The sequence below is a fragment of the Oncorhynchus mykiss genome, chromosome 2 (assembly GCF_057628025.1).
Source record: "Oncorhynchus mykiss isolate SJ-2025 chromosome 2, ASM5762802v1, whole genome shotgun sequence".
NCBI classification, from domain to species: domain Eukaryota; kingdom Metazoa; phylum Chordata; class Actinopteri; order Salmoniformes; family Salmonidae; genus Oncorhynchus; species Oncorhynchus mykiss.
The window spans coordinates 18,055,001-18,192,500 of record NC_143023.1 but is presented as its reverse complement, the minus strand read 5'-3'; the positions used below and the strand labels follow the sequence as shown (position 1 = coordinate 18,192,500).

The 137,500-nt window shown below is 44.9% G+C and overlaps 7 protein-coding genes across 10 annotated transcripts in view; all 7 read right to left on the bottom strand.

Annotated features, from left to right (window-relative positions):
- Window positions 1-29,879: 29,879 nt before the first annotated feature.
- On the bottom strand, window positions 29,880-34,162 carry LOC110520830 (L-rhamnose-binding lectin CSL2). Its single transcript, XM_036940811.2, has 9 exons — window positions 34,061-34,162; window positions 33,700-33,735; window positions 33,193-33,246; window positions 32,974-33,109; window positions 32,650-32,759; window positions 32,469-32,513; window positions 30,582-30,720; window positions 30,353-30,460; window positions 29,880-30,279 (listed from the first exon to the last, which is right to left on the bottom strand). The coding sequence occupies exons 1-8, from the start codon at window positions 34,089-34,091 to the stop codon at window positions 30,355-30,357; spliced, it is 657 nt and encodes a 218-aa protein (XP_036796706.1). The 5' UTR covers window positions 34,092-34,162; the 3' UTR covers window positions 29,880-30,279; window positions 30,353-30,354.
- A 4,552-nt stretch (window positions 34,163-38,714) lies between these two features.
- Window positions 38,715-45,276, bottom strand: LOC118938275 (L-rhamnose-binding lectin CSL2-like). 2 transcript variants are annotated; one of them, XM_036940795.2, is made up of 10 exons: window positions 45,136-45,276; window positions 43,020-43,122; window positions 42,657-42,692; window positions 42,443-42,496; window positions 42,224-42,359; window positions 41,893-42,002; window positions 41,712-41,756; window positions 39,429-39,567; window positions 39,071-39,198; window positions 38,715-39,005 (listed from the first exon to the last, which is right to left on the bottom strand). In XM_036940795.2, the coding sequence occupies exons 2-9, from the start codon at window positions 43,048-43,050 to the stop codon at window positions 39,093-39,095; spliced, it is 657 nt and encodes a 218-aa protein (XP_036796690.1). In that variant the 5' UTR covers window positions 43,051-43,122; window positions 45,136-45,276; the 3' UTR covers window positions 38,715-39,005; window positions 39,071-39,092. The 2 variants fall into 2 exon arrangements, with proteins under 2 accessions (XP_036796690.1, XP_036796699.1); XM_036940804.2 differs by lacking the exon at window positions 42,657-42,692.
- Window positions 45,277-52,705: 7,429 nt separating this feature from the next.
- stl2 (rhamnose binding lectin STL2) lies at window positions 52,706-58,830 on the bottom strand. Of its 3 annotated transcripts, XM_036990228.2 has the most exons (10): window positions 58,727-58,830; window positions 56,798-56,900; window positions 56,435-56,470; window positions 56,221-56,274; window positions 56,002-56,137; window positions 55,671-55,780; window positions 55,490-55,534; window positions 53,321-53,459; window positions 53,057-53,184; window positions 52,706-52,987 (listed from the first exon to the last, which is right to left on the bottom strand). In XM_036990228.2, the coding sequence occupies exons 2-9, from the start codon at window positions 56,826-56,828 to the stop codon at window positions 53,079-53,081; spliced, it is 657 nt and encodes a 218-aa protein (XP_036846123.1). In that variant the 5' UTR covers window positions 56,829-56,900; window positions 58,727-58,830; the 3' UTR covers window positions 52,706-52,987; window positions 53,057-53,078.
- Window positions 58,831-68,824: 9,994 nt separating this feature from the next.
- On the bottom strand, window positions 68,825-73,972 carry LOC110517769 (L-rhamnose-binding lectin CSL2). The gene is made up of 10 exons (XM_036940762.2): window positions 73,894-73,972; window positions 72,834-72,936; window positions 72,471-72,506; window positions 72,238-72,291; window positions 72,019-72,154; window positions 71,688-71,797; window positions 71,507-71,551; window positions 69,431-69,569; window positions 69,167-69,294; window positions 68,825-69,103 (listed from the first exon to the last, which is right to left on the bottom strand). The coding sequence occupies exons 2-9, from the start codon at window positions 72,862-72,864 to the stop codon at window positions 69,189-69,191; spliced, it is 657 nt and encodes a 218-aa protein (XP_036796657.1). The 5' UTR covers window positions 72,865-72,936; window positions 73,894-73,972; the 3' UTR covers window positions 68,825-69,103; window positions 69,167-69,188.
- A 3,969-nt stretch (window positions 73,973-77,941) lies between these two features.
- LOC110508936 (L-rhamnose-binding lectin CSL2) lies at window positions 77,942-83,499 on the bottom strand. The gene is made up of 10 exons (XM_036940769.2): window positions 83,410-83,499; window positions 81,916-82,018; window positions 81,553-81,588; window positions 81,320-81,373; window positions 81,101-81,236; window positions 80,770-80,879; window positions 80,589-80,633; window positions 78,516-78,654; window positions 78,284-78,411; window positions 77,942-78,216 (listed from the first exon to the last, which is right to left on the bottom strand). The coding sequence occupies exons 2-9, from the start codon at window positions 81,944-81,946 to the stop codon at window positions 78,306-78,308; spliced, it is 657 nt and encodes a 218-aa protein (XP_036796664.1). The 5' UTR covers window positions 81,947-82,018; window positions 83,410-83,499; the 3' UTR covers window positions 77,942-78,216; window positions 78,284-78,305.
- A 7,314-nt stretch (window positions 83,500-90,813) lies between these two features.
- LOC110514612 (L-rhamnose-binding lectin CSL2) lies at window positions 90,814-95,896 on the bottom strand. The gene is made up of 9 exons (XM_036940783.2): window positions 95,695-95,896; window positions 95,002-95,037; window positions 94,551-94,604; window positions 94,332-94,467; window positions 93,944-94,053; window positions 93,763-93,807; window positions 91,514-91,652; window positions 91,190-91,317; window positions 90,814-91,103 (listed from the first exon to the last, which is right to left on the bottom strand). Exons 1-8 carry the CDS (start codon window positions 95,723-95,725, stop codon window positions 91,212-91,214), a joined length of 657 nt encoding a protein of 218 aa, XP_036796678.1. The 5' UTR covers window positions 95,726-95,896; the 3' UTR covers window positions 90,814-91,103; window positions 91,190-91,211.
- Window positions 95,897-96,091: 195 nt separating this feature from the next.
- The window catches only part of LOC110508898 (uncharacterized), a 58,798-nt gene continuing 17,389 nt past the window's right edge, over window positions 96,092-137,500 (bottom strand). The window contains exons 6-15 of the mRNA XM_036940757.2: window positions 108,664-108,789; window positions 108,359-108,546; window positions 107,602-107,742; window positions 103,959-104,127; window positions 103,631-103,802; window positions 103,328-103,472; window positions 102,490-103,134; window positions 100,651-100,788; window positions 100,467-100,521; window positions 96,092-100,349 (exon numbers count right to left, since the gene is read on the bottom strand). Of these exons, the coding sequence (XP_036796652.1) occupies window positions 99,922-100,349; window positions 100,467-100,521; window positions 100,651-100,788; window positions 102,490-103,134; window positions 103,328-103,472; window positions 103,631-103,802; window positions 103,959-104,127; window positions 107,602-107,742; window positions 108,359-108,546; window positions 108,664-108,789 (2,207 nt within the window). The 3' untranslated portion in view covers window positions 96,092-99,921. The remainder of the gene's footprint in view (window positions 100,350-100,466; window positions 100,522-100,650; window positions 100,789-102,489; window positions 103,135-103,327; window positions 103,473-103,630; window positions 103,803-103,958; window positions 104,128-107,601; window positions 107,743-108,358; window positions 108,547-108,663; window positions 108,790-137,500) is intronic.

Below are 137,500 nucleotides of genomic sequence, written 5' to 3'. Positions count from 1 at the left end.
TGGAACATAGAGTGGAGCTGAGGAACATGGTGATGGAACAGAGAGTGGAGCTGAGGAACATGGTGGTGGAACAGAGTGGAGCTGAGGAACATGGTGGTGGACCAGGGAGTGGAGCTGAGGAACATGGTGGTGGAATAGAGAGTGGAGCTGAGGAACATGGTGGTGGAACAGAGAGTGGAGCTGAGGAACATGGTGGTGGAATAGAGAGTGGAGCTGAGGAACATGGTGGTGGAACAGAGAGAGGAGCTGAGGAACATGGTGGTGGAATAGAGAGTGGAGCTGAGAAACATGGTGGTGGAACAGAGAGAGGAGCTGAGGAACATGGGAGCCAGAGTGACAGCCAGGTGGACAAATTGAAAGGAGAGGAGGAGGGGTTGAAGAGAGAGTATGCAGGTGAAGTTGCTGTACTAAATGACTGCGTAAAGGTATTTTATTTTTACAACATGGTCCATATAAGTGTTGACATCTGAACATGAAAGAGCATTTCCTGTAATTCCAGTCCACGCAGCTGAACTGTCAGCCATGGGGGCTAGACTGAGCGCCAGTGAGAGCCAGGTGAAGGAGCTGAAAGGAGAGGTGGAGGAGCTGAAAGGAGAGGTGGAGGAGCTGAAAGGAGAGGTGGAGGAGCTGAAAGGAGAGGTGGAGGAGCTGAAAGGAGAGGTGGAGGAGCTGCAGAAAGGTGGTGAACCAGAGAGTGGAGATGAGTCACTAAGACTGAACTGCACTTCCACACACCCAGAAGTTACCTCTAGCCTTATTACTTTGATGTAGAAAGAAGCTGTTTGTTTAAATTCATCAACACTTAATTTGCATTTTCTTTACATGACATTTTAGCACTAGATGGCAGATGGACAGCCAGTGAGAGCCAGGTGGAGGAGCTGAAAGGAGAGGTGGAGGAGCTGAAAGGAGAGGTGGAGGAGCTGAAAGGAGAGGTGGAGGAGCTGAAGACAGAGAACAGAGTGAAAGTAAGACGGGGTCATTTGATTACTTTCATCAACAAAGACATGGTTTGTTGAAGTCATCAACAGTGTATTTGTATTGTTACATGATATCCTAGGACTTGGGACCAGAGTGACAGTCAGTGGAGGAGCTGAAGACAGAGAATGCATGTAAGACATGGATATTCATATACTTATAAAGGGATTTGAAGGCTGTTTATGTGAACTATTTACAACAAGTTTTTGTGTTTTATTCAATATCGGTCAGAAAGTCTATTTTTTGACATTGTTGCAGTTTTGGGGGGTAGAGTGACAGCCACAGAGAGAGGTGGAGGAACTGAAAACAGTAAATTCAGGTAAGACGAACGCAGTCTTGCAGAACAAGACGTGTTACTATTTTCTCTTATTTTCTTCATCATTTTATTAACGATGTTGTCATTGTTTATGTAATACATATTTTGTGTATGATGGTGAAAATCATTAACACTTTCCTGTGTTCACAGAGACACCAAAGGTGGCATTCTCTGCTGCTTTAGGTAGTACAGTGGGACCCTTCAATTCTGAAACCACTCTGATCTCAACCAATGTCATCACTAACATCAGCCAGGCCTACTGACATCACCCTGATCTCAACCAATGTCATCACTAACATCAGCCAGGCCTACTGACATCACCCTGATCTCAACCAATGTCATCACTAACATCAGCCAGGCCTACTGACATCACCCTGATCTCAACCAATGGCATCACTAACATCAGCCAGGCCTACTGACATCACCCTGATCTCAACCAATGTCATCACTAACATCAGCCAGGCCTACTGACATCACCCTGATCTCAACCAATGTCATCACTAACATCAGCCAGGCCTACTGACATCACCCTCATCTCAACCAATGTCATCACTAACATCAGCCAGGCCTACTGACATCACCCTGATCTCAACCAATATCATCACTAACATCAGCCAGGCCTACTGACATCACCCTGATCTCAACCAATGTCCTCACTAACATCAGCCAGGCCTACTGACATCACCCTGATCTCAACCAATGTCATCACTAACATCAGCCAGGTCTACTGACATCACCCTGATCTCAACCAATGTCATCACTAACATCAGCCAGGCCTACATTCCAGTTACAGGTAGTGCACACACATCAATCTACATGTATGAACACATGTCCATAGGGACCAGATACAGACACTGAGTCCAACATCACTAGCAGGCTGCTCCAGTGTCTATGAAAGACTGAGTGTTGATCTCGCTCTGTTTCCTCTGATGCAGGTTTCTTCACAGCACCAGTGAGAGGACTCTACTTCTTCAGATTCCCAAGCCATGGTGACAGCTCATCATCTTACGTGGGTGCAGCCTTGTACAAGAATGACCAGATAATAATGTAGGTGCAACATTATAACTATGGATGAGATCAGGATGTATCCAGTGCTGTAACTCTAGAGCTGGAGGAGGTGGATTTGGTCTACCGCGCCTTTACTCTACTTACAGATTACATGATGACTCAAAAAAACACAACATCTTCAGTGGTCTTCCCTATGTAATGATGCAAAATGATGCCTGGACATGGGGTACTCTGAGCTCCAATTGTTTCTGTATACAAAAAAATTAAGTATTTTTGTCATTTACTGTCAGTGTTGAATTTCGTTTAGGAAAAGATCTGCTCATTTTTTAAATTCTACACATCTGATGAATGGTGTTGAGTAAGTGAGGGAAGAGGATTTTGAGTTTGCACTTTTGAAGAAAGAGAGAGAAAGACATTTTTTAAATGAAGGAAAGAGAGAGAGAGAGAGTCGGGTGAGAGGGGGGATGAGAGAGAGGAAGGAGGTAGATTTGTAAGAGCTCAGCTGTGTCCTTCAGATGTAGCTCTGTCCCTCTGTGGGGAGCAGCTGCACCATGGCACACACACAGGCCTGGGCTAGATTCAAGATTACAACGCTCTGCAATGTTTCTATTTTCTGTTTACCATAATACAGAGGAGGCTGCTGGGAGCAGCTAGAGGAGGACGGGTGCGCTGGAATGGAATGAATGGAACAAAGTCGTGTTATTTCCATATGTGTGACGTGTTTGCTACCGTTCCATTAATACTGTACCATTTCAGCCATTACAAGGAGCCCTTCTTCCTATAGCTCCCCCCCACCAGCCTCCTCTGCCGTAAAGCTTAGTAACATTTCACTCTGTAGCACTATGGTTTAACTTAGACAACCTTATGAAAACCACCACTGACATGCTCATTCAGTAATAGCATACAGTAGGCCTATATTCAACACAAGCACCATTATACACAGTTATGTTGTGACTTTTGGCTAATTAATATTCAAGATAATGTATTGATTAATTACTGGAATAATTAAATTAGCTGATTTATTTGGTTAATTTGGTTATCCTATCCAAATTATTATTAGAGGGGCACCATTAAGGGTTGGATGTAGAGAAACCCCTTAATTAACTCTATCAGTAGTAGTTGTTAAACGTTATACCATTAATTGCTATATCAACAATATAATCCAATCAATCAATCCAGTCAATTTGACTATATTCTTATTCTGAATAGCCGATACCTGGAAGACTTGCTGATAATCCCCCATGAGTCAGAAATGATTGTCGGCTGATTGGCTGAGAGTGTCAGTCTTTTGACACTCAGTGGTAAAACGGGAAGGGAGATGAGTTTCGTTTTTACCTTGTGATAGGGCGTAAACTACTCCGTGAAAGGAAGGTCTGACCCCCCTTTCACCCCATTTAATGCAGGCACAAGGAATATCTGTTCTCTAACACCTACCACTGAAGGGCCTTTGCCAATAAAAACCTGTAAATGTTGGTCTGTGGGTGTATGATTTCACTCGTGGGCTCTTGTTACACCAGTGACTAAAAGTGAGTTAAATATGAATGTAAGTGTGAGTGGAGCTGCCAAGACTGTAACCACCTGTTGTGAGCTAACAGAGAGGTAGACAGATGGAGTGAACGGAGGGGAATAGAATCACCTGTAGCTAGCTGCATTGAAGCATTCAGACAATCCGAAGGCATGCGCTCACCGTACAGCTGTCCCTGGCCAAGTTTGCCTTCGGGGGAAATGAATGTCTCACCCTTCCTCCTTGTTTATTCTGGCTGTTAAATGGATAGTAAGCAGCCTATGGGTTATAGCACAGACAGTGGTATGGGGAGTTCTGGCACTGACAATCGTCTTGTTTTTGTGATTGGCTAGCTGTCTGAACTGCGGAAAGCTGAAACTACATTTTCCACAACGTCTATATCCAAGTTGCCAAACGTTTGTTATGGCATACTTTAAAATGGTACGTTATGACACCTTTTTTTTGAGTAGGCCTAACTTGTGTTTTATAACCATTTTTCAAATAATGATTTCCTGTTAAACTAGTCCACTGGGATGAACATAATCTAAGAGCTTTTCATTAGAAGTAAATGTATACAACCTAGGTTGAACTGGGATGCAGGTTGTTGAAGCGGCCTTCGAATACGCTTGAGATTCTAATGCCAATTTAAGTTGGCAGTTTTATCATATTCAATTGCTTGAAGATCCATCTTTCCCCTAATGCGATTCTGATCAATTTAACCCCTTACTGTCCCCTTACTATAGGTACCAACTTCAGCTGATTGAGATTCATAGCACACACTCTATACTAGAGTGGCTGCATTGTCCTACCCTGGCCTGGGTGGATTTTGTGTGTGTGTGTGTGTGTGTGTGTGTGTGTGTGTGTGTGTGTGTGTGTGTGTGTGTGTGTGTGTGTGTGTGTGTGTGTGTGTGTGTGTGTGTGTGTGTGTGTGTGTGTGTGTGTGTGTGTGTGTGTGTGTGTGTGTGTGTGTGTGTGTGTGTGTGGTTTATACAGGCATAGATATCCTTTTCACTTAGCCTGCTGATTGTGTGTGAACAAACCCAATGGAAGGTCTTCAGAGAAACAGTCTTCCCTCTGACGGGAATCACACAACAGAACAGTTTATTTATTCAGTGTTCATGGGACTGCATTCAATAAAGATTGAATGACAGTGTCATGTTGTCTTGTCTCTGTCCTTTCCCTTCACCCTGTCTCCCTCTGCTGGTCGTGTCAGGTTACCTTTTCTCCCCCGCTTTCCCCCAGCTGTCCCTTGTCTCCTCTAACTACCCATTCACCCCGTTCCCCACCTGTTCCCTTTTTCCCTCTGATTAGGTCCCTATATCTCTCTCTGTTTCTGCTCCTGTCCTTGTCGGATTCTTGTTTGTTTGTTTGTGTCATTCATGCCTGAACCAGACCATCGTCGTGTTCCTGTAACCTTGTCCTGTCCTGTCGGAATCTGCCTGTCCGTCTGAGCCTACGTTTTGTTTTGTAATTAAAGATACTCTGTTTTGTTAATTCGCTTTTGGGTCCTCATTCACGCACCGTAACAGAAGAATCCGACCAAGAATGGACCCAGCGACTTCGGATCCTCTCCACTCAGCCGTCGAGATCCAGGGAGCGATGCTAGGCAGACACGAGCAGGAATTGTCTGCTGCTCGACATGCCGTTGAGACCCTGGCCACCCAAGTCTCCAACCTCACAGAACAGGTTCACCATCTCCGCCTCGATCCACCGGCCACTTCCAGGGCTTTCGAATCTCCGGAGCCCAGAATCAATAACCCGCCGTGTTACTCTGGGGAGCCCACTGAATGCCGCTCGTTCCTCACCCAGTGTGATATTGTGTTTTCTCTCCAGCCCAACACTTACGCCAGGAGCACTGCTCGTGTCGCCTACGTCATATCTCTCCTTACTGGACGGGCTCGTGAGTGGGGCACGGCAATCTGGGAGGCAAGGGCTGAGTGTACTAACCAGTATCAGGACTTTAAGGAGAAGATGATACGGGTTTTTGATCGATCTGTTTTTGGGGAGGAGGCTTCCAGGGCCCTGTCTTCCCTATGTCAAGGCAATCGATCCATAACAGACTACTCTATTGAGTTTCGCACTCTTGCTGCCTCCAGTGGCTGGAACGAGCCGGCTTTGCTCGCTCGTCTTCTGGAGGGTCTCCGCGCAGAGGTAAAGGATGAGATTCTCTCCCGGGAGGTTCCTTCCAGCGTGGATTCCTTGATTGAACTCGCTATTCGCATTGAGCGACGGGTTGATCTTCGTCACCGAGCTCGTGGAAAGGAGCTCGCGTTCTCCGTTGCCCCCCTCTCCGCATCACTACCATCTTCCTCTGCCGGCTCGGGAGCTGAGCCTATGCAGCTGGGAGGTATCCGCATCTCGACTAAGGAGAGGGAACGGAGAATCACCAACCGCCTCTGTCTCTATTGCGGTTCTGCTGGTCATTTTGTCACTTCATGTCCAGTAAAAGCCAGAGCTCATCAGTAAGCGGAGGGCTACTGGTGAGCGCTACTACTCCTGTCTCTCCTTCAAGATCCTGCACTACCTTGTCGGTCCATCTACGCTGGACCGGTTCGTCAGCTTCCTGCAGTGCCTTAATAGACTCTGGGGCGGAGGGCTGTTTTATGGACGAGACCTGGGCTCGGGAACATGACATTCCTCTCAGACAGTTAAGGGAGTCCACTGCCTTGTTCGCCCTGGATGGTAGTCCTCTCCCCAGGATTCAGCGTGAGACGCTACCTTTAACCCTCACTGTTTCTGGTAATCATAGCGAAACCATTTCTTTTTTGATTTTTCGTTCACCTTTTACACCTGTTGTTTTGGGCCATCCCTGGCTAGTTTGTCATAATCCTTCCATTAATTGGTCTAGTAATTCTATCCTCTCCTGGAACGTCTCTTGTCATGTGAAATGTTTAATGTCTGCTATCCCTCCTGTTTCCTCTGTCTCTTCTTCACAGGAGGAGCCTGGTGATTTGACAGGGGTGCCGGAGGAATATCACGATCTGCGCACGGTGTTCAGTCGGTCCAGGGCCACCTCTCTTCCTCCACACCGGTCGTATGATTGTAGTATTGATCTCCTTCCGGGAACCACTCCCCCCCGGGGTAGACTATACTCTCTGTCGGCCCCCGAACGTAAGGCTCTCGAGGATTATTTGTCTGTAGCTCTTGACTCCGGTACCATAGTCCCCTCCTCCTCTCCCGCCGGAGCGGGGGTTTTTTTTGTCAAGAAGAAGGACGGGTCTCTGCGCCCCTGCATAGATTATCGAGGGCTGAATGACATAACAGTTAAGAATCGTTATCCGCTTCCTCTTATGTCTTCAGCCTTCGAGATCCTGCAGGGAGCCAGGTTTTTCACTAAGTTGGACCTTCGTAACGCTTACCATCTCGTGCGCATCAGGGAGGGGGACGAGTGGAAGACGGCGTTTAACACTCCGTTAGGGCACTTTGAATACCGGGTTCTTCCTTTCGGCCTCGCTAACGCTCCAGCTGTCTTTCAGGCATTAGTCAATGATGTCCTGAGAGACATGCTGAACATCTTTGTTTTCGTTTACCTTGACGATATCCTGATTTTTTCACCGTCACTCCAGATTCATCTTCAGCACGTTCGACGTGTCCTCCAGCGCCTTTTAGAGAATTGTCTTTTTGTGAAGGCTGAGAAGTGCACTTTTCATGCCTCCTCCGTCACATTTCTCGGTTCTGTTATTTCCGCTGAAGGCATTAAGATGGATCCCGCTAAGGTCCAAGCTGTCATTGATTGGCCCGCTCCTAAGTCACGCGTCGAGCTGCAGCGCTTTCTCGGCTTCGCGAACTTCTATCGTCGTTTCATCCGTAATTTCGGTCAGGTGGCAGCTCCTCTCACAGCCCTTACTTCTGTCAAGACGTGCTTTAAGTGGTCCGTTTCCGCCCAGGGAGCTTTTGATCTCCTCAAGAATCGTTTTACATCCGCTCCTATCCTTGTTACACCTGACGTCTCTAGACAGTTCGTTGTCGAGGTTGACGCGTCAGAGGTGGGCGTGGGAGCCATTCTTTCTCAGCGCTCCCTCTCTGACGACAAGGTCCACCCATGCGCGTATTTTTCTCATCGCCTGTCCCCGTCGGAACGTAACTATGATGTGGGAAACCGCGAACTGCTCGCCATCCGGTTAGCCCTAGGCGAATGGCGACAGTGGTTGGAGGGGGCGACCGTTCCTTTTGTCGTTTGGACTGACCATAGGAACCTTGAGTACATCCGTTCTGCCAAACGTCTTAATGCGCGTCAGGCGCGTTGGGCGCTGTTTTTCGCTCGTTTCGAGTTCGTGATTTCTTATCGTCCGGGCTCTAAGAACACCAAGCCTGATGCTTTATCTCGTCTCTTCAGTTCTTCAGTAGCCTCCACTGACCCCGAGGGGATTCTCCCTGAGGGGCGTGTTGTCGGGTTGACTGTCTGGGGAATTGAGAGGCAGGTAAAGCAAGCGCTCACTCACACTCCGTCGCCGCGCGCTTGTCCTAGGAACCTTCTTTTCGTTCCCGTTCCTACTCGTCTGGCCGTTCTTCAGTGGGCTCACTCTGCCAAGTTAGCCGGCCACCCTGGCGTTCGGGGTACGCTTGCTTCCATTCGCCAGCGTTTTTGGTGGCCCACCCGGGAGCATGACACGCGTCGTTTCGTGGCTGCTTGTTCGGTCTGCGCGCAGACTAAGTCCGGTAACTCCCCTCCTGCCGGCCGTCTCAGGCCGCTTCCCATTCCCTCTCGACCGTGGTCTCACATCGCCTTAGATTTTGTCACCGGACTGCCTTCGTCAGCGGGGAAGACTGTTATTCTTACGGTTGTCGATAGGTTCTCTAAGGCGGCTCATTTCATTCCCCTTGCTAAGCTTCCTTCTGCTAAAGAGACGGCACAAATCATCATCGAGAATGTTTTCAGAATTCATGGCCTTCCGTCAGACGTCGTTTCGGACAGAGGTCCGCAATTCACGTCTCAATTTTGGAGGGAGTTTTGTCGTTTGATTGGGGCTTCCGTCAGTCTCTCTTCCGGCTTTCACCCCCAGTCTAACGGTCAAGCAGAACGGGCCAATCAGACTATTGGTCGCATCTTACGCAGTCTTTCTTTTCGCAACCCTGCGTCTTGGTCAGAACAGCTCCCCTGGGCAGAATACGCCCACAACTCGCTTCCTTCGTCTGCAACCGGGCTATCTCCTTTTCAGAGTAGCCTCGGGTACCAGCCTCCGCTGTTCTCATCTCAGTTCGCCGAGTCCAGCGTCCCCTCCGCTCAGGCTTTTGTCCAACGTTGCGAGCGCACCTGGAAGAGGGTCAGGTCTGCACTTTGCCGTTATAGGACGCAGACTGTGAGGGCTGCTAATAAGCGTAGAACTAAGAGTCCTAGATATTGTCGCGGTCAGAGAGTTTGGCTCTCCACTCAGAACCTTCCCCTTAAGACGGCGTCTCGCAAGTTGACCCCGCGGTTCATTGGTCCGTTCCGTATTTCTCGGGTCATTAATCCTGTCGCAGTGCGACTTCTTCTTCCGCGATACCTTCGTCGCGTCCACCCGGTCTTCCATGTCTCTTGTGTTAAGCCCGTTCTTCGCGCCCCCGCTCGTCTTCCCCCCCCCCCCCCCATCCTTGTCGAGGGCGCACCCATCTACAGGGTCCGCAGGATTTTGGACATGCGTCCTCGGGGCCGTGGTCACCAGTACCTTGTTGATTGGGAGGGGTACGGTCCGGAGGAGAGGAGTTGGGTTCCCTCTCGGGACGTGCTGGACCGTGCGCTGATCGAGGATTTCCTCCGTTGCCGCCAGGTTTCCTCCTCGAGTGCGCCAGGAGGCGCTCGGTGAGTGGGGGGGTACTGTCATGTTGTCTTGTCTCTGTCCTTTCCCTTCACCCTGTCTCCCTCTGCTGGTCGTGTCAGGTTACCTTTTCTCCCCCGCTTTCCCCCAGCTGTCCCTTGTCTCCTCTAACTACCCATTCACCCCGTTCCCCACCTGTTCCCTTTTTCCCTCTGATTAGGTCCCTATATCTCTCTCTGTTTCTGCTCCTGTCCTTGTCGGATTCTTGTTTGTTTGTTTGTGTCATTCATGCCTGAACCAGACCATCGTCGTGTTCCTGTAACCTTGTCCTGTCCTGTCGGAATCTGCCTGTCCGTCTGAGCCTACGTTTTGTTTTGTAATTAAAGATACTCTGTTTTGTTAATTCGCTTTTGGGTCCTCATTCACGCACCGTAACAGACAGAGCAGAAAATACCCTAATATACTGCAATAAGGACACACGTTGGTTTATAATAACAAAGAGGCATTTTCTATGTAACCTCCATTGTCCTCCAAGAGTGGCTGAAAACACAGTATCTCACACACAATATCATGGCTCAATAAGTCATTGTCACATCCTGACCTTAGTTATCTTTGTTTTCTTTATTATTTTGGTTAGGTCAGGGTGTTGATAATGTTATGGCATTTGCTCCATCAAAAACATCTTGAAATGTAGTCTACACGTTTTGTGCTCTTGCAAGAAGTAGTAACTCCCCATTTTATTTATTTTACCAGCCAAGACAGTTAAGAACAAATTCTTATTTTCAATGACGGCCTAGGAACATTTCTATTTCAGCTTGGGGGTTTGAACTTGCAACCTTCCGGTTACTAGTCCAATGCTCTAACCACTAGGCTACACTGCCACCCCCCAAAAAATACACCCAACTATAACTGGGTTAATAACTCGCTAACTAACCAAGAATATCAACAAATGTGCAGACGCACGGATCTGAAAAGTGCATTCACTTATTGAAACTCAGGTAGTGATGGGCATTCCGGCTCTTTGCAGTGAGCCGGCTCTTTTGGCTCCCAAACGGCTCTTTAAAAATAAATGTTTTGTATTTTTTCAAGTCAAACAGTTTGCGATAGTTTGACTATAATTGGTGTTAAAAACAACTCTAATTAAATTATTAAATGAAGTCATACTCTACCTTGACCACAATGTATATAAAAATGCATTGGTTTGTTATGAAAAAGAAAGCTATTAAACATTTGCATTTAAAGTATAACTATTTAATATATATAAACAAAGTGCATATTCATCTAACCATTCAAAACGAATACAATCTGAACAGCATAATATAATATTTAACCATATCAAATCAAAATAAATAACAATTTGCAAAACTGCAGCATCCCACAAATTGAAATAAATGTAAAAAAGAAGGATGCTATTACACATGTGCATTTAAAGTATAACTATTGTAATGTAAATAAACAAAGTGCATATAAATGTAACAATTCAAAACGAATACAACATCATAATAGAACATTGCACCATATCAAATAAAAATAAATAACTGTGCAAAACTGCAGCATCCCAGTTAAAACATTAAACTGGTCCCTCTTTTCTCCCGCTTCTTTACTGCCATGTTATAACCAGCAGCACACAGCAATGCTGACCATATTTTGCTTTTATGAGAGATTTGCTTTCAGAAATCCAAGCTGCCTCACTTTCGGGGGGCTGATGCGGTTTCTTCTCTCAGTAATTATTTGTACCGTTTTCGAGAAGACCCTCTCAGAGGGAACGGATGTGGCCACTATGCAGAGTCTCCCTGTCATGACTTTAGTAAGCCGTGGGTAGACAGAGGCCTTGTTCTTCCACCAGCTCAGACAACACAGTCTCACAATCAATTCGGGCTGCAACAGGATCTGCAGATCTTTCAGAAAGCGTGTGTGCGCTTGAGCATTTAGGCCTATATTATTTTATTTATTTTTTCGTTCTTTGAAATATTTAATTATATTCATTTAAATATTTTGTTTATTCATATCTTTATTTTTTTATAAATAGACTCAGCTCTTCTGATATGCGAGCTGGCTCCCAACGTTCACCTACAAGAGCCTGCTCTTAGAGCCGACTCGTTCGCGAACGACCCATCACTAATTGAAAGACTGCTGGTGGGCTACCCCCACCAATATAATTATACTCCGTTGCGCTCTGGTTCTGCTTACAACAAAATCCCAGACTCAATCTTAAAAAGTCAGATTCGTTTTACTTTGTTGCGTTGAAAAGGGCCTGATGTAATGTTGATTCGATCACAGAAAAAAACGTTGATCTATAGTGCAAACTAATGGGGCGAACTCAGTGAAGTTCAATGTCTTGCATCTCTGCGCAGCATGGCATTTCTTCTGTGCTGCAGTCCTGGAGGAAGAGCGCGGCCGCAAACACACGCAGCTTAGAGGGAACATCGGTAATTAGCCTAATTAGCCTTTGGATCTTTGCCACATTTACACAAAGAGCATCCCACAGAGTACCCTACCTGTATCTCACACATAACTAGTGTTTAAGTAGAGATAACCTGAGGCTAGTTAGATACTCAAGGGCAGAGCTGGAGACCTGGAGCCCTCTGGTCACAGGCAGGCTAGAACCTTCTTTTTACATTGGCCTATCTACAGTATGTTAAATTGGTACACTGGATCGTTTTTTAGAATGTTTAAAGGTATTTCCTCCCTAAGATCAGAACAGAAAAAAAGTTTAAAGCTGTGGTCTTTCCTCCCCAAGACCAGAACAGAAGAAAGTTTAAAGCTGTGGTCTTTCCTCCCCAAGACCAGAACAGAAGAAAGTTTAAAGGTTCTTTCCTCCCCAAGACCAGAACAGAAGAAAGTTTAAAAGTATTTTCTCCTCAATATCAGAATAGAAGAATGTTTAAAGCTGTGGTCTTTCCTCCCCAAGACCAGAACCGAAGAATGTTTAAAGCTGTGGTCTTTCCTCCCCAAGACCAGAACAGAAGAATGTTTAAAGCAGTGGTCTTTCCTCCCCAAGACCAGAACAGAAGAATGTTTAAAGCAGTGGTCTTTCCTCCCCAAGACCAGAACAGAAGAATGTTTAAAGCTGTGGTCTTTCCTCCCCAAGACCAGAACAGAAGAATGTTTAAAGCAGTGGTCTTTCCTCCCCAAGACCAGAACAGAAGAATGTTTAAAGCTGTGGTCTTTCCTCCCCAAGACCAGAACAGAAGAATGTTTAAAGCTGTGGTCTTTCCTCCCCAAGACCAGAACAGAAGAACGTTTAAAGCTGTGGTCTTTCCTCCCCAAGACCAGAACAGAAGAATGTTTAAAGGTCCTTTCCTCCCCAAGACCAGAACAGAATAATGTTTAAAGCTGTGGTCTTTCCTCCCCAAGGTCAGGAGAAAAACTCTCCAGGATCCAACATGTGGAAGAGGCCTTCAGGATATTCTTTATATATGCAGTGCTAAAAGACATGTAGTCTGGTTAGTGCGGACAGCACTGCAGTGTGATATCCCAGGACAGTGTGATATCCCAGTACAGTGTGATATCCCAGGACAGTGTGATATCCCAGTACAGCACTGCAGTGTGATATCCCAGGACAGTGTGATATCCCAGGACAGTGTGATATCCCAGGACAGTGTGATATCCCAGTACAGCACTGCAGTGTGATATCCCAGGACAGTGTGATATCCCAGTACAGCGCTGCAGTGTGATATCCCAGGACAGTGTGATATCCCAGGACAGTGTGATATCCCAGGACAGCACTGCAGTGTGATATACCAGGACAGTGTGATATCCCAGGACAGTGTGATATCCCAGGACAGTGTGATATCCCAGTACAGCGCTGCAGTGTGATATCCCAGGACAGTGTGATATCCCAGGACAGCGCTGCAGTGTGATATCGCAGGACAGTGTGATATGCCAGGACAGTGTGATATCCCAGGACAGTGTGATATCCCAGGACAGAGCTACAGTGTGATATCCCAGGACAGTGTGATATCCCAGGACAGTGTGATATCCCAGGACAGTGTGATATCCCAGGACAGCGCTGCAGAGTGATATCCCAGGACAGTGTGATATCCCAGTCCAGTGTGATATCCCAGGACAGTGTCATATCCCAGGACAGCGCTGCAGTGTGATATCCCAGGACAGTGTGATATCCCAGGACAGCGCTGCAGTGTGATATCCCAGGGCAGTGTGATATCCCAGGACAGTGTGATATCCCAGGACAGCGCTGCAGTGTGATATCCCAGGACAGTGTGATATCCCAGCACAGTGTGATATCCCAGGACAGCGCTGCAGTGTGATATCCCAGGACAGTGTGATATCCCAGGACAGCGCTGCCGTGTGATATCCCAGTCCAGTGTGATATCCCAGTCCAGTGTGATATCCCAGTCCAGTGTGATATCCCAGGACAGTGCTGCAGTGTGATATCCCAGGACAGTGTGATATCCCAGGACAGCGCTGCAGTGTGATATCCCAGGGCAGTGTGATATCCCAGGACAGTGTGATATCCCAGGACAGCGCTGCAGTGTGATATCCCAGGACAGTGTGATATCCCAGCACAGTGTGATATCCCAGGACAGCGCTGCAGTGAGATATCCCAGGACAGTGTGATATCCCAGGACAGCGCTGCAGTGTGATATCCCAGTCCAGTGTGATATCCCAGTCCAGTGTGATATCCCAGGACAGTGTGATATCCCAGGACAGTGTGATATCCCAGGACAGCGCTGCAGTGTGATATCCCAGGACAGTGTGATATCCCAGGACAGTGTGATATCCCAGGACAGTGTGATATCCCAGGACAGCGCTGCAGTGTGATATCCCAGGACAGTGTGATATCTCAGGACAGTGTGATATCCCAGGACAGCGCTGCAGTGTGATATGCCAGTCCAGTGTGATATCCCAGTCCAGTGTGATATCCCAGTCCAGTGTGATATCCCAGAACAGTGTGATATCCCAGGACAGCGCTGCAGTGTGATATCCATCTCTGTCAGAATATGCTTTTCGCGACGCGGATCCTGTGCTCTGCCTTATAAACAGGACAACGGAGTGGATCCCATGCAGCGACCCAAAAAAACGACTCCGAAAAAGAGGGAAACGAGGCGGTCTTCTGGTCAGACTCCGGAGATGGGCACACCGTGCACCATTCCCTAGCATTCTTCTTGCCAATGTCCAGTCTCTTGACAACAAGGTTGATGAAATCCGAGCAAGGGTAGCATTCCAGAGGGACATCAGAGACTGTAACGTTCTTTGCTTCACGGAAACGTGGCTTACTGGAGAGACGCTATCCGAAGCGGTGCAGCCAACAGGTTTCTCCACGCATCGCGCAGACAGAAAAAAACATATTTCTGGTAAAAAGAGGGGCGGGGGCGTATGCCTTATGACTAACGTGACATGGTGTGATGAAAGAAACATACAGGAACTCAAATCCTTCTGTTCACCTGATTTAGAATTCCTCACAATCAAATGTAGACCGCATTATCTACCAAGAGAATTCTCTTCGATTATAATCACAGCCGTATATATCCCCCCCCAAGCAGACACATCGTTGGCTCTGAATGAACTTTATTTGACTCTTTGCAAACTGGAAACCATTTATCCGGAGGCTGCATTCATTGTAGCTGGGGATTTTAACAAGGCTAATCTGAAAACAAGACTCCCCAAATTTTATCAGCATATCGATTGCGCAACCAGGGGTGGAAAGACCTTGGATCATTGTTACTCCCGCGACGCATATAAGGCCCTGCCCCGCCCCCCTTTCGGAAAAGCTGACCACGACTCCATTTTGTTGATCCCTGCCTACAGACAGAAACTAAAACAAGAGGCTCCCACGCTGAGGTCTGTCCAACGCTGGTCCGACCAAGCTGACTCCACACTCCAAGAATGCTTCCATCACGTGGACTGGGACATGTTTAGTATTGCGTCAGACAACAACATTGACGAATACGCTGATTCGGTGTGCGAGTTCATTAGAACGTGCGTTGAAGATGTCGTTCCCATAGCAACGATTAAAACATTCCCTAACCAGAAACCGTGGATTGATGGCAGCATTCGCGTGAAACTGAGGGCGCGAACCACTGCTTTTAATTAGGGCAAGGTGTCTGGTAACATGACCGAATACAAACAGTGCAGCTATTCCCTCCGCAAGGCTATCAAACAAGCGAAGCGTCAGTACAGAGACAAAGTAGAATCTCAATTCAACGACTCAGACACAAGAGGCATGTGGCAGGGTCTACAGTCAATCACGGACTACAGGAAGAAATCCAGCCCAGTCACGGACCAGGATGTCCTGCTCCCAGGCAGACTAAATAACTTTTTTGCCCGCTTTGAGGACAATACAGTGCCACTGACACGGCCTGCAACGAAAACTTGCGGTCTCTCCTTCACTGCAGCCGAGGTGAGTAAGACATTTAAACGTGTTAACCCTCGCAAGGCTGCAGGCCCAGACGGCATCCCCAGCCGCGCCCTCAGAGCATGCACAGACGAGCTGGCCGGTGTGTTTACGGACATATTCAATCAATCCCTATACCAGTCTGCTGTTCCCACATGCTTCAAGAGGGCCACCATTGTTCCTGTTCCCAAGAAAGCTAAGGTAACTGAGCTAAACGACTACCGCCCCGTAGCACTCACTTCCGTCATCATGAAGTGCTTTGAGAGACTAGTCAAGGACCATATCACCTCCACCCTACCTGACACCCTAGACCCACTCCAATTTGCTTACCGCCCAAATAGGTCCACAGACGATGCAATCTCAACCACACTGCACACTGCCCTAACCCATCTGGACAAGAGGAATACCTATGTGAGAATGCTGTTCATTGACTACAGCTCGGCATTCAACACCATAGTACCCTCCAAGCTCGTCATCAAGCTCGAGACCCTGGGTCTCGACCCCGCCCTGTGCAACTGGGTACTGGACTTCCTGACGGGCCGCCCCCAGGTGGTGAGGGTAGGCAACAACATCTCCTCCCCGCTGATCCTCAACACTGGGGCCCCACAAGGGTGCGTTCTGAGCCCTCTCCTGTACTCCCTGTTCACCCACGACTGCGTGGCCACGCACGCCTCCAACTCAATCATCAAGTTTGCGGACGACACAACAGTGGTAGGCTTGATTACCAACAACGACGAGACGGCCTACAGGGAGGAGGTGAGGGCCCTCGGAGTGTGGTGTCAGGAAAATAACCTCACACTCAACGTCAACAAAACTAAGGAGATGATTGTGGACTTCAGGAAACAGCAGAGGGAACACCCCCCTATCCACATCGATGGAACAGTAGTGGAGAGGGTAGCAAGTTTTAAGTTCCTCGGCATACACATCACAGACAAACTGAATTGGTCCACTCACACAGACAGCATTGTGAAGAAGGCGCAGCAGCGCCTCTTCAACCTCAGGAGGCTGAAGAAATTTGGCTTGTCACCAAAAGCACTCACAAACTTCTACAGATGCACAATCGAGAGCATCCTGGCGGGCTGTATCACCGCCTGGTACGGCAACTGCTCTGCCCTCAACCGTAAGGCTCTCCAGAGGGTAGTGAGGTCTGCACAACGCATCACCGGGGGCAAACTACCTGCCCTCCAGGACACATACACCACCCGATGTCACAGGAAGGCCATAAAGATCATCAAGGACATCAACCACCCGAGCCACTGCCTGTTCACCCCGCTATCATCCAGAAGGCGAGGTCAGTACAGGTGCATCAAAGCTGGGACCGAGAGACTGAAAAACAGCTTCTATCTCAAGGCTATCAGACTGTTAAACAGCCACCACTAACATTGAGTGGCTGCTGCCAACACACTGACACTGACTCAACTCCAGCCACTTTAATAATGGGAATTGATGGGAAATGATGTAAATATATCACTAGCCACTTTAAACAATGCTACCTTATATAATGTTACTTACCCTACATTATTCATCTCATATGCATACGTATATACTGTACTCTATATCATCGACTGTATCCTTATGTAATACATGTATCACTAGCCACTTTAACTATGCCACTTTGTTTACATACTCATCTCATATGTATATACTGTACTCGATACCATCTACTGTATCTGCCTATGCTGCTCTGTACCATCACTCATTCATATATCCTTATGTACATATTATTTATCCCCTCACACTGTGTACAAGACAGTAGTTTTGGAATTGTTAGTTAGATTACTTGTTGGTTATTACTGCATTGTCGGAACTAGAAGCACAAGCATTTCGCTACACTCGCATTAACATCTGCTAACCATGTGTATGTGACAAATAAAATTTGATTTGATTTGATATCCCAGGACAGTGTGATATCCCAGGACAGCGCTGCAGTGTGATATCCCAGTCCAGTGTGATATCCCAGGAGAGTGTGATATCAAAGGACAGCGCTGCAGTGTGATATCCCAGTCCAGTGTGATATCCCAGTCCAGTGTGATATCCCAGGACAGTGTGTTATCCCAGGACAGTGTGATATCCCAGGACAGCGCTGCAGTGTGATATCCCAGGACAGTGTGATATCCCAGGACAGCGCTGCAGTGTGATATCCCAGGACAGTGTGATATCTCAGGACAGTGTGATATCCCAGGACAGCGCTGCAGTGTGATATGCCAGTCCAGTGTGATATCCCAGGACAGTGTGATATCCCAGGACAGCGCTGCAGTATGATATCCCAGGACAGTGTGATATCCCAGGACAGCGCTGCAGTGTGATATCCCAGGAGAGTGTGATATCAAAGGACTGCGCTGCAGTGTGATATCCCAGTCCAGTGTGATATCCCAGTCCAGTGTGATATCCCAGGACAGTGTGATATCCCAGGACAGTGTGATATCCCAGGACAGCGCTGCAGTGTGATATCCCAGGACAGTGTGATATCCCAGGACAGCGCTGCAGTGTGATATCCCAGGACAGTGTGATATCCCAGGACAGCGCTGCAGTGTGATATCCCAGGTCAGTGTGATATCCCAGGACAGTGTGATATCCCAGGACAGCGCTGCAGTGTGATATCCCAGGACAGTGTGATATCCCAGCACAGTGTGATATCCCAGGACAGCGCTGCAGTGTGATATCCCAGGACAGTGTGATATCCCAGGACAGCGCTGCAGTGTGATATCCCAGTCCAGTGTGATATCCCAGTCCAGTGTGATATCCCAGGACAGTGTGATATCCCAGGACAGTGTGATATCCCAGGACAGCGCTGCAGTGTGATATCCCAGGACAGCGCTGCAGTGTGATATCCCAGGACAGTGTGATATCCCAGGACAGCGCTGCAGTGTGATATCCCAGGACAGTGTGATATCCCAGGACAGCGCTGCAGTGTGATATCCCAGGACAGTGTGATATCTCAGGACTGTGTGATATCCCAGGACAGCGCTGCAGTGTGATATGCCAGTCCAGTGTGATATCCCAGTCCAGTGTGATATCCCAGGACAGTGTGATATCCCAGGACAGCGCTGCAGTGTGATATCCCAGGACAGTTGAATATCCCAGGACAGCGCTGCAGTGTGATATCCCAGTCCAGTGTGATATCCCAGTCTAGTGTGATATCCCAGGACAGCGCTGCAGTGTGATATCCCAGTCCAGTGTGATATCCCAGGAGAGTGTGATATCAAAGGACAGCACTGCAGTGTGATATCCCAGTCCAGTGTGATATCCCAGTCTAGTGTGATATCCCAGGACAGCGCTGCAGTGTGATATTCCAGTCCAGTGTGATATCCCAGGACAGTGTGATATACCAGGACAGTGTTATATCCCAGTCCGAGCTGCAGCCAGGGCAGGATGAGCTACCGCTGTCTCTGTTCTTTCAGTCAGCTCAGCATTTTCCTCCTCTGCCACAGCTGGTCAGGCCAAGCAGAAGGTCAGGGGTCAGACAGACGGACATTCCAAAGGCAACTCTCCCCTCAGAACAGCTGTGTTTTGCCCCCCGGACAATGATGCAGTATGTGTTTTCAATATGGCTAAGGCGGAACCATGTACCATCTAGGGGTCAGGAATGTCATTCGGAGCCCTGAAGAGTAATCAATATTACTCTTGAATGGTTCCATATGGACTAGAAGCCATAGTATAGCAACAAGAGAGGATCTGGTCCATTAGATCATAAGACACATGCTACTGTAGTAGTGAACCACCATTCTGTGAGTTAAAGAGTATTGATGTGGACTGTTTCTATTCCATAAGGCCATATGATACAGGCTACTCAGCTACTGATCTGCCATTCTCTACCCTATAGAGTAAAGAGTATTAATGTTGGCTGGCTGTAAGATACAGACTAGTACAACTGTGGCTTTGAGCAATTAGCCATCCTCTTGCTTCTCCTTCCAGGGGTTATAACTGCACAGCAAACCTCTCGCTGGAGCGCCACAGAAATCGAACCGCAGCGGCCTTCCGCCAATGATCAAAGCCTGAGCCCACATCTTACCAGTCCCCGATGAGAAGGCAAGAGATAACGAAGAGAAGAGAAGAGAAGACAGAAACAGAAAGGGAGGGAATCCACGCAGTTCATCTCCCATCTCGACAGCACTGGCTGATTTACATATGAAGCACCTTTCTCTTTTTAATTCCCATGACAGGAAACGGTTATCGCAGGATGCCCAGAGGGAGAGCAAAGACGAGAGAGGCCATAATCAAGATCCTTCAATATCCATCATTACACCCTGGTCACGGCTTTGGTCTTACCCATGTGAATACACACACTCTCTCACACGCTTGCACATGCACGTATACACACACACACACACACACACACACACACACACTTCTACCCCTGAATGGATTAGATGTCTAATTTCATTTCTTTTTCGATGGGTCTTCTTTCTAGATGCTTCTAGAGTTCACTTTCATACCAGCCAAGTTGTTTTCCTTCTCGCGTCTATGCACTCTCCTCCTCTCACCTTATCCCTCCGCTTGTGGACTTCAATTCACAACACATCAGCTGTATGTAACTAGGCAAAAAACCTTTCCAAGCCAAAACATATCATAACCGCTGCACACAGCCTACATCGTTGTCACCATATTAGGCAAAGTAATGTCATCGTCAACATAGCTAATATAACTAATGCGTTAGTAAACCCACTTCAGTCATGCAGTAACGTTACAGTGTATAGTCAGTAAGGAGTGGGTGGCACCGGTGGCAATACATTTGTAAAACCAAAAGCTTACCTTGACTTGGAAGATTTCTAGTGTTGGGTTGGATAGTCATAGCCAGCTAGCTAACATAGCATCTCTCTGTTTGAGCAGGGTGTTTCAGTAGGCTAAACTAGCTAGCTGCATTTTCTAGTTAAGTAAGTGAAACTGAAAGTGATTTTTAAAAATAAAATCTCTCCATCTCTCTCTTGCTTCTCCTTTGTTTTGGAAGAAATACATTTGTTCAAAACTGTTCAACTATTGTCTTTCTCTCTCTTTGAGTCAACTACTCAACTAGCTAGCTGTAGCTTGTGCTTTCAATATTAGATTAATACTCTGATCCTTTGATTTGGTGGACAACATGTTTCGGTTTTCATTTACTTCTCTTGTTCTTTTGTATTCTGTGTTGGGTTATATTTCATTAAAATATGGACACTTAACATGCACACGCACGGACACTTAACACATTGGTCCGATCTTTCCTCCTCCTCCACAGAAGAGGAGGAAAACCGTTACAGAACTACCCACCAAAAAAGGACCAAGCAGCATGGTAACCTGGAGCAGAGGGTTCTGGACTCCTGGACTTGGGGGTGAGATACCCGTCCTAGCTCGATCATTAATATCGAAATTGCAGATTGCCTCTTATCCGCTTGTTTATCTTATCCATAGTTTGTACATCTCAAATGTCAGCAGAAACCACATTTGTTTAACCATATCAGCTATGTATTTTTAAAAGGTTGAATAAGCACCAATACTCTTTACCTAAATGAGGCTGAATGAACTGTTTTGCTGCCAGACAAGGCTCTCCGCTGATAGCCAGTGGTAAGATGTTGGGAATGCTGTTGGAACAGCTTTATGTAGACCCTAACAGTTTGTGGCCACCGTTTGTCACAGTTATAGTGCAATTCATGTATTGTTTAGTGTTGTCTTGTGTAGTGGCTTTGCTGGCATGCATCCCACTTTCTTTCTTTTTTTGCTCCACCAAGATTTACATACTAAAATCAGCCCTGCTGAGGGAGTTCTGTTAACCTGAGCTGCGGTGCACCAGTCTATGGTCAGTGAGAAGGGAGGAACGCCATTCTCAAATAGAACAGTAATCTGCACCACTTGGTCATGTTGTCAACAAGGCGACATGGCGCATCATTCAGAAAAATATATTTCCATAAAATATATGTTTGCATTGTCAAACTATTTTTCATTGGGAAGGCAGATCACTTTTGCATGTGATAACACAACCCTACCCATTACTTAATTTAGGCTACATCACTTTTGTTTTGAGCTAACTTCGCTCTAGGCTTTGACATGGCACTTGGCAAACAGTGGAAACTCCTCTCACCAGGGTAAACCATGCCAGATAATCGAATCCCCTCAGAAGTTGGATCCAAACAAAAATCACATTGGTTGAGTAAGTTTCTGTTTTCACATGCAAAAGTGATTGCTTTTGATTAAAACACTTGGTATGCCTTCCCAAAGAAAACTAGTTAGAAAATGCAAACATATTTTATGATGAGATGTATGTTTCTGAAACGATGCACCATGCTGCCTTGTTGAGAACATGACCGAGCTGCGCAGATTAGGCTACTGTTCAGTTTTTGCCCGTTCACGTCATGGGCCATAGACCTGTGCACCGCGACTCAGGTTAATAGAACTCCCTCCTTGAGCGGATGTTCGTGGGGCGGGAACACAGTTATAATTAGTACACTGCGAATTGACCACAAGAATCCAAAACAGATATAGTACTTGACAAAAACAGAATAATTTCAAACCTAGATTACATTGGGATATTGTGAAGGCCCTGAATTTGTCTGAGCCGTCTCAGTCCTTCTCCTTCCAATAGGCTTCCCCTTTAATTTCCAATTAATTAGCCAGCATCAGCTGCGCATAAGTGGGGTTGTGATGGAGACGCGAATGAAGATGTGTTCAAACCTCAATTCCGAAGCGTCTCTATTCCGTTTGTTTTTGTAGTATCTGGGATCTACATCTGTTTATATTAGTTACTGTGCTGTTACTAAACAGTAATGAATTACGGCAGTGTTACGTTACTACACATAATAGGAAATGCACAATGCGCACTGGGGTACCGGGAACTGTAGAGCACGAGGGGTTTTGACCAAACGGAAACTAACTGTACTCCCGTCTCCTGCCGGGTCATTTCTCCACAACACAAATATCACAGTGGCGACGAGGTGATTAAACTACATAAACGGACATTGCTTGAAGGGAAGAATGTTGCGTGAGTAATGAAACTCAAAATAATTATGTAATTCGTCAGTTATTTTTTATTTTCTTTCGCCAGTAGAGAAGGCTAAGCACTGCTAGTACAGTATTCAGGAGCTGCCAAGTAGCAAGACTATTGGAGTCCAGAATAGCGACACTGCCCTCTGGTGGTAAAAAAAAAAAAACGGTCATTGAACCCATTGAAATTAGGCGATCTCAGTGGAGAAATATTGTCAAGAAAAAAAAGGAAGAAGGAACGTACATTATTACAAATGAGTGCAGTGAAATGAAGTAATTGCAGAAACTTCTGAAGTGAAGAATTAGATGAAAATTAAGGAATACAAGGAATAAGGAAACTGAACAATTAACTGTGAAAATGGCAATCATTGGTGGAGTACCAGAGTTTGAGGCTACAAAAGAGGATTTTGATTCCTATTTGGAACGTTTTGAGCGTTGGCTGGCTGCAAATTAAATCAAAGATGAAAAGAAAGCAGACGTATTTCTCAGTGTTTTGGGTCCAACTGAGTATGGATTGCTGAAAGGTCTCATTGAACCAATAAAAGCAGTGGAGTTGAACTATGCAGAACTGACTGAAACTCTTTCAAGGTATTTCAAGACTAAGCCAATTCTCATTGCAGAACGTTTCAGATATTACCAACTTCACCAGGTTCAAGGGGAAACCGTGGCTGACTACATCCTTGCTTTAAAAAGGCTGGCAAGTACATGTGAGTTTGCATGATTTCTTGATGATGCTCTCCGAGACAAGTTTATATGTGGTCTCAAAGGTGAAGCATATCACAGAAGGCTCCTGTCAGAGAAGGACCTGACGTTTAAGAAAGCCTGTGACATAGCACTTGGACTCGAGCTTGCCCACGGGGATACTATTGAGCTATCGGGACATGCAGGACGTCAGAAAGGTGTTCACAAGGTCAGTGATGCACGTGGTGAAAAAAGCTCACAAAAGTCACACTTTTTTCAGTCCTGTCCTCAAGGTTACACAAGAACAAAGCAGCCCACATCTCAAAGGTCTAAGCCAAGTTGCTACAGATGTGGGGGAGATAATCATCAGCACAGTGAATGTCGATTCCATGATGAAAAGTGCCACAATTGTGGAAAGGTTGGACATTTACAGAGTGTGTGTAAGGCCTCGAAATGCACAGCAAGAGCACACAAAGTGTCAGACGCAGCACAAGAAGAGGAAGGTACAACTGAAACAGTAGTGGAACTGTTCACAGTGTACACAGCTCAACAACAAAAATATTAAATCTATCTCAACATGGAGTTAGCGGGAAAACCAGTAAAAATGCAGCTGGACACTGGAGCGTCTGTATCTCTGGTTCCAGGGAGACTCTACAAAGAAAAACGGAAAGACTGCCCTCTTCAGCCCGCATCCATCCGCCTTTCTTCATACACTGGTGACACTATTCCTGTGTTATGGCAGATCCAGGTACCAGTCCGGTATGAGGGGAAGGAGTGGACGCTTCCCCGCTGTATGAGGGGAAGGAGTGTCATTGTTAAAGGAGAAAAATCAGCCTTGCTAGGCAGAAACTGGCTACAAAAGATGAAGTTGAACTGGGGAGAAATCTTCAGTCTGAGAAATGACAAACCAGTGAGTCAGGCTACACTCACTAACATGCTGGAGACGCACAAATAACTTTTCAAAGATGGCTACGGTGAAATACAAGACTTCACAGCAAAAGTCAGAGTGCAAGAAGGAACCAAGCTTATCTTTCACAAGCCACGTCCGGTTCCCTATGCTCTTAAGGAAGCAGTAGAGAAGGAACTGGACCGCCTACAGAAGAATAACATAATCACGAAAGTAGCGAGGAGCGACTGGGCCGCTACGATTGTTGTAGTTCCAAAGAAAGACAAGACCGTCAGAATGTGCGGTGACTACAAGGTCACAGTAAATCGCTGCATACTACCAGAGGAATATCCACTACCAAACGCTGAAGATCTGTTTGCCACTCTAGCTGGTGGGAAGGTTTTCAGTAAGCTGGACCTGGCATTCGCTTATCAGCAACTGAAGCTGGATCCGGAGTCAGAACAGTATCTGACCATCAATACACACAAGGGGCTATTCAGATTCAATCGCTTGGCCTATGGAATCTCGACAGCTCCAGCGATATTCCAACACACAATGGATCAGATCTTGGACGGTATAGACCATGTTGTGTGCTTCATGGACGACATCCTCATGTCAGCACCAACCATTGGAGAGCACCTTGTAGTGCTGGACAAAGTGATGTCAAGACTGGAGAAATATGGAGTGAGAATGAAACGCAGCAAGTGTGAGTTCCTCCAGGACTCAGTGGAGTATCTCGGATACAAGATTGATGCACAAGGCCTGCACCCAACCAACAGCAAGGTGGAAGCAATCGTAAACGCACCAGCACCCACAAATATCTCAGAGCTGAGGTCATTTTTGGGGCTCCTGAACTATTATGGAAAGTTTGTGGCAAACTTGTCCACATTGTTGCATCCGCTTCACCAACTGCTGCAGGCCGATACAAAGTGGAATTGGTCCCCACAATGCGAAGAAGCATTCAAGACTTGCAAACAGCGTCTGCTAAAGAGCAAGTGGCTTGCCCACTACAACACAGAGATGAAGTTGAGACTTGCGTGTGATTCATCTCTATATGGAGTAGGAGCCGTCATCTCACATGTTCTACCGTCAGGTGAAGAACACCCTATTGCATTTGCATCACAGACTCTGTCACCAAGTGAGAAAAATTATGCTCAAATTGAGAAGGAAGCCCTGAGCATAATATTCGGAGTGAAGAAGTTTCACAAATACCTCTACTGGAAGGAAGCTCCAACTGCTGACAGATCACAAGCCTCTGTTGGCCATCCTTGGACCAAAATCAGCTATACAAACCCTTGCTGCACTTCGAATGCAACGTTGGGCTAAGATATTGTTAGCCTACGACTACGAGATTGAGTACAGACGATCCAGTGATCACGCAAATGCCGATGCACTATTGAGACTATCGTGCAATAGTGACTCCGACAGTGAAGATGATAGAGCAGTCTTCCAGATCTCTCTCATTGATGAACTGCCCATATCTGCTTCTGACATAGCAAAGGAAACAAGGAAAGACCCAGTGCTTTCCAAAGTCTTGGACTTAACATTAGGCGGTTGGCCAACCTTCGTAAATGACGATAACCTTCGTCCATTCATCGACAGGAAAGACCAGTTGTCCACTGATCAAGGGTGTGTTCTGTGGGGATCAAGGGTGGTGGTACCTCACAAATTCCAGAGGAGACTGCTATCTGACCTGCAGTGTTCTGCATCCAGGGATCACTCGACTGAAAGCACTCGCTCGCAGTTATCTGTGGTGGCCTGGACTGGATCAGGACATTCAACAGCATGTAGGCCACTGCTCACCTTGTGAAGCTGTTCGCAACAAGCCTGCTGCTGCACCTCTTCATCCATGGTCCTGGGCTGCTACACCTTGGGAACCATCCATGTGGATTACGCCGAAATTGACAAGCAACATTTCCTTGTTGTCGTTGATGTCCATTCCAAGTGGATGGAAGTGTTCCCTACTCAACTGACCACAGCTGGGAAGACCATCAATCTTTTCAGACACCTGTTTGCATCCTTTGGACTAGTCAAGGAGCTCGTATCGGACAATGGCCCTCCGTTCACGTCAAACGATTTTGAAATGTTTCTCAAGAACAACGGAGTAAGGCACATCCTGTCACCACCTTACCATCCGGCATCAAACGGAGCAGCGGAGAGAGCCGTGCAAACCTTTAAGAAGGCCTGGACTAGACTCGAGGTTCAGTCTGTGCCCACCCACCAAAGGCTTCCCCGGTTCCTGTTTACTTACTGTAACACACCACACACAGTAACGGAATGTACACCAGCTGAACTTTTCCCGAAACGCCAACCACCTTCCCCGCCTGACATTGTTGAAAACAGACTTGTCAAGCACTGTGGCAAAGCACCAGCTACAGCAGAAGAAAGCTCATGACAGACACTCAAAGACTGTCAGAGAATTCAAAGAGGAAGAGAGAGTGATGGTACGTGATTTCAGACACCCCAAGCGCATGTGGAACTCAGGTGTGATCTTGCAGCGCAGAGGACCTTTGACTTACCAAGTCCAAATTGGTCATCGCCAGGTCAACGTTCATGTGGATCATCTGCTACGGTCCAACGCCCCAGCAGAGACATGCCGAGAGAACAAGAACAATAACGACCCCCAGGACTATTCTCCTGACTGTGGACGTACGGGAGAGACAGAGCCTGACCTTCCACCCGAACCTGGCCCACCACAGGAAGCCCAGGAGGAGCGGAGATATCCTATTCGACAGCGAAGGGCACCTCAAAAGCTTGACCTGTGAGTTGAGCTGGTTAAGGAGGTAACAGACAGTAAAACAAACACTTTAATATGTCCTTGATAAAAGGAAAGGAAAGGGACATTACCTGGGTTAGTTATTAGGACACAAACTCCATCTTCGGGGCAGAATAATCCCCTGGATTTGTGCTGGGCTCTGAAAAGTCTGTTTCAACCCAATAGTTGAAATTTTTTAAAGAATGCATTGTTCAGATATTGCATTAGTAGTTACCTAACATATTTACCTTGTTCTCTGGGAGTTAAACACTATGGGGGAGGAGTGTAGTACCTGGGATCTACATCTGTTTATATTAGTTACTGTGCTGTTACTAAGCAGTAATGCATTACGGCAGTGTTACGTTACTACACCTAATAGGAAATGCTACCCAAAACATATCCCAGTCTGCTTGATCATAGCAATCTTGAAGTGTGGATTCCGATTGGTCAGACCAGCGATGAATAGTCCCTAGCATGTGTACTTCCTGTTTGAGTTTCTGCCTATAGGAAGGGAGGAGCAAAATGGAGTCGTGATCAGATTTCCCAAAGGGAGGGCGGGGGAGGGTCGTGTTGGCATCCCGGAAGTTGGAGTAGAAGTGAAAGTGTTTTAGCAGCATGAGTACTGCAGTCAATATGTTGATGGAACTTCAGTAGCATTTTCCTCATTTGCTTTGTTAACATCCCCAGTTTCAATAAATGTGGTCTCAGGATATGTGGTTTCCAGTTTGCATAAAGTCCAGTGAAGTTCTTTGAGGGCCGTCATGGTATCGGCTTGAGGGGGAATATACACTGCTGTGACTACAACCAAAGAGAATTCTCTTGGGAGATAATACGGTTGGCACTTGATTGAGAGTTATTCTTGGTCGGGTAAACAAAAGGACTTGAGTTCACAATCACACCATGAGTAGTTAATTATGAAACATACACCCCCGCCCTTCTTCCCAGAGCGATATTTATTCCTGTCTGCGAGATGAACTGAGAACCCGACTGACTGTACGGACTCAGACAGTATATCCCGAGAGAGCCATGTTTCCGTGAAACAGAGTATGTTACAATCCCTGATATCTCTCTGGAAGGAAATCCTCACCCAGAGCTCATCAAATTTATTATCCAGAAACTGAACATTAGCGAGTAATATACTCGGAAGCAGTGAGTCGTGTGCTTGCCTCCTGAGTCAGACTAGACGTCCACTCCGAGTACCTCTCCTCCGCCGGCGGTGTTTTGAGTCAGCCTCTGGAATCACTTCAAATGCCCTGGGAGGTACAAACAAAGGATCCGATTCGGGAAAGTCATATTCCTGGTCGTAATGCTGGTGAGTTACCATTGCACTGATATCCAAAAGTTCTTCCCACCTGTATATAACACACATTTTCTGGGCTAATAATGTAAGAAATACTGCAAAGTTTCCTAAGAGCTAGAAGCACGGCAGCAGCATTTTATCAGTGCATCTAATGTTCTTGGTATTTCCTTTTGTGAGTTGGGGATGCATGAAGTGATGTTTGCCTTTTTACATTGAATAATTTACCGTCCAACATCCCTGTGTTCTGGCTTTGTAAGTATAGCCCAGGTTTGTGGAGGGAACCCTTTCTATTCAAGCAGACTCGTCTGTCTCATGAAGAGCTGTGAATAGAAGTGACTGTTTGCGCTATCCTCCTAGTTATGTGGGAGTCAATTTGAACATTTTATTTTGGCCTGATTTTGACTACATTCTGATCTAAAGTGTGATGTTTTGTCTACTGTAAATATGAGCAGCCCACTGATTTTGCAACTGTACCTTTGCCCTTGAAGTCCTGCGTTCACGTGTATGTGTAGACTACCATCTTCTTTGGACGCCAGGTCCCGGTAAATTCTTAATGGACAACTGGAAAGAGAATGTGGTAAGTTGAAGTTGAACATTTTCTTCCTCTTCTGTTCATGCTGGTTTGAACAGTGACTACAATAACTCAGGTCTGTGTACAGTTCCTTCAGAGAGCATTCATGCATTCATACACCTTGATTTATTCCACACTGTTACAACCTGAATTACAATCTTACCCATCTATATTTTCAATAATTGTATTGAAAATGAACAGAAATTTACATAAGTATTCACTGCCAACGGTGATTCTAAGAGCTTTGCCAACCTGGACCGTACAATATCTGCACACTTAAATTCTTCAAGCTCTAAGTTGATCATAGCTAGACAGCCATTTAAGTCAACTTGGACACTTGAACATTCAACGTTGTCTTGTAAGCAACTCATGTATATTTGGCCTCATTTAGGTTATTGTGCTGCTGGAAGTTGAGTCTTCCAGTGTCTGTTGGAAAGCAGACAACCAGGTTTTCCTCTAGGATTGTGCTTCACACTATGCCTTTTATTTTCTCTTCAAAAACTCTAGTCCTTGCCGATGACAAGCAAACACACATGCTTCAGCCACCACCAAGCTTGATAATATGAAGACTGGTACGCAGTCATTTTGTCTTTGCCTCAAACAAAACACTTTGTGTTCAGGATATTAAGTGAACTTCTTTGCTGCTTGTTATGTGGTATTGCTGATATGGGCAGCGTAGCTGTACGCGGAAGACTGCTTTTTATAGCCTTAATGGCCCATGTATCCAAGACCTTCAAGTTCTTCTTGGTGTGATGTAATTTGTGGATTAAAATAAAGACTAAATTATGTGAGTGGACATGTTTCATAATATTGAACAAAGGACACCAAGTCTGGTCTATGCTGCTTAGTTTAATTCAGATCAAACAGCACAGTTTAGAAGATCAACATTGTTTTGAAGAAATACTTTAGTACACAAAGTGCACTAAGTATTATGGTAACAATGTTATTTGAAATAAAGTTCATTTTTTGGGGTTAATGTTTTATTTCTCCATTCATCCTCTTGACCATGCCTTGCTGCAGCACCAGGGATAAGGATCCAGAGGGGCCTCATTTCAAAACATGTTACCACACACAAATTATGCCTATGACCAAATACACAATTAATGTGATTTACATTGATTTTACACTCAATTGAGATTTCAGAAGGAGGCGAGAGGACCGGAAAGAAAGACATCCACCCAATGAAGAGGAAGATATCCAAGTAGTCTCTCTGGTCTTTGTTCCTCAGAAGATTGCCTGCAAAACAAAAATGGTCAACCCCAGCATTCTACTCCCCAGTTGTGTGAGTGCATTAGTGTGTGTGCCTCACGTTTAGCCACAGGTGTACGCCACATCCAGGTACTTGTAGGTTCCTACACAGGGATCTCCATACAGAGAGTTGGACACCGGGACGTCACACTGGCTCTTCCCATTACACCTGTGTCAACGACAGGAACAGGTTAACACTACAGTCATGTTTCTACAGTCCAAGTTAACACTACAGTCATGCATTTCTACAGGTAGAAGTTAACACTACAGTACACTGCAGGTTTCAGTACCTCTTTGCCACCTTACTGGCAGTGGTGGATTGGCTGAGGCAGTTGGTGTTGGCTAGTTGGTTAGCGGGCCGATTAAAGGAACACACTAGCTGGTCACGGCGGCCATAGTTGGCACTGTGGATCTGGATCGTACCTTCATCTGAGGGAAAGGAGGAAGGAGAAAGGGGGATGAGGTAAGGCTCGATGTCTTTGGTGTACAAGTGATGGTAATAAACAGTGTATAATACTGCTCTACAATATCATCATATGAGATGTGACTACACTGTACAGCAGTGTTGACCAGCTTACAACATTCTAATAGAGCAGCATACTACCCTGCATCCCACTGCTGGCTTGCTTCTGAAACTAAGCAGGGTTGGTCCTGTTGAGTCCCTGGATGTGTGACCAGATGCTGCTGGAGGTGGTGTTGAAGTGCCGGTAGGAGGCACCCTTTGCTCTGGTCTAAAAAAAGATCCCATAGCCCTGTGTAGGGTGCAGTCTTTCTGATGGGACGTTAAACGGGTGTCCTGACTCTGGACACTAAAGAACCCATGGCACATATCGTAAGAGTAGGGGTGTTAACCCCGGTGTCCTGGCTAAATTCCCAAATCTGGCTCTCATACCATCATGGTCACCTAATCATCCACAGCTTACAATTGGCTCATTCATCCTCCTCTCCCTGTAACTATTCCCCAGGTCATTGCTGTAATTGAGAATGTATTCAGTCAACTTACTTGGTAAAATAATGTCTAAAAATAAAAAAATAGAGCCCCACATTCTCGTAGGGCATCGGAGCCTCGCCCCACATTCTCGTAGGGCATCGGAGCCTCGCCCCACATTCTCGTAGGGCATCGGAGCCTCGCCCCACATTCTCGTAGGGCATCGGAGCCTCGCCCCACATTCTCGTAGGGCATCGGAGCCTCGCCCCACATTCTCGTAGGGCATCGGAGCCTCGCCCCACATTCTCGGAGGGCATCGGAGCCTCGCCCCACATTCTCGGAGGGCATCGGAGCCTCGCCCCACATTCTCGGAGGGCATCGGAGCCTCGCCCCACATTCTCGGAGGGCATCGGAGCCTCGCCCCACATTCTCGGAGGGCATCGGAGCCTCGCCCCACATTCTCGGAGGGCATCGGAGCCTCGCCCCACATTCTCGGAGGGCATCGGAGCCTCGCCCCACATTCTCGGAGGGCATCGGAGCCTCGCCCCACATTCTCGGAGGGCATCGGAGCCTCGCCCCACATTCTCGGAGGGCATCGGAGCCTCGCCCCACATTCTAGGAGGGCATCGGAGCCTCACCACATTCTAGGAGGGCATCGGAGCCTCACCACATTCTAGGAGGGCATCGGAGCCTCGCCCCACATTCTAGGAGGGCATCGGAGCCTCACCACATTCTAGGAGGGCATCGGAGCCTCACCACATTCTAGGAGGGCATCGGAGCCTCACCACATTCTAGGAGGGCATCAGAGCCTCACCACATTCTAGGAGGGCATCAGAGCCTCACCACATTCTAGGAGGGCATCAGAGCCTCACCACATTCTAGGAGGGCATCAGAGCCTCACCACATTCTAGGAGGGCATCAGAGCCTCACCACATTCTAGGAGGGCATCAGAGCCTCACCACATTCTAGGAGGGCATCAGAGCCTCACCACATTCTAGGAGGGCATCAGAGCCTCACCACATTCTAGGAGGGCATCGGAGCCTCACCACATTCTAGGAGGGCATCGGAGCCTCACCACATTCTAGGAGGGCATCAGAGCCTCACCACATTCTAGGAGGGCATCAGAGCCTCACCACATTCTAGGAGGGCACCAGAGCCTCACCACATTCTAGTTGAACATCAGAGCCTTACCACATTCTAGTTGAACATCAGAGCCTTACCACATTCTAGTTGAACATCAGAGCCTTACCACATTCTAGTTGAGCATCAGAGCCTTCACACGTGATGCTGCGTGCTGCCAAGACAAACAAACAGGAATTACACACCACACTGCCCACTGCTGGGCAGACATAAATAAAATACATACATTTTCATAGCAGACATTAGCCTGGTGTAGTATTTTGTATTAATATACATAGAAACAGACTGACTTGCTGGGCTGCAGGTGTAGGTGGTATCCAGGTATTTGTAGATTCCAACACAGGGGTCAGAAGTACGGAAGACTTCAGTGTTCACTTCACACACCTGTTTCCCATTGCACCTGGGGGATATCAGGAGGTAAGATGAGTTATGGCTGGGATTTAATCAAACGCGGTGTCAACAAGCATGCAGCGCTTGACATTTAAAGCACACATTTGCAGTGTTTACTGTGAACATCAGGAAAATTGGCTTTAAAAAGGCACATTGATACTGCAATGTGCTTTTCAACAACGTGCCTCTGAATCCCAGCCGGTCTTTAAACACTGACTGAGTACCTCTGTGAGAGGACCTCCAGGGTGCCCGTCTGTGAACACTGTGTGTTGGTCAGCTGGTTGGCAGGTCGTCCTTCTCTGCAGGTGGTTCCGTCAGTCCTTCCATACAGAGCTCTCTCAATGAAGATCACTCCAGAATCTAGCAGGGCAAGAAAACTCAACATGTAAAGAAACAGACAGCACTATGGAGAGACCATCAGGATAGAATGTGTGTGTTCTTACCACAGATCAGGAACTGGACGTTTTCTCCATTGTCACAAGTGACCAATCTCGTCGCTGAGTGAGAAACATAATTACCATAACGTTATAGATGTGGATGTGCGCACACACACAACCACCCACACACACAACCAAACATACACAACCACCCACACACACAAACATAGACAACCACCCACACACACACACAACCACCCAACCACCCACACACACCCACCCACCCACACAACCAAACATAGACAACCACCCCACACACACATAGACAACCACCCACACACACATAGACAACCACCCACACACACACATAGACAACCACCCACACACACATAGACAACCACCCACACACACATAGACAACCACCCACACAGACAACCACCCACACAGACAACCACCCACACACACAGACAACCACCCACACACACAGACAACCACCCACACACACAACCACCCACACACACAACCACCCACACACACAAACTGGTCGGTCGGGTTTAACTAAGAACTGTGTACCTGCAGCTGGTAGTGTACAGCAAACTGCAGCCAGCACTGAAACACATCACAGCTAGTTCAGCTTTTCTAACCTTGGTCAGTCTCATCGCAATTCTTTACAGAAGAGTAGTGTACAGCATATACAGTAAGTATATAAATAATGTACAGTATATAGTATGGTACTGCGTATAGACAGACATGGGAAATCACCTAGTCCTCAGATAATACAGGATGCTGTATATTAGACCTGGGTCATACTGTTGATATTGGACTTCAAATACTTTCAATACAAACTGATATAGAAACATCTGGAAAATACTGGAATGTATATTTTAAACGCCCTCAAATACATATTTTGTTACAAGTCAGTCAGTATACTCACAGGTGAACGCAGTCAGTCTGACAAGGAGCATGATGCTGGGTACAGGTGTGGTAGTAGCTGGTTCAGTTGTAGTAGTAACACGTAAGATGTTACAGATGGTCACCTGGACAAATACACCTAACATTTATTGATACTTGCCAAGAACAGATCCTTGTTTGCAAAGCATCAACCAGGAACACAAAGCACAGCAGATTAGCAGTCAACTCGGCAACACAGAACTAAAATCTCACGCCAGCTCAAACCACATGTACTGTGTGATGGTGCCGTCCTTCCGTTACGCAATCACCACAGCATGAAGCCCATTTTAGTTATCGTTGGGTTTTATTTTCTCTGGGTGTCAATCTACCTGTGAACATGTCACGTAATACAGTTTCAGTAAACAGTTTGGTTAATTCTCCACGGGAGACAATCTAATTAACCAGTGCTTAATTTTAGCCGGCTGGCACCTTCCTGTTTTAGACTATCGTTGGGAACCTTTTTAGCCAGATTCAGTACCTCTCCCAGAATTTCATTTTTTACAATGTAAAATGTAAAAACGAGAGATATGGTCTTTTGGCAGGAACATGTCAGACATCTCCAGTGAGAGTACTACTCATCATTGGGTGAGTCAGTGATACTGGTAACTATTTTCAGTGTCACTGACTTGCCGAATGATGCTACGTATAGTCTGAGACCAGGCTGCAATGCGATGATATGCATACAATGATTTATTACAAAAGTGATATTCCTTCATGCGTTCCGGTACCTCAGAATTCCCCAGGTCACCCCCTTCTCGCGCTCACTTTTTGTTCCGGCACCTACCAATTTACCAATTAAGCACTGAATTTAACAAAGTTTTCATGCGCAGGTCTTCCCATATTCACATAGATGACTACACCATATGTGATTGAATCGCAAGACAGCGTTATATTGGTTTTTCATTTCAATAGTACAATCGCCAGTTACCATAGATTAACATAATTTACGCCATTTGCTAAGTCCTTTGTTGTTTCTTTATTGGACCAATTACACGTGTACACTTTGATTGTTTCAAGTTGTTTGTATTGTTTGCTTATCTCACCCTGAGCTGGCCTGTTTCTCCTGCGTCTCTGAAAGAAGCTTGTTCAGGTATTAATGATTATATATCCTATGGCAGACGTCCCCAATTACATTCAGCCGTGGGACGATTTTGCTTTACGGGAATTCTATTAATGCCCCTGGCCTGCGCCCCGGGTGAACCCGGTAAGCGTTGATTGACTCCGTTTTGAACTAGGCCGCCTCCCGGCATTGAGCTGGGTGCCCCAAATTTGGTCGGATGGAGAATTTTACACACCATGCTTACATCACTGGGTCCGTAATCAACCAATCAAACTTTATTGGTATGGTAATATTTACCTAATTTGTCAAATCCAAAAAGAGGGTTAGCAAGTTTAAGTTACATGAATCAATCAATGATTCAAATGGAAAACAGATTGTATTTTTGCCTTTGGGTTGTCCCCAAACTTTCTGGTTACACAGCTAGAATGAGATTAAGAAGGATTAGACAGTGAAGTCATCAAATTGAAGATTATCCAGGAAGTATATCGGCATTGGAAGCCAAATTGAACTCCCAATGAATGGAGCTGACCGAAACAATGGAAACAGTTGGCTCCGATACTTACGGGTCTCGTTCATGACATCTCCGTCTAATCCCTCTCTCTCATTTTTTATTTTTGAACCTTTATTTAACTAGTCAAGTCAGTTAAGTTAATATTCTCCTCACATAAATCAAGTGATATCAGAAGAGATTTAGGGGAAGAGCTTTCACTGATTCAGATGAACACCCACTTTCACAGTAATTGTCCTCTGTTACAAAATGTTGATTTATCACCATCTCTAATGTTCTTGGTATACCGTTTCCTTTTGTGAGTTGAAGGAGATGCATGAAATGTTTGCCTGTTTACATTGAATAATAATTTACCCTCCAATATCCCTGTGTTTTGGCTTTGTTGGTATACCCCAGGTTTTGTGGAGGGAAGACTGTTGGAAAAGCATTCCAGATGAAGCCGGTTGAGAGAATCCCAAGTGTGCAACCCTGTCAAGGCAAAGGAAGGCTACTTTTGAAGAATCTAAAATATATTTAATGTAAAACTTTTTTGGTTACATGATTCCATGTGTGTTATTTCATAGTTTTGATATCTTCACTATTATTCTACAATGTTGAAAATAGTACAAATAAATACCCTTGAATAGATGTCCATCCTTTTGAATGGTACTGTAGATTTGAGCAATAAGGCCTGAGGTGTAGTATATGGCCAATATACCACGGCTAAGGGCTGTTCTTATGTGCGACAGTGCCTGAACACAGCCCTTAGCCGTGGTATATTGGCCATATATCACAAACTCCCGAGGTGCCTTACTGCTATTATAAACTAATTACCAACATAGTTATAGCAGTAAAAATAAATGTTGTCATACGGTCTGATATGCCATGGCTGTCAGCCAATCAGCTTTCAGGGCTTGAACCACCCAGTTTATCATTGATTTTTGACTACTGTAAATATGAGCACCCCACTGCTTTTTTTGTATGTGTAGACTAGCATCTTCTTTGGACGCCAGGTCCTGGTAAATTCTTAATGGACAACTGGAAAGAGTTGAACATTTTCTTTCTCTTCTGTTCATGCTGCTGGGTTGGACAGTGAGGTAGTGTCAGATACTACAATAACTCAGGTCTGTGTGTAAAGTGCCTTCAGAAAGCATTCATACACCTCGACTTACTCCACTTTGTGTTACAGCCTGAATTCAAAATGGATGACGAAATAATTCTCACCCATCTACACATTTAATACATTTTTTGCAAATGTATTGAAAATGCAATATAGAAATCTCATTTAGATAAGTATTCAAACCCCCGAGTCACATGTTAGAATCACCTTTGTCAGTGATTACAGCTGTGAACCTTTCTGGGTCTAACAGCACACCTGGACTGTACAAAACTTGCACATTAAATTCTTCAAGCTCTGTCAAGTTGCTTGTTGACCATAACTAGACAACAATTGAAGTCTAGCCTTACTTATGAGTTGATTTAAGCCAAAACTAAGTAACTGCAGTGTATTGCGTTTTAGGTTATTAAAATATGAAGACTGGTACTCGTGTTGTTTGCCCCAAACAAACCATGTATCCAAGACCTTCAAATGTTTTAATCCTTCTTGGTGTAATATCATTTGTGGATTCAAATAAAGTATTTAGTGTGTAAGGACATGTTTCATAATATTGAACAAAAGACCAAGTCTTGTCTTTATGCTGCTTAGTTTAATTCAGACCAACCACCACAGTTCTTAGTGAAAATCAGACCAACCACCTCAGTTATATCTACCTATATCTATCCTACCATGCCTTTCTAAGGTCTTCGAAAGCCAAGTCAACAAACAGATTACCGACCATTTCGAATCTCACCATACCTTCTCTGCTATGCAATCTGGTTTCAGAGCTGGTCATGGGTGCACCTCAGCCACGCTCAAGGTCCTAAATGATATCTTAACCGCCATCGATAAGAAACATTACTGTGCAGCCGTATTCATTGTTCTGGCCAAGGCTTTCGACTCTGTCAATCACCACATCCTCATCGGCAGACTCAACAGCCTTGGTTTCTCAAATGATTGCCTCGCCTGGTGCACCAACTACTTCTCTGATAGAGTTCAGTGTGTCAAATCGGAGGGTCTGTTGTCCGGACCTCTGGCAGTCTCTATGGGGGTGCCACAGGGTTCAATTCTTGGACCGACTCTCTTCTCTGTATACATCAATGAGGTCGCTCTTGCTGCTGGTGAGTCTCTGATCCACCTCTACGCAGACGACACCATTCTGTATACTTCCGGCCCTTCTTTGGACACTGTGTTAACAACCCTCCAGGCAAGCTTCAATGCCATACAACTCTCCTTCCGTGGCCTCCAATTGCTCTTAAATACAAGTAAAACTAGATGCATGCTCTTCAACCGATCGCTACCTGCACCTACCCGCCTGTCCAACATCACTACTCTGGACGGCTCTGACTTAGAATACGTGGACAACTACTTAGGTGTCTGGTTAGACTGTAAACTCTCCTTCCAGACCCATATCAAACAGCTCCAATCCAAAGTTAAATCTAGAATTGGCTTCCTATTTCGCAACAAAGCATCCTTCACTCATGCTGCCAAACATACCCTTGTAAAACTGACCATCCTACCAATCCGACTTTGGCGATGTCATTTACAAAATAGCCTCCAATACCCTACTCAACAAATTGGATGCAGTCTATCACAGTGCAATCCGTTTTGTCACCAAAGCCCCATATACTACCCACCATTGCGACCTGTACGCTCTTGTTGGCTGGCCCTCGCTTCATACTCGTCGCCAAACCCACTGGCTCCATGTCATCTACAAGACCCTGCTAGGTAAAGTCCCCCCTTATCTCAGCTCGCTGGTCACCATAGCATCTCCCACCTGTAGCACACGCACACATTTACTCCATGTAACTCTGTGTCGTTGTATCTGTCGAACTGCTTTGCTTTATCTTGGCCAGGTCGCAATTGTAAATGAGAACTTGTTCTTGTTTAACCTGGTTAAATAAAGGTAAAATATATATATATTTTTTTTAAAGTTCAGAAAATCAACATTGTTTTGATGAAATACTTTAGTACACAAAATGCAAAGTATTATGTCAGTGTTATTTGAAGAATAGTTTATTTTTGGGGTTAATGTTTAATTTCTCCATGCTTCCTCCTGACCGTGCATTGCTGGAGCACAAGAGGGGCCTCATTATGATTTTATTACACAAGTTATGCCTCATGAAATACACAATCAATGGGATTTACACATTTTGAATTTACATAGATTTTACACTCAATTGAGACTTCAGAGGAGAGAAGACGGGAAAGAAATACAAATCCACCCAATGAAGAGGAAGATATCCAAGTAGTCTCTCTGGTCTTTGTTCCTCAGAGAAGATCTCCTGCAAGACAAAAACGGTCAGCCCCAGTGTTCTACTTCCCAGTCGTGTGTGTGTGTGTGTATTACCGTATGCATGCGTCCCTAACATTTAGCCACAGGTGTACGCCACTTCTAGGTACTTGTAGGTTCCAACACATGGATCTCCATACAGAGAGTTGGACGCCGGAACGTCACACTTGATCTTACCATTACACCTGTGTCAACGACAGGAACAGGTTAACACTACAGTCATGTTTCTACAGTCCAGGTTAACACTACAGTCATGTTTCTACAGTACAGGTTAACACTACAGTCATGTTTCTACAGTCCAGGTTAACACTACAGTCATGTTTCTACAGTACAGGTTAACACTAGTCGTGTTTCTACAGTACAGGTTAACACTACAGTCATGCATTTGTAATAGTACATACTGCAGGTACAATACCTCTCTGCCACCTTACTGGTGGTTATGGATTGGCTGAGGCAGTTGGTGTTGGCTAGTTGGTTAGCGGGCCGTTTAAAGGAACACACTAGCTGGTCACGGCGGCCATAGTTGGCACTGTAGATCTGGATCGTTCCTTCATCTGAGGGAGATGAGGAGGAGAGGTAAGACTGGATGTCTTTGGTGTGTTCTAGTGATGATAATATAAACTATATATAATACTGCTCTACTATGCTATTATATAATATACACTGCTCAAAAAAATAAAGGGAACACTAAAATAACACATCCTAGATCTGAATGAATGAAATATTCTTATTAAATACCTTTTTCTTTACATAGTTGAATGTGCTAACAACAAAATCACAAATCATGAATGGAAATCACATTTATCAACCCATGGAGGTCTGGATTTGGAATCACACTCAAAAGTGGAAAACCACACTACAGGCTGATCCAACTTTGATGTAATGTCCTTAAAACAAGTCAAAATGGAGGCTCAGTAGTGTGTGTGGCCTCCACGTGCCTGTTTGACCTCCCTACAACACCTGGGCATGCTCCTGATGAGGTGGCGGATGGTCTCCTGAGGGATCTCCTCCCAGACCTGGACTAATGCATCCGCCAACTCCTGGACAGTCTGTGGTGCAACGTGGCGTTTGTGGATGGAGCGAGACATGATGTCCCAGATGTGCTCAATTGGATTCAGGTCTGGGGAACGGGCGGGCCAGTCCATAGCATCAATGCCTTCCTCTTGCAGGCACTGCTGACACATCCCAGCCACATGAGGTCTAGCATTGCCTTGCATTAGGAGGAACCCAGGGCCAACCACACCAGCATATGGTCTCACAAGGGGTCTGAGGATCTCATCTCGGTACCTAATGGCAGTCAGGCTACCTCTGGCAAGCACATGGAGGGCTGTGCAGCCCCCCAAAGAAATGCCACCCCACACCATGACTGACCCACCGCCAAACCGGTCATGCTGGAGGATGTTGCAGGCAGCAGAACGTTCTCCACGGCGTCTCCAGATTCTGTCACGTGCTCAGTGTGAACCTGCTGTCATCTGTGAAGAGCACAGGGCGCCAGTGGCGAATTTGCCAATCTTGGTGTTCTCTGGCAAATGCCAAAACGTCCTGCACGGTGTTGGGCTGTAAGCACAGACCCCACCTGTGGACGTCGGGCCCTCATACCACCCTCATGGAGTCTGTTTCTGACCATTTGAGCAGACACATGCACATTTGTGGCCTGATGGAGGTCATTTTGCAGGGCTCTGGCAGTGCTTCTCCTGCTCCTCCTTGCACAAAGGCGGAGGTAGCGGTCCTGCTGCTGGGTTGTTGCCCTCCTACGGCCTCCTCCATGTCTCTTGATGTACTGGCCTGTCTCCTGGTAGCGCCTCCATTCTCTGGACACTACGCTGACAGACACAGCAAACCTTGCCACAGCTCGCATTGATGTGCCATCCTGGATGAGCTGCACTACCTGGGCCACTTGTGTGGGTTGTAGACTCAGTCTCATGCTACCACTAGAGTGAAAGCACCACCAGCATTCAAGTGATCAAAACATCAGCCAGGAAGCATAGGAACTGAGAAGTGGTCTGGTCACCACCTGCAGAACCACTCCTTTATTGGGGGTGTCTTGCTAATTGGCAATAATTTCCACCTGTTGTCTATTCCAACAGCATGTGACATTTGTCAATCAGTGTTGCTTCCTAAGTGGACAGTTTGATTTCACAGAAGTGTGATTGACTTGGAGTTACATTGTGATGTTTAAGTGATCCCTTTATTTTTTTGAGCAAAGTATATATAATCATCATATGAGAGGAGAATATATTGTATAGGAGAGTGTTGACACGCTTACCACATTCTAGAACATTAGAGCCTTACCACGTTCTAGTAGAGCATCAGAGCCTTACCACATTCTAGTTGAACATCAGAGCCTTACCACATTCTAATAGAGCATCAGAGCCTTACCACATTCTAGTTGAACATCAGAGCCTTACCACATTCTAGTTGAACATCAGAGCCTTACCACATTCTAGTTGAACATCAGAGCCTTACCACATTCTAGTTGAACATCAGAGCCTTACCACATTCTAGTTGAACATCAGAGCCTTACCACATTCTAGTTGAACATCAGAGCCTTACCACATTCTAGTTGAACATCAGAGCCTTACCACATTCTAGTTGAACATCAGAGCCTTACCACATTCTAGTTGAGCATCAGAGCCTTACCACATTCTAGTTGAACATCAGAGCCTTACCACATTCTAGTTGAACATCAGAGCCTTACCACATTCTAGTTGAGCATCAGAGCCTTCACACGTGATGCTGCGTGCTGCCAAGACAAACAAACAGGAATTACACACCACACTGGCCACTGCTGGGCAGACATAAATAAAATACATACATTTTCATAGCAGACATTAGCCTGGTGTAGTATTTTGTATTAATATACATAGAAACAGACTGACTTGCTGGGCTGCAGGTGTAGGTGGTATCCAGGTATTTGTAGATTCCAACACAGGGGTCAGAAGTACGGAAGACTTCAGTGTTCACTTCACACACCTGTTTCCCATTGCACCTGGGGGATATCAGGAGGTAAGATGAGTTATGGCTGGGATTTAATCAAACGCGGTGTCAACAAGCATGCAGCGCTTGACATTTAAAGCACACATTTGCAGTGTTTACTGTGAACATCAGGAAAATTGGCTTTAAAAAGGCACATTGATACTGCAATGTGCTTTTCAACAACGTGCCTCTGAATCCCAGCCTGTCTTTATCAAATAAACACTGACTGAGTACCTCTGTGAGAGGACCTCCAGGGTGCCCGTCTGTGAACACTGTGTGTTGGTCAGCTGGTTGGCAGGTCGTCCTTCTCTGCAGGTGGTTCCGTCAGTCCTTCCATACAGAGCTCTCTCAATGAAGATCACTCCAGAATCTAGCAGTGCAAGAAAACTCAACATGTAAAGAAACAGACAGCACTATGGAGAGACCATCAGGATAGAATGTGTGTGTTCTTACCACAGATCAGGAACTGGACGTTTTCTCCATTGTCACAGGTGACCACTCTCGTCGCTGAGTGAGAAACATAATTACGATAACGTTATAGATGTAGATGCGCGCACACACACAACCACCCAGACACACAACCACCCACACACACAAACAGACAACCACCCACACACACACAACCACCCACACACAAACTGCTCGGGTTTAACTAAGAACTGTGTACCTGCAGCTGGTAGTGTACAGCAAACTGCAGCCAGCACTGAAACACATCACACAGCTAGTTCAGCTTTTCTAACCTTGGTCAGTCTCATCGCAATTCTTTACAGAAGAGTAGTGTACAGCATATACAGTAAGTATATAAATAATGTACAGTATATAGTATGGTACTGCGTATAGACAGACATGGGACATCACCTAGTCCTCAGATAATACAGGATGCTGTATATTAGACCTGGGTCATACTGTTGATATTGGACTTCAATTACTTTCAATACAAACTGATATAGAAACATCTGGAAAATACTGGAATGTATATTTTAAACGCCCTCAAATACATATTTTGTTACAAGTCAGTCAGTATACTCACAGGTGAACGCAGTCAGTCTGACAAGGAGCATGATGCTGGGTACAGGTGTGGTAGTAGCTGGTTCAGTTGTAGTAGTAACACGTAAGATGTTACAGATGGTCACCTGGACAAATACACCTAACATTTATTGATACTTGCCAAGAACAGATCCTTGTTTGCAACGCATCAACCAGGAACACAAAGCACAGCAGATTAGCAGTCAACTCGGCAACACAGAACTAAAATCTCACGCCAGCTCAAACCACATGTACTGTGTGATGGTGCCGTCCTTCCGTTACGCAATCACCACAGCATGAAGCCCATTTTAGTTATCGTTGGGTTTTATTTTCTCTGGGTGTCAATCTACCTGTGAACATGTCACGTAATACAGTTTCAGTAAACAGTTTGGTTAATTCTCCACGGGAGACAATCTAATTAACCAGTGCTTAATTTTAGCCGGCTGGCACCTTCCTGTTTTAGACTATCGTTGGGAACCTTTTTAGCCAGATTCAGTACCTCTCCCAGAATTTCATTTTTTATCTTCACTTTTCCCAATGTGAATATTATAATAAAAATATATCAAAGTTAATTTGAGTTGCCTCATTGGCAATTATTCCATACAGGCCATTCCCAATATTTCAAATACAATCACAGGAAAAGACAGGTTGGCTACCAAAATAGACTTGATCAGCTTTCAAATATTGTTGTACAATGTAAAAACGAGAGAGATGGTCTTTTGGCAGGAACATGTCGGACATCTCCGGTGAGAGTACTGCTCATCATTGGGTGAGTCAGTGATACTGGTAACTATTTTCAGTGTCACTGACTTGCCGAATGATGCGCAGTACTCTCGCCGGGGATGTCCGACATGTTGTGCCAAAACACCATCTCTAGACTAACTTCGTCCTCATATTGTAGCCTACAATATATATATATATATATATATATATATATATATGTGTGTCTCCACACACCTAGGCCAAGGCTATTGATGAATTCAAGACAAGGTGTTTTTTATTGAGCTCAGTCAGTTTGTCAGTATCAAAGTAGCCTGTCATTGTGATCATTTGTGCACTATTAAAGATTCTGCCAAAGTCAGTCATGTAAAATTATGCAGAATTGCATTCAATGTATTTATATAAAAGGCCACATTTTTCCCAGACCCTAGGCTACAAAAGAAGTTTCCCCGTGTGTGTAGTTCTACTCTATGCCACTATAAACACACAATCTGTTCTCAGAACATTTTGTATTATTATATAATTAAATCCATAACACTCCATTTAGTATGATAAGTCACATTTCATACGGTATGTATTAATTTGAGAACATCCATCACCCATTTTGTATGAAACATTAACAATTCAAATTCATATTATGTTACAAATTTGCAAAAGTAATCAAATGTTACAATTCTAGATAGGGGGTAGGCAGCTAACGTCATATAGCTTGATAACGTTTGCTAGCCTAGGGGTTACGTTTAGGAGCTAAGGGGTTAAGGTTAGCTAAAAGGGTTAAGGGATGTGTTAGCTAACATGCTAAGTAGTTGCAAAGTAGCTAAAAAGTAGCCAGTAGTTGAAAAATTGTTATTAGCTAAAGTGTCAATGTTGTTTCAAACTCGTCACCTTTGGGTTGCTAGAAATTTGCCTTATACACCCACCCTGACCTACCACCATGATTACGTTTTTGTCTTAAGTAACCATACTGAATCATGCTAAACTGAGTGTTCCGGATGTACTTTTACTAGGTATAGTCTGAGACCAGGCTGCAATGCGATGATTTGCATACAATGATTTATTACAAAAGTGATATTCCTTCATGCGTTCCGGTACCTCAGAATTCCCCAGGTCGCCCCCTTCTCGCGCTCACTTTTTGTTCCGGCACCTACCAATTTACCAATTAAGCACTGAATTTAACAAAGTTTTCATGCGCAGGTCTTCCCATATTCACATAGATGACTACACCATATGTGATTGAATCGCAAGATAGCATTATATTGGTTTTCATTTCAATAGTACAATCGCCAGTAGATTAACATAATTTACGCCATTTACTATGTCCTTTGTTGTTTCTTTATTGGACCAATTACACGTGTACACTTTGATTGTTGCAAGTTGTTTGTAAAGTTTGCTTATCTCACCCTGAGCTGGCTTGTTTCTCCTGCGTCTCTGAAAGGAGCGTGCACAGGTATTAATGATTATATATCCTATGGCAGACGTCCCCAATTACATTCAGCCGTGGGACGATTTTGCTTTACGGGAATTCTATTAATGCCCCTGGCCTGCGCCCCGGGTGAACCGTAAGCGTTGATTGCCTCCGTTTTGAACCAGGCCGCATCCCGGCATTGAGCTGGGTGCCCCAAATTTGGTCGGATGGAGAATTGTACACACCACGCTTACATCACTGGGCCCGTAATCAACCAATCAAACTTTATTGGTATGGTAATATTTACCTAATTTGTCAAATCCAAAAAGAGGGTTAGCAACCTTTTGTTGTTCAATGAAATGGGAGAATTACTGTCAGAAGATGGAGGAAACTGGGGTTTTGTTTGACACTACTAGTGAGTTGAGTGAAGCTAATAGTACAGAAAGTGAGAGTGAGTGGGTTACAGTGGCGAAGAAAAAGGTAAACAAGAAAAGTAAAGCTATGTTGGAAAATAGGGAACCAATAGACTCGTTTTTGGTCCTAGTCAGGGTTTTGGATGAATGCTACTTGGGAAATCCGTTCAATGTCTCCAGGAAAATCTGGAATGTGTTGGAAGAAAGTGTGGAGTCGGTGAGAGTCACAAGAAGTGGTCTTCTTTTTGTTTATGTCTGCGGAGCAGAAGAAGTGTGTGTTAAGCAGTGGCGACCCGTCATTCAGGGCAGGTGGGGCTCTGAGACCAACATTTTTAGCAACAAATGTATAAATATTTTTTGGGGGGGGCTTGCCTGTTTTGCATGTTATTTTGGCATTAATACGTGTCACATGTCAGTTTGAAACAATGTAAAAATATATATATTGAGTTAATAAAGCTGCATACAAACATGGGCTGTGGTTCAAACTCAAAGTAGACAGCCCCGGCTCTTGGGGGAATCCCCGCTGCTTTGTTTGTCTTTGGTCCAAATGATTAGCCAAGCAAGGGAAGTTTGCTACGCTAGCCCCTCAGCCCTCGTTTTTTAATGGAGTTTGCAACGCTAGCCCCTCAGCCCTCGTTTTTTAATGGAGTTTGCAACGCTAGCCCCTCAGCCCTCGTTTTTTAATGGAGTTTGCAACGCTAGCCCCTCAGCCCTCGTTTTTTAATGGAGTTTGCAACGCTAGCCCCTCAGCCCTCGTTTTTTAATGGAGTTTGCAACGCTAGCCCCTCAGCCCTCGTTTTTTAATGGAGTTTGCAACGCTAGCCCCTCAGCCCTCGTTTTTTAATGGAGTTTGTAAGTGTACAATTATGTTCACTTCGGAGCCTGAAATGCCCCATAATTCAATTTGTAAACTTAACCTAAACTTAAGCCTGAACTTAACCTCAACGTCAATATGGAGTCAACATACAAGTGTAAGTAAAAACTAATGTAATTAAGTTAGAAATTGTGCTACTAATGCACAAACACAAGTTTTTGTTTGGTTAGCTTTTGGAAATTGTAGAAATAAAACATTTTCCTCCTTCAGAAGTAGCTAAGCAGGCTAATGTTAGTTAGCAAATTAATTTGCAAGCTATCATACAGTAGGTGTATATTAATAATTATGTAGTTAATATAAGTAGACATGCAATCATATAAAGCACCCACAAGCTACCGGTGGCTGAAAACACAATCATTGCGGGATGAACAGCTGAAGAATTTCCGGGCAGAGGCGGTCCATTTAAAAATCATTCCTTCCTCCCTCGCCCTTTGCCCTGCAAGTGTATACTCGTCAGACGTCATGATACCTCATCAGAACTGCCCACGTAATTTGAGGGCTGGGGGATAGGGTATGTCTTTTAAGTGTTTGGAATGCAGCCATGGTCTCGTTTTTTTGAGTAAGGCAACTCCAAAATGCAGGTGTTTCAGCCTAGCTAAGTGCTTTCTGTGGTGGTGGGGCTAGACAGCAGAAAATAGGAGCATTAATGCCGTGATTGACTCAGTGTTCTGTCACTCATGGGGTCCCTACACAATAGCCAAGCTTAAGTCCTTAGAAAGGGTAGACATCCAACATTTCAGCCAATGGTTAGTCGGTACAGTATCTTTGATTGGACTGATCATGTCAACATCTTACTTTCACAATCTTAATTGTGAAATAATGAAGAGAAATATAGATACAACATATCGGTGCTCATTGGACATAAACATTACACAACAATTTGGAGATAGCAAATTCAACAATGAGTGGTTTGTAAGGAATTGGTGACAGTGCCTAACTGCAAGCATTGCAGCTGGGAAGTCGGGAATAAACAGCTCAAACTGGGAAAATATATTTTGAACGGTCATTCAACTCAGAATTGTAAATCTGTCATCTTTCTCTTTGATGACAAAATTTGTCCACAAGGACTGCCGCGCCACTTTCCTGTTCAAGCATATCACAACAAGTGAGTCCAAAAATGTCTTATGCTGCTTCATAAATTATGTACTGTAGGATGCCAGAGAGATATCTATCTTGTAGCTAAGAAAGTAATACTAAGTGTATGTTGTGTAGTAAGCTGTTAGTAGCCCATGTGCCTCACCCTAATAATTTGGTCTATTTTCACCAACGTGGTATTGTAAACACATTGTTCCTGGCCGGTGTGTGCTTCTTTACTAAATTGTTTTGAACAGCTCTGACAGTGCTACTGATAGTAGTGATGGCGCTTGTTTTTTTTAAAGGCACTAAATTAGGCTGAATTAACTGTTTCACTGCCCTACAAGGCTCTGCTGAAAGCCAGGTGTAACAGTGGTAAGGTGTTGGGACTGCTGTTGGGACAGCTTTATGTAGGCTCTAACAGTTTGTGGGCACCGTTTGTCACCGTTATAGGGCAGTTCATGTATTGTTTAGTGTTGTTGTGTAGTTGCTTTACTGGAATGCACCCACTTTAAGAAATAATCATTTTTGCTTCACTAAGATTTACATGCTAAAATCTCCACTGGTGTTAAGACTCAAAAAGATATAATCGGAATGTTTCCTGCATGGATTTTCGTAGCAGGGAGCCTATCAAGGGGGTTATTTATTGGGTGGAGCAAGAAATAAAGGCAGAAGATATAACGGAAGACATCAATGGAGTTGTTGGTGCACGCCGATTGACCTCTATGGTGGACGGAGAAAAGAAGTTAACTTCATCCCTGCTACTGTTCTTTGAAGAAGAGTCTCTCCCTTCTCATATAAAGTTAGGATTCATGAGATACCCTGTAAGAGCTTTTGTGCACAAGCCTCTTCAGTGTCATGAATGTAAAAGATCTGTCAAGTGTGTGCAGAAGGGAAGAATATCGTATACTAGATGAAGGGAAAGGCTGCAAATGTGGAGGGGAACATGTGCCTGAATTCTTGGAGAATGAGGTGGCAAGGGTAAGGGGTGTCCAGTCTCCTATCTGGAGGTGTTGAGAAAATTGGAAGGAACGAGTGGCGGGGAATAAGCAATGGTAGTAGAGCCACCAAGACCAGTGAAGGCTTCTCATCAACCAAGGGATAGTAAAATGCTACATGTTAAAAAGGTGAACTTAGTATTATTTATTGCAATGATCATAAACTGTACAGCACAAGCGAAGAAGAAGTCTAACAAAATTGGAGTCATTGGAGTCAGGGTGGTGAGGTCTGCCCAACGCATCACCGGGGTCAAACTACCTGCCCTCCAGGCCACCTACAGCACCCGATGTCACAGGAAGACCAAAACAATCATCAAGGACAACAACCACCCGTCTCAAGGCCATCAGACTGTTAAATAGCCATCACTAGCACATTAGAGGCTGCTGCCCTATATACATATACTTGAAATCACTGGCCACTTTAATAATTGGAATATTAGCCACTTTAATATTGTTTGACGTTTTGCATTACTCATCTTGTGTGTGTGCGTGTATACTGTATTCTATCCTATTCTACTGTATCTTAGTCTATGCCGCTCTGACATTGCTCGTCCAAATATTTCTATATTCTTAATTCCATTCCTTCCATTCCATTCCTTACTTTAGATTGTGGGTATTGTTAGATATTACTTGTTAGATTTGACTGCACTGTTGGAGCTAGAAACACAAGCATTTCGCTACATCTGCAATAACATCTGCTAAATGTGTATGTGACAAATTTAATTTGACCTATTTGATTTCGAGGTAATTTTACGAGTCAACTAGTGTTATAACTGGAAGTCTACAGGAACAATTAGCATGCTAGCTGTTCCTGTTCATCCAACTCTGGGGAAGTAAATAAATAGCCTCATTGCCAAAATCTCAAACTATCCTTTTAGTTTGGAAGAAATTTGTCATTGGGGCTAATTACAAGGGGAGCCTTTTTTTGTTGTTGTGGTTATTCTGTCAAATTCGTAGTTGGGACATTTTTAAATGGTCATTTTCCGGATGGAAAAACAGTTTGTCAACTTAAACGACCAAAACCAGATAGAAATAATTCAGAAACAATATTGAACTTAATATATTTTGAATAATACCATCTTTGAGAAGGAACAATCCAATGAAAGCTCCACGGTCAGGGCGAATCAGAAATACAAAAAACAGGCATTCAGGGCACATGCTTCTTGATTGTGTTATGCTTGAGCAGAGGAACACAGCATTAGCCATGGCAGAATGCATAGAATTGCAGGATATTATCTTTAAAACTGCAACATTTTCTCTGCTCAATGAGAAAATGTGTAGAATTGCAGAAAATGTGCTTCACAAAAGCAACATTTTCTACTTTACCCTTCTAGCTATATGGCTGTTCAAGTGTATACTTCCTGTTCCAATGAACTGTGGGGAGGTCAAAATATACAGTATGATGGGGATCCCTGGGTTGCCGGTTTGCCTGAGTGGGGGTCCTTGGGCACAAAGTTTGAAAACCCCTGTATAAAATGGTATAGGCTACTTTCAGTCATTCATTTCTTAGTCTCTCTTTCACTCCTCTCTCAAGAGGACCTGAGCCCTAGAAGCATGCCTCAGGACTACCTGGCCTGATGACTCCTGGCTGTCCACCTGGTCGTGCTGCTGCTCCAGTTTCAACTGTTCTGCTTGTGGCATAGCACTTTGTGACATCAGCTGACGTAAAAAGTGCTTTAGAAATATATTTTATTGATAAATGTTTCAGCGTTATCAATATCAATGAATATTTGATTAACATATTACTGTAAATAGTTTTGGATGCGATATTGAATTTGGGTTCAGATTTTGTGACTTAGTAAGTATTCTTACTCTTGAACTCCCCAAAATAAATCCTCTGGCATCAACCTCATGATCAACTCTAAACTTAGATGATATACTTACCTGGGTGAGTTTTAGTTGGAGTAATGTATGTGTGTGTGGAAGCTACATTGAAATGTTATTAACTTTTTGTATTACCAGTCACATTGCGACTAATGGAGAATGAGCAAATGATTACGTTAATATTCTCTTCTCCTGAGCAATGTAGCTTTCATCGGTTGCAATTTATGATCCCCTTTTCCTTATCAATGATTTCAATTTGCTGTCAAAATCACCTCCATTAAGGACATTTACTGGAAGACCCTGATCAGACACAAGACAATGACACAGTGGATGGGAAATCTATTAAGACTTAATTTCTTAATGTTTTTTTACAATACAATTTGAACATGGATCAGTCACATTTTGCCTGATTTAAGTTACATAAATCCATCAATGATTCAAATGGAAAACAGATTGTATTTTTGCCTTTGGGTTGTCCCCAAACTTTCTGGTTACACAGCTAGAATGAGATTAAGAAGGATTAGACAGTGAAGTCATCAAATTGAAGATTATCCAGGAAGTATATCGGCATTGGAAGCCAAATTGAACTCCCAATGAATGGAGCTGACCGAAACAATGGAAACAGTTGGCTCCGATACTTACGGGGCTCGTTCATTACATCTCCGTCTAATCCCTCTCTCTCATTTTTTATTTTTGAACCTTTATTTAACTAGTCAAGTTAGTTAAGTTAATATTCTCCTCACATAAATCAAGTGATATCAGAAGAGATTTAGGGGAAGAGCTTTCACTGATTCAGATGAACACCCACTTTCACAGTAATTGTCCTCTGTTACAAAATGTTGATTTATCACCATCTCTAATGTTCTTGGTATACCGTTTCCTTTTGTGAGTTGAAGGAGATGCATGAAATGTTTGCCTGTTTACAATGAATAATAATTTACCCTCCAATATCCCTGTGTTTTGGCTTTGTTGGTATACCCCAGGTTTTGTGGAGGGAAGACTGTTGGAAAAGCATTCCAGATGAAGCCGGTTGAGAGAATCCCAAGTGTGCAAACCTGTCAAGGCAAAGGAAGGCTACTTTTGAAGAATCTAAAATATATTTAATGTAAAACTTTTTTGGTTACATGATTCAATGTGTGTTATTTCATAGTTTTGATATCTTCACTGTTATTCTACAATGTTGAAAAATAGTACAAATAAATACCCTTGAGTCCAACCTTTTGAATGGTACTGTAGATTTGAGTAATAAGGCCTGAGGTGTAGTATATGGCCAATATACCACGGCTAAGGGCTGTTCTTATGTGCGACAGTGCCTGAACACAGCCCTTAGCCGTGGTATATTGGCCATAAATCACAAACTCCCGAGGTGCCTTACTGCTATTATAAACTAATTACCAACATAGTTATAGCAGTAAAAATAAATGTTGTCATACGGTCTGATATACCATGGCTGTCAGCCAATCAGCTTTCAGGGCTCGAACCACCCAGTTTAGCATTGATTTTTGACTACTGTAAATATGAGCACCCCACTGCTTTTTTTGTATGTGTAGACTAGCATCTTCTTTGGACGCCAGGTCCTGGTAAATTCTTAATGGACAACTGGAAAGAGTTGAACATTTTCTTTCTCTTCTGTTCATGCTGCTGGGTTGGACAGTGAGGTAGTGTCAGATACTACAATAACTCAGGTCTGTGTGTAGAGTGCCTTCAGAAAGCATTCATACACCTCGACTTACTCCACTTTGTGTTACAGCCTGAATTCAAAATGGATGACGAAATAATTCTCACCCAGCTACACATTTAATAATTTTTTTGCCAATGTATTGAAAATGCAATATAGAAATCTCATTTAGATAAGTATTCAAACCCCCGAGTCACATGTTAGAATCACCTTTGTCAGTGATTACAGCTATGAACCTTTCTGGGTCTAAAAGCACACCTGGACTGTACAAAACTTGCACATTAAATTCATCAAGCTCTGTCAAGTTGCTTGTTGACCATTACTAGACAGCCATTTAAGTCTTGCCTTACTTTCGAGTTGATTTAAGCCAAAACTAAGCAACTGCAGTGTATTGCGTTTTAGGTTATTAAAATATGAAGACTGGTACTCGTGTTGTTTGCCCCAAACATGTATCCAAGACCTTCAAATGTTTTAATCCTTCTTGGTGTAATATCATTTGTGGATTCAAATAAAGTATTTATTGTGTAAGGACATGTTTCATAATATTGAACAAAAGACCAAGTCTTGTCTTTATGCTGCTTAGATTAATTCAGACCAACCACCACAGTTCTTAGTGAAAATCAGACCAACCACCTCAGTTCAGAAAATCAACATTGTTTTGAAGAAATACTTTAGTACACAAAATGCAAAGTATTATGTCAGTGTTATTTGAAGAATAGTTTATTTTTGGGGTTAATGTTTAATTTCTCCATGCTTCCTCCTGACCGTGCATTGCTGCAGCACAAGAGGGGCCTCATGATTTTATTACACAAGTTATGCCTCATGAAATACACAATCAATGGGATTTACCAATTTTGAATTTACATAGATTTTACACTCAATTGAGACTTCAGAGGAGAGAAGACGGGAAAGAAATACAAATCCATCCAATGAAGAGGAAGATATCCAAGTAGTCCCTCTGGTCTTTGTTCCTCAGAGAAGATCTCCTGCAAGACAAAAACGGTCAGCCCCAGTGTTCTACTTCCCAGTCATGTGTGTGTGTGTGTGTGTATTACCGTATGCATGCGTCCCTAACATTTAGCCACAGGTGTACGCCACTTCCAGGTACTTGTAGGTTCCAACACATGGATCTCCATACAGAGAGTTGGACGCCGGGACGTCACACTGGATCTTACCATTACACCTGTGTCAACGACAGGAACAGGTTAACACTACAGTCATGTTTCTACAGTCCAGGTTAACACTACAGTCATGTTTCTACAGTACAGGTTAACACTACAGTCATGCATTTGTAATAGTACATACTGCAGGTACAATACCTCACTGCCACCTTACTGGTGGTTATGGATTGGCTGAGGCAGTTGGTGTTGGCTAGTTGGTTAGCGGGCCGTTTAAAAGAACACACTAGCTGGTCACGGCGGCCATAGTTGGCACTGTAGATCTGGATCGTTCCTTCATCTGAAGGAGATAAGGAGGAGAGGTAAGACTGGATGTCTGGTGTGTTCTAGTGATGGTAATATAAACTATATATAATACTGCTCTACTATGCTATTATATAATATACACTGCTCAAAAAAATAAAGGGAACACTAAAATAACACATCCTAGATCTGAATGAATGAAATATTCTTATTAAATACCTTTTTCTTTACATAGTTGAATGTGCTAACAACAAAATCACAAATCATGAATGGAAATCACATTTATCAACCCATGGAGGTCTGGATTTGGAATCACACTCAAAAGTGGAAAACCACACTACAGGCTGATCCAACTTTGATGTAATGTCCTTAAAACAAGTCAAAATGAGGCTCAGTAGTGTGTGTGGCCTCCACGTGCCTGTTTGACCTCCCTACAACGCCTGGGCATGCTCCTGATGAGGTGGCGGATGGTCTCCTGAGGGATCTCCTCCCAGACCTGGACTAAAGCATCCGCCAACTCCTGGACAGTCTGTGGTGCATCAATGCCTTCCTCTTGCAGGCACTGCTGACACATCCCAGCCACATGAGGTCTAGCATTGTCTTGCATTAGGAGGAACCCAACCACACCAGCATATGGTCTCACAAGGGGTCTGAGGATCTCATCTCGGTACCTAATGGCAGTCAGGCTACCTCTGTGCAGCCCCCCAAAGAAATGCCACCCCACACCATGACTGACCCACCGCCAAACCGGTCATGCTGGAGGATGTTGCAGGCAGCAGAACGTTCTCCACGGCGTCTCCAGATTCTGTCACGTGCTCAGTGTGAACCTGCTGTCATCTGTGAAGAGCACAGGGCGCCAGTGGCGAATTTGCCAATCTTGGTGTTCTCTGGCAAATGCCAAACGTCCTGCACGGTGTTGGGCTGTAAGCACAGACCCCACCTGTGGACGTCGGGCCCTCATACCACCCTCATGGAGTCTGTTTCTGACCATTTGAGCAGACACATGCACATTTGTGGCCTGCTGGAGGTCATTTTGCAGGGTTCTGGCAGTGCTCCTCCTGCTCCTCCATGCACAAAGGCGGAGGTAGCGGTCCTGCTGCTGGGTTGTTGCCCTCCTACTGCCTCCTCCATGTCTCCTGATGTACTGGCCTGTCTCCTGGTAGAGCCTCCATGCTCTGGACACTACGCTGACAGACACAGCAAACCTTCTTGCCACAGCTCGCATTGATGTCCCATCCTGGATGAGCTGCACTACCTGAGCCACTTGTGTGGGTTGTAGACTCAGTCTCATGCTACCACTAGAGTGAAAGCACCGCCAGCATTCAAAAGTGATCAAAACATCAGCCAGGAAGCATAGGAACTGAGAAGTGGTCTGTGGTCACCACCTGCAGAACCACTCCTTTATTGGGGGGTGTCTCGCTAATTGGCAATAATTTCCACCTGTTGTCTATTCCAACAGCATGTGACATTTGTCAATCAGTGTTGCTTCCTAAGTGGACAGTTTGATTTCACAGAAGTGTGATTGACTTGGAGTTACATTGTGATGTTTAAGTGATCCCTTTTTTTTTGAGCAGTGTATATATAATCATTATATGAGAGGAGAATATATTGTATGAGGAGTGTTGACACGCTTACCACATTCTAGAACATTAGAGCCTTACCACATTCTAGTAGAGCATCAGAGCCTTACCACATTCTAGTTGAACATCAGAGCCTTACCACATTCTAATAGAGCATCAGAGCCTTACCACATTCTAATAGAGCATCAGAGCCTTACCACATTCTAATAGAGCATCAGAGCCTTACCACATTGTAATAGAACATCAGAGCCTTACCACATTCTAGTTGAACATCAGAGCCTTACCACATTCTAGTTGAACATCAGAGCCTTACCACATTCTAATAGAGCATTAGAGCCTTACCACATTCTAATAGAGCATCAGAGCCTTACCACATTCTAATAGAACATCAGAGCCTTACCACATTCTAGTTGAACATCAGAGCCTTACCACATTCTAGTTGAACATCAGAGCCTTACCACATTCTAGTTGAACATCAGAGCCTTACCACATTCTAGTTGAACATCAGAGCCTTCACACGTGATGCTGCGTGCTGCCAAGACAAACAAACAGGAATTACACACCACACTGCCCACTGCTGGGCAGACATAAATAAAATACATACATTTTCATAGCAGACATTAGCCTGGTGTAGTATTTTGTATTAATATACATAGAAACAGACTGACTTGCTGGGCTGCAGGTGTAGGTGGTTTCCAGGTATTTGTAGATTCCAACACAGGGGTCAGAAGTACGGAAGACTTCAGTGTTCACTTCACACACCTGTTTCCCATTGCACCTGGGGGATATCAGGAGGTAAGATGAGTTATGGCTGGGATTTAATCAAACGCGGTGTCAACAAGCATGCAGCGCTTGACATTTAAAGCACACATTTGCAGTGTTTACTGTGAACATCAGGAAAATTGGCTTTAAAAAGGCACATTGATACTGCAATGTGCTTTTCAACAACGTGCCTCTGAATCCCAGCCTGTCTTTATCAAATAAACACTGACTGAGTACCTCTGTGAGAGGACCTCCAGGGTGCCCGTCTGTGAACACTGTGTGTTGGTCAGCTGGTTGGCAGGTCGTCCTTCTCTGCAGGTGGTTCCGTCAGTCCTTCCATACAGAGCTCTCTCAATGAAGATCACTCCAGAATCTAGCAGTGCAAGAAAACTCAACATGTAAAGAAACAGACAGCACTATGGAGAGACCATCAGGATAGAATGTGTGTGTTCTTACCACAGATCAGGAACTGGACGTTTTCTCCATTGTCACAGGTGACCACTCTCGTCGCTGAGTGAGAAACATAATTACGATAACGTTATAGATGTAGATGCGCGCACACACACAACCACCCAGACACACAACCACCCACACACACAAACAGACAACCACCCACACACACACAACCACCCACACACAAACTGCTCGGGTTTAACTAAGAACTGTGTACCTGCAGCTGGTAGTGTACAGCAAACTGCAGCCAGCACTGAAACACATCACACAGCTAGTTCAGCTTTTCTAACCTTGGTCAGTCTCATCGCAATTCTTTACAGAAGAGTAGTGTACAGCATATACAGTAAGTATATAAATAATGTACAGTATATAGTATGGTACTGCGTATAGACAGACATGGGACATCACCTAGTCCTCAGATAATACAGGATGCTGTATATTAGACCTGGGTCATACTGTTGATATTGGACTTCAATTACTTTCAATACAAACTGATATAGAAACATCTGGAAAATACTGGAATGTATATTTTAAACGCCCTCAAATACATATTTTGTTACAAGTCAGTCAGTATACTCACAGGTGAACGCAGTCAGTCTGACAAGGAGCATGATGCTGGGTACAGGTGTGGTAGTAGCTGGTTCAGTTGTAGTAGTAACACGTAAGATGTTACAGATGGTCACCTGGACAAATACACCTAACATTTATTGATACTTGCCAAGAACAGATCCTTGTTTGCAACGCATCAACCAGGAACACAAAGCACAGCAGATTAGCAGTCAACTCGGCAACACAGAACTAAAATCTCACGCCAGCTCAAACCACATGTACTGTGTGATGGTGCCGTCCTTCCGTTACGCAATCACCACAGCATGAAGCCCATTTTAGTTATCGTTGGGTTTTATTTTCTCTGGGTGTCAATCTACCTGTGAACATGTCACGTAATACAGTTTCAGTAAACAGTTTGGTTAATTCTCCACGGGAGACAATCTAATTAACCAGTGCTTAATTTTAGCCGGCTGGCACCTTCCTGTTTTAGACTATCGTTGGGAACCTTTTTAGCCAGATTCAGTACCTCTCCCAGAATTTCATTTTTTACAATGTAAAATGTAAAAACGAGAGAGATGGTCTTTTGGCAGGAACATGTTAGACATCTCCAGTGAGAGTACTACTCATCATTGGGTGAGTCAGTGATACTGGTAACTATTTCCAGTGTCACTGACTTGCCGAATGATGCGCAGTACTCTCGCCGGGGATGTCCGACATGTTGTGCCAAAACACCATCTCTAGACTAACTTCGTCCTCATATTGTAGCCTACGATACATGTGTCTCCACACACCTAGGCCAAGGCTATTGATGGATTCAAAACAAGGTGGTTTTTATTGAGCTCAGTCAGTTTGTCAGTGTCAAAGTAGCCTGTCATTGCGATCATTTATGCACTATTAAAGATTCTGCCAAAGTCAGTCATGTCAAATTATGCAGAATTGCATTCAATGTATTTATATAAAAGGCCACATTTTTCCCAGACCCTAGGCTACAAAAGAAGTTTCCCCGTGTGTGTAGTTCTACTCTATGCCACTATAAACACACAATCTGTTCTCAGAACATTTTGTATTATTATATAATTAAATCCATAACACTCCATTTAGTATGATAAGTCACATTTCATACGGTATGTATTAATTTGAGAACATCCAACCATTTTGTATGAAACATTACAAATTAAAATTCATATTATGTTACAAATTTGCAAAAGTAATAAAATGTTACAATTCTAGGTAGGAGGTAGGCAGCTAACGTCATATAGCTTGATAACGTTAGCTTAGCCTAGGGGTTACGTTTAGGAGCTAAGGGGTTAAGGTTAGCTAAAAGGGTTAAGGGATGTGTTAGCTAACATGCTAAGTAGTTGCAAAGTAGCTAAAAAGTAGCCAGTAGTTGAAAAATGTTATTAGCTAAAGTGTCAATGTTGTTTCAAACTCGTCACATTTGGGTTGCTAGAAATTTGCCTTATACACCCACCCTGACCAACCACCATGCTTACGTTTTTGTCTTAAGTAACCATACTGAATCATGCTAAACTGAGAGTTCTGGGTGTACTTTTACTACGTATAGTCTGAGACCAGGCTGCAATGCGTTGATATGCATACAATGACTTATTACAAAAGTGATATTCCTTCATGCGTTCCGGTACCGCAGAGTTTCCCAGGTCACCCCCTCTTCTAGCGATCACTTTTTGTTCCGGCACCTACCAAGTTACCAATTAAGCACTGAATTTAACAAAGTTTTCATGCGCAGGTCTTCCCATATTCACATAGATGACTACACCATATGTGATTGAATCGCAAGACAGCGTTATATTGGTTTTTCATTTCAATAGTACAATCGCCAGTTACCATAGATTAACATAATTTACGCCATTTGCTATGTCCTTTGTTGTTTCTTTATTGGACCAATTACACGTGTACACTTTGATTGTTTCAAGTTGTTTGTATTGTTTGCTTATCTCACCCTGAGCTGGCTTGTTTCTCCTGCGTCTCTGAAAGGAGCTTGTTCAGGTATTAATGATTATATATCCTATGGCAGACGTCCCCAATTACATTCAGCCGTGGGACGATTTTGCTTTACGGGAATTCTATTAATGCCCCTGGCCTGCGCCCCGGGTGAACCCGGTAAACGTTGATTGCCTCCGTTTTGAACTAGGCCGCCTCCCGGCATTGAGCTGGGTGCCCCAAATTTGGTCGGATGGAGAATTTTACACACCATGCTTACATCACTGGGCCCGTAATCAACCAATCAAACTTTATTGGTATGGTAATATTTACCTAATTTGTCAAATCCTAAAAGAGGGTTAGCAACCTTTTGTTGTTCAATGAAATGGGAGAATTACTGTCAGAAGATGGAGGAAACTGGGGTTTTGTTTGACACTACTAGTGAGTCGAGTGAAGCTAATAGTACAGAAAGTGAGAATGAGTGGGTTACAGTGGCGAAGAAAAAGGTAAACAATAAAAGTAAAGCTATGTTGGAAAATAGGGAACCACTAGACTCGTTTTTGGTCCTAGTCAGGGTTTTGGATGAATGCTACTTGGAAAATCCGTTCAATGTCTCCAGGAAAATCTGGAATGTGTTGGAAGAAAGTGTGGAGTCGGTGAGTCACAAGAAGTGGTCTTCTTTTTGTTTATGTCTGCGGAGCAGAAGAAGTGTGTGTTAAGCAGTGGCGACCCGTCATTCAGGGCAGGTGGGGCTCTGAGACCAACATTCTTAGCAACAAATGTATAAATATTTTTTTTGGGGGGGCTTGCCTGTTTTGCATGTTATTTTGGCATTAATACGTGTCACATGTCAGTTTGAAACAATGTAAAAATATATATATTGAGTTAATAAAGCTGCATACAAACATGGGCTGTGGTTCAAACTCAAAGTAGACAGCCCTCGGCTCTTGGGGGAATCCCCGCTGCTTTGTTTGTCTTTGGTCCAAATGATTAGCCAAGCAAGGGACGTTTGCTACGCTAGCCCCTCAGCCCTCGTTTTTTAATGGAGTTTGCAACGCTAGCCCCTCAGCCCTCGTTTTTTAATGGAGATTGCAACGCTAGCCCCTCAGCCCTCGTTTTTTAATGGAGTTTGCAACGCTAGCCCCTCAGCCCTCGTTTTTTAATGGAGTTTGCAACGCTAGCCCCTCAGCCCTCGTTTTTTAATGGAGTTTGCGAGTGTACAATTATGTTCACTTCGGAGCCTGAAAAGCCCCATAATTCAACTTGTAAACTGAACCTAAACTTAAGCCTGAACTTAACCTCAACGTCAATATGGAGTCAACATACAAGTGTAAGTAAAAACTAATGTAATTAAGTTAGAAATTGTGCTACTAATGCACAAACACAAGTTTTTGTTTGGTTAGCTTTTGGAAATTGTAGAAATAAAACATTTTCCTCCTTCAGAAGTAGCTAAGCAGGCTAATGTTAGTTAGCAAATTAATTTGCAAGCTATCATACAGTAGGTGTATATTAATAATTATGTAGTTAATATAAGTAGACATGCAATCATATAAAGCACCCACAAGCTACCGGTGGCTGAAAACACAATCATTGCGGGATGAACAGCTGAAGAATTTCCGGGCAGAGGCGGTCCATTTAAAAATCATTCCTTCCTCCCTCGCCCTTTGCCCTGCAAGTGTATACTCGTCAGACGTCATGATACCTCATCAGAACTGCCCACGTAATTTGAGGGCTGGGGGATAGGGTATGTCTTTTAAGTGTTTGGAATGCAGCCATGGTCTCGTTTTTTTGAGTAAGGCAACTCCAAAATGCAGGTGTTTCAGCCTAGCTAAGTGCTTTCTGTGGTGGTGGGGCTAGACAGCAGAAAATAGGAGCATTAATGCCGTGATTGACTCAGTGTTCTGTCACTCATGGGGTCCCTACACAATAGCCAAGCTTAAGTCCTTAGAAAGGGTAGACATCCAACATTTCAGCCAATGGTTAGTCGGTTAACCAGGGGAGGAAAGACCTTGGACCATTGTTACTCTAACTTCCGCGACGCATATAAGGCCCTGCCCCGCCCCCCTTTCGGAAAAGCTGACCACGACTCCATTTTGTTGATCCCTGCCTACAGACAGAAACTAAAACAAGAGGCTCCCACGCTGAGGTCTGTCCAACGCTGGTCCGACCAAGCTGACTCCACACTCCAAGACTGCTTCCATCACGTGGACTGGGAGATGTTTCGTATTGCGTCAGATAACAACATTGACGAATACGCTGATTCGGTGTGCGAGTTCATTAGAACGTGCGTTGAAGATGTCGTTCCCATAGCAACGATTAAAACATTCCCTAACCAGAAACCGTGGATTGATGGCAGCATTCGTGTGGAACTGAAAGCGCGAACCACTGCTTTTAATCAGGGCAAGGTGTCTGGTAACATGACCGAATACAAACAGTGCAGCTATTCCCTCCGCAAGGCTATCAAACAAGCTAAGCGCCAGTACAGAGACAAAGTAGAATCTCAATTCAACGGCTCAGACACAAGAGGCATGTGGCAGGGTCTACAGTCAATCACGGACTACAGGAAGAAACCCAGCCCAGTCACGGACCAGGATGTCTTGCTCCCAGGCAGACTAAATAACTTTTTTGCCCGCTTTGAGGACAATACAGTGCCACTGACACGGCCTGCAACGAAAACATGCGGTCTCTCCTTCACTGCAGCCGAGGTGAGTAAGACATTTAAACGTGTTAACCCTCGCAAGGCTGCAGGCCCAGATGGCATCCCCAGCCGCGCCCTCAGAGCATGCGCAGACCAGCTGGCCGGTGTGTTTACGGACATATTCAATCAATCCCTATACCAGTCTGCTGTTCCCACATGCTTCAAGAGGGCCACCATTGTTCCTGTTCCCAAGAAAGCTAAGGTAACTGAGCTAAATGACCACCGCCCCGTAGCACTCACATCCGTCATCATGAAGTGCTTTGAGAGACTAGTCAAGGACCATATCACCTCCACCCTACCTGACACCCTAGACCCACTCCAATTTGCTTACCGCCCAAATAGGTCCACAGACGATGCAATCTCAACCACACTGCACACTGCCCTAACCCATCTGGACAAGAGGAATACCTATGTGAGAATGCTGTTCATCGACTACAGCTCGGCATTCAACACCATAGTACCCTCCAAGCTCGTCATCAAGCTCGAGACCCTGGGTCTCGACCCCGCCCTGTGCAACTGGGTACTGGACTTCCTGACGGGCCGCCCCCAGGTGGTGAGGGTAGGCAACAACATCTCCTCCCCGCTGATCCTCAACACTGGGGCCCCACAAGGTTGCGTTCTGAGCCCTCTCCTGTACTCCCTGTTCACCCACGACTGCGTGGCCACGCACGCCTCCAACTCAATCATCAAGTTTGCGGACGACACAACAGTGGTAGGCTTGATTACCAACAACGATGAGACGGCCTACAGGGAGGAGGTGAGGGCCCTCGGAGTGTGGTGTCAGGAAAACAACCTCACACTCAACGTCAACAAAACTAAGGAGATGATTGTGGACTTCAGGAAACAGCAGAGGGAACACCCCCCTATCCACATCGATGGAACAGTAGTGGAGAGGGTAGCAAGTTTTAAGTTCCTCGGCATACACATCACAGACAAACTGAATTGGTCCACTCACACAGACAGCATCGTGAAGAAGGCGCAGCAGCGCCTCTTCAACCTCAGGAGGCTGAAGAAATTCGGCTTGTCACCAAAAGCACTCACAAACTTCTACAGATGCACAATCGAGAGCATCCTGGCGGGCTGTATCACCGCCTGGTATGGCAACTGCACCGCCCTCAACCGTAAGGCTCTCCAGAGGGTAGTGAGGTCTGCACAACGCATCGCCGGGGGCAAACTACCCGCCCTCCAGGACACCTACACCACCCGATGTCACAGGAAGGCCATAAAGATCATCAAGGACATCAACCACCCGAGCCACTGCCTGTTCACCCCGCTATCATCCAGAAGGCGAGGTCAGTACAGGTGCATCAAAGCTGGGACCGAGAGACTGAAAAACAGCTTCTATCTCAAGGCCATCAGACTGTTAAACAGCCACCACTAACACTGAGTGGCTGCTGCCAACACACTGACACTGACTCAACTCCAGCCACTTTAATAATGGGAATTGATGGGAAATGATGTAAATATATCACTAGCCACTTTAAACAATGCTACCTTATATAAATGTTACTTACCCTACATTATTCATCTCATATGCATACGTATATACTGTACTCTATATCATCGACGGTATCCTTATGTAATACATGTATCACTAGCCACTTTATACTATACTATGCCACTTTGTTTACATACTCATCTCATTTGTACATACTGTACCCGATACCATCTACTGTATCTTGCCTATGCTGCTCTGTACCATCACTCATTCATATATCCTTATGTACATATTCTTTATCCCCTTACACTGTGTACAAGACAGTAGTTTTGGAATTGTTAGTTAGATTACTTGTTATTACTGCATTGTCGGAACTAGAAGCACAAGCATTTCGCTACACTCGCATTAACATCTGCTAACCATGTGTATGTGACAAATAAAATTTGATTTGATTTACAGTATCTTTGATTGGACTGATCATGTCAACATCTTACTTTCACAATCTTAATTGTGAAATAATGAAGAGAAATATAGATACAACATATCGGTGCTCATTGGACATAAACATTACACAACAATTTGGAGATAGCAAATTCAACAATGAGTGGTTTGTAAGGAATTGGTGACAGTGCCTAACTGCAAGCATTGCAGCTGGGAAGTCGGGAATAAACAGCTCAAACTGGGAAAATATATTTTGAACGGTCATTCAACTCAGAATTGTAAATCTGTCATCTTTCTCTTTGATGACAAAATTTGTCCACAAGGACTGCCGCGCCACTTTCCTGTTCAAGCATATCACAACAAGTGAGTCCAAAAATGTCTTATGCTGCTTCATAAATGATGTACTGTAGGATGCCAGAGAGATATCTATCTTGTAGCTAAGAAAGTAATACTAAGTGTATGTTGTGTAGTAAGCTGTTAGTAGCCCATGTGCCTCACCCTAATAATCTGGTCTATTTTCACCAACGTGGTATTGTAAACACATTGTTCCTGGCCGGTGTGTGCTTCTTTACTAAATTGTTTTGAACAGCTCTGACAGTGCTACTGATAGTAGTGATGGCGCTTGTTTTTTTTAAAGGCACTAAATTAGGCTGAATTAACTGTTTCACTGCCCTACAAGGCTCTGCTGAAAGCCAGGTGTAACAGTGGTAAGGTGTTGGGACTGCTGTTGGGACAGCTTTATGTAGGCTCTAACAGTTTGTGGGCACCGTTTGTCACCGTTATAGGGCAGTTCATGTATTGTTTAGTGTTGTTGTGTAGTTGCTTTACTGGAATGCACCCACTTTAAGAAATAATCATTTTTGCTTAACTAAGATTTACATGCTAAAATCTCCACTGGTGTTAAGACTCAAAAATATATAATCGGAATGTTTCCTGCATGGATTTTCGTAGCAGGGAGCCTATCAAGGGGGTTATTTATTGGGTGGAGCAAGAAATAAAGGCAGAAGATATAACGGAAGACATCAATGGAGTTGTTGGTGCACGCCGATTGACCTCTATGGTGGACGGAGAAAAGAAGTTAACTTCATCCCTGCTACTGTTCTTTGAAGAAGAGTCTCTCCCTTCTCATATAAAGTTAGGATTCATGAGATACCCTGTAAGAGCTTTTGTGCACAAGCCTCTTCAGTGTCATGAATGTAAAAGATCTGTCAAGTGTGTGCAGAAGGGAAGAATATCGTATACTAGATGAAGGGAAAGGCTGCAAATGTGGAGGGGAACATGTGCCTGAATTCTTGGAGAATGAGGTGGCAAGGGTAAGGGGTGTCCAGTCTCCTATCTGGAGGTGTTGAGAAAATTGGAAGGAACGAGTGGCGGGGAATAAGCAATGGTAGTAGAGCCACCAAGACCAGTGAAGGCTTCTCATCAACCAAGGGATAGTAAAATGCTACATGTTAAAAAGGTGAACTTAGTATTATTTATTGCAATGATCATAAACTGTACAGCACAAGCGAAGAAGAAGTCTAACAAAATTGGAGTCATTGGAGTCAGGGTGGTGAGGTCTGCCCAACGCATCACCGGGGTCAAACTACCTGCCCTCCAGGCCACCTACAGCACCCGATGTCACAGGAAGACCAAAACAATCATCAAGGACAACAACCACCCGTCTCAAGGCCATCAGACTGTTAAATAGCCATCACTAGCACATTAGAGGCTGCTGCCCTATATACATATACTTGAAATCACTGGCCACTTTAATAATTGGAATATTAGCCACTTTAATATTGTTTGACGTTTTGCATTACTCATCTTGTGTGTGTGCGTGTATACTGTATTCTATCCTATTCTACTGTATCTTAGTCTATGCCGCTCTGACATTGCTCGTCCAAATATTTCTATATTCTTAATTCCATTCCTTCCATTCCATTCCTTACTTTAGATTGTGGGTATTGTTAGATATTACTTGTTAGATTTGACTGCACTGTTGGAGCTAGAAACACAAGCATTTCGCTACATCTGCAATAACATCTGCTAAATGTGTATGTGACAAATTTAATTTGACCTATTTGATTTCGAGGTAATTTTACGAGTCAACTAGTGTTATAACTGGAAGTCTACAGGAACAATTAGCATGCTAGCTGTTCCTGTTCATCCAACTCTGGGGAAGTAAATAAATAGCCTCATTGCCAAAATCTCAAACTATCCTTTTAGTTTGGAAGAAATTTGTCATTGGGGCTAATTACAAGGGGAGCCTTTTTTTGTTGTTGTGGTTATTCTGTCAAATTCGTAGTTGGGACATTTTTAAATGGTCATTTTCCGGATGGAAAAACAGTTTGTCAACTTAAACGACCAAAACCAGATAGAAATAATTCAGAAACAATATTGAACTTAATATATTTTGAATAATACCATCTTTGAGAAGGAACAATCCAATGAAAGCTCCACGGTCAGGGCGAATCAGAAATACAAAAAACAGGCATTCAGGGCACATGCTTCTTGATTGTGTTATGCTTGAGCAGAGGAACACAGCATTAGCCATGGCAGAATGCATAGAATTGCAGGATATTATCTTTAAAACTGCAACATTTTCTCTGCTCAATGAGAAAATGTGTAGAATTGCAGAAAATGTGCTTCACAAAAGCAACATTTTCTACTTTACCCTTCTAGCTATATGGCTGTTCAAGTGTATACTTCCTGTTCCAATGAACTGTGGGGAGGTCAAAATATACAGTATGATGGGGATCCCTGGGTTGCCGGTTTGCCTGAGTGGGGGTCCTTGGGCACAAAGTTTGAAAACCCCTGTATAAAATGGTATAGGCTACTTTCAGTCATTCATTTCTTAGTCTCTCTTTCACTCCTCTCTCAAGAGGACCTGAGCCCTAGAAGCATGCCTCAGGACTACCTGGCCTGATGACTCCTGGCTGTCCACCTGGTCGTGCTGCTGCTCCAGTTTCAACTGTTCTGCTTGTGGCATAGCACTTTGTGACATCAGCTGACGTAAAAAGTGCTTTAGAAATATATTTTATTGATAAATGTTTCAGCGTTATCAATATCAATGAATATTTGATTAACATATTACTGTAAATAGTTTTGGATGCGATATTGAATTTGGGTTCAGATTTTGTGACTTAGTAAGTATTCTTACTCTTGAACTCCCCAAAATAAATCCTCTGGCATCAACCTCATGATCAACTCTAAACTTAGATGATATACTTACCTGGGTGAGTTTTAGTTGGAGTAATGTATGTGTGTGTGGAAGCTACATTGAAATGTTATTAACTTTTTGTATTACCAGTCACATTGCGACTAATGGAGAATGAGCAAATGATTACGTTAATATTCTCTTCTCCTGAGCAATGTAGCTTTCATCGGTTGCAATTTATGATCCCCTTTTCCTTATCAATGATTTCAATTTGCTGTCAAAATCACCTCCATTAAGGACATTTACTGGAAGACCCTGATCAGACACAAGACAATGACACAGTGGATGGGAAATCTATTAAGACTTAATTTCTTAATGTTTTTTTACAATACAATTTGAACATGGATCAGTCACATTTTGCCTGATTTAAGTTACATAAATCCATCAATGATTCAAATGGAAAACAGATTGTATTTTTGCCTTTGGGTTGTCCCCAAACTTTCTGGTTACACAGCTAGAATGAGATTAAGAAGGATTAGACAGTGAAGTCATCAAATTGAAGATTATCCAGGAAGTATATCGGCATTGGAAGCCAAATTGAACTCCCAATGAATGGAGCTGACCGAAACAATGGAAACAGTTGGCTCCGATACTTACGGGGCTCGTTCATTACATCTCCGTCTAATCCCTCTCTCTCATTTTTTATTTTTGAACCTTTATTTAACTAGTCAAGTTAGTTAAGTTAATATTCTCCTCACATAAATCAAGTGATATCAGAAGAGATTTAGGGGAAGAGCTTTCACTGATTCAGATGAACACCCACTTTCACAGTAATTGTCCTCTGTTACAAAATGTTGATTTATCACCATCTCTAATGTTCTTGGTATACCGTTTCCTTTTGTGAGTTGAAGGAGATGCATGAAATGTTTGCCTGTTTACAATGAATAATAATTTACCCTCCAATATCCCTGTGTTTTGGCTTTGTTGGTATACCCCAGGTTTTGTGGAGGGAAGACTGTTGGAAAAGCATTCCAGATGAAGCCGGTTGAGAGAATCCCAAGTGTGCAACCCTGTCAAGGCAAAGGAAGGCTACTTTTGAAGAATCTAAAATATATTTAATGTAAAACTTTTTTGGTTACATGATTCAATGTGTGTTATTTCATAGTTTTGATATCTTCACTGTTATTCTACAATGTTGAAAAATAGTACAAATAAATACCCTTGAGTCCAACCTTTTGAATGGTACTGTAGATTTGAGCAATAAGGCCTGAGGTGTAGTATATGGCCAATATACCACGGCTAAGGGCTGTTCTTATGTGCGACAGTGCCTGAACACAGCCCTTAGCCGTGGTATATTGGCCATAAATCAAACTCCCGAGGTGCCTTACTGCTATTATAAACTAATTACCAACATAGTTATAGCAGTAAAAATAAATGTTGTCATACGGTCTGATATACCATGGCTGTCAGCCAATCAGCTTTCAGGGCTTGAACCACCCAGTTTATCATTGATTTTTGACTACTGTAAATATGAGCACCCCACTGCTTTTTTTGTATGTGTAGACTAGCATCTTCTTTGGACGCCAGGTCCTGGTAAATTCTTAATGGACAACTGGAAAGAGTTGAACATTTTCTTTCTCTTCTGTTCATGCTGCTGGGTTGGGCAGTGAGGTAGTGTCAGATACTACAATAACTCAGGTCTGTGTGTAGAGTGCCTTCAGAAAGCATTCATACACCTCGACTTACTCCACTTTGTTACAGCCTGAATTCAAAATGGATGACGAAATAATTCTCACCCATCTACACATTTAATAATTTTTTTGCCAATGTATTGAAAATGCAATATAGAAATCTCATTTAGATAAGTATTCAAACCCCCGAGTCACATGTTAGAATCACCTTTGTCAGTGATTACAGCTGTGAACCTTTCTGGGTCTAACAGCACACCTGGACTGTACAAAACTTGCACATTAAATTCTTCAAGCTCTGTCAAGTTGCTTGTTGACCATTACTAGACAGCCATTTAAGTCTTGCCTTACTTTCGAGTTGATTTAAGCCAAAACTAAGCAACTGCAGTGTATTGCGTTTTAGGTTATTAAAATATGAAGACTGGTACTCGTGTTGTTTGCCCCAAACAAACCATGTATCCAAGACCTTCAAATGTTTTAATTTTTCTTGGTGTAGTATCATTTGTGGATTCAAATAAAGTATTTATTGTGTAAGGACATGTTTCATAATATTGAACAAAAGACCAAGTCTTGTCTTTATGCTGCTTAGATTAATTCAGACCAACCACCACAGTTCTTAGTGAAAATCAGACCAACCACCTCAGTTCAGAAAATCAACATTGTTTTGAAGAAATACTTTAGTACACAAAATGCAAAGTATTATGTCAGTGTTATTTGAAGAATAGTTTATTTTTGGGGTTAATGTTTAATTTCTCCATGCTTCCTCCTGACCGTGCATTGCTGCAGCACAAGAGGGGCCTCATGATTTTATTACACAAGTTATGCCTCATGAAATACACAATCAATGGGATTTACCAATTTTGAATTTACATAGATTTTACACTCAATTGAGACTTCAGAGGAGAGAAGACGGGAAAGAAATACAAATCCATCCAATGAAGAGGAAGATATCCAAGTAGTCTCTCTGGTCTTTGTTCCTCAGAGAAGATCTCCTGCAAGACAAAAACGGTCAGCCCCAGTGTTCTACTTCCCAGTCGTGTGTGTGTGTGTATTACCGTATGAATGCGTCCCTAACATTTAGCCACAGGTGTACGCCACTTCCAGGTACTTGTAGGTTCCAACACATGGATCTCCATACAGAGAGTTGGACGCCGGGACGTCACACTGGATCTTACCATTACACCTGTGTCAACGACAGGAACAGGTTAACACTACAGTCATGTTTCTACAGTCCAGGTTAACACTACAGTCATGTTTCTACAGTACAGGTTAACACTACAGTCATGCATTTGTAATAGTACATACTGCAGGTACAATACCTCACTGCCACCTTACTGGTGGTTATGGATTGGCTGAGGCAGTTGGTGTTGGCTAGTTGGTTAGCGGGCCGTTTAAAAGAACACACTAGCTGGTCACGGCGGCCATAGTTGGCACTGTAGATCTGGATCGTTCCTTCATCTGAAGGAGATAAGGAGGAGAGGTAAGACTGGATGTCTGGTGTGTTCTAGTGATGGTAATATAAACTATATATAATACTGCTCTACTATGCTATTATATAATATACACTGCTCAAAAAAATAAAGGGAACACTAAAATAACACATCCTAGATCTGAATGAATGAAATATTCTTATTAAATACCTTTTTCTTTACATAGTTGAATGTGCTAACAACAAAATCACAAAAATCATGAATGGAAATCACATTTATCAACCCATGGAGGTCTGGATTTGGAATCACACTCAAAAGTGGAAAACCACACTACAGGCTGATCCAACTTTGATGTAATGTCCTTAAAACAAGTCAAAATGAGGCTCAGTAGTGTGTGTGGCCTCCACGTGCCTGTTTGACCTCCCTACAACGCCTGGGCATGCTCCTGATGAGGTGGCGGATGGTCTCCTGAGGGATCTCCTCCCAGACCTGGACTAAAGCATCCGCCAACTCCTGGACAGTCTGTGGTGCATCAATGCCTTCCTCTTGCAGGCACTGCTGACACATCCCAGCCACATGAGGTCTAGCATTGTCTTGCATTAGGAGGAACCCAACCACACCAGCATATGGTCTCACAAGGGGTCTGAGGATCTCATCTCGGTACCTAATGGCAGTCAGGCTACCTCTGGCAAGCACATGGAGGGCTGTGCAGCCCCCCAAAGAAATGCCACCCCACACCATGACTGACCCACCGCCAAACCGGTCATGCTGGAGGATGTTGCAGGCAGCAGAACGTTCTCCACGGCGTCTCCAGATTCTGTCACGTGCTCAGTGTGAACCTGCTGTCATCTGTGAAGAGCACAGGGCGCCAGTGGCGAATTTGCCAATCTTGGTGTTCTCTGGCAAATGCCAAACGTCCTGCACGGTGTTGGGCTGTAAGCACAGACCCCACCTGTGGACGTCGGGCCCTCATACCACCCTCATGGAGTCTGTTTCTGACCATTTGAGCAGACACATGCACATTTGTGGCCTGCTGGAGGTCATTTTGCAGGGCTCTGGCAGTGCTCCTCCTGCTCCTCCATGCACAAAGGCGGAGGTAGCGTTCCTGCTGCTGGGTTGTTGCCCTCCTACTGCCTCCTCCATGTCTCCTGATGTACTGGCCTGTCTCCTGGTAGAGCCTCCATGCTCTGGACACTACGCTGACAGACACAGCAAACCTTCTTGCCACAGCTCGCATTGATGTCCCATCCTGGATGAGCTGCACTACCTGAGCCACTTGTGTGGGTTGTAGACTCAGTCTCATGCTACCACTAGAGTGAAAGCACCGCCAGCATTCAAAAGTGATCAAAACATCAGCCAGGAAGCATAGGAACTGAGAAGTGGTCTGTGGTCACCACCTGCAGAACCACTCCTTTATTGGGGGGTGTCTCGCTAATTGGCAATAATTTCCACCTGTTGTCTATTCCAACAGCATGTGACATTTGTCAATCAGTGTTGCTTCCTAAGTGGACAGTTTGATTTCACAGAAGTGTGATTGACTTGGAGTTACATTGTGATGTTTAAGTGATCCCTTTATTTTTTTGAGCAGTGTATATATAATCATTATATGAGAGGAGAATATATTGTATGAGGAGTGTTGACACGCTTACCACATTCTAGAACATTAGAGCCTTACCACATTCTAGTTGAACATCAGAGCCTTACCACATTCTAGTTGAACATCAGAGCCTTACCACATTCTAGTTGAACATCAGAGCCTTACCACATTCTAGTTGAACATCAGAGCCTTACCACATTCTAATAGAGCATTAGAGCCTTACCACATTCTAATAGAGCATCAGAGCCTTACCACATTCTAATAGAGCATCAGAGCCTTACCACATTCTAATAGAACATCAGAGCCTTACCACATTCTAGTTGAACATCAGAGCCTTACCACATTCTAGTTGAACATCAGAGCCTTACCACATTCTAGTTGAGCATCAGAGCCTTCACACGTGATGCTGCGTGCTGCCAAGACAAACAAACAGGAATTACACACCACACTGCCCACTGCTGGGCAGACATAAATAAAATACATACATTTTCATAGCAGACATTAGCCTGGTGTAGTATTTTGTATTAATATACATAGAAACAGACTGACTTGCTGGGCTGCAGGTGTAGGTGGTATCCAGGTATTTGTAGATTCCAACACAGGGGTCAGAAGTACGGAAGACTTCAGTGTTCACTTCACACACCTGTTTCCCATTGCACCTGGGGGATATCAGGAGGTAAGATGAGTTATGGCTGGGATTTAATCAAACGCGGTGTCAACAAGCATGCAGCGCTTGACATTTAAAGCACACATTTGCAGTGTTTACTGTGAACATCAGGAAAATTGGCTTTAAAAAGGCACATTGATACTGCAATGTGCTTTTCAACAACGTGCCCCTGAATCCCAGCCGGTCTTTATCAAATAAACACTGACTGAGTACCTCTGTGAGAGGACCTCCAGGGTGCCCGTCTGTGAACACTGTGTGTTGGTCAGCTGGTTGGCAGGTCGTCCTTCTCTGCAGGTGGTTCCGTCAGTCCTTCCATACAGAGCTCTCTCAATGAAGATCACTCCAGAATCTAGCAGGGCAAGAAAACTCAACATGTAAAGAAACAGACAGCACTATGGAGAGACCATCAGGATGGAATGTGTGTGTTCTTACCACAGATCAGGAACTGGACGTTTTCTCCATTGTCACAGGTGACCACTCTCGTCACTGAGTGAGAAACATAATTACCATAACGTTATAGATGTGGATGCGCGCACACACACAACCACCCACACACACAAACATAGACAACCACCCCACACACACAAACATAGACAACCACCCACACACACAAACATAAACAACCACCCACACAAACTGGTCGGGTTTAACTAAGAACTATGTACCTGCAGCTGGTAGTGTACAGCAAACTGCAGCCAGCACTGAAACACATCACACAGCTAGTTCAGCTTTTCTAACCTTGGTCAGTCTCATCGCAATTCTTTACAGAAGAGTAGTGTACAGCATATACAGTAAGTATATAAATAATGTACAGTATATAGTATGGTACTGCGTATAGACAGACATGGGACATCACCTAGTCCTCAGATAATACAGGATGCTGTATATTAGACCTGGGTCATACTGTTGATATTGGACTTCAATTACTTTCAATACAAACTGATATAGAAACATCTGGAAAATACTGGAATGTATATTTTAAACGCCCTCAAATACATATTTTGTTACAAGTCAGTCAGTATACTCACAGGTGAACGCAGTCAGTCTGACAAGGAGCATGATGCTGGGTACAGGTGTGGTAGTAGCTGGTTCAGTTGTAGTAGTAACACGTAAGATGTTACAGATGGTCACCTGGACAAATACACCTAACATTTATTGATACTTGCCAAGAACAGATCCTTGTTTGCAACGCATCAACCAGGAACACAAAGCACAGCAGATTAGCAGTCAACTCGGCAACACAGAACTAAAATCTCACGCCAGCTCAAACCACATGTACTGTGTGATGGTGCCGTCCTTCCGTTACGCAATCACCACAGCATGAAGCCCATTTTAGTTATCGTTGGGTTTTATTTTCTCTGGGTGTCAATCTACCTGTGAACATGTCACGTAATACAGTTTCAGTAAACAGTTTGGTTAATTCTCCACGGGAGACAATCTAATTAACCAGTGCTTAATTTTAGCCGGCTGGCACCTTCCTGTTTTAGACTATCGTTGGGAACCTTTTTAGCCAGATTCAGTACCTCTCCCAGAATTTCATTTTTTACAATGTAAAATGTAAAAACGAGAGATATGGTCTTTTGGCAGGAACATGTCAGACATCTCCAGTGAGAGTACTACTCATCATTGGGTGAGTCAGTGATACTGGTAACTATTTTCAGTGTCACTGACTTGCCGAATGATGCTACGTATAGTCTGAGACCAGGCTGCAATGCGATGATATGCATACAATGATTTATTACAAAAGTGATATTCCTTCATGCGTTCCGGTACCTCAGAATTCCCCAGGTCACCCCCTTCTCGCGCTCACTTTTTGTTCCGGCACCTACCAAGTTACCAATTAAGCACTGAATTTAACAAAGTTTTCATGCGCAGGTCTTCCCATATTCACATAGATGACTACACCATATGTGATTGAATCGCAAGACAGCGTTATATTGGTTTTTCATTTCAATAGTACAATCGCCAGTTACCATAGATTAACATAATTTACGCCATTTGCTAAGTCCTTTGTTGTTTCTTTATTGGACCAATTACACGTGTACACTTTGATTGTTTCAAGTTGTTTGTATTGTTTGCTTATCTCACCCTGAGCTGGCTTGTTTCTCCTGCATCTCTGAAAGGAGCTTGTTCAGGTATTAATGATTATATATCCTATGGCAGACGTCCCCAATTACATTCAGCCGTGGGACGATTTTGCTTTACGGGAATTCTATTAATGCCCCTGGCCTGCGCCCCGGGTGAACCCGGTAAGCGTTGATTGCCTCCGTTTTGAACTAGGCCGCCTCCCGGCATTGAGCTGGGTGCCCCAAATTTGGTCGGATGGAGAATTTTACACACCATGCTTACATCACTGGGTCCGTAATCAACCAATCAAACTTTATTGGTATGGTAATATTTACCTAATTTGTCAAATCCAAAAAGAGGGTTAGCAAGTTTAAGTTACATGAATCAATCAATGATTCAAATGGAAAACAGATTGTATTTTTGCCTTTGGGTTGTCCCCAAACTTTCTGGTTACACAGCTAGAATGAGATTAAGAAGGATTAGACAGTGAAGTCATCAAATTGAAGATTATCCAGGAAGTATATCGGCATTGGAAGCCAAATTGAACTCCCAATGAATGGAGCTGACCGAAACAATGGAAACAGTTGGCTCCGATACTTATGGGTCTCGTTCATGACATCTCCGTCTAATCCCTCTCTCTCATTTTTTATTTTTGAACCTTTATTTAACTAGTCAAGTCAGTTAAGTTAATATTCTCCTCACACAAATCAAGTGATATCAGAAGAGATTTAGGGGAAGAGCTTTCACTGATTCAGATGAACACCCACTTTCACAGTAATTGTCCTCTGTTACAAAATGTTGATTTATCACCATCTCTAATGTTCTTGGTATACCGTTTCCTTTTGTGAGTTGAAGGAGATGCATGAAATGTTTGCCTGTTTACATTGAATAATAATTTACCCTCCAATATCCCTGTGTTTTGGCTTTGTTGGTATACCCCAGGTTTTGTGGAGGGAAGACTGTTGGAAAAGCATTCCAGATGAAGCCGGTTGAGAGAATCCCAAGTGTGCAACCCTGTCAAGGCAAAGGAAGGCTACTTTTGAAGAATCTAAAATATATTTAATGTAAAACTTTTTTGGTTACATGATTCCATGTGTGTTATTTCATAGTTTTGATATCTTCACTATTATTCTACAATGTTGAAAATAGTACAAATAAATACCCTTGAGTAGATGTCCATCCTTTTGAATGGTACTGTAGATTTGAGCAATAAGGCCTGAGGTGTAGTATATGGCCAATATACCACGGCTAAGGGCTGTTCTTATGTGCGACAGTGCCTGAACACAGCCCTTAGCCGTGGTATATTGGCCATATATCACAAACTCCCGAGGTGCCTTACTGCTATTATAAACTAATTACCAACATAGTTATAGCAGTAAAAATAAATGTTGTCATACGGTCTGATATGCCATGGCTGTCAGCCAATCAGCTTTCAGGGCTCGAACCACCCAGTTTATCATTGATTTTTGACTACTGTAAATATGAGCACCCCACTGCTTTTTTGTATGTGTAGACTAGCATCTTCTTTGGACGCCAGGTCCTGGTAAATTCTTAATGGACAACTGGAAAGAGTTGGACATTTTCTTTCTCTTCTGTTCATGCTGCTGGGTTGGACAGTGAGGTAGTGTCAGATACTACAATAACTCAGGTCTGTGTGTAGAGTGCCTTCAGAAAGCATTCATACACCTCGACTTACTCCACTTTGTGTTACAGCCTGAATTCAAAATGGATGACGAAATAATTCTCACCCATCTACACATTTAATACATTTTTTGCAAATGTATTGAAAATGCAATATAGAAATCTCATTTAGATAAGTATTCAAACCCCCGAGTCACATGTTAGAATCACCTTTGTCAGTGATTACAGCTGTGAACCTTTCTGGGTCTAACAGCACACCTGGACTGTACAAAACTTGCACATTAAATTCTTCAAGCTCTGTCAAGTTGCTTGTTGACCATTACTAGACAGCCATTTAAGTCTTGCCTTACTTTCGAGTTGATTTAAGCCAAAACTAAGCAGCTGCAGTGTATATTGCGTTTTAGGTTATTAAAATATGAAGACTGGTACTCGTGTTGTTTGCCCCAAACAAACCATGTATCCAAGACCTTCAAATGTTTTAATCCTTCTTGGTGTAATATCATTTGTGGATTCAAATAAAGTATTTAGTGTGTAAGGACATGTTTCATAATATTGAACAAAAGACCAAGTCTTGTCTTTATGCTGCTTAGTTTAATTCAGACCAACCACCACAGTTCTTAGTGAAAATCAGACCAACCACCTCAGTTATATCTACCTATATCTATCCTACCATGCCTTTCTAAGGTCTTCGAAAGCCAAGTCAACAAACAGATTACCGACCATTTCGAATCTCACCATACCTTCTCTGCTATGCAATCTGGTTTCAGAGCTGGTCATGGGTGCACCTCAGCCACGCTCAAGGTCCTAAATGATATCTTAACCGCCATCGATAAGAAACATTACTGTGCAGCCGTATTCATTGTTCTGGCCAAGGCTTTCGACTCTGTCAATCACCACATCCTCATCGGCAGACTCAACAGCCTTGGTTTCTCAAATGATTGCCTCGCCTGGTGCACCAACTACTTCTCTGATAGAGTTCAGTGTGTCAAATCGGAGGGTCTGTTGTCCGGACCTCTGGCAGTCTCTATGGGGGTGCCACAGGGTTCAATTCTTGGACCGACTCTCTTCTCTGTATACATCAATGAGGTCGCTCTTGCTGCTGGTGAGTCTCTGATCCACCTCTACGCAGACGACACCATTCTGTATACTTCCGGCCCTTCTTTGGACACTGTGTTAACAACCCTCCAGGCAAGCTTCAATGCCATACAACTCTCCTTCCGTGGCCTCCAATTGCTCTTAAATACAAGTAAAACTAAATGCATGCTCTTCAACCGATCGCTACCTGCACCTACCCGCCTGTCCAACATCACTACTCTGGACGGCTCTGACTTAGAATACGTGGACAACTACTTAGGTGTCTGGTTAGACTGTAAACTCTCCTTCCAGACCCATATCAAACATCTCCAATCCAAAGTTAAATCTAGAATTGGCTTCCTATTTCGCAACAAAGCATCCTTCACTCATGCTGCCAAACATACCCTTGTAAAACTGACCATCCTACCAATCCGACTTTGGCGATGTCATTTACAAAATAGCCTCCAATACCCTACTCAACAAATTGGATGCAGTCTATCACAGTGCAATCCGTTTTGTCACCAAAGCCCCATATACTACCCACCATTGCGACCTGTACGCTCTTGTTGGCTGGCCCTCGCTTCATACTCGTCGCCAAACCCACTGGCTCCATGTCATCTACAAGACCCTGCTAGGTAAAGTCCCCCCTTATCTCAGCTCGCTGGTCACCATAGCATCTCCCACCTGTAGCACACGCTCCAGCAGGTATATCTCTCTAGTCACCCCCAAAACCAATTCTTTCTTTGGCCGCCTCTCTTTCCAGTTCTCTGCTACCAATGACTGGAACGAACTACAAAAATCTCTGAAACTGGAAACACTTATCTCCCTCACTAGCTTTAAGCACCAACTGTCAGAGCAGCTCACAGATTACTGCACCTGTACATAGCCCACCTATAATTTAGCCCAAACAACTACCTCTTTCCCAACTATATTTTATTTATTTAGCTCCTTTGCACCCCATTATTTTTATTTCTACTTTGCACATTCTTCCATTGCAAAACTACCATTCCAGTGTTTTACTTGCTATATTGTATTTACCTTGCCACCATGGCCTTCTTTGCCTTTACCTCCCTTCTCACCTCATTTGCTCACATTGTATATGGACTTGTTTATACTGCATTATTGACTGTATGTTTGTTTTACTCCATGTGTAACTCTGTGTCGTTGTATCTGTCGAACTGCTTTGCTTTATCTTGGCCAGGTCGCAATTGTAAATGAGAACTTGTTCTCAACTAGCCTACCTGGTTAAATAAAGGTAAAATATTTTTTATTTTTTTTTAAGTTCAGAAAATCAACATTGTTTTGAATAAATACTTTAGTACACAAAATGCAAAGTATTATGTCAGTGTTATTTGAAGAATAGTTTATTTTTGGGGTTAATGTTTAATTTCTCCATGCTTCCTCCTGACCGTGCATTGCTGCAGCACAAGAGGGGCCTCATTATGATTTTATTACACAAGTTATGCCTCATGAAATACACAATGAGATTTACCAATTTTGAATTTACATAGATTTTACACTCAATTGAGACTTCAGAGGAGAGAAGACGGGAAAGAAATACAAATCCATCCAATGAAGAGGAAGATATCCAAGTAGTCTCTCTGGTCTTTGTTCCTCAGAGAAGATCTCCTGCAAGACAAAAACGGTCAGCCCCAGTGTTCTACTTCCCAGTCGTGTGTGTGTGTGTGTGTATTACCGTATGCATGCGTCCCTAACATTTAGCCACAGGTGTACGCCACTTCTAGGTACTTGTAGGTTCCAACACATGGATCTCCATACAGAGAGTTGGACGCCGGGACGTCACACTGGATCTTACCATTACACCTGTGTCAACGACAGGAACAGGTTAACACTACAGTCATGTTTCTACAGTCCAGGTTAACACTACAGTCATGCATTTGTAATAGTACATACTGCAGGTACAATACCTCTCTGCCACCTTACTGGTGGTTATGGATTGGCTGAGGCAGTTGGTGTTGGCTAGTTGGTTAGCGGGCCGTTTAAAGGAACACACTAGCTGGTCACGGCGGCCATAGTTGGCACTGTAGATCTGGATCGTTCCTTCATCTGAGGGAGATGAGGAGGAGAGGTAAGACTGGATGTCTTTGGTGTGTTCTAGTGATGATAATATAAACTATATATAATACTGCTCTACTATGCTATTATATAATATACACTGCTCAAAAAAATAAAGGGAACACTAAAATAACACATCTTAGATCTGAATGAATGAAATATTCTTATTAAATACCTTTTTCTTTACATAGTTGAATGTGCTAACAACAAAATCATGAATGGAAATCACATTTATCAACCCATGGAGTTCTGGATTTGGAATCACACTCAAAAGTGGAAAACCACACTACAGGCTGATCCAACTTTGATGTAATGTCCTTTAGTCAAAATGGAGGCTCAGTAGTGTGTGTGGCCTCCACGTGCCTGTTTGACCTCCCTACAACACCTGGGCATGCTCCTGATGAGGTGGCGGATGGTCTCCTGAGGGATCTCCTCCCAGACCTGGACTAATGCATCCGCCAACTCCTGGACAGTCTGTGGTGCAACGTGGCGTTTGTGGATGGAGCGAGACATGATGTCCCAGATGTGCTCAATTGGATTCAGGTCTGGGGAACGGGCGGGCCAGTCCATAGCATCAATGCCTTCCTCTTGCAGGCACTGCTGACACATCCCAGCCACATGAGGTCTAGCATTGCCTTGCATTAGGAGGAACCCAGGGCCAACCACACCAGCATATGGTCTCACAAGGGGTCTGAGGATCTCATCTCGGTACCTAATGGCAGTCCGGCTACCTCTGGCAAGCACATGGAGGGCTGTGCAGCCCCCCAAAGAAATGCCACCCCACACCATGACTGACCCACCGCCAAACCGGTCATGCTGGAGGATGTTGCAGGCAGCAGAACGTTCTCCACGGCGTCTCCAGATTCTGTCACGTGCTCAGTGTGAACCTGCTGTCATCTGTGAAGAGCACAGGGCGCCAGTGGCGAATTTGCCAATCTTGGTGTTCTCTGGCAAATGCCAAAACGTCCTGCACGGTGTTGGGCTGTAAGCACAGACCCCACCTGTGGACGTCGGGCCCTCATACCACCCTCATGGAGTCTGTTTCTGACCATTTGAGCAGACACATGCACATTTGTGGCCTGATGGAGGTCATTTTGCAGGGCTCTGGCAGTGCTTCTCCTGCTCCTCCTTGCACAAAGGCGGAGGTAGCGGTCCTGCTGCTGGGTTGTTGCCCTCCTACGGCCTCCTCCATGTCTCCTGATGTACTGGCCTGTCTCCTGGTAGTGCCTCCATTCTCTGGACACTACGCTGACAAACACAGCAAACCTTCTTGCCACAGCTCACATTGATGTCCCATCCTGGATGAGCTGCACTACCTGAGCCACTTGTGTGGGTTGTAGACTCAGTCTCATGCTACCACTAGAGTGAAAGCACCACCAGCATTCAAGTGATCAAAACATCAGCCAGGAAGCATAGGAACTGAGAAGTGGTCTGTGGTCACCACCTGCAGAACCACTCCTTTATTGGGGGTGTCTTGCTAATTGGCAATAATTTCCACCTGTTGTCTATTCCAACAGCATGTGACATTTGTCAATCAGTGTTGCTTCCTAAGTGGACAGTTTGATTTCACAGAAGTGTGATTGACTTGGAGTTACATTGTGATGTTTAAGTGATCCCTTTATTTTTTTGAGCAAAGTATATATAGTCATCATATGAGAGGAGAATATATTGTATAGGAGAGTGTTGACACGCTTACCACATTCTAGAACATTAGAGCCTTACCACATTCTAGTAGAGCATCAGAGCCTTACCACATTCTAGTTGAACATCAGAGCCTTACCACATTCTAGTTGAACATCAGAGCCTTACCACATTCTAGTTGAACATCAGAGCCTTACCACATTCTAGTTGAACATCAGAGCCTTACCACATTCTAGTTGAACATCAGAGCCTTACCACATTCTAGTTGAACATCAGAGCCTTACCACATTCTAGTTGAACATCAGAGCCTTCACACGTGATGCTGCGTGCTGCCAAGACAAACAAACAGGAATTACACACCACACTGGCCACTGCTGGGCAGACATAAATAAAATACATACATTTTCATAGCAGACATTAGCCTGGTGTAGTATTTTGTATTATTATACATAGAAACAGACTGACTTGCTGGGCTGCAGGTGTAGGTGGTATCCAGGTATTTGTAGATTCCAACACAGGGGTCAGAAGTACGGAAGACTTCAGTGTTCACTTCACACACCTGTTTCCCATTGCACCTGGGGGATATCAGGAGGTAAGATGAGTTATGGCTGGGATTTAATCAAACGCGGTGTCAACAAGCATGCAGCGCTTGACATTTAAAGCACACATTTGCAGTGTTTACTGTGAACATCAGGAAAATTGGCTTTAAAAAGGCACATTGATACTGCAATGTGCTTTTCAACAACGTGCCCCTGAATCCCAGCCGGTCTTTATCAAATAAACACTGACTGAGTACCTCTGTGAGAGGACCTCCAGGGTGCCCGTCTGTGAACACTGTGTGTTGGTCAGCTGGTTGGCAGGTCGTCCTTCTCTGCAGGTGGTTCCGTCAGTCCTTCCATACAGAGCTCTCTCAATGAAGATCACTCCAGAATCTAGCAGGGCAAGAAAACTCAACATGTAAAGAAACAGACAGCACTATGGAGAGACCATCAGGATGGAATGTGTGTGTTCTTACCACAGATCAGGAACTGGACGTTTTCTCCATTGTCACAGGTGACCACTCTCGTCACTGAGTGAGAAACATAATTACCATAACGTTATAGATGTGGATGCGCGCACACACACAACCACCCACACACACAAACATAGACAACCACCCCACACACACAAACATAGACAACCACCCACACACACAAACATAAACAACCACCCACACAAACTGGTCGGGTTTAACTAAGAACTATGTACCTGCAGCTGGTAGTGTACAGCAAACTGCAGCCAGCACTGAAACACATCACACAGCTAGTTCAGCTTTTCTAACCTTGGTCAGTCTCATCGCAATTCTTTACAGAAGAGTAGTGTACAGCATATACAGTAAGTATATAAATAATGTACAGTATATAGTATGGTACTGCGTATAGACAGACATGGGACATCACCTAGTCCTCAGATAATACAGGATGCTGTATATTAGACCTGGGTCATACTGTTGATATTGGACTTCAATTACTTTCAATACAAACTGATATAGAAACATCTGGAAAATACTGGAATGTATATTTTAAACACCGTCAAATACATATTTTGTTACAAGTCAGTCAGTATACTCACAGGTGAACGCAGTCAGTCTGACAAGGAGCATGATGCTGGGTACAGGTGTGGTAGTAGCTGGTTCAGTTGTAGTAGTAACACGTAAGATGTTACAGATGGTCACCTGGACAAATACACCTAACATTTATTGATACATCTCCAGTGAGAGTACTACTCATCATTGGGTGAGTCAGTGATACTGGTAACTATTTCCAGTGTCACTGACTTGCCGAATGATGCGCTGTACTCTCGCCGGGGATGTCCGACATGTTGTGCCAAAACACCATCTCTAGACTAACTTCGTCCTCATATTGTAGCCTACGATATATGTGTCTCCACACACCTAGGCCAAGGCTATTGATGGATTCAAAACAAGGTGGTTTTTATTGAGCTCAGTCAGTTTGTCAGTGTCAAAGTAGCCTGTCATTGCGATCATTTATGCACTATTAAAGATTCTGCCAAAGTCAGTCATGTCAAATTATGCAGAATTGCATTCAATGTATTTATATAAAAGGCCACATTTTTCCCAGACCCTAGGCTACAAAAAAAGTTCCCGTGTGTGTAGTTCTACTCTATGCCACTATACACACACACAATCTGTTCTCAGAACATTTTGTATTATTATATAATTAAATCCATAACACTCCATTTAGTATGATAAGTCACATTTCATACGGTATGTATTAATTTGAGAACATCCAACCATTTTGTATGAAACATTACAAATTAAAATTCATATTATGTTACAAATTTGCAAAAGTAATAAAATGTTACAATTCTAGGTAGGAGGTAGGCAGCTAACGTCATATAGCTTGATAACGTTAGCTTAGCCTAGGGGTTACGTTTAGGAGCTAAGGGGTTAAGGTTAGCTAAAAGGGTTAAGGGATGCGTTAGCTAACATGCTAAGTAGTTGCAAAGTAGCTAAAAAGTAGCCAGTAGTTGAAAAATTTTATTAGCTAAAGTGTCAATGTTGTTTCAAACTCGTCACCTTTGGGTTGCTAGAAATTTGCCTTATACACCCACCCTGACCAACCACCATGCTTACGTTTTTGTCTTAATAAGTAACCATACTGAATCATGCTAAACTGAGAGTTCTGGGTGTACTTTTACTACGTATAGTCTGAGACCAGGCTGCAATGCGTTGATATGCATACAATGATTTATTACAAAAGTGATATTCCTTCATGCGTTCCGGTACCGCAGAGTTTCCCAGGTCACCCCCTCTTCTCGCGATCACTTTTTGTTCCGGCACCCACCAAGTTACCAATTAAGCACTGAATTTAACAAAGTTTTCATGCGCAGGTCTTCCCATATTCACATAGATGACTACACCATATGTGATTGAATCGCAAGACAGCGTTATATTGGTTTTTCATTTCAATAGTACAATCGCCAGTTACCATAGATTAACATAATTTACGCCATTTGCTATGTCCTTTGTTGTTTCTTTATTGGACCAATTACACGTGTACACTTTGATTGTTTCAAGTTGTTTGTATTGTTTGCTTATCTCACCCTGAGCTGGCTTGTTTCTCCTGCGTCTCTGAAAGAAGCTTGTTCAGGTATTAATGATTATATATCCTATGGCAGACGTCCCCAATTACATTCAGCCGTGGGACGATTTTGCTTTACGGGAATTCTATTAATGCCCCTGGCCTGCGCCCCGGGTGAACCCGGTAAGCGTTGATTGCCTCCGTTTTGAACTAGGCCGCCTCCCGGCATTGAGCTGGGTGCCCCAAATTTGGTCGGATGGAGAATTGTACACACCATGCTTACATCACTGGGCCCGTAATCAACCAATCAAACTTTATTGGTATGGTAATATTTACCTAATTTGTCAAATCCTAAAAGAGGGTTAGCAACCTTTTGTTGTTCAATGAAATGGGAGAATTACTGTCAGAAGATGGAGGAAACTGGGGTTTTGTTTGACACTACTAGTGAGTCGAGTGAAGCTAATAGTACAGAAAGTGAGAATGAGTGGGTTACAGTGGCGAAGAAAAAGGTAAACAATAAAAGTAAAGCTATGTTGGAAAATAGGGAACCACTAGACTCGTTTTTGGTCCTAGTCAGGGTTTTGGATGAATGCTACTTGGAAAATCCGTTCAATGTCTCCAGGAAAATCTGGAATGTGTTGGAAGAAAGTGTGGAGTCGGTGAGTCACAAGAAGTGGTCTTCTTTTTGTTTATGTCTGCGGAGCAGAAGAAGTGTGTGTTAAGCAGTGGCGACCCGTCATTCAGGGCAGGTGGGGCTCTGAGACCAACATTTTTAGCAACAAATGTATAAATATTTTTTTGGGGGGGCTTGCCTGTTTTGCATGTTATTTTGGCATTAATACGTGTCACATGTCAGTTTGAAACAATGTAAAAATATATATATTGAGTTAATAAAGCTGCATACAAACATGGGCTGTGGTTCAAACTCAAAGTAGACAGCCCTCGGCTCTTGGGGGAATCCCCGCTGCTTTGTTTGTCTTTGGTCCAAATGATTAGCCAAGCAAGGGACGTTTGCTACGCTAGCCCCTCAGCCCTCGTTTTTTAATGGAGTTTGCAACGCTAGCCCCTCAGCCCTCGTTTTTTAATGGAGTTTGCAACGCTAGCCCCTCAGCCCTCGTTTTTTAATGGAGTTTGCGAGTGTACAATTATGTTCACTTCGGAGCCTGAAAAGCCCCATAATTCAATTTGTAAACTGAACCTAAACTTAAGCCTGAACTTAACCTCAACGTCAATATGGAGTCAACATACAAGTGTAAGTAAAAACTAATGTAATTAAGTTAGAAATTGTGCTACTAATGCACAAACACAAGTTTTTGTTTGGTTAGCTTTTGGAAATTGTAGAAATAAAACATTTTCCTCCTTCAGAAGTAGCTAAGCAGGCTAATGTTAGTTAGCAAATTAATTTGCAAGCTATCATACAGTAGGTGTATATTAATAATTATGTAGTTAATATAAGTAGACATGCAATCATATAAAGCACCCACAAGCTACCGGTGGCTGAAAACACAATCATTGCGGGATGAACAGCTGAAGAATTTCCGGGCAGAGGCGGTCCATTTAAAAATCATTCCTTCCTCCCTCGCCCTTTGCCCTGCAAGTGTATACTCGTCAGACGTCATGATACCTCATCAGAACTGCCCACGTAATTTGAGGGCTGGGGGATAGGGTATGTCTTTTAAGTGTTTGGAATGCAGCCATGGTCTCGTTTTTTTGAGTAAGGCAACTCCAAAATGCAGGTGTTTCAGCCTAGCTAAGTGCTTTCTGTGGTGGTGGGGCTAGACAGCAGAAAATAGGAGCATTAATGCCGTGATTGACTCAGTGTTCTGTCACTCATGGGGTCCCTACACAATAGCCAAGCTTAAGTCCTTAGAAAGGGTAGACATCCAACATTTCAGCCAATGGTTAGTCGGTACAGTATCTTTGATTGGACTGATCATGTCAACATCTTACTTTCACAATCTTAATTGTGAAATAATGAAGAGAAATATAGATACAACATATCGGTGCTCATTGGACATAAACATTACACAACAATTTGGAGATAGCAAATTCAACAATGAGTGGTTTGTAAGGAATTGGTGACAGTGACTAACTGCAAGCATTGCAGCTGGGAAGTCGGGAATAAACAGCTCAAACTGGGAAAATATATTTTGAACGGTCATTCAACTCAGAATTGTAAATCTGTCATCTTTCTCTTTGATGACAAAATTTGTCCACAAGGACTGCCGCGCCACTTTCCTGTTCAAGCATATCACAACAAGTGAGTCCAAAAATGTCTTATGCTGCTTCATAAATTATGTACTGTAGGATGCCAGAGAGATATCTATCTTGTAGCTAAGAAAGTAATACTAAGTGTATGTTGTGTAGTAAGCTGTTAGTAGCCCATGTGCCTCACCCTAATAATTTGGTCTATTTTCACCAACGTGGTATTGTAAACACATTGTTCCTGGCCGGTGTGTGCTTCTTTACTAAATTGTTTTGAACAGCTCTGACAGTGCTACTGATAGTAGTGATGGCGCTTGTTTTTTTTAAAGGCACTAAATTAGGCTGAATTAACTGTTTCACTGCCCTACAAGGCTCTGCTGAAAGCCAGGTGTAACAGTGGTAAGGTGTTGGGACTCTGCTGTTGGGACAGCTTTATGTAGGCTCTAACAGTTTGTGGGCACCGTTTGTCACCGTTATAGGGCAGTTCATGTATTGTTTAGTGTTGTTGTGTAGTTGCTTTACTGGAATGCACCCACTTTAAGAAATAATCATTTTTGCTTCACTAAGATTTACATGCTAAAATCTCCACTGGTGTTAAGACTCAAAAAGATATAATCGGAATGTTTCCTGCATGGATTTTCGTAGCAGGGAGCCTATCAAGGGGGTTATTTATTGGGTGGAGCAAGAAATAAAGGCAGAAGATATAACGGAAGACATCAATGGAGTTGTTGGTGCACGCCGATTGACCTCTATGGTGGACGGAGAAAAGAAGTTCACTTCATCCCTGCTACTGTTCTTTGATGAAGAGTCTCTCCCTTCTCATATAAAGTTAGGATTCATGAGATACCCTGTAAGAGCTTTTGTGCACAAGCCTCTTCAGTGTCATGAATGTAAAAGATCTGTCAAGTGTGTGCAGAAGGGAAGAATATCGTATACTAGATGAAGGGAAAGGCTGCAAATGTGGAGGGGAACATGTGCCTGAATTCTTGGAGAATGAGGTGGCAAGGGTAAGGGGTGTCCAGTCTCCTATCTGGAGGTGTTGAGAAAATTGGAAGGAACGAGTGGCGGGGAATAAGCAATGGTAGTAGAGCCACCAAGACCAGTGAAGGCTTCTCATCAACCAAGGGATAGTAAAATGCTACATGTTAAAAAGGTGAACTTAGTATTATTTATTGCAATGATCATAAACTGTACAGCACAAGCGAAGAAGAAGTCTAACAAAATTGGAGTCATTGGAGTCAGGGTGGTGAGGTCTGCCCAACGCATCACCGGGGTCAAACTACCTGCCCTCCAGGCCACCTACAGCACCCGATGTCACAGGAAGACCAAAACAATCATCAAGGACAACAACCACCCGTCTCAAGGCCATCAGACTGTTAAATAGCCATCACTAGCACATTAGAGGCTGCTGCCCTATATACATAGACTTGAAATCACTGGCCACTTTAATAATTGGAATATTAGCCACTTTAATATTGTTTGACGTTTTGCATTACTCATCTTGTGTGTGTGCGTGTATACTGTATTCTATCCTATTCTACTGTATCTTAGTCTATGCCGCTCTGACATTGCTCGTCCAAATATTTCTATATTCTTAATTCCATTCCTTCCATTCCTTACTTTAGATTGTGGGTATTGTTAGATATTACTTGTTAGATTTGACTGCACTGTTGGAGCTAGAAACACAAGCATTTCGCTACATCTGCAATAACATCTGCTAAATGTGTATGTGACAAATTTAATTTGACCTATTTGATTTCGAGGTAATTTTACGAGTCAACTAGTGTTATAACTGGAAGTCTACAGGAACAATTAGCATGCTAGCTGTTCCTGTTCATCCAACTCTGGGGAAGTAAATAAATAGCCTCATTGCCAAAATCTCAAACTATCCTTTTAGTTTGGAAGAAATTTGTCATTGGGGCTAATTACAAGGGGAGCCTTTTTTTGTTGTTGTGGTTATTCTGTCAAATTCGTAGGTGGGACATTTTTAAATGGTCATTTTCCGGATGGAAAAACAGTTTGTCAACTTAAACGACCAAAACCAGATAGAAAGAATTCAGAAACAATATTGAACTTAATATATTTTGAATAATACCATCTTTGAGAAGGAACAATCCAATGAAAGCTCCACGGTCAGGGCGAATCAGAAATACAAAAAACAGGCATTCAGGGCACATGCTTCTTGATTGTGTTATGCTTGAGCAGAGGAACACAGCATTAGCCATGGCAGAATGCATAGAATTGCAGGATATTATCTTTAAAACTGCAACATTTTCTCTGCTCAATGAGAAAATGTGTAGAATTGCAGAAAATTTGCTTCATAAAAGCAACATTTTCTACTTTACCCTTCTAGCTATATGGCTGTTCAAGTGTATACTTCCTGTTCCAATGAACTGTGGGGAGGTCAAAATATACAGTATGATGGGGATCCCTGGGTTGCCGGTTTGCCTGAGTGGGGGTCCTTGGGCACAAAGTTTGAAAACCCCTGTATAAAATGGTATAGGCTACTTTCAGTCATTAATTTCTTAGTCTCTCTTTCACTCCTCTCTCAAGAGGACCTGAGCCCTAGAAGCATGCCTCAGGACTACCTGGCCTGATGACTCCTGGCTGTCCACCTGGTCGTGCTGCTGCTCCAGTTTCAACTGTTCTGCTTGTGGCATAGCACTTTGTGACATCAGCTGACGTAAAAAGTGCTTTAGAAATATATTTTATTGATAAATGTTTCAGCGTTATCAATATCAATGAATATTTGATTAACATATTACTGTAAATAGTTTTGGATGCGATATTGAATTTGGGTTCAGATTTTGTGACTTAGTAAGTATTCTTACTCTTGAACTCACCAAAATAAATCCTCTGGCATCAACCTCATGATCAACTCTAAACTTAGATTATCTACTTACCTGGGTGAGTTTTAGTTGGAGTAATGTATGTGTGTGTGGAAGCTACATTGAAATGTTATTAACTTTTTGTATTACCAGTCACATTGCGACTAATGGAGAATGAGCAAATGATTACGTTAATATTCTCTTCTCCTGAGCAATGTAGCTTTCATCGGTTGCAATTTATGATCCCCTTTTCCTTATCAATGATTTCAATTTGCTGTCAAAATCACCTCCATTAAGGACATTTACTGGAAGACCCTGATCAGACACAAGACAATGACACAGTGGATGGGAAATCTATTAAGACTTAATTTCTTAATGTTTTTTTACAATACAATTTGAACATGGATCAGTCACATTTTGCCTGATTTAAGTTACATAAATCAATCAATGATTCAAATGGAAAACAGATTGTATTTTTGCCTTTGGGTTGTCCCCAAACTTTCTGGTTACACAGCTAGAATGAGATTAAGAAGGATTAGACAGTGAAGTCATCAAATTGAAGATTATCCAGGAAGTATATCGGCATTGGAAGCCAAATTGAACTCCCAATGAATGGAGCTGACCGAAACAATGGAAACAGTTGGCTCCGATACTTACGGGGCTCGTTCATGACATCTCCGTCTAATCCCTCTCTCTCATTTTTTATTTTTGAACCTTTATTTAACTAGTCAAGTCAGTTAAGTTAATATTCTCCTCACATAAATCAAGTGATATCAGAAGAGATTTAGGGGAAGAGCTTTCACTGATTCAGATGAACACCCACTTTCACAGTAATTGTCCTCTGTTACAAAATGTTGATTTATCACCATCTCTAATGTTCTTGGTATACCGTTTCCTTTTGTGAGTTGAAGGAGATGCATGAAATGTTTGCCTGTTTACATTGAATAATAATTTACCCTCCAATATCCCTGTGTTTTGACTTTGTTGGTATACCCCAGGTTTTGTGGAGGGAAGACTGTTGGAAAAGCATTCCAGATGAAGCCGGTTGAGAGAATCCCAAGTGTGCAACCCTGTCAAGGCAAAGGAAGGCTACTTTTGAAGAATCTAAAATATATTTAATGTAAAACTTTTTTGGTTACATGATTCAATGTGTGTTATTTCATAGTTTTGATATCTTCACTGTTATTCTACAATGTTGAAAAATAGTACAAATAAATACCCTTGAGTCCAACCTTTTGAATGGTACTGTAGATTTGAGCAATAAGGCCTGAGGTGTAGTATATGGCCAATATACCACGGCTAAGGGCTGTTCTTATGTGCGACAGTGCCTGAACACAGCCCTTAGCCGTGGTATATTGGCCATAAATCACAAACTCCCGAGGTGCCTTACTGCTATTATAAACTAATTACCAACATAGTTATAGCAGTAAAAATAAATGTTGTCATACGGTCTGATATACCATGGCTGTCAGCCAATCAGCTTTCAGGGCTCGAACCACCCAGTTTATCATTGATTTTTGACTACTGTAAATATGAGCACCCCACTGCTTTTTTTGTATGTGTAGACTAGCATCTTCTTTGGACGCCAGGTCCTGGTAAATTCTTAATGGACAACTGGAAAGAGTTGAACATTTTCTTTCTCTTCTGTTCATGCTGCTGGGTTGGACAGTGAGGTAGTGTCATACTACAATAACTCAGGTCTGTGTGTAGAGTGCCTTCAGAAAGCATTCATACACCTCGACTTACTCCACTTTGTTACAGCCTGAATTCAAAATGGATGACGAAATAATTCTCACCCATCTACACATTTAATAATTTTTTTGCCAATGTATTGAAAATGCAATATAGAAATCTAATTTAGATAAGTATTCAAACCCCCGAGTCACATGTTAGAATCACCTTTGTCAGTGACTACAGCTGTGAACCTTTCTGGGTCTAACAGCACACCTGGACTGTACAAAACTTGCACATTAAATTCTTCAAGCTCTGTCAAGTTGCTTGTTGACCATTACTAGACAGCCATTTAAGTCTTGCCTTACTTTCGAGTTGATTTAAGCCAAAACTAAGCAACTGCAGTGTATTGCGTTTTAGGTTATTAAAATATGAAGACTGGTACTCGTGTTGTTTGCCCCAAACAAACCATGTATCCAAGACCTTCAAATGTTTTAATTTTTCTTGGTGTAGTATCATTTGTGGATTCAAATAAAGTATTTAGTGTGTAAGGACATGTTTCATAATATTGAACAAAAGACCAAGTCTTGTCTTTATGCTGCTTAGATTAATTCAGACCAACCACCACAGTTCTTAGTGAAAATCAGACCAACCACCTCAGTTCAGAAAATCAACATTGTTTTGAAGAAATACTTTAGTACACAAAATGCAAAGTATTATGTCAGTGTTATTTGAAGAATAGTTTATTTTTGGGGTTAATGTTTAATTTCTCCATGCTTCCTCCTGACCGTGCATTGCTGCAGCACAAGAGGGGCCTCATTATGATTTTATTACACAAGTTATGCCTCATGAAATACACAATCAATGGGATTTACACATTTTGAATTTACATAGATTTTACACTCAATTGAGACTTCAGAGGAGAGAAGACGGGAAAGAAATACAAATCCACCCAATGAAGAGGAAGATATCCAAGTAGTCTCTCTGGTCTTTGTTCCTCAGAGAAGATCTCCTGCAAGACAAAAACGGTCAGCCCCAGTGTTCTACTTCCCAGTGTTCTACTTCCCAGTCGTGTGTGTGTGTGTGTGTGTTTATTACCGTATGCATGCGTCCCTAACATTTAGCCACAGGTGTACGCCACTTCCAGGTACTTGTAGGTTCCAACACATGGATCTCCATACAGAGAGTTGGACGCCGGGACGTCACACTTGATCTTACCATTACACCTGTGTCAACGACAGGAACAGGTTAACACTACAGTCATGTTTCTACAGTCCAGGTTAACACTAGTCATGTTTCTACAGTACAGGTTAACACTAGTCATGTTTCTACAGTACAGGTTAACACTACAGTCATGTTTCTACAGTACAGGTTAACACTACAGTCATGCATTTGTAATAGTACATACTGCAGGTACAATACCTCTCTGCCACCTTACTGGTGGTTATGGATTGGCTGAGGCAGTTGGTGTTGGCTAGTTGGTTAGCGGGCCGTTTAAAAGAACACACTAGCTGGTCACGGCGGCCATAGTTGGCACTGTAGATCTGGATCGTTCCTTCATCTGAAGGAGATAAGGAGGAGAGGTAAGACTGGATGTCTGGTGTGTTCTAGTGATGGTAATATAAACTATATATAATACTGCTCTACTATGCTATTATATAATATACACTGCTCAAAAAAATAAAGGGAACACTAAAATAACACATCCTAGATCTGAATGAATGAAATATTCTTATTAAATACCTTTTTCTTTACATAGTTGAATGTGCTAACAACAAAATCACAAAAATCATGAATGGAAATCACATTTATCAACCCATGGAGGTCTGGATTTGGAATCACACTCAAAAGTGGAAAACCACACTACAGGCTGATCCAACTTTGATGTAATGTCCTTAAAACAAGTCAAAATGAGGCTCAGTAGTGTGTGTGGCCTCCACGTGCCTGTTTGACCTCCCTACAACGCCTGGGCATGCTCCTGATGAGGTGGCGGATGGTCTCCTGAGGGATCTCCTCCCAGACCTGGACTAAAGCATCCGCCAACTCCTGGACAGTCTGTGGTGCATCAATGCCTTCCTCTTGCAGGCACTGCTGACACATCCCATCCACATGAGGTCTAGCATTGTCTTGCATTAGGAGGAACCCAACCACACCAGCATATGGTCTCACAAGGGGTCTGAGGATCTCATCTCGGTACCTAATGGCAGTCAGGCTACCTCTGGCAAGCACATGGAGGGCTGTGCAGCCCCCCAAAGAAATGCCACCCCACACCATGACTGACCCACCGCCAAACCGGTCATGCTGGAGGATGTTGCAGGCAGCAGAACGTTCTCCACAGCGTCTCCAGATTCTGTCACGTGCTCAGTGTGAACCTGCTGTCATCTGTGAAGAGCACAGGGCGCCAGTGGCGAATTTGCCAATCTTGGTGTTCTCTGGCAAATGCCAAACGTCCTGCACGGTGTTGGGCTGTAAGCACAGACCCCACCTGTGGACGTCGGGCCCTCATACCACCCTCATGGAGTCTGTTTCTGACCATTTGAGCAGACACATGCACATTTGTGGCCTGCTGGAGGTCATTTTGCAGGGCTCTGGCAATGCTCCTCCTGCTCCTCCATGCACAAAGGCGGAGGTAGCGGTCCTGCTGCTGGGTTGTTGCCCTCCTACGGCCTCCTCCATGTCTCCTGGTGTACTGGCCTGTCTCCTGGTAGCGCCTCCATGCTCTGGACACTACGCTGACAGACACAGCAAACCTTCTTGCCACAGCTCGCATTGATGTCCCATCCTGGATGAGCTGCACTACCTGAGCCACTTGTGTGGGTTGTAGACTCAGTCTCATGCTACCACTAGAGTGAAAGCACCGCCAGCATTCAAAAGTGATCAAAACATCAGCCAGGAAGCATAGGAACTGAGAAGTTGTCTGTGGTCACCACCTGCAGAACCACTCCTTTATTGGGGGTGTCTTGCTAATTGGCAATAATTTCCACCTGTTGTCTATTCCAACAGCATGTGACATTTGTCAATCAGTGTTGCTTCCTAAGTGGACAGTTTGATTTCACAGAAGTGTGATTGACTTGGAGTTACATTGTGATGTTTAAGTGATCCCTTTATTTTTTTGAGCAGTGTATATATAATCATTATATGAGAGGAGAATATATTGTATGAGGAGTGTTGACACGCTTACCACATTCTAGAACATTAGAGCCTTACCACATTCTAGTAGAGCATCAGAGCCTTACCACATTCTAGTTGAACATCAGAGCCTTACCACATTCTAGTTGAACATCAGAGCCTTACCACATTCTAGTTGAACATCAGAGCCTTACCACATTCTAGTTGAACATCAGAGCCTTACCACATTCTAGTTGAGCATCAGAGCCTTACCACATTCTAGTAGAACATCAGAGCCTTACCACATTCTAGTTGAACATCAGAGCCTTACCACATTCTAGTTGAGCATCAGAGCCTTACCACATTCTAGTTGAACATCAGAGCCTTACCACATTCTAGTTGAACATCAGAGCCTTACCACATTCTAGTTGAACATCAGAGCCTTACCACATTCTAGTTGAACATCAGAGCCTTACCACATTCTAGTTGAACATCAGAGCCTTACCACATTCTAGTTGAACATCAGAGCCTTACCACATTCTAGTTGAACATCAGAGCCTTACCACATTCTAGTTGAACATCAGAGCCTTCACACGTGATGCTGCGTGCTGCCAAGACAAACAAACAGGAATTACACACCACACTGGCCACTGCTGGGCAGACATAAATAAAACACATACATTTTCATAGCAGACATTAGCCTGGTGTAGTATTTTGTATTATTATACATAGAAACAGACTGACTTGCTGGGCTGCAGGTGTAGGTGGTATCCAGGTATTTGTAGATTCCAACACAGGGGTCAGAAGTACGGAAGACTTCAGTGTTCACTTCACACACCTGTTTCCCATTGCACCTGGGGGATATCAGGAGGTAAGATGAGTTATGGCTGGGATTTAATCAAACGCGGTGTCAACAAGCATGCAGCGCTTGACATTTAAAGCACACATTTGCAGTGTTTACTGTGAACATCAGGAAAATTGGCTTTAAAAAGGCACATTGATACTGCAATGTGCTTTTCAACAACGTGCCCCTGAATCCCAGCCGGTCTTTATCAAATAAACACTGACTGAGTACCTCTGTGAGAGGACCTCCAGGGTGCCTGTCTTTATCAAATAAACACTGACTGAGTACCTCTGTGAGAGGACCTCCAGGGTGCCCGTCTGTGAACACTGTGTGTTGGTCAGCTGGTTGGCAAGTCGTCCTTCTCTGCAGGTGGTTCCGTCAGTCCTTCCATACAGAGCTCTCTCAATGAAGATCACTCCAGAATCTAGCAGTGCAAGAAAACTCAACATGTAAAGAAACAGACAGCACTATGGAGAGACCATCAGGATAGAATGTGTGTGTTCTTACCACAGATCAGGAACTGGACGTTTTCTCCATTGTCACAGGTGACCACTCTCGTCGCTGAGTGAGAAACATAATTACCATAACGTTATAGATGTGGATGCGCGCACACACACAACCACCCACACACACAAACATAGACAACCACCCACACACACACACATAGACAACCACCCACACACACAACCACCCACACACACAAACATAGACAACCACCCACACACACAACCACCCACACACACAACCACCCACACAAACAACCACCCACACACACAAACATAGACAACCACCCCACACACAACCACCCACACACACAAACATAGACAACCACCCACACACACAACCACCCACACACACAAACATAGACAACCACCCACACACACACACATAGACAACCACCCACACACACAACCACCCACACACACAAACTGGTTGGGTTTAACTAAGAACTGTGTACCTGCAGCTGGTAGTGTACAGCTAACTGCAGCCAGCACTGAAACACATCACACAGCTAGTTCAGCTTTTCTAACCTTGGTCAGTCTCATCGCAATTCTTTACAGAAGAGTAGTGTACAGCATATACAGTAAGTATATAAATGATGTACAGTATATAGTATGGTACTGCGTATAGACAGACATCACCTAGTCCTCAGATAGGGCTACCTAGACCCCCCTTTTATGCTGCTGCTTCTCTCTGTTTATAATCTATGCATAGTCACTTTAACTCTACTTACATGTACATATTACCTCAATTACCTCGACTCTGTACCTTTACCCCCTGTATATAGCCTCGCTTGTTATTTTACTGCTGCTGTTTAATTATTTGTTACTTTTATTTTCTATTTTCTATTTTTTACTTAACACTTCTTCTTAAAACATCTTAAAGCATTGTTGGTTAAGGGCTTGTAAGTAAGTATTTCATTGTAAGGTCTACTACACCTGTTGTATTTGGCCCATGTGACGAATAAAATGTGATTTGATTTGATTTGACACAGGATGCTGTATACTAGACCTGGGTCATACTGTTTATATTGGACTTCAAGTACTTTCAATACAAACTGATACATTTAGAAACTTCTGGAAAATACTGGAATGTATATTTTAAACGCCCTCAAATACATATTTTGTTACAAGTCAGTCAGTATACTCACAGGTGAACGCAGTCAGTCTGACAAGGAGCATGATGCTGGGTACAGGTGTGGTAGTAGCTGGTTCAGTTGTAGTAGTAACAAGTAAGATGTTACAGATGGTCACTTGGACAAATACACTTGATATTTATGTGGTATTTTTACTTCCTTAAGAAGCCCCCTCATTACCTTATTTAACTAACCTTTATTGATACTAGTCAAGAACAGATCCTTGTTGGCAAAGCATCAACCAGGAGCACAAACTTCTTCATCAGATTAGCAGTCATCTTGGCACCACTAAACAAACATTTCACAACAGCTCAAACCACAAGTGTTTGATGATGTGTTGGCCACGGGAAGATGTTTTGGGTTAAGTGATGCTGTCGTAATAAAGGCAAACACAAGACAACGAGACAGTGGATGGGAAATCTATTAAGACTTTTCATTTCTTAATGTTTTTTTACAATACAATTTGAACACGTATTGATAACATTTTGCCTGAATAAGTTACATAATAAATAAATCAATTTAAATACTGATTGTATTATTGCCATTGGGTCATCCCCACACTATCTGGTTACAGTACTAGGATGAGATGAAGAAAGATTAGACAGTGATGTTATCAATCTGAAGATTATGCAGGAAGTATATCGGCATTGGAAGCCAAATTGAACTCCCAATGAATGGAGCTGACTGAAACAATGGCAACAGTTGGCTCCGATACTTCCTGATCTTGATTATGACAACGTCTTAGTCTAATCCCTCTTTCTCTCATTCTGGCTACAGAAAGCCTCAAGGGGGAAAGAAATACCTTCACAACACAGACAGACAGACAGACAGACAGACAGACAGACAGACAGACAGACAGACAGACAGACAGACAGGAATAACCTAGCATAGACAGTTCTCCCAACCAACCCACCAACCTCTACACTGATTCTGAAAGTGATACACTCCTAACATAAGTCAGGTGATATCAGCACAGATGTAGGGGAAGAGAATGATTCAGATGAAAACCAACATACACAGTGGTTGTCCAGGACCAGACAGAGTACAGTAGGCCTAAAGCATCTCCATTCACAAGAGGTAGCATGTTACTCTCCCGCGTTTCTCTCTCTTATCATCCTAAATGCAGCAGACAGAGAACGTGTTTGACCACCGGTTGTCCAGGACCAGACAGAGTACAGTAGGTCTAAAGCATCTCCATTCACAAGAGGTAGCATGTTACTCTCCCGCGTTTCTCTCTCTTATCATCCTAAATGCAGCAGACAGAGAACGTGTTTGACCACCGGTTGTCCAGGACCAGACAGAGTACAGTAGGCCTAAAGCATCTCCATTCACAAGAGGTAGCATGTTACTCTCCCGCGTTTCTCTCTCTCTCTAAGTGCAGCAGACAGAGAACGTGTTTGACCACTGTGATTATCACGGTCGTCAGTCTGTCCGATTGTCACCATTCAACATGGTTTTCTACAGTTCTACGATGAAAGCTGCTTGTGAAATGTTTCAACATGAAAGCTTGGCAGATGATTGGTATCCCTACTTAGAAGCACCTGCTGCTAATCTGTTGTTCCCTACAAGTGCTGTTTTGAATTCAAATACATTTGTACCTACACACTGAAGAAGGCTGTAAAGCTGAAACGTCTGTGTATGCTATCCCTGATGCAGTGAAAACCGTAAAATGAACTAAGCTTTATGCAACATCTTGTTGAGTGAGGACCCATTACACCATTTTGTTTAGAGTAACGACAAGACAGAGATATGGGGGCCTGGTATTTCCCAATGGCTGTGCCCTTCACGTACAGCATATTGCACTTAGCGCAGTGGTTATTATGCAGAGACTGGGTGGGGAACATCAGAACCATATATATATATAAATAAATGTCTCTGGGGAACATTAGTAAGATCACAGTTTGTTGTTCACACAATGGTCTTTAAGAAGGGTGTCGAGTCAGCTAGGAGGTTAGGAAAGCACACTATGTGTTGTATTCTCCCAATGAACATAACACAGGCCTGGTCCAAAAACAACCCCTAGCCCCTACACCCCTTTGGTTTTCTAATCTGCATGAACCAGATAGGCAGAAGAAATATGGCAGAAGTTCCCCTAAGCCTATTGGAAGGCTAGGTGGAGCCGTCACCATACTGCTAACCGAGGCTGTGGGTTGCTCTCAGGCCAGGCCATAATCAGTGCTCACATACTTCACTAATTGACAGGCCATACAACTAATCTGAATCACAACAGCTGAATTAAGTCTGTCATGACCTCAGAACCATTGGATCTGGTAGAACATCATGTGGAATCGAGAATCATATCTGCTCTGTAAATACTGAACGTTCTGACCCTGAGAATAAGCCCTTGGACTGCCTTGTCAATCACTGATAGCACGGAAACACAGACAACTTCATCATGATCCATGTTAGGGAGAAGTACAGTATTCACCTCCTCAGCTCTTTTCTGATGGGACACCCCTGGTGGTCATTTAAAATGAATATGGCCAATCCCATGCGGACCCCTAGCCTCTAGCCCCTCGTACCAGGGCACAACTTCTAGTAGGCTGGATAGCTGTGTGCGATATGGGGAAAGTTCCACATAGCCTATCAGGGGAATGGTGGAGCTATTACCATATAGATTATATCTATCCAGTTCTATCCTCCTCATGTGCCTAGGGGGTAGGGGCTAGGGGTCGATTTGGAACTGGCCAAGAGAGAGATTGTGGTCTCAGGGAACACCTGTGTCACTTCCTGCAATCAGAACAGCCTCTCTTTAGGACAGATGTATTTCCAAATTCTACCTGTTTTTACAATATGGGATAAAGCACCGAAAAAATCTAAGCTAAAATCATGAAATTGTTTCATGAAATGAATTGCCATTGTTATTCTGCGCATAACCGTTATTTGACCTTTTTATCTCCATAACAACAGGTGTAAACAGTGACTGTGGCCCTTACAGTGTGTAGAGCACCAAGCTGTTTCCTCCAAACACTGTGGGAGGTCCTCATAAAACAGTGGCCACCTGTTCTCATTCGCTGATGAGAACATACACTCTGGTAATATGGTCGTGTTGCAGGCTCTGAAGCCTCTCAGAGTGATTGCTATTTATCTCTTGGCTTAATAGGATGTTTACCAGTTTTTTTCTCTTAAATAAAAGAAAGGCAAGCAATGAATTGAACATAGTGGTTCATCAGGTTTTAGTGACCCACTCACAGTGTTATATATTACAGCAACTGACTAGTGTTGAGACCACAATTAAAATAGGCACGAAATGTGGAAGCAGTCTCTCTTCTCTCTCTCTTCTCTCACTCTCTCTCTCTCTTCTCTCTCTCTCTCTCTCTCTCTCTCTCTCTCTCTCTCTCACAGATCAACCATACAAAATCAATACTCAGAGACATTGCACACTTAGTCTACACAAACAAGGAGCTACAAGTATCTTTGCAACAATTCAGATAAATATACAATGGGGTGTGTGTGTGTATTAACACCGACACAAACAGAAGCAGCCAGGCGTGCACAAACACACACATACACACAGTGACACACATACACTTCCCTGTAAGGGTTGTGTGGTGTCTGCCAGCTCTCTCTCTCAGCATGTCGACTTTGTGTCTGGCACTAGGGAAAGGTCTGGAGACATGGACAAGCTGTGTGCCCTGTCTGTCTCCCCAGTCTGGCTTTAATGGCCTTTATGAATGACTCGGACTTAATGACTGTGGCTGGGGGAACTGTAGGGGCCCTGTTCAACTGGGTTTCTTTGTTTCCCACTGTAAACAATGTGTTGGATTGTGTGTGACTCCAAATATGCATTGTTCATTTGTTGTATTTGGCCATTTTTTATTTAACAGGACAACTCAAGGTTTGTGTGTGTGTGTGTGTGTGTGTGTGTGTGTGTGTGTGTGTGTGTGTGTGTGTGTGTGTGTGTGTGTGTGTGTGTGTGTGTGTGTGTGTGTGTGTGCGTGTGCGTGTGATTCCCTCTGCCAGTTATTGTTCCACCAATGCAACTCAGTCTTTTTTCATCTCTTCCAGTGTAGTAGTATCTGTCTCTCAACATTGCGTGGGGTACAGACCTGCAGTCACCTCTCTCAAACAGACTACTCACTCACAGAGTGGACAGAGGGGATGGATGGATAGACTGATGGATGGACATTCACAAATCTGTTCCCATTGTTTGGGAGGTGTATGTTGAAGTCCAACTAACGAACACACACACACACACACACACACACACACACACACTGACACTCAGTCCACCTAAGACCTTCACCACTGCTCCACCATGAGATCCAACGCTCGGTTGACGTTCAGATCCAAATTGAGGCCAAAGTCGGTCTCAACGAATGGGGCAGATGGAGGACTGAGAGGGCGGAGTCCAGAGGCTAGCGACTCCAACCAATCAGCAGGGTCAAAGGTTGCCTGAGCCCGCCTCTTCCGTGAGGTCACAGTGGGAGGCAGGGGAGAAGTACAGATGAAGGGAGGGAGAGGGGTTGGGGCGGCTTGGCGGGGAACCATCGTTGAAGGCGACGGCGGGAGCTCCAACAGGAGGGAGGAGCAGAGAGGAGAGGATAGGAAGTTGTCATCCTTTGAATGACAACGGAAAGGCTGGGACTGGTCTGTTTGGGGAGGAGGGGAGGGGCCAGGGAGGATAGTGACAGGGGATTGGAGGTCTGAGACAGAGGAGGAGTGGGAGTCTAGAAGAGAGGGGGAAGGCAATAAAAACAAACAAAAGCCTGTAACTTTCCATGACCAGTCTTGGTGACTACAGAACCATAAATTGTCATTAAGAGGCCAGAGAGCTATCCACTCACCCACACAGGTGGTAGGTTCCTCCAGAATGTCCTCTATAGACTGACTGGGGTCCATCTAAGGAGGGCAGGACAGAGACAGGGAAATCACCCAAGGGTTTACTTGACAGGGTCACCTTTTACAAAATGCAATGAATGTCAGCAGTGACTCTGATTTACACACACAAACACACACACATACACTGACCAGTACTCTGTTAATGGCCTCCTGCAGCTCCTCCTCCAGACTGCGGACGCTGGGTGGGGCTTGAATGGGACTGGCTGTGATCTGCATGGGCAGCTCAAAGTCCTGGCCAATCACGTCCCACGGCTGGCAGCAGAACACCTGATTGGACAGTGGAGGAGGTTAAATTGTACATACTGTATGAAGCTATACAGTATTTAACGGTGAATATTGTAAATGGTAAGATACAATCACAGTGATGTGTTGCACTGTCTCAGCTAAATCTTGTGGATGATATGGTTGTGTACTTGCGTGAAGTTTGTTGGGGTGAGATGAGTCAAGTATAGGAGAGACTATGGTGTATCTGTCTATATGTTGGGTATATGAGAGACTCTGTCTGTCTGAGTCAGATATAGAAGACACTGGTGTATCTGTCTGTCTGAGTCAGATACAGGAGAGACTATGGTGTATTTGTATGTCTGAGTCTCTCCTGTCTGAGCCAGGTATAGGATAGACTATGGTGTATCTGTCTGTCTGAGTCAGGTATAGGATAGACTATGGTGTATCTGTCTGTCTAAGTCAGGTATAGGATAGACTATGGTGTATCTCTCTGTCTGAGTCAGGTATAGGATAGACTATGGTGTATCTGTCTGTCTGAGTCAGGTATAGGATAGACTATGGTGTATCTGTCTGTCTAAGTCAGGTATAGGATAGACTATGGTGTATCTGTCTGTCTGAGTCAGGTATAGGATAGACTATGGTGTTTCTGTCTGTCTGTCAGGCATATGAGAGACTATGGTGTATCTGTCTGTCTGTCAGGTATATGAGAGACTATGGTGTATCTGTCTGTCTGAGTCAAATATAGGATAGACTATGGTGTATCTTTCTGTCTGTCAGGTATAGGAGAGACTGGTCTGTCTGACTGAGTCAGGTATAGGATAGACTATGGTGTATCTGTCTGTCTGAGTCAGGTATAGGATAGACTATGGTGTATCGGTCTGTCTGTCAGATATAGGAGAGACTATGGTGTATCTTTCTGTCTGTCAGGTATAGGAGAGACTGGTCTGTCTGACTGAGTCAGGTATAGGATAGACTATGGTGTATCTGTCTGTCTGTCAGGTATAGGAGAGACTATGGTGTATCTGTCTGTCTGAGTCAAATATAGGATAGACTATGGTGTATCTTTCTGTCTGTCAGGTATAGGAGAGACTGGTCTGTCTGACTGAGTCAGGTATAGGATAGACTATGGTGTATCTGTCTGTCTGAGTCAGGTATAGGATAGACTATGGTGTATCGGTCTGTCTGTCAGATATAGGAGAGACTATGGTGTATCTGTCTGTCTGAGTCAGGTATAGGATAGACTATGGTGTATCTGTCTGTCTGAGTCAGGTATAGGATAGACTATGGTGTATCGGTCTGTCTGTCAGGTATAGGAGAGACTATGGTGTATCTGTCTGTCTGAGTCAGGTATAGGATAAAATATGGTGTATCTGTCTGTCTGTCAGGTATAGGATAGAATATGGTGTATCTGTCTGTCTGAGTCAGGTATAGGATAGAATATGGTGTATCTGTCTGTCTGAGTCAGGTATAGGATAGAATATGGTGTATCTGTCTGTCTGAGTCAGGTATAGGATAGAATATGGTGTATCTGTCTGTCTGTCAGGTATAGGATATAATATGGTGTATCTGTCTGTCTGTCAGGTATAGGATAGAATATGGTGTATCTGTCTATATGTTAGGTATATGAGAGACTATGGTGTATCTGTCTGTCTGAGTCAAATATAGGAGAGACTGGTGTATCTTTCTGTCTGTCAGGTATAGGAGAGACTGGTCTGTCTGTCTGAGTCAGGCGTGTTAGTTTACCTGTGTAAACAGGATCTCTGTCTGTCCTTCTCTCTCTGGTGTCCCTCTGGGCAATCCTGGATCCTGTTGCAGGAAGGGATGGAGGGAACCCCCACAGGATAGAGACAGAGGAGGAGATAGCCTCTCCCTGGGCCTGCTCCTCATCCTATCCCTCATCTCCAGCTCCAGGCTCAACTCCTGCTGCTCCTGTTCCGACTGCCAGAAGGCGCCAGTCGACAGTGGCAAAGAGGAGCATGGGGGGAGACCGGGGCTAGGTGTCGACGATGGGGTTAACGCAGCGGCCAGGAAGCCACACTGCTCCCCCACCACACTGACCCCTATTCCATTAGGATTACCATTCGGAATGCCATTAACAATTCCGTTTGGGACCCCGCTCAGAATTCCAGTGGACTGGATGTAGACCTGAGGGTTAGGGCTGTTGGTGGGGGAGTCAGTTCCAGAGCTGGGGCTGGAGCTGGGGTAGTGGCTGGGGGTGAGCAAGGAGGTGGGGGTAAGGGGTTCCTGGCTGGTACCCAGCTGGCAGAGGGGCATAGGGGTCAAACACAGGTGGGGCAGCTGGAAAGGGCGTAGCCTCTGGAGGAGGGTGGGCTTGGTGCCGGAGACAGGAAGACCTCTCTCACGCAGCTGCTGTCGCAACTCAGACACCTGGGAGAGAAGGAGGACGGGGTGTGACAGAGGAGAGTGTCAGGGACAGCAAATAGAGAGGGATGAGAGAAAGAGGTCCGAGAATGAAGAGAAGCAAGCAAGGACAAAAGAAGGAAGAGAAGGTACAGATAAATAGGAAGTGAGAAGTGCTATAAACATTCAAATGTTCAAGTGATTGTCCTGCCCATATTACCGTGAGGTCGACCAGGTTAGGTGGGAGGATCTCAGACTTGTTGGAGGGACTTGTGTCCACAGAGGTGTGGTTTGTTGCCTTGGATACAGGCTGAGGGTTTTGGTGCATGGCTCCAGAGAACCTCACCATTTGGTTGGTGTCTCCACTTTGATAAAAACAAAACATTCATGCTAGTTGCCAGAGCTCATGTAATGGTTAACCAACTTTAAATGGTCTGACGAACAGTACAACATCTGAATGAAACCACAGTTCTTGAGAGAAGGCCCAGGGGGAGGGAGGTTTGGTGTATGTAGTGCTAACTACCTGGGTGTGACGGTGAGCTGCTGCTGGTCCTGTTGCTGCTGGTTCTGCTGTTGTTGTTGTTGGTTCTGGAGGATCTGCAGCTGGAGGAACACCTGCTGTTGCTGCAGGAGGCTGGAGTAGGCGGGGTCTAAGAGCTGGGCTGGGGTGGGGCTCCTCTGACTGGCCCCTCCCCCTGAGCAGAATGTTAATAATGATCAACTTCCCTGCTATTTAGTGGACTCATTTTGACAACATGTATCATGTAAAGCACATTGGGCTGCAAGTATTGTATGAAAGGTAAAATATACATAAAAGATAATCATGATTTTTAAAGTATAAAGACTATTACCGGCAGTCCCGGCCGTCCCTCTCTGGTCGGGGGGAATGTACTGATGGTATTTGAGTTTCCTCATCTTGGGCTGTGAATCCCGTGGTTTCCGCGGGCGGGGGGGGCGAGAGAAATTAAGGGAGGCAGTAAGGGAGGAAGAGTCGGAGGGAGGTGTGAGAGACCGGGCTGTCTGAGAAAGGTGGAGAAAGGAAGGGGGAGAGGGGGAAGGGGATGGGGAGGGAGGAAGGGGGAGAGGGGAAGACAGAGAATGAATGAAAGTAATATTTCTCATATCCCATATTTTTATTAGAAATGTATTATTCAAGCATTGTCAAAATACATAAACATTATAACCTGAGAGAGATCAGATCAGTTCTGATTAGTACAGCCAGTTCTGAAATTACTACCATGTTATGAGTTCCTAAGGCAAAGTTAACAGCAGGATGTATACAGTCGTGGCCAAAGGTTTTGAGAATGACAAATATATTAATTTTCACAAAGTTTGCTGCTTCAGTGTCTTTAGATATTTTTGTCAGATGTTACTACGGAATACTGAAGTATAATTACAAGCATTTCATAAGTGTCAAAGGCTTTTATTGACAATTACATGAAGTTGATGCAAAGAGTCAATGTTTGCAGTGTTGACCCTTCTTTTTCAAGACCTCTGCAATCCGCCCTGGCATGCTGTCAATTAACTTCTGGGCCACTGATGGCAGCCCATTCTTGCATAATCAATGCTTGGAGTTTGTCAGAATTTGTGGGTTGTTATTTGTCCACCCGTCTCAATGGGATTAAGGTCTGGTGAGTTTCCTGGTCATGGACCCAAAATATCGATGTTTTGTTCCCCGAGCCACTTAGTTATCACTTTTGCCTTATGGCAAGGTGCTCCATCATGCTGGAAAGGTTTTTCCTGGAGAGAAGTGGCTTCTTTGCTGCCCTTCTTGACACCAGGCCATCCTCCAAAAATCTTTGCCTCACTGTGTGTGCAGATGCACTCACACCTGCCTGCTGCCATTCCTGAGCAAGCTCTGTACTGGTGGTGCCCCGATCCCACAGCTGAATAAACTTTAGGAGACGGTCCTGGTGCTTGCTGGACTTTCTTGGGCGCCCTAAAGCCTTCTTCACAAAAATTGAACCACTCTCCTTGAAGTTCTTGATGATCCGATAAATGGTTGATTTAGGTGCAATCTTACTGGCAGCAATATCCTTGCCTGTGAAGTCCTTTTTGTGCAAAGCCATGATGACGGCATGTGTTTCCTTGCAGGTAACCATGTTTGACAGAGGAAGAACAATGATTCCAAGCACCACCCTCCTTTTGAAGCTTCCAGTCTGTTATTCGAACTCAAACAGCATGACAGAGTGATCTCCAGCCTTGTCCTCGTCAACACTCACACCTGTGTTAATGAGAGAATCACTGTCATGATGTCAGCTGGTCCTTTTGTGGCAGGGCTGAAATTCAGTGGAAATGTTTTTGGGGGATTCAGTTCATTTGCATGGCAAATCACTCTTCATAACATTCTGGAGTATATGCAAATTGCCATCATACAAACTGAGGCTGCAGACTTCGTGAACATTTATATTTGTGTCATTCTCAAAACTTTTGGCCACGACTGTACAATATGTCATGTAACATATGTGAGTGATCCTTTCAGGTTGAACAGTCAGTATCCTAGCTGAATCCTGGCATTAAACGCATGTTTGAAACCGTGACAACTGACAGTGTGTCCAGTCAGCTGTGACATCTAGCAGGTGTGTGTGTGTGTGTGTGTGTGTGGGTGTCTAAATCCATAGGGCATAGTTCCGTTGGTAGTGACTGTCGACACTAATAAATGCGGAACACCAGAGTGAGTGTGTACATTATGCTATGTGGTTGAATACCTATCAGACACCGGGAGAAGAAGAGACTGATATACTGTATCTGACCCTCACAGTCGAACATGTCTGTCTCTCTATGCAGACAACGCATTAACATCTGTAATGCTGTAATACCGTAATACCGTAATACTGTAATACTGTAATACTGTAATACCGTAATACCGTAATACTGTAATACCGTAATACCGTAATACTGTAATACCGTAATACCGTAATACCGTAATACCGTAATGCCGTAATACTGTAATACTGTAATACCGGAATACCGTAATACTGTAATACTGTAATACCGTAATACTGTAATACTGTAATGCTGTAATACTGTAATACCGTAATACCGCAATACCGTAATACTGTAATACTGTAATGCTGCAATACCGTAATACTGTAATACTGTAATACCGTAATGCTGCAATACTGTAATACTGTAATACCGTAATACTGTAATACCATAATACCGTAATACTGTAATACTGTAATACCGTAATACCGTAATGCTGCAATTCTGTAATACTGTAATACCGTAATACTGTAATACCGTAATACCGTAATACTGTAATACTGTAATACCGTAATGCTGTAATACTGTAATACCGTAATGCTGCAATACCGTAATACCGTAATACTGTAATACCTTAATACTGTAATACCGTAATACCGTAATGCTGCAATACCGTAATACCGTAATACTGTAATACTGTAATACCGTAATACTGTAATACTGTAATACCGTAATACTGTAATACTGTAATACCGTAATGCTGTAATACTGTAATACCGTAATACCGTAATACTGTAATACCGTAATGCTGTAATACTGTAATACCGTAATACCGTAATACTGTAATACCGTAATACTGTAATACTGTAATACCGTAATGCTGCAATACTGTAATACCGTAATACCGTAATGCTGCAATACCGTAATAACGTAATGCTGCAATACCGTAATAACGTAATACTGTAATACTGTAATACCTTAATACTGTAATACTGTAATACCATAATACTGTAATACTGTAATACCTTAATACTGTAATACTGTAATACCGTAATACTGTAATACCGTAATACTGTAATACTGTAATACTGTAATACCGTAATGCTGTAATACTGTAATACTGTAATACCGTAATACCGTAATACTGTAATAATGTAATGCTGTAATACTGTAATAATGTAATACCGTAATGCCGTAATACTGTAATGCTGTAATACTGTAATACTGTAATACTGTAATGCTGTAATACTGTAATACTGTAATACCGTAATACTGTAATACTGTAATGCTGTAATACCGTAATACCGTAATACCGTAATACTGTAATACTGTAATACTGTAATGCTGTAATACTGTAATACTGTAATACTGTAATACTGTAATGCTGTAATACTGTAATACTGTAATGCTGTAATACTGTAATACTGTAATACCGTAATACTGTAATACTGTAATGCTGTAATACTGTAATACCGTAATACTGTAATACCGTAATACTGTACTACTGTAATGCTGTAATTCTGTAATACTGTAATACTGTAATACTGTAATGCTGTAATACTGTAATACTGTAATACTGTAATGCTGTAATACTGTAATACTGTAATACCGTATATGCATGGGATTATTTTTGATTGACTTTACCACCAATCAATCAATAAATCAATCAATCCATTGTTAATGCTTCAATGAATTCATTCTTAGTTTCTTGAATGCTTTTTACAGATGCATTTACACATTGTTCTGGATGTGTGTTTGGTCTATTTCTGAGTAGCCCTGTACCAATACCTTTGGCAGCAGGGGCGTGGCATGGGAGGTCAGATACATCCCCTTTGGTCTCCCGGTCGTTGCCATGGAGTTGGAGTCGCCCACGGTCATGCTCATTGGCTGGCTGATGCCCTCGGTTGCTGGGAGCAATGCCAAGATAGACTGGAGGAAAGCAGGACAGAAATATAAACAGGTAATAGCAAAGGATCTGATCCAAACATGACTTGCAATTCTAAAGTCAGTTTTGTGTTTCCCGTGTTGATGGTTGAGGTTAGGATTTAGGGAAAGGTAATCTCACTTGATGGTTGAGGTTAGGATTTAGGGAAAGGTAATCTCACTTGATGGTTGAGGTTAGGATTTAGGGAAAGGTAATCTCACTTGATGGTTGAGGTTAGGATTTAGGGAAAGGTAATCTCACTTGATGGTTGAGGTTAGGATTTAGGGAAAGGTAATCTCACTTGATGTTTGAGGTTAGGATTTAGGGAAAGGTAATCTCACTTGATGGTTGAAGTTAGGATTTAGGGGAAGGTAATCTCACTTGATGGTTGAAGTTAGGATTTAGGGGAAGGTAATCTCACTTGATGGTTGAAGTTAGGATTTAGGGAAAGGTAATCTCACTTGATGGTTGAGGTTAGGATTTAGGGAAAGGTAATCTCACTTGATGGTTGAGGTTAGGATTTAGGGAAAGGTAATCTCACCTGATGTTTGAGGTTAGGATTTAGGGGAAGGTAATCTCACTTGATGGTTGAGGTTAGGATTTAGGGGAAGGTGATTTCACCTGAACATGGGCGGGACTATGGGTAAGGGGCAAGACCCCAGGCGACAGGTCACTCAGTGATTGGTCGTCTGAGAACCCTGGCGACGAGGAGAAGGCTGGTGATTGGAGGACCCCGAGTTGCTCGGAGGAAGAGCAGGAAGAGATGTCATCTTGGAAGACATCTGAGGAGAGAGGGAAGGAGACGGGGCCTAAGGGAAGAGGGGGGGGGAGGAGGAAGGCAAGGGAGGAGGAACAGGTTAATTAGTAATGACATCTGAACTGTTTGAAAACATCTATAGTTCTTTCTTGCGTGTGCGTTAACTCACGGTTCTCTGGAGGCAGTATGTGTTTGTGCAGTAGGTCCAGAGGTTCGGGACGATGCTGGACCTGCTCTGTAAGGTTGTTAGCCAGCCGAGCCTTCTTCTGCCTTCCAGTCCCACATACACTCCTGTCTATTAGAGAGAGAAGCAACAAAATCCTATCTGTCAGAGAGAGAAGTAACAGGAGTTGAGAGCAGATTTGTGTTTGCGAATGCATAACTGCATAACTGTGTTGCTGTGGGCACTCAATCACAGTTCAACCCAGCAGGGGTACCCAAAGCGTCTGCCTTAAAGGAACCACATACCCCTGGAGACAAATAAATGAAAAACACAACTAGAAATGCAACAATCATAGTGGTATTTTAAACACAATGGACAATGAGATAAAGAGGATAGAGAGAAGAAGAGAGAGGAGGAGAAGATAGAGGGGAGAAGAGAGAGGAGGAGAGGTTAGAGAGTAGAAGAGAGGGGAGGAGAGGAGAGGATAGAGAGCAGAAGAGAGAGGAGGAGAGGATAGAGAGTAGAAGAGAGAGGAGGAGAGGATAGAGAGAAGAAGAGAGAGGAGGAGAGGTTAGAGAGTAGAAGAGAGAGGAGGAGAGGATAGAGAGAAGAAGAGAGGGGAGGAGAGGTTAGAGAGAAGAAGAGACAGGAGGAGAGGATAGAGAGTAGAAGAGAGAGGAGGAGAGGATAGAGAGAAGAAGAGAGAGGAGGAGAGGATAGAGAGTAGAAGAGAGAAGAGGAGAGGATAGAGAGAAGAAGAGAGAGGAGGAGAGGATAGAGAGTAGAAGAGAGAAGAGGAGAGGATAGAGAGAAGAAGAGACAGGAGGAGAGGATAGAGAGAAGAAGAGACAGGAGGAGAGGTTCGAGAGGAGAAGAGAGAGGAGGAGAGGATAGAGAGAAGAAGAGAGAGGAGGAGAGGATAGAGAGAAGAAGAGAGAGGAGGAGAGGATAGAGAGTAGAAGAGAGAAGAGGAGAGGATAGAGAGAAGAAGAGACAGGAGGAGAGGATAGAGAGAAGAAGAGAGGGGAGGAGATGTTAAGGAGAAGAAGAGAGAGGAGGAGAGGTTAGAGAGTATAAGAGAGGGGAGGAGATGATAAAGAGCAGAAGAGAGAGGAGGAGAGGATAGAGAGTAGAAGAGAGAGGAGGAGAGGATAGAGAGAAGAAGAGAGAGGAGGAGAGGATAGAGAGTAGAAGAGAGAGAAGAAGAGGATAGAGAGAAGGAGAGAGAGGAGAAGAGGATAGAGGAGAAAGGAAAGAGGAGGAGAGGATAGAGAGTAGAAGAGAGAGGAGGAGAGGATAGAGAGAAGAAGAGAGAGGAGGAGAGGATAGAGAGTAGAAGAGAGAGGAGGAGGGGATAGAGAGAAGAAGAGACAGGAGGAGAGGATAGAGAGAAGAAGAGAGGGGAGGAGAGGTTTGAGAGAGGAAGAGAGAGGACGAGAGGTTAGATAGTAGAAGAGAGGGGAGGAGTGGATAGAGAGCAGAACAGAGAGGAAGAGAGGATAGAGAGTAGAAGAGAGAGGAGGAGAGGATAGAGAGAAGAAGAGAAAGGAGGAGAGGATAGAGAGTAGAAGAGAGAGGAGGAGAGGATAGAACGAATAAGAGAGAGGAGGAGAGGATAGAGAGTAGAAGAGAGAGGAGGAGAGCATAGAGAGTAGAAGAGAGAGAAGAAGAGGATAGAGAGAAGAAGAGAGAGGAGGAGAGGATAGAGAGTAGAAGAGAGAGGAGGAGAGGATAGAGAGAATAAGAGAGAGGAGGAGAGGATAGAGGAGAAAGGAAAGAGGAGGAGAGGATAGAGAGTAGAAGAGAGAGGAGGAGAGGATAGAGAGAAGAAGAGAGAGGATGAGAGGAGAGGGAGGAGAGGATAGAGAGAAGAAGAGAGAGGAGGAGAGGATATAAAGTAGAAGAGAGAGGAGAGGATAGAGAGTAGAAGAGAGAGGAGGAGAGGATAGAGAGTAGAAGAGAGAGGAGGAGAGGATAGAGAGTAGAAGAGAGAGGAGGAGAGGATAGAGAGAAGAAGAGAGAGGAGGAGAGGATAGAGAGTAGAAGAGAGAAGAGGAGAGGATAGAGAGTAGAAGAGAGAGGAGGAGAAGATAGAGAGTAGAAGAGACAGGAGGAGAGGATAGAGAGTAGGAGACAGAGGAGGAGAGGATAGAGAGTAGAAGACAGAGGAGGAGAGGATAGAGAGAAAAAGAGAGGGGAGGAGAGGTTAGAGAGTAGAAGAGAGAGGGGGAGAGGATAGAGAGAAAAAGAGAGAGGAGGAGAGGATAGAGAGTAGAAGCGAGAAGAGGAGAGGATAGAGAGAAGAAGAGAGAGGAGGAGAAAATAGAGAGTAGAAGAGAGAGGAGGAGAGGATAGAGAGTAGAAGAGACAGGAGGAGATGATAGAGAGTAGAAGACAGAGGAGGAGAGGATAGAGAGAAGAAGAGAGGGGAGAAGAGGTTAGAGAGTAGAAGAGAGAGGGGGAGAGGAGAGAGAGGAGAAGAGAGAGGAGGGGAGGATAGAGAGAAGAAGAGAGGGGAGGAGAGGTTAGAGAGAAGAAGAGAGAGGAGGAGAGGATAGAGAGTAGAAGAGAGAGGAGGAGAGGATAGAGGAGAAAGGAAAGAGGAGGAGAGGATAGAGAGTAGAAGAGAGAGGAGGAGAGGATAGAGAGAAGAAGAGAGATGAGGAGAGGAGATGGAGGAGAGGATAGAGAGAAGAGAGAGGAGGAGAGGATATGAAGTAGATGAGAGAGGAGAGGATAGAGAGTAGAAGAGAGAGGAGGAGAGGATAGAGAGTAGAAGAGAGAGGAGGAGAGGATAGAGAGTAGAAGAGAGAGGAGGAGAAGATCGAGAGTAGAAGAGAGAGGAGGAGAGGATAGAGAGAAAAAGAGAGAGGAGGAGAGGATAGAGAGAAGAAGAGCAAGGAGGAGAGGATAGAGAGTAGAAGAGAGAGAAGGATGGGATAGAGAGAAGAAGAGAGAGGAGGAGAGGATAGAGAGCCGAAGAGAGAGGAGGACAGGATAGAGAGTAAAAGAGAGAGGAGGAGAGGATAGAGAGTAGAAGAGAGAGGAGGAAAGGATAGAGAGTAGAAGAGAGAGGAGGAGAGGATAGAGAGAAGAAGAGAGAGGAGGAGAGGATAGAGGAGAAAGGAAAGAGGAGGAGAGGATAGAGAGTAGAAGGAGAGAAGGAGGAGAGGATGAGAGAAGAAGAGAGATGAGGAGAGGAGATGGAGGAGATGATAAGAGAGGAGAAAGGAGGAGGAGGGGTATGATGATGAGAGAGGAGAGGAATAAGTGAGAGAGAAAGGAGGAGAGGATCAGAGTAGAAGAGAGAGGAGGAGAGGATAGAGAGTAGAAGAGAGAGGAGGAGGAAGGAGTGGAGGGTGAGAGAGAGATAGAGAGTAGAAGAGACAGGAGGAGAGGATGGAGAGTAGAAGAGAGGAGAGGATGGAGAAGGAGAGGAGGAGAGGATGAGTGAGAGAGAGAGAGGAGGAGAAATTAAGAATAAGAAGGAGGAGATGATAGAGAGTAGAAGAGACAGGAGGGGAGAGGGATGGAGAGTAGAAGAGAGAGGAGGGAGGGAGATGGAGAAGAAGAGAGAGGGAGGAGAGGATAGAGGAGAAAGGAAAGAGGAGGAGAGGATAGAGAGTAGAAGAGAGAGGAGGAGAGGATAAGAGAGAAGAAGAGAGATGAGGAGAGGAGATGGAGGAAGGGATCAAGTGAGAGAGAGAGGAGGAGGGAGAGGATAAGAGAGAAGAAGAGAGATGAGGAGATGGAGGAGATGATAGAGAGAGAGAGAGGAGGAGAGGATATAAAGTAGATGAGAGAGGAGAGGATAGAGAGTAGAAGAGAGAGGGAGAGAGGGAGGAGAGGATAGAGTAGAGAGAGGAGGGAGAGGATAGAGAGTGAGAGAGAGGAGGAGAAGATCGAGAGTAGAGAGAGAGAGGAGGAGATGATAGAGAGTAGAAGAGAGAGGGAGGGAGAGGATAGAGAGTAAGAGAGAGGAGGAGGATGAGAGTAAGAGAGAGGGAGGAGATAATAGAGAGTAGAAGAGACAGAGGGAGAGGATGGAGAGTCAAGAGAGAGAAGATAAGGGGTATGGAGCCATGGAGGGAGGGAGGGAGAGGATAGAGAGTAGAAGAGAGAGGAGGAGAGGATAGAGAGCAGAAGAGAGGAGGAGAGGACAGAGAGAAGAGAGAGGAGGAGAGGATAGAGAGTAGAAGAGAGAGGAGGAGAGGATAGAGAGAGAATAAGAGAGAGGAGGAGAGGATCAGAGAAGAAGGCAGAGAAGGAGGAGAGGATAGAGAGTAGAAGAGAGAAGGATGGGATAGAGAAGAAGAGAGAGGAGGAGAGGATAGAGAGCCGAAGAGAGAGGAAGGAGGACAGGATAGAGAGTAAAGAGAGAGGAGGGAGAGGATGGAAGGGGGGAAGGAAGAGGAGGATGTCAGAAGAGAGGAGAAGAGAGAGGAGAAGAGGATAGAGAGAAGAAGAGAGAGGAGGAGAGGATGTAGGGGGGGAAGGAGGAGGAGGAGAGGATAGAGAGTAGAAGAGAGAGGAGGGAGAGGGATAGAGAGATGAGAGAGGAGGAGAGGATGAGAGAACAGAGAGGAGGACTGGATATACAGGAGAAGAGAGAGGAGGATAGGAGAAGGGAGGATGGAAGAGATAGAGAAGAGAGGGGAGGAGGAGAGGATGAGAGCAGACGAGAGGAAGGGGGTAGAGAGCAAGAAATAGAGAAGGAGAGGATAGAGAGGAGAAGAGAGAGGAGAACAGGATGAGAGATGAGAGAGGAGGAGAGGATAGAGAGGAGAAGAGATAGAGCAAGAGAGAAGAGGAGCAGATAGAGAGGAGAAGAGAGAGAGAGAATGGAGAGAGCAAGAGAGGAGATGATAGAGAGGAGAAGAGGAGGAGAGGATAGAGAGATGAGAGAGGAGGAGAGGATAGAGAGGAGAAGAGAGGAGGAGAGGATGAGAGTACAAGAGAGAGGAGGAGAGGATGAGATGATGAGAGGAGGGCTGGATTTCGAGGAGAAGAGAGAGGAGGAGAGGAGTAGGATGAGAAAGAGGAGGAGAGGTTAGAGAGGAGAGGAGGAGAGGATAGAGTGGAAGAAGGAGGACAGGCTAGAGAGTAGAGAGAGGAGGAGAGGATAGAGAGGAGGGAGAGGAGAGGATAAAGATGAGGTAGTCAAGGGAGAGGATAGAGAGCAGGAGAGAGGAGGACAGGATAGAGAGAAGAAGAGCGAGGAGGAGAGGATACAGTAGAGGAGGAAAGGTAGAGAGGAGAAGAGAGAGGAGGAGAGGATGGAGAGTGGAAGGGAGGGAAGGCACAAGATAGAGTAGAGGAGAGACAGGAGGAGAGGATAGAGAGGAGAAGAGAGAGGAGGAGAGGATATGGACAGTGAGAGAGGAGGAGAGGATGGAGTAGAAGAGAGAGGAGGAGAGGATAGAGAGCAGAAGAGAGGGAGAAAGGACAGAGAAAGAGAGAGGGAGAGGGATAAAGAGTAAGAGAGAGGAGGAGAGGGATAGAGAATGAGAGAGGAGGAGAGGATAGAGAGAAGAAGAGCAAGGAGGAGAGGATAGAGAGTAGAAGAGAGAGAAGGATGATAGAGAGAAGAAGAGAGAGGAGGGAGAGGATGAGGGCCGAGGAGAGAGGAGGAGCAGGATAGAGAGTAAAAGAGAGACAGAGGAGGGAAGGATGGAAGGGGAGGGAGAGAGAGAGAGGAGGATATGAGAAGAGAGAGGAGAAGAGAGAGGAGAAGAGGATAGAGAGAAAGAGAGAGAGGAGGAAGGAGGGTGTCAGGGGAGAAGAGAGAGGAGGAGAAAGATAGAGAGTAGAAGAGAGAGAAGGAGAAGGATAGAGAGATAGAGAGAGAAGGAGGAAGGATAGAGAGAGAAGAGAGGGAGAACTGAGTATACAGGAGAAAAGAGAGGAGGATAGGAGAGAGAGAAGATGAGAGAGGATAGAGAGAAGAAGAGAGGGGAGGAGAGGATGGACAGACAGAGAGGAGGAGAGGATGGGGGAGGAAGAGAGAGGAGAACAGGATGAGATGAGAGAGGAGGAGAGGATAGAGAGGAGGAGAGGATAGAGAGCAGAAGAGAGGGACGGATGAGAGGAGAAGAGAGAGGAGGAGAGAATAGAGAGCAGAAGAGAGGAGGAGAGGATAGAGAGGAGAGGAGAGAGGAGGAGGAAGGATAGAGAGATAGAGAGAGGAGGGAGAGGGATAGAGAGTACAAGAGAGAGGAGGAGAGGGATAGAGATGATGAGAGGAGGGCTGGATTTAGAGGAGAAGAGAGAGGAGGAGAGGATACAGTAGAGAAATAGGAGGAGAGGTTAGAGAGGAGAGGAGAGAGAGAGGGAGGGATAAGAGTAGAAGAGAGAGGAGGACAGGCTAGAGAATAGAAGAGAGAGGAGGAGAGGATAGAGAGGAGAAGAGAGAGAGGAGAGGATAAAGATGGTAGATGAGAAGAGGAGGAGAGGATAGAGAGCAGAGGAGAGAGGAGGAGGAGAGGATAGAGAGAAGAAGAGCGAGGAGGAGAGGATTGAGTAGAGAGAGGAGAGAGGAGGAAGGATGGAGAGTGGAAGAGAGAGGAGGACAGGATAAGAGTGGAGGAAGGAAGAGGAGAGGATGAGAGGAGAAGAGGAGGGAGAGGATAAGAAGTAGAAAAGGGAGGAGGACAGGATAGAATAAGAGAGTGGAGGAGATGATAGAGAGGAGAAGAGAGAAGCTGACAGGAGAAGACACTGGAGGAGAGGATAGAGAGTAAAGAGAGAGGAGGAGGGAGAGGATAGAGTGAGAGAGAGAGTAGGACAGAGAGAGGGAAGGATAATAGAAGAGAGAGGAACCAGAGAAGAGGAGTAGAGGATAGAGAGAGAAGAGAGGAGGACTGGAGGATGCAGGAGAAGAGAGAGAGGAGGATAGGGAGGAGAAGAAGAGCGAGGAGGAGAGGATGAGTGAGAGAGAGGAGGAGGAGAGGTTAGAGAGGAGAGGAGGGAGGGCTTTGATAGAGAGGAGAGGAGAGAGGAGGAGAGGAATAAGAGAGAGAGGAGGAGAGGATGAGGAGAAAGGAAAGAGGAGGAGAGGATGGGGAGAAAGAAAAGGAGGAGAGGATAGAGAGTGAGAGGAGGAGAGGATAGAGAGAAGAAGAGAGATGAGGAGAGGAGATGGAGGAGAGGATGAGAGAAGAAGAAGAGGAGGAGAGGATATAAAGTGGGATTGAGAGAGGAAAAGGATCAAGAGTAGAAGAGAGAGGAGGAGAGGATAGAGAGTAGGAAGGAGAGGAGGAGAGGATAGAGAGTAGAAGAGAGAGGAGGAGGAAGGATAGCGAGTGAGAAAGAGAGAGAGGAGGAGATGATAGAGAGTAGAAGAGACAGGAGAGAGGATGGAGAGTGAGAGAGAGAGGAGGAGGAGGGGTATGGAGCAGATGAGAGAGGAGGAGAGGATAGAGAGTAGAAGAGAGAGGAGGAGAGGATAGAGAGCAAGGAGGAGGAGAGGACAGAGAGAGGAGGGAGGGAGAGAGATAGAGTGAGAAGAGAGAGGAGGAGAGGATAGAGAATGAGAGAGGAGGAGAGGACAGAGAGAAGAGAGAGGAGGAGAGGATAGAGTGAGGGAGGAGGAGAGGATGAGAATAAGAGAGAGGAGGAGAGGATAGAGAGAAGAAGAGCAAAGAGGAAGGGCCAGATAGAGTAGAAGAGAGAGAAGGATGGGATGAGAAGAAGAGAGGAGAGGATAGAGAGCCGAAGAGAGAGGAGGACAGGATAGAGAGTAAAAGAGAGAGGAGGAGAGGATGGAAGGGAGAAGAGAGAGGAGGATATGAGGAAGAAGAGAGGAGAAGAGAGAGGAGAAGAGGATGAGAGAAGAGAGAGGAGGGAGAAGGAGTGTGGGGAGGAAGGAGGGAAGGCGAGGGAGGAGAAGGTAGAGAGATGGAGGAGAGGATAGAGAGAGAAGAGAGAGGAAGGAGGGCAGGAGATACAGAGGAGAAGGAAAGGAGGATGCAGGAGAAGAGAGAAGATGAGAGGATGAGAGAAGAAGAGAGGGGAGGAGAGGATAGAGAGCAGACGGAGGAGAGGATAGAGAGCAGATAGAGAAGGATAGAGAGGAGAAGAGAGAGGAGAACGAGATAGAGAGATGAGAGAGGAGGAGAGGATAGAGAGGAGGAGAGGATGAGAGATAGGAAGAAAGAGGAGCAGATGAGAGGGAGGGAGAGAGAGTGAGGAGAGAATAGAGAGCAGAAGAGAGGAGAGGATAGAGAGGAGAATGAGAGGAGGGAGAGGGATAGAGAGATAGAGAGAGAGGAGGAGAGGATAGAGAGGAGAAGAGAGAGGAGGAGAGGATAGAGAGTACAAGAGAGAGGAGGAGAGGATGAGATGATGGAGAGAGGAGGGCTGGATTCAGAGGAGAAGAGAGAAGAGGAGAGGATACAGTGAGAGAAAGAGAAGGAGGAGAGGTTAGAGAGGAGAGGAGAGAGGAGGAGAGGATAGAGAGCAGGAGGGAGGGAGGAGAGGATGAGAGAAGAAGAGCGAGGAGGAGAGGATACAGTAGAGAGAGAGAGGAGAGAGGAGGAGAGGATGGAGAGTGGAAGGAAGGGAGGGAGACAGATAGAGTGAGGAAGGAGAGAAGGAGAGGATGAGAGGAGAAGAGAGGAGGGAGAGGGATGGATGAGAAGGGGAGGAGGGAGCAGGATAGATAGAGGTGGAGATGATGGAGAAGAGAGAAGCTGACAGGGAGAAGAGACTGGAGGAGAGGATAAAGAATGAGAGAGAGAAAGGGAGGGGGAGAGGGATAGAGAGTAGAAGAGAGAGTGGGAACGAGAGAGAGAGGGAAGGATGATGGAGGGAGGAAGGTACAGAGGTGAGAGGATAGAGAGAGAGGAAAGGGAGGGACTGGAGATACAGGAGAAGGAGGAGGATGGGAGGAGAAAGACGGAGGGAGGGATTCAGTAGAGAGGAGGAGAGGTTAGAGAGGAGAGGAGAGAGGAGGCTTTGATAGAGAGGAGAGGAGAGAGGGAGGGAGAGGATAGAGAGAAGGAGGAGAGGATAGAGGAGAAAGGAAAGAGGAGGAGGAGAGGATGGGGAGAAGAGAAAGGGGGGAGAGGATGGATGAAGAGAGAGAGGAGGAGGGAGAGGATGAGAGAAGAGAGAGAGAGAGAGAGAGAGAGATGGAGAGGAGATGGAGGAGAGGATAAGAGAGGAGAAGAGGGTGCTGAAACCAGATGAGAGAGGAAAGGATAGAGAGTAGAAGAGAGAGGAGGAGAGGATAGAGAGTGAGAAGAGAGAGGAGGAGAGGATAGAGAGTAGAAGAGAGAGAGGAGGAGAGAAGGAGAAGATAGCGAGTGAGAGAGAGAGGAGATAATAAGAGTAGAAGAAACAGAAGGAGGAAGGATGGAGAATGGAGGGAGGAGAGGATATGGAGCAGGAGAAGTAGAGAGGAGGGAGAGAGATAGAGTAGAAGAGAGGAGGAGAGGGATAGAGAGCAGAAGAGAGGGAGAGGACGGAGGAAGGAGAGAGGATAGAGAGTAGAGAGAGGAGGAGAGGATAGAGAGAATGAGGAGGAGAGGACAGAGAGAAGAGAGAGGAGGAGAGGATAGAGTGGAGGAGAGGATAGAGAGAGAATAAGAGAAGAGGAGGAGAGGATGAGAGAAGAAGAGCAAAGAGGAGAGGGATAGAGAGTAGAAGAAGGAGAAAGGAGTCAGGGATAGAGAAGGAGAGAGAGGAGGAGAGGATAGAGAGCCGAAGAGAGAGGAAGACAGTGAGTAAAGAGAGAGGAAGAGAGGAGAGGTGGAAGGGAAGGAAGAAGGAGGATGTGGAAGGAGGGAAGGAGAGAGGAGAAGAGGATAGAGAGAAGAAGAGAGAGGAGGAGAGGATGTAGGGAAGGAAGAGGAGGCGAGGATGGAGTTTGAGAGAGGAGGAGAGGGTAGAGAGATAGAGAGAGGAGGAGAGGATAGAGAGAGAAGAGAGAGGGAGCAGGAGATACAGGAGAAGAGAAAGGAGGATGCAGATGGAGAGAGGATAGAGAGAGAGAGAGGGGAGGAGAGGATGAGAGCAGACGGAGGAGAGGATGAGAGCAGATAGAGAAGGAGAGGATAGAGAGGAGAAGGAGAGGAGAACAGATGAGATGGAGAGAGGAGGAGAGGATAGAGAGGGAGGAAGGATGAGAGCAGAAGAGAGAGGACAGATGGAGGAAAGAGAGGAGAAGAGAGTGAAGAAGGTGGAAAGGAAGGAAGGAAGGAAGGATAGAGGAGGAAGATGAGAGGAGGAGAGGTAGAGAGAGAGATGTGAGGAGGAGGAGGAGGAGAGGATAGAGAGGAGAAGAGAGAGGAGGAGAGGATAGAGAGTACAGAGAGGAGGAGAGGAATAGATGATGGAGGAGGGCTGGGGTAGAGGAGAAGAGAGAAGGAGAGGATACAGTAAGAGAAAGAGGAGAGGTTAGAGAGGAGAGGAGGAAGAGGAGGAGAGGATGGATTGGAGAGAGGAGGACAGGCTAGAGAGAGTAGAAGAGAGAGGAGGAGAGGATGAGAGGAGAAGAGAGAGGAGGAGAGGATAAGGTCAAGGGAGGAGGAGCACAGGATATGATCAAGAGGCGGAGGAGATGATGAGAGGAGAAGGAGAAGCACGACGGAGAAGAGACTGGAGAGGATGAGTGTAGACGAGAGAGGAGGAGAGGATAGAGAGTAGAAGAGAGAGTAGGACAGAGAGAGGGAAGATGGAGAGAGAGTAGAGGAGGGAGGGAGGGAGGGAGGAGAGGATGAGGAGAAGGAAAGAGGAGGGAGAGGATGAGAGTAGAGAGAGAGGAGGATGGGAAGAGAGAGAGAGGAGGATAGAGAGCAGAAGAGAGGACAGATGGAGGGAGAAGAGAGAGGAGGAGAGAATAGAGAGCAAGAGAGGAGAGGATGAGAGGAGAAGGAGAGAGGAGGGAGAGGATAGAGAGATGGAGGGAGAGAGATAAGAGTCACAGAGAGAGGAGGAGAGGATGAGATGAGAGGAGGGCTGGATTTAGAGGGAGAAGGAGAGGAGGAGAGGATACAGTAGAGAGATGGGAAGGTAGAGAGGAGAGGAGGGGAGAGGATGAGTGAGGGAGGACAGGCTAGAAATAGAAGAGAGAGAGGAGAGGATGAGAGGGAGAGAGAGAGGAGAGGATAAAGATGAGTAGTGAGAAGAGGAGAGGATAGAGAGCAGGAGAGAGGGAGAGAGGTAAGAAAGCGGAGGGGGAGAGGATACAGTAGAGAGAGAGGAGAGGAGAGAGGAGGAGAGGATGGAGAGTGAGGAAGGAGAGAGGAGGACAGGATAGAGTAGAGGAGAGAGAAGGAAGGATGAGAGAGAGAGGGAAGGAGAGAGGAGGAGAGGATGGATGAAAAGGGAGGAGGAGCAGGATAGAATAAGAGAGTGGAGGAGATGATAGAGAGGAGAAGAGAAGCTGACAGGAGAAGAGACTGGAGGAGAGGAGTAAGAGAGTGAGAAGAGAGAGGAGGAAGAGATAGAGTGAGAGACAGACAGAGAGAGGGAAGGATGATGGAGGAAGGAAGAGTCAGAGGAGTGGGGTAGAGAGAGAGAGAGAGAGGGAGGAGATACAGGAGAAGAGAGGAGGATAGGAGAGAGAGAGGGAGAAAAGAGAGGAGGAGGGGAGGGATACAGTAGAGAGAGAGAGGAGGAGAGGTTAGAGAGGAGAGGAGAGAGGAGGCTTTGATAGAGAGGAGAGGAGGGAGGAAGGATGAGAGAAGAAGAGAGAGGAGGAGAGGATGGAGAAAGGAAAGAGGAGGAGAGCCGGGTGGGGAGAAAGGAAAGAGGAGGAGGGCAGGATCAAGTGAGGGAGGAAGGATGGAGAAGAAGAGAGATGAGGAGAGGAGATGGAGGAGAGGATAGAGAAGAGAGAGAGAGGAGGAGAGGATATAAAGTAGATAGAGAGAGGAAAGGATAGAGAGTAGAAGAGAGAGGAGGAGAGGATAGAGAGTAAGAGAGAGGAGGAGAAGATGACGAGTAGAAGAGAGAGGAGGAGATAAATGTAAGAGTAGAAGAGACAGAGGGGAGGGATGGAGAGTAGAAGGAGGAGGAGAGGATATGGAGCAGATGAGAGAGAGAGGAGGAGATGGATAGAGAGTAGAAGAGAGAGGAGGAGAGGATAGAGAGCAGAAGAGAGGAGGAGAGGACAGAGAGGAGAGAGAGGAGGAGAGGATAGAGAGTAGAAGAGAGAGGAGGAGAGGATAGAGAGAATAAGAGAGAGGAGGAGAGGACAGAGAGAAGAGAGAGGAGGAGAGGATAGAGAGTAGAAGAGAGAGGAGGAGAGGATAGAGAGAATAAGAGAGAGGAGGAGAGGATAGAGAGAAGAAGAGCAAAGAGGAGAGGATAGAGAGTAGAAGAGAGAGAAGGATGGGATAGAGAGAAGAAGAGAGAGGAGGAGAGGATAGAGAGCCGAAGAGAGAGGAGGACAGGATAGAGAGTAAAAGAGAGAGGAGGAGAGGATGGAAGGGAGAAGAGAGAGGAGGATATGAGAAGAGAGAGGAGAAGAGAGAGGAGAAGAGGATAGAGAGAAGAAGAGAGAGGAGGAGAGGATGTAGGGGAGAAGAGAGAGGAGGCGAGGATAGAGAGTAGAAGAGAGAGGAGGAGAGGGTAGAGAGATGAGAGAGGAGGAGAGGATAGAGAGAGAAGAGAGAGGAGGACAGGAGATACAGGAGAAGAGAAAGGAGGATAGGAGAAGAGAGAAGATGAGAGGATAGAGAGAAGAAGAGAGGGGAGGAGAGGATAGAGAGCAGACGAGAGAGGAGGAGAGGATAGAGAGCAGAATAGAGAAGGAGAGGATAGAGAGGAGAAGAGAGAGGAGAACAGGATAGAGAGATGAGAGAGGAGGAGAGGATAGAGAGGAGGAGAGGATAGAGAGCAGAAGAGAGAAGAGGAGCAGATAGAGAGGAGAAGAGAGTCGAGGAGAGAATAGAGAGCAGAAGAGAGGAGAGGATAGAGAGGAGAATAGAGAGGAGGAGAGGATAGAGAGATGAGAGAGGAGGAGAGGATAGAGAGGAGAAGAGAGAGGAGGAGAGGATAGAGAGTACAAGAGAGAGGAGGAGAGGATAGAGATAATAGAGAGGAGGGCTGGATTTAGAGGAGAAGAGAGAAGAGGAGAGGATACAGTAGAGAAAGAGGAGGAGAGGTTAGAGAGGAGAGGAGAGAGGAGGAGAGGATAGAGTAGAAGAGAGAGGAGGACAGGCTAGAGAGTAGAAGAGAGAGGAGGAGAGGATAGAGAGGAGAAGAGAGAGGAGGAGAGGATAGAGAGTAGAAAAGGGAGGAGGACAGGATATAATAAGAGAGCGGAGGAGATGATAGAGAGGAGAAGAGAGAAGCTGACAGGAGAAGAGACTGGAGGAGAGGATAGAGTGTAGACGAGAGAGGAGGAGAGGATAGAGAGTAGAAGAGAGAGTAGGACAAGAAGAGAGAGGGGAGGATAATAGAAGAGAGAGGAGAGAGTACAGAGGAGAGAGAGGAGGAGAGAGAGGAGAGGATAGAGGAGAAAGGAAAGAGGAGGAGAGGATAGAGAGTAGAAGAGAGAGGAGGATAGGAAAGAGAGAAGAAGAGAGAGGAGGAGAGGATAGAGAGTAGAAGAGAGAGGAGGAGGGGATAGAGAGAAGAAGAGACAGGAGGAGAGGATAGAGAGAAGAAGAGAGGGGAGGAGAGGATAGAGAGCAGAAGAGAGAGGAGGAGAGGATAGAGGAGAAAGGAAAGAGGAGAGGATAGAGAGTAGAAGAGAGATGAGGAGAGTATAGAGAGAAGAAGAGAGAAGAGGAGAGGAGAGGGAGGAGAGGATAGAGAGAAGAAGAGAGAGGAGGAGAGGATATAAAGTAGAAGAGAGAGGAGAGGATAGAGAGTAGAAGAGAGAGGAGGAGAGGATAGAGAGTAGAAGAGAGAGGAGAGGATAGAGAGTAGAAGAGAGAGGAGGAGAGGATAGAGAGAAGAAGAGAGAGGAGGAGAGGATAGAGAGTAGAAGAGAGAGGAGGAGAGGACAGAGAGTAGAAGAGGGAGGAGGAGAAGATAGAGAGTAGAAGAGAGAGGAGGAGAGGATAGAGAGTAGAAGAGACAGGAGGAGAGGATAGAGAGTAGAAGACAGAGGAGGAGAGGATAGAGAGAAGAGGGAGAGGGGAGGAGAGGTTAGAGAGTAGAAGAGAGAGGGGGAGAGGAGTGAGAGGAGAAGAGAGAGGTGGAGAGGATAGAGAGAAGAAGAGAGGGGAGGAGAGGTTAGAGAGAAGAAGAGAGAGGAGGAGAGGATAGAGAGTAGAAGAGAGAGGAGGAGAGGATAAAGAGAAGAAGAGAGAGGAGGAGAGGATAGAGAGTAGAAGAGAGAGGAGGAGAGAGGATAGAGAGAAGAAGAGAGAGGAGGAGAGGATAGAGGAGAAAGGAAAGAGGATGAGAGGATAGAGAGTAGAAGAGAGAGGAGGAGAGGATTGAGAGAAGAAGAGAGATGAGGAGAGGAGATGGAGGAGAGGATAGAGAGAAGAAGAGATAGGAGGAGAGGATATAAAGTAGAAGAGATAGGAGAGGATAGAGAGTAGAAGAGAGAGGAGGAGAATATAGAGAGTAGAAGAGAGAGGAGGAGAGGATAGAGAGTATAGAGAGAAGAAGAGAGAAGAGGAGAGGAGAGGGAGGAGAGGATAGAGAGAAGAAGAGAGAGGAGGAGAGGATATAAAGTAGAAGAGAGAGGAGAGGATAGAGAGTAGAAGAGAGAGGAGGAGAGGATAGAGAGTAGAAGAGAGAGGAGGAGAGGATAGAGAGTAGAAGAGAGAGGGAGAGGGATAGAGAGAAGAAGAGAGAGGGAGGAGAGGATAGAGAGTAGAAGAGAGAGGAGGAGAGGACAGAGAGTAGAGAGGGAGGAGGAGAGATAGAGAGTAGAAGAGAGAGGAGGAGAGGATAGAGAGTAGAAGAGACAGGAGGAGAGGATAGAGAGTAGAAGACAGAGGAGGAGAGGATAGAGAGAAGAGGAGAGGAGGAGAGGTTAGAGAGTAGAAGAGAGAGGGGGAGAGGAGTGAGAGGAGAAGAGAGAGGTGGAGAGGATAGAGAGAAGAAGAGAGGGGAGGAGAGGTTAGAGAGAAGAAGAGAGAGGAGGAGAGGATAGAGAGTAGAAGAGAGAGGAGGAGAGGATAAAGAGAAGAAGAGAGAGAGGAGAGGATAGAGAGTAGAAGAGAGAGGAGGAGAGGATAGAGAGAAGAAGAGAGAGGAGGAGAGGATAGAGGAGAAAGGAAAGAGGATGAGAGGATAGAGAGTAGAAGAGAGAGGAGGAGAGGATTGAGAGAAGAAGAGAGATGAGGAGAGGAGATGGAGGAGAGGATAGAGAGAAGAAGAGATAGGAGGAGAGGTTATAAAGTAGAAGAGATAGGAGAGGATAGAGAGTAGAAGAGAGAGGAGGAGAATATAGAGAGTAGAAGAGAGAGGAGGAGAGGATACAGAGTAGAAGAGACAGGAGGAGAGGATGGAGAGTAGAAGAGAGAGGAGGAGAGGATATGGAGCAGATGAGAGAGGAGGAGAGGATAGAGAGTAGAAGAGAGAGGAGGAGAGGATAGAGAGCAGAAGAGCGGAGGAGAGGATAGAGAGAAGAGAGAGGAGGAGAGGATAGAGAGTAGAAGAGAGATGAGGAGAGGATAGAGAGAAGAAGAGAGAGGAGGAGAGGATAGAGAGAAGAAGAGCGAGGAAGAGAGGATAGAGAGTAGAAGAGAGAGAAGGAGGGGATAGAGAGTAGAAGAGAGAGAAGGAAAGGATAGAGAGCAGAAGAGAGAGGAGGAGAGGATAGAGAGAAGAAGAGTGAGGAGGAGAGGATAGAGAGAAGAAGAGAGAGGAGGAGAGGATAGAGAGCCGAAGAGAGAGGAGGACAGGATAGAGAGTAAAAGAGAGAGGAGGAGAGGATGGAAGGGAGAAGAGAGAGGAGGATATGAGAAGAGAGGGGAGAAGAGAGAGGAGAAGAGGATAGAGAGAAGAAGAGAGAGGAGGAGAGGATGGAGGGGAGAAGAGAGAGGAGGAGAGGACAGAGAGTAGAAGAGAGAGGAGGAGAGGATAGAGAGTAGAAGAGAGAGGAGGAGAAGATAGAGAGTAGAAGAGAGAGGAGGATAGGATAGAGAGTAGAAGAGACAGGAGGAGAGGATAGAGAGTAGAAGACAGAGGAGGAGAGGATAGAGAGTAGAAGAGAGAGGAGGAGAGGATAGAGAGTAGAAGAGAGAGGAGGAGAAGATAGAGAGTAGAAGAGAGAGGAGGAGAGGATAGAGAGTAGAAGAGACAGGAGGAGAGGATAGAGAGTAGAAGACAGAGGAGGAGAGGATAGAGAGAAGAAGAGAGGGGAGGAGAGGTTAGAGAGTAGAAGAGAGAGGGGGAGAGGAGAGAGAGGAGAAGAGACAGGAGGTGAGGATAGAGAGAAGAAGATAGGGGAGGAGAGGTTAGAGAGAAGAAGAGAGAGGAGGAGAGGATAGAGAGTAGAAGAGAGAGGAGGAGAGGAGAGAGAGAAGAAGAGAGAGGGGGAGAGGATAGAGAGTAGAAGAGAGAGGAGGAGAGGATAGAGAGTAGAAGAGAGAGGAGGAGAGGATGGAAGGGAGAAGAGAGAGGAGGATATGAGAAGAGAGAGCAGAAGGAGAGGAGAAGAGGATAGAGAGAAGAAGAGAGAAGAAGAGATGAGGAGAGGATGGATTTAGAGGAGAAGAGAGAGGAGGAGAGGATAGAGAGTAGAAGAGAGAGGAGGAGAGGATAGAGAGATGAGAGAGGAGGAGAGGATAGAGAGAGAAGAGAGAGGAGGACTGGATATACAGGAGAAGAGAGAGGAGGATAGGAGAAGAGAGAAGAGGTGAGGATAGAGAGAAGAAGAGAGGGGAGGAGAGGATAGAGAGCAGACGAGAGAGGAGGAGAGGATAGAGAGCAGAATAGAGAAGGAGAGGATAGAGAAGAGAAGAGAGAGGAGGACAGGATAGAGAGATGAGAGAGGAGGAGAGGATAGAGAGCAGAAGAGAGAAGAGGAGCAGATAGAGAGGAGAAGAGAGAGGAGGAGAGGATAGAGAGCAGAAGAGAGAAGGAGAGGATAGAGAGGAGAAGAGAGAGGAGGACAGGATAGAGTGATGAGAGAGGAGGAGAGGATAGAGAGGAGAAGAGAGAGGAGGAGAGGATAGAGAGTAGAAGAGAGAGGAGGAGAGGACAGAGAGTAGAAGAGGGAGGAGGAGAAGATAGAGAGTAGAAGAGAGAGGAGGAGAGGATAGAGAGTAGAAGAGACAGGAGGAGAGGATAGAGAGTAGAAGACAGAGGAGGAGAGGATAGAGAGAAGAGGAGAGGGGAGGAGAGGACAGAGAGTAGAAGAGGGAGGAGGAGAAGATAGAGAGTAGAAGAGAGAGGAGGAGAGGATAGAGAGTAGAAGAGACAGGAGGAGAGGATAGAGAGTAGAAGACAGAGGAGGAGAGGATAGAGAGAAGAGGAGAGGGGAGGAGAGGTTAGAGAGTAGAAGAGAGAGGGGGAGAGGAGTGAGAGGAGAAGAGAGGGGAGGAGAGGTTAGAGAGAAGAAGAGAGAGGAGGAGAGGATAGAGAGTAGAAGAGAGAGGAGGAGAGGATAAAGAGAAGAAGAGAGAGGAGGAGAGGATAGAGAGTAGAAGAGAGAGGAGGAGAGGATAGAGAGAAGAAGAGAGAGGAGGAGAGGATAGAGGAGAAAGGAAAGAGGATGAGAGGATAGAGAGTAGAAGAGAGAGGAGGAGAGGATTGAGAGAAGAAGAGAGATGAGGAGAGGAGATGGAGGAGAGGATAGAGAGAAGAGGAGATAGGAGGAGAGGATATAAAGTAGAAGAGATATGAGAGGATAGAGAGTAGAAGAGAGAGGAGGAGAATATAGAGAGTAGAAGAGAGAGGAGGAGAGGATAGAGAGTAGAGAGAAGGAGGAGAGGATGGAGAGTAGAAGAGAGAGGAGGAGAGGATATGGAGCAGATGAGAGAGGAGGAGAGGATAGAGAGTAGAAGAGAGAGGAGGAGAGGATAGAGAGCAGAAGAGCGGAGGAGAGGATAGAGAGAAGAGAGGAGGAGAGAGGATAGAGAGTAGAAGAGAGATGAGGAGAGGATAGAGAGAAGAAGAGAGAGGAGGAGAGGATAGAGAGAAGAAGAGCGAGGAAGAGAGGATAGAGAGTAGAAGAGAGAGAAGGAGGGGATAGAGAGTAGAAGAGAGAGAAGGAAAGGATAGAGAGCAGAAGAGAGAGGAGGAGAGGATAGAGAGAAGAAGAGTGAGGAGGAGAGGATAGAGAGAAGAAGAGAGAGGAGGAGAGGATAGAGAGCCGAAGAGAGAGGAGGACAGGATAGAGAGTAAAAGAGAGAGGAGGAGAGGATGGAAGGGAGAAGAGAGAGGAGGATATGAGAAGAGAGGGAGAAGAGAGAGGAGAAGAGGATAGAGAGAAGAAGAGAGAGGAGGAGAGGATGGAGGGGAGAAGAGAGAGGAGGAGAGGACAGAGAGTAGAAGAGAGAGGAGGAGAGGATAGAGAGTAGAAGAGAGAGGAGGAGAAGATAGAGAGTAGAAGAGAGAGGAGGATAGGATAGAGAGTAGAAGAGACAGGAGGAGAGGATAGAGAGTAGAAGACAGAGGAGGAGAGGATAGAGAGTAGAAGAGAGAGGAGGAGAGGATAGAGAGTAGAAGAGAGAGGAGGAGAGGATAGAGAGTAGAAGAGAGAGGAGGAGAAGATAGAGAGTAGAAGAGAGAGGAGGAGAGGATAGAGAGTAGAAGAGACAGGAGGAGAGGAGAGAGAGGAGAAGAGACAGGAGGTGAGGATAGAGAGAAGAAGATAGGGGAGGAGAGGTTAGAGAGAAGAAGAGAGAGGAGGAGAGGATAGAGAGTAGAAGAGAGAGGAGGAGAGGATAGAGAGAAGAAGAGAGAGGGGGAGAGGATAGAGAGTAGAAGAGAGAGGAGGAGAGGATAGAGAGTAGAAGAGAGAGGAGGAGAGGATGGAAGGGAGAAGAGAGAGGAGGATATGAGAAGAGAGAGCAGAAGAGAGAGGAGAAGAGGATAGAGAGAAGAAGAGAGATGAGGAGAGGATGGATTTAGAGGAGAAGAGAGAGGAAGAGAGGATAGAGAGTAGAAGAGAGAGGAGGAGAGGATAGAGAGATGAGAGAGGAGGAGAGGATAGAGAGAGAAGAGAGAGGAGGACTGGATATACAGGAGAAGAGAGAGGAGGATAGGAGAAGAGAGAAGAGGAGAGGATAGAGAGAAGAAGAGAGGGGAGGAGAGGATAGAGAGCCGACGAGTGAGGAGGAGAGGATAGAGAGCAGAATAGAGAAGGAGAGGATAGAGAAGAGAAGAGAGAGGAGGACAGGATAGAGAGATGAGAGAGGAGGAGAGGATAGAGAGCAGAAGAGAGAAGAGGAGCAGATAGAGAGGAGAAGAGAGAGGAGGAGAGGATAGAGAGCAGAAGAGAGAAGGAGAGGATAGAGAGGAGAAGAGAGAGGAGGACAGGATAGAGTGATGAGAGAGGAGGAGAGGATAGAGAGGAGAAGAGAGAGGAGGAGAGGATAGAGAGCAGAAGAGAGAAGGAGAGGATAGAGAGGAGAAGAGAGAGGAGGAGAGGATAGAGAGTACAAGAGAGAGGAGGAGAGGATAGAGATAATAGAGAGAAGGGCTGGATTTAGAGGAGAAGAGAGAGGAGGAGAGGATACAGTAGAGAAAGAGGAGGAGAGGTTAGAGAGGAGATGAGAGAGGAGGAGAGGATAGAGTAGAAGAGAGAGGAGGACAGGCTAGAGAGTAGAAGAGAGAGGAGGAGAGGATAGAGAGGAGAAGAGAGAGGAGAGGATAAAGATGAGTAGTGAGAAGAGGAGAGGATAGAGAGCAGAGGAGAGAGGAGGACAGGATAGAGAGTAAAATAGAGAGGAGGAGAGGATAGAAGGGAGAAGAGAGAGGAGGATATGAGAAGAGAGAGGAGAAGAGAGAGGAGAAGAGGATAGAGAGAAGAAGAGAGATGAGGAGAGGATGGAGGGGAGAAGAGAGAGGAGGAGAGGATAGAGAGTAGAAGAGAGAGGAGGAGAGGATAGAGAGATGAGAGAGGAGGAGAGGATAGAGAGAGAAGAGAGAGGAGGACTGGATATACAGGAGAAGAGAGAGGAGGATAGGAGAAGAGAGAAGAGGAGAGGATAGAGAGAAGAAGAGAGGGGAGGAGAGGATAGAGAGCAGACGAGAGAGGAGGAGAGGATAGAGAGCAGAATAGAGAAGGAGAAGATAGAGAAGAGAAGAGAGAGGAGGACAGGATAGAGAGATGAGAGAGGAGGAGAGGATAGAGAGCAGAAGAGAGAAGAGGAGCAGATAGAGAGGAGAAGAGAGAGGAGGAGAGGATAGAGAGCAGAAGAGAGAAGGAGAGGATAGAGAGGAGAAGAGAGAGGAGGACAGGATAGAGTGATGAGAGAGGAGGAGAGGATAGAGAGGAGAAGAGAGAGGAGGAGAGGATAGAGAGCAGAAGAGAGAAGGAGAGGATAGAGAGGAGAAGAGAGAGGAGGAGAGGATGGAGGGGAGAAAAGAGAGGAGGAGAGGATAGAGAGTAGAAGAGAGAGGAGGAGAGGATAGAGAGTAGAAGAGAGAGGAGGAGAAGAGACGAGGATAGAGAGTAGAAGAGACAGGAGGAGAGGGGAGAGAGTAGAAGACAGAGGAGGAGAGGATAGAGAGAAGAAGAGCGGGGAGGAGAGGTTAGAGAGTAGAAGAGAGAGGGGGAGAGGAGAGAGAGGAGAAGAGAGAGGAGGAGAGGATAGAGAGAAGAAGATAGGGGAGGAGAGGTTAGAGAGAAGAAGAGAGAAGAGAGAGGAGGAGAGGATAGAGAGTAGAGAGAGAGGAGGAGAGGATAGAGAGAAGAAGAGAGAGGGGGAGAGGATAGAGAGTAGAAGAGAGAGGAGGAGAGGATAGAGAGTAGAAGAGAGAGGAGGAGAGGATAGAGAGAAGGAGAGCGAGGAGAGCGAGGAGGAGAGGATAGAGAGAAGAAGAGAGAGAGGAGAGGATAGAGAGCCGAAGAGAGAGGAGGACAGGATAGAGAGTAAAATAGAGAGGAGGAGAGGATGGAAGGGAGAAGAGAGAGGAGGATATGAGAAGAGAGAGGAGAAGAGAGAGGAGAAGAGGATAGAGAGTAGAAGAGAGAGGAGGAGAGGATAGAGAGATGAGAGAGGAGGAGAGGATAGAGAGAGAAGAGAGAGGAGGACTGGATATACAGGAGAAGAGAGAGGAGGATAGGAGAAGAGAGAAGAGGAGAGGATAGATTTAGAGGAGAAGAGAGAGGAGGGAGAGGATAGAGAGTAGAAGAGAGAGGAGGAGAGGATAGAGAGATGAGAGAGGAGGAGAGGATAGAGAGAGAAGAGAGAGGAGGACTGGATATACAGGAGAAGAGAGAGGAGGATAGGAGAAGAGAGAAGAGGAGAGGATAGAGAGAAGAAGAGAGGGGAGGAGAGGATAGCGAGCAGACGAGAGAGGAGGAGAGGATAGCGAGCAGACGAGAGAGGAGGAGAGGATAGAGAGCAGAATAGAGAAGGAGAGGATAGAGAAGAGAAGAGAGAGGAGGACAGGATAGAGAGATGAGAGAGGAGGAGAGGATAGAGAGCAGAAGAGAGAAGAGGAGCAGATAGAGAGGAGAAGAGAGAGGAGGTGAGGATAGAGAGCAGAAGAGAGAAGGAGAGGATAGAGAGGAGAAGAGAGAGGAGGACAGGATAGAGTGATGAGAGAGGAGGAGAGGATAGAGAGGAGAAGAGAGAGGAGGAGAGGATAGAGAGCAGAAGAGAGAAGGAGAGGATAGAGAGGAGAAGAGAGAGGAGGAGAGGATAGAGAGTACAAGAGAGAGGAGGAGAGGATAGAGATAATAGAGAGAAGGGCTGGATTTAGAGGAGAAGAGAGAGGAGGAGAGGATACAGTAGAGAAAGAGGAGGAGAGGTTAGAGAGGAGATGAGAGAGGAGGAGAGGATAGAGTAGAAGAGAGAGGAGGACAGGCTAGAGAGTAGAAGAGAGAGGAGGAGAGGATAGAGAGGAGAAGAGAGAGGAGAGGATAAAGATGAGTAGTGAGAAGAGGAGAGGATAGAGAGCAGAGGAGAGAGGAGGACAGGATAGAGAGTAAAATAGAGAGGAGGAGAGGATGGAAGGGAGAAGAGAGAGGAGGATATGAGAAGAGAGAGGAGAAGAGAGAGGAGAAGAGGATAGAGAGAAGAAGAGAGATGAGGAGAGGATGGAGGGGAGAAGAGAGAGGAGGAGAGGATAGAGAGTAGAAGAGAGAGGAGGAGAGGATAGAGAGATGAGAGAGGCGGAGAGGATAGAGAGAGAAGAGAGAGGAGGACTGGATATACAGGAGAAGAGAGAGGAGGATAGGAGAAGAGAGAAGAGGAGAGGATAGAGAGAAGAAGAGAGGGGAGGAGAGGATAGAGAGCAGACGAGAGAGGAGGAGAGGATAGAGAGCAGAATAGAGAAGGAGAGGATAGAGAAGAGAAGAGAGAGGAGGACAGGATAGAGAGATGAGAGAGGAGGAGAGGATAGAGAGCAGAAGAGAGAAGAGGAGCAGATAGAGAGGAGAAGAGAGAGGAGGAGAGGATAGAGAGCAGAACAGAGAAGGAGAGGATAGAGAGGAGAAGAGAGAGGAGGAGGGGATAGAGAGTACAAGAGAGAGGAGGAGAGGATAGAGATAATAGAGAGAAAGGCTGGATTTAGAGGAGAAGAGAGAGGAGGAGAGGATACAGTAGAGAAAGAGGAGGAGAGGTTAGAGAGATGAGAGAGGAGGAGAGGATAGAGTAGAAGAGAGAGGAGGACAGGCTAGAGAGTAGAGGAGAGGATAGAGAGGAGAAGAGAGAGGAGAGGATAAAGATGAGTAGTGAGAAGAGGAGAGGATAGAGAGCAGAGGAGAGAGGAGGACAGGATAGAGAGAAGAAGAGTGAGGAGGAGAGGATACAGTAGAGAGAGAGGAGGAGAGGTTAGAGAGGAGAGGAGAGAGGAGGAGAGGATAGAGAGGAGAGGATAAAGATGAGTAGTGAGAAGAGGAGAGGATAGAGAGCAGAGGAGAGAGGAGGACAGGATAGAGAGTAAAATATAGAGGAGGAGAGGATGGAAGGGAGAAGAGAGAGGAGGATATGAGAAGAGAGAGGAGAAGAGAGAGGAGAAGAGGATAGAGAGAAGAAGAGAGATGAGGAGAGGATGGAGGGGAGAAGAGAGAGGAGGAGAGGATAGAGAGTAGAAGAGAGAGGAGGAGAGGATAGAGAGATGAGAGAGGAGGAGAGGATAGAGAGAGAAGAGAGAGGAGGACTGGATATACAGGAGAAGAGAGAGGAGGATAGGAGAAGAGAGAAGAGGAGAGGATAGAGAGAAGAAGAGAGGGGAGGAGAGGATAGAGAGCAGACGAGAGAGGAGGAGAGGATGGAGAGCAGAATAGAGAAGGAGAGGATAGAGAAGAGAAGAGAGAGGAGGACAGGATAGAGTGATGAGAGAGGATGAGAGGATAGAGAGGAGAAGAGAGAGGAGGAGAGGATAGAGAGCAGAAGAGAGAAGGAGAGGATAGAGAGGAGAAGAGAGAGGAGGAGATGATAGAGAGTACAAGAGAGAGGAGGAGAGGATAGAGATAATAGAGAGAAGGGCTGGATTTAGAGGAGAAGAGAGAGGAGGAGAGGATACAGTAGAGAAAGAGGAGGAGAGGTTAGAGAGGAGATGAGAGAGGAGGAGAGGATAGAGTAGAAGAGAGAGGAGGACAGGCTAGAGAGTAGAAGAGAGAGGAGGAGAGGATAGAGAGGAGAAGAGAGAGGAGAGGATAAAGATGAGTAGTGAGAAGAGGAGAGGATAGAGAGCAGAGGAGAGAGGAGGACAGGATAGAGAGAAGAAGAGCGAGGAGGAGAGGATACAGTAGAGAGAGAGGATGAGAGGTTAGAGAGGAGAGGAGAGAGGAGGAGAGGATAGAGAGGAGAGGAGAGAGGAGGAGAGGATAGAGTAGAACAGAGAGGAGGACAGGATAGAGAGTGGAAGAGAGAGGAGGTGAGGATAGAGAGGAGAAGAGAGAGGATGAGAGGATAGAGTAGAAGAAAGAGGAGGAGAGGTTAGAGAGGAGAAGAGAGGAGGAGAGGATAGAGTGTAGAGGAGAGAGGACAGGATAGAAGAAGAGAGGAGAAGAGGATAGAGAGTAGAAGAGAGGAGGAGAGGATAGAGGGGAGAAGAGAGAGGAGGACAGGATAGAGAGGAGAAGAGAGATGATGAGAGGCTAGAGTAGAAGAGAGAGGAAGAGAGGTTAGAGAGGAGAAGAGAGAGGAGAAGAGGATGGAGAGTAGAATAGAGAGGACAGGATAGAGAGTAGAGGAGAGATAGGAGGAGAGGATAGAGAGGAGAAGAGAGAGGAGGAGAGGATAGAGAGTAGAACAGGGAGGAGGACAGGATAGAGAGTAGAGGAGAGAGGGGAGGAGAGGATAGAGAGGAGAAGAGAGAGGAGGAGAGGATAGAGAGTAGAACAGGGAGGAGGACAGGATAGAATAAGAGAGCGGAGGAGATGATAGAGAGGAGAAGAGAGAAGCTGACAGGAGAAGAGACTGGAGGAGAGGATAGAGAGTATAAGAGAGAGGAGGAGAGGATAGAGAGTAGAATAGAGAGTAGGACAAGGAGAGAGGGGAGGATAATAAAAGAGAGAGGAGAGAGTACAGAGGAGTAGAGGATAGAGAGAGAAGAGAGAGGAGGACTAGAGATACAGGAGAAGAGAAAGGAGGATAGGAGAAGAGAGAAGAAGAGCGAGTAGGAGAGGATACAGTAGAGAGAGAGGAGGAGAGGTTAGAGAGGAGAGGAGAGAGGAGGATATGATAGAGAGGAGAGGAGAGAGGAGGAGAGAGAGGAGGACAGGATAGAGAGTAGAAGAGAGAGGAGGAGAGGATAAAGATGAGAAGAGAGAGGATGAGAGGATAGAGTAGAAGAAAGAGAAGGAGAAGTTAGAGAGGAGAAGAGAGGAGGAGAGGATAGAGTGTAGAGGAGAGAGGACAGGATAGAGAGATGAGAGAGGAGGAGAGGATAGAGAGCAGAAGAGAGAAGAGGAGCAGATAGAGAGGAGAAGAGAGAGGAGGTGAGGATAGAGAGCAGAAGGGAGAAGGAGAGGATAGAGAGGAGAAGAGAGAGGAGGACAGGATAGAGTGATGAGAGAGGAGGAGAGGATAGAGAGGAGAAGAGAGAGGAGGAGAGGATAGAGAGCAGAAGAGAGAAGGAGAGGATAGAGAGGAGAAGAGAGAGGAGGAGAGGATAGAGAGTACAAGAGAGAGGAGGAGAGGATAGAGATAATAGAGAGAAGGGCTGGATTTAGAGGAGAAGAGAGAGGAGGAGAGGATACAGTAGAGAAAGAGGAGGAGAGGTTAGAGAGGAGATGAGAGAGGAGGAGAGGATAGAGTAGAAGAGAGAGGAGGACAGGCTAGAGAGTAGAAGAGAGAGGAGGAGAGGATAGAGAGGAGAAGAGAGAGGAGAGGATAAAGATGAGTAGTGAGAAGAGGAGAGGATAGAGAGCAGAGGAGAGAGGAGGACAGGATAGAGAGTAAAATAGAGAGGAGGAGAGGATGGAAGGGAGAAGAGAGAGGAGGATATGAGAAGAGAGAGGAGAAGAGAGAGGAGAAGAGGATAGAGAGAAGAAGAGAGATGAGGAGAGGATGGAGGGGAGAAGAGAGAGGAGGAGAGGATAGAGAGTAGAAGAGAGAGGAGGAGAGGATAGAGAGATGAGAGAGGCGGAGAGGATAGAGAGAGAAGAGAGAGGAGGACTGGATATACAGGAGAAGAGAGAGGAGGATAGGAGAAGAGAGAAGAGGAGAGGATAGAGAGAAGAAGAGAGGGGAGGAGAGGATAGAGAGCAGACGAGAGAGGAGGAGAGGATAGAGAGCAGAATAGAGAAGGAGAGGATAGAGAAGAGAAGAGAGAGGAGGACAGGATAGAGAGATGAGAGAGGAGGAGAGGATAGAGAGCAGAAGAGAGAAGAGGAGCAGATAGAGAGGAGAAGAGAGAGGAGGAGAGGATAGAGAGCAGAAGAGAGAAGGAGAGGATAGAGAGGAGAAGAGAGAGGAGGACAGGATAGAGTGATGAGAGAGGAGGAGAGGATAGAGAGGAGACGAGAGAGAAGGAGAGGATAGAGAGCAGAAGAGAGAAGGAGAGGATAGAGAGGAGAAGAGAGAGGAGGAGGGGATAGAGAGTACAAGAGAGAGGAGGAGAGGATAGAGATAATAGAGAGAAAGGCTGGATTTAGAGGAGAAGAGAGAGGAGGAGAGGATACAGTAGAGAAAGAGGAGGAGAGGTTAGAGAGATGAGAGAGGAGGAGAGGATAGAGTAGAAGAGAGAGGAGGACAGGCTAGAGAGTAGAGGAGAGGATAGAGAGGAGAAGAGAGAGGAGAGGATAAAGATGAGTAGTGAGAAGAGGAGAGGATAGAGAGCAGAGGAGAGAGGAGGACAGGATAGAGAGAAGAAGAGTGAGGAGGAGAGGATACAGTAGAGAGAGAGGAGGAGAGGTTAGAGAGGAGAGGAGAGAGGAGGAGAGGATAGAGAGGAGAGGATAAAGATGAGTAGTGAGAAGAGGAGAGGATAGAGAGCAGAGGAGAGAGGAGGACAGGATAGAGAGTAAAATATAGAGGAGGAGAGGATGGAAGGGAGAAGAGAGAGGAGGATATGAGAAGAGAGAGGAGAAGAGAGAGGAGAAGAGGATAGAGAGAAGAAGAGAGATGAGGAGAGGATGGAGGGGAGAAGAGAGAGGAGGAGAGGATAGAGAGTAGAAGAGAGAGGAGGAGAGGATAGAGAGATGAGAGAGGAGGAGAGGATAGAGAGAGAAGAGAGAGGAGGACTGGATATACAGGAGAAGAGAGAGGAGGATAGGAGAAGAGAGAAGAGGAGAGGATAGAGAGAAGAAGAGAGGGGAGGAGAGGATAGAGAGCAGACGAGAGAGGAGGAGAGGATGGAGAGCAGAATAGAGAAGGAGAGGATAGAGAAGAGAAGAGAGAGGAGGACAGGATAGAGAGATGAGAGAGGAGGAGAGGATAGAGAGCAGAAGAGAGAAGAGGAACAGATAGAGAGGAGAAGAGAGAGGAGGAGAGGATAGAGAGCAGAAGAGAGAAGGAGAGGATAGAGAGGAGAAGAGAGAGGAGGACAGGATAGAGTGATGAGAGAGGATGAGAGGATAGAGAGCAGAAGAGAGAAGGAGAGGATAGAGAGGAGAAGAGAGAGGAGGAGAGGATAGAGAGTACAAGAGAGAGGAGGAGAGGATAGAGATAATAGAGAGAAGGGCTGGATTTAGAGGAGAAGAGAGAGGAGGAGAGGATACAGTAGAGAAAGAGGAGGAGAGGTTAGAGAGGAGATGAGAGAGGAGGAGAGGATAGAGTAGAAGAGAGAGGAGGACAGGCTAGAGAGTAGAGGAGAGGATAGAGAGGAGAAGAGAGAGGAGAGGATAAAGATGAGTAGTGAGAAGAGGAGAGGATAGAGAGCAGAGGAGAGAGGAGGACAGGATAGAGAGAAGAAGAGTGAGGAGGAGAGGATACAGTAGAGAGAGAGGAGGAGAGGTTAGAGAGGAGAGGAGAGAGGAGGAGAGGATAGAGAGGAGAGGATAAAGATGAGTAGTGAGAAGAGGAGAGGATAGAGAGCAGAGGAGAGAGGAGGACAGGATAGAGAGTAAAATATAGAGGAGGAGAGGATGGAAGGGAGAAGAGAGAGGAGGATATGAGAAGAGAGAGGAGAAGAGAGAGGAGGAGAGGATAGAGAGTACAAGAGAGAGGAGGAGAGGATAGAGATAATAGAGAGAAGGGCTGGATTTAGAGGAGAAGAGAGAGGAGGAGAGGATACAGTAGAGAAAGAGGAGGAGAGGTTAGAGAGGAGATGAGAGAGGAGGCGAGGATAGAGTAGAAGAGAGAGGAGGACAGGCTAGAGAGTAGAAGAGAGAGGAGGAGAGGATAGAGAGGAGAAGAGAGAGGAGAGGATAAAGATGAGTAGTGAGAAGAGGAGAGGATAGAGAGCAGAGGAGAGAGGAGGACAGGATAGAGAGAAGAAGAGCGAGGAGGAGAGGATACAGTAGAGAGAGAGGATGAGAGGTTAGAGAGGAGAGGAGAGAGGAGGAGAGGATAGAGAGGAGAGGAGAGAGGAGGAGAGGATAGAGTAGAACAGAGAGGAGGACAGGATAGAGAGTGGAAGAGAGAGGAGGTGAGGATAGAGAGGAGAAGAGAGAGGATGAGAGGATAGAGTAGAAGAAAGAGGAGGAGAGGTTAGAGAGGAGAAGAGAGGAGGAGAGGATAGAGTGTAGAGGAGAGAGGACAGGATAGAAGAAGAGAGGAGAAGAGGATAGAGAGTAGAAGGGAGGAGGAGAGGATAGAGGGGAGAAGAGAGAGGAGGACAGGATAGAGAGGAGAAGAGAGATGATGAGAGGCTAGAGTAGAAGAGAGAGGAAGAGAGGTTAGAGAGGAGAAGAGAGAGGAGAAGAGGATGGAGAGTAGAAGAGAGAGGACACGATAGAGAGTAGAGGAGAGATAGGAGGAGAGGATAGAGAGGAGAAGAGAGAGGAGGAGAGGATAGAGAGTAGAACAGGGAGGAGGACAGGATAGAGAGTAGAGGAGAGAGGGGAGGAGAGGATAGAGAGGAGAAGAGAGAGGAGGACAGGATAGAATAAGAGAGCGGAGGAGATGATAGAGAGGAGAAGAGAGAAGCTGACAGGAGAAGAGACTGGAGGAGAGGATAGAGAGTATAAGAGAGAGGAGGAGAGGATAGAGAGTAGAATAGAGAGTAGGACAAGGAGAGAGGGGAGGATAATAAAAGAGAGAGGAGAGAGTACAGAGGAGTAGAGGATAGAGAGAGAAGAGAGAGGAGGACTAGAGATACAGGAGAAGAGAAAGGAGGATAGGAGAAGAGAGAAGAAGAGCGAGTAGGAGAGGATACAGTAGAGAGAGAGGAGGAGAGGTTGGAGAGAGGAGGATAT

What these genes read in the sequence shown, in the direction of transcription:
- LOC110520830 (XM_036940811.2), bottom strand. Translation starts at nt 34,091, where the DNA reads ATGCTCCTTGTCAGACTGACTGCGTTCACCT. An exon ending in CAGACTGACTGCGTTCACCT is followed by an intron (nt 33,736 to 34,060) that starts GTGAGTATACTG and finishes GATGTGTTTCAG; the next exon opens with TGCTGGCTGCAGTTTGCTGT. An exon ending in GCCAGTAAGGTGGCAAAGAG is followed by an intron (nt 30,461 to 30,581) that starts GTACTGAAACCT and finishes TCGTTGACACAG; the next exon opens with GTGTAATGGGAAGAGCCAGT.
- LOC118938275 (XM_036940795.2), bottom strand. Translation starts at nt 43,050, where the DNA reads ATGCTCCTTGTCAGACTGACTGCGTTCACCT. An exon ending in CTGTACACTACCAGCTGCAG is followed by an intron (nt 42,497 to 42,656) that starts GTACACAGTTCT and finishes TTTCTCACTCAG; the next exon opens with CGACGAGAGTGGTCACCTGT. An exon ending in CGTCCAGTTCCTGATCTGTG is followed by an intron (nt 42,360 to 42,442) that starts GTAAGAACACAC and finishes TTGCACTGCTAG; the next exon opens with ATTCTGGAGTGATCTTCATT.
- stl2 (XM_036990228.2), bottom strand. Translation starts at nt 56,828, where the DNA reads ATGCTCCTTGTCAGACTGACTGCGTTCACCT. An exon ending in CAGACTGACTGCGTTCACCT is followed by an intron (nt 56,471 to 56,797) that starts GTGAGTATACTG and finishes GATGTGTTTCAG; the next exon opens with TGCTGGCTGCAGTTTGCTGT. An exon ending in CTGGAGGTCCTCTCACAGAG is followed by an intron (nt 55,781 to 56,001) that starts GTACTCAGTCAG and finishes GATATCCCCCAG; the next exon opens with GTGCAATGGGAAACAGGTGT.
- LOC110517769 (XM_036940762.2), bottom strand. Translation starts at nt 72,864, where the DNA reads ATGCTCCTTGTCAGACTGACTGCGTTCACCT. An exon ending in CAGACTGACTGCGTTCACCT is followed by an intron (nt 72,507 to 72,833) that starts GTGAGTATACTG and finishes GATGTGTTTCAG; the next exon opens with TGCTGGCTGCAGTTTGCTGT. An exon ending in CGTCCAGTTCCTGATCTGTG is followed by an intron (nt 72,155 to 72,237) that starts GTAAGAACACAC and finishes TTGCCCTGCTAG; the next exon opens with ATTCTGGAGTGATCTTCATT.
- LOC110508936 (XM_036940769.2), bottom strand. Translation starts at nt 81,946, where the DNA reads ATGCTCCTTGTCAGACTGACTGCGTTCACCT. An exon ending in TGATGTTCAACTAGAATGTG is followed by an intron (nt 78,655 to 80,588) that starts GTAAGGCTCTGA and finishes CATCTCCCTCAG; the next exon opens with ATGAAGGAACGATCCAGATC. An exon ending in ACCAGTAAGGTGGCAGAGAG is followed by an intron (nt 78,412 to 78,515) that starts GTATTGTACCTG and finishes TCGTTGACACAG; the next exon opens with GTGTAATGGTAAGATCCAGT.
- LOC110514612 (XM_036940783.2), bottom strand. Translation starts at nt 95,725, where the DNA reads ATGCTCCTTGTCAGACTGACTGCGTTCACCT. An exon ending in CTGTACACTACCAGCTGCAG is followed by an intron (nt 94,605 to 95,001) that starts GTACACAGTTCT and finishes TTTCTCACTCAG; the next exon opens with CGACGAGAGTGGTCACCTGT. An exon ending in CTGGAGGTCCTCTCACAGAG is followed by an intron (nt 94,054 to 94,331) that starts GTACTCAGTCAG and finishes GATATCCCCCAG; the next exon opens with GTGCAATGGGAAACAGGTGT.